We start from the raw sequence: 144,179 nt of genomic DNA on the forward strand, positions 1-144,179 counted from the left end.
GCGGCCCTAGCACAGAAGACCACTGTTTAAACAGCGGTCTCTTGCTTCTGTACGTACATTATGCAATTTCCATATGTAATGTACGTACAGAATACAGCAATCTCCTGTATGTACATTAGGCAAATAGCATACGCAATGTACGTACAGGCTGTGTAGACTACGCTGTAGGCCGCGTGATGACATAATTTCATCACACGGCCTGCCAGTGCGTCCTGCTCCGCTGATCGGTGGTGGGATTTCTTATTTTATTTTTAAGAGGACCTATCTGGGAACATTTTGTAGTGGGTGCCCTATCTACATGGAGGCACAACCTTCTGGGGACATCTCCTACCTGGGGGGCACTTACTGGAGGTAACACCACCCTGGGGGCACAATTACTGCAGTCACGACATACTTGGGGAGCACTTGTTGCTGGGGGCATCTCCTACCTGGCTGGGGAGCACTACCTGTTGTGGGCATCTCCTACCTGGGGGCACTACCTACTGGGAAAATTACCTACCTGGCGGCACTGTTATTGGAGGCACTATCTACTGAGGGCACTACCTGCTGGGGGCATCTTCTACCTAGGGGCACTATCTACTGGGGCATGATCTGTTGGGGCACTACTTTCTGGGGCTATGTCCTACCTGAGGGTATTATTACTGGGGGCACTACCTGCTGGGGGAATCTCCTACCTGTGAGCACTATTACTGGATGCACTATCTATTAGGGGCACTATTTACCTACAACCTACCTGGGGGCATTATTACTAGCAGCACTATCTATTAGGTACACTATCTAGTAGTGGCACAACCTACCCAGGGGTATGACCTTCCTGAGGACAATATCTGCTGCAGGCATGAGCTACCTGGTGGCACTATCTTCTTGGGTCATTATCTACCTGGGGGGAACTACTTACTAAGGGAACTACCTACTGGGATCATTAATTACCTGGGATGCACTATCTAATGGGGGCATTACCTACCTGGGGGCACTACCTACTGGGGGCATTACTTACTACCTACCTATTGGGGGTATTACCTATGACTTACCTGGGGGCATTGCCTACTACCTACTGGGGGCATCACCTATTTCCTACCTACTGGGGAAATTACCTACTACCTACCTCCTAGGGCATTACCTACCTGGGACATTACTGGAGGCATTACCTACCTACCACTTGGGGCATTACTGAACTACTGGGGGCTTTTACCATATAGAGGGCGTACCCTACGTACCTACCTGGGGCATTACCTAATAGGGGAGGGGAAATTACCCACACCACCACCATCCAATCCCCCTTTCCCCCCAACACACCCCAAGAGAGGCATTATTTAGGACACTGAGAGTGGGGAACAGGCGGGGAGGCTAATATGTTTGTTGTCTGTCAGATTCTGTGAAGACAAATCATGGTTGAAAAAAGACTTCATGATGGTCTGAGCAAGACAGAGAAGAAAAGGAAAGAGACTCAAAGAAGACGTCTCCTGTGAGTCAGTAACTGCACTAAAATCACTAATATGGTCTACAGTGCCTCTGCATAGCTCTGCTTTATGGGCTTTGTATGGGGGAATATTGGTCTATGTTCTGTGATTTTAATACAATCACTAAGTTATGGCAGTGGTCATAGTGTGGTATTATGGTGTGGTATGATTGGTAATATTGGTTTTAGTATACAGGATTTGGTCAGTAACAATATCATAGTAAAATGTACGGTGATAATATTTTCTAATTTCCTCCTTCCTCATTCAACTAAAAGGCTCTTGTTTTTCTTGTCCTGTCCCCCCCCCTGGGGACCGCCTTGGGATGCGTCACAGGGTTTTTTTTTGGGGGGGGGGCAGGCAGTAAGCAGTGTAAGGGGACCCAAAATTTCTGATGGCAGAATGCTCGGCAGCATTAACTGCATAGATGCCGTGATCAGTCTTGATCATGGCATCTATGGGGTTGACAGGGGAAGGGGGCTCACGTTGGTTGCCATGGCAGCAGAAGGCCAGCTAATGGCCTCCTGTCTGCCTAGTACGCCAGCCTGTGATGTCCAGCCATAGGCTGGATCACACGGGCTGTTAGTCGGTGTAGTACTGATTTATACTGTGCTGTAGTAAAAGTGAAAAGTAAAGAAATATAAGGTTAAATAAATTAATAAAGGGTAAAAAAAAAATAGAAAACACCCAAACCTATACATAATAGGTATTGCCACCTCCGTAATGACTTGTACAATTAACTGATAATGTTATTTATCCCGCACGGTAAACAGCTTAAAAAAAACACGCACATTTTGGTCCAAAACGTGGAATAAAAAAGCTCAGATCAAAAGGTAGCATGAATCAGTGGCGTTGCTAGGGTTGGTGTCACCCGGTGCGGTAGAAAATGGTGTCACCCCCATACCTCCCCCCTCCCCCCAGTAAGTTTTTAGCCTGTTGTGACAGACACCACTGTTGTAGCGCACTGTGAGAAATTCCAGTATAATAATCAGATATACCAGTTGCCACAGAATAGGAAAGTGTTAAAGAAGTTTTCACCATTTAAATATACAGCTCCCAGAATTACTTAAAGGGGTAATCCACTAGAAAACATTTACTTTTATATCAACTGGTGCCAGAAAGTTAAACAGATTTTTAAATTACTTCTATTTAAAATCTTAATCCTTACAGTACTTATCAGCTGCTGTATGCTCCACAGGAAGTTGTGTAGTTCTTTCCAGTCTGACCACAGTGCTATTTGCTGACACCTCTGTCCATGTCAGGAACTGTCCAGAGCAGGACAGGTTTGCTATGGGGATTTGCTCCTACTATGGACAGTTCTTGACATGGACAGAGGTGTCAGCACAGAGCACTGTGGTCAGACAGAAAATAAATTAAAAAAGAAAAGAACTTCCTGTGAATCACTTATACAGCAGCTAATAAGTACTGGAAGGATTAAGATTTTAAAATAGAAGTAATTTACAAATCTGTTTAACTTTGTAGCACCAATTGATAAAAAACATTTTTTTCCAGTAGAGTACCCCTTTATGCAGTGGTAAGATTATGTCGGGAGTTGTAGTTTCACTCACCATAACTGTAGAACTTACAAGTGACTACAGCTCTGATAGGACACAGAGAGGAGAATACACAATGATATCAGTGACTACAGGTGACGTGTTCTCTATAGTGAGAAGAATACACAATGATATCAGTGACTACAGGTGACGTCTTCTCTATAGTCTTTCCTTATCTAATTCAGATGGTACATACCGCTTGGTCCAGCTAAAACTTCTGTCTGTAGAATGTGACGCCCAGACGTCTCCTCACTATGTCAGCGCATTCTTATCCTCTATATCAAAACAAGTATTATTATAAACCTGCCAGACACTGTATCCTCTAAATATAATACTACTATACACTATACTCTTTGATTATAAACCTTCCATACACCATACCCACTGAATATAATACTACCACACACTGTACATTCTGAATATACCAACACATACTGTACACTCTGAATATAAATCTGCCACATACTGTACCCCTGAATATAATACCGCCACACACTGTACCCTCTGAATATAATACTACCACACACTGTACATTCTGAATATAATACCATCACATACTGTACCCTCTGAATATAAATCTACCACATACTGTACCCCTGAATATAATACCGCCACACACTGTACCCTCTGAATATAATACTACCACACACTGTACATTCTGAATATAATACCATCACATACTGTACCCTCTGAATATAAATCTACCACATACTGTACCCCTGAATATAATACCGCCACACACTGTATCCCTGAATATAATACTACCACCCACTGTACCCTCTGAATATAATACTACCACAAACTGCGCCCTCTGAATTTAACGTTGCCATACAGTGCACCCTCTGAATATAATACCACAACCGCAGTAACACCCCTCAACATCCGTTAGCTGATGCTATTACCACGGGAGGGGGGTTTTGGTGGTGTTGCTAGTGGATGATGGGGGTGCTACTGGCCATCCCCCCTGGCAGTATCACCCCCATCATCCATCCGCAGGATCATCCTCCTGGCAGGAGCACCGCCATCATCCACCATCAGGATCTGCTGATGGAGGTGCTACTGCTGGGGGGGGGGGGGGTGTTGCTGGTGGATGATGAGGGTGCTACTGCCAGGGGGGGAGGATTAGGTAGGCAGCAGTTCCCCCACTTTAGGTAGGCAGCAGTTCCCCCACATTAGGTAGCATATTTTCCCCACATTAGGCAGCATAGATTCCCCACATTTGGTACGTGTTCCCCCACATTAGGTAGCAATTTCCCCACATTAGGTAGCACAGATTCCCCACATTAGGTAGCAGTTTCCCCACATTAGGTAGCATAGATTCCTCACATTCGGTAGCAGATTCCCCACATTAGGTAGCATAGACTCCCCACATTTGGTAGCACAGATTCCCCACATTAGGTAGCAGTTTCCCCACATTAGGTAGCATAGACTCCCCACATTAGGTAGCATAGACTCCGCACATTTGGTAATAGTTACCCCACATTAGGCCCCAGGTTCCCTTGCAGGTTCCCCACAATGGGTCAAAGTCTCCCCACATTAGATCGCTGTTTAAACCCCCCCCCCCCCCACAAAAAAAAACACATACAACACAGAGAGACACACACACAAACACACACACAGTCAGAGAGACACACACTCATAGACAGACACACACACAGAGTCACAGTCACACACACAGAGTCACACAGTCACACACACACACAGAGACACACACACACACAGAGTCACACACATACAGAAAATAAGGCATACTTGGCACACCAGAAGGCCTCCTACATAATTCCAATACAAGAAATGATTGTGGGCAGGGGTGTAGCGCTCCTGGGTTCCCCTGCAACACACACACACAGTCACATACACACACACACAGAGTCACACACAGTCACATACATACACACACACACAGAGTTACACACAGACAGTCACACACAGACAGAGATAGCGACAGACAGAGAGACAGACACACACACTCACCCATCCAGCGCAGCGCTCCTTCTCTCCTGGCGCCCTGCGAGTGACGTCACTGACGTCCCATGCGGTGGTGCTGACGGACGGGCGCACAGCGGCGATGAAGGCCGGGGGGGCAGCTGACGTACGGGCGCACAGCGGCGATGATGGGCGGGGGAGGGGGTGCTGACGGTCGGGTACAGACAGGGGGGGGGTCGGTGTAGCTGGGGGGGGGTGCTGGGGGGGTCGGTGTCACCCCATTAGGTTGGTGTCACCCGGTGCGGGCCGCACCCCCTGCACCCGGGTCGCAACGCCACTGGCATGAATCATGAAACAATAAAAAGTACAGCTTGTCCTGCAAGTTATGGCTGTCAGAACATGATAACACATAAAAGGGGAAAAAAGGATTTTTTTGAGAAAAGGAAAAGAGAACATAAAAAAATCTATATAAATTGGGTATCTCCATAATCGTACCGACCCACAGAATAAAAATAACATAATTTTTACCATACAGTGAATGCTATAAAAAAATATTTTAAAAAACGCCAGAAATTTTCCAGTTTTCACAATATTTTGGAGTTTTTCCCCAAAAATGCTGCATGAATCAAAGATTTACCATTAATGTAAAGTACAATATGTCACGAAAATACAGTCTCAGAATCTCATCGCTAGGTAAAAGCAAGTCATAGGTATTACCACTTAAAGACACACACATACCAGATAAAAAAAAAAACTTGGTCATTAATGTAAAAACAGGCGGCATCCTTAACCTGTTGAAGACGAAGGGCATATGCATACGCCCTTGCGTCCTGGTACTTAAGGACGAAGGGCATATGCATACGCCCGTGGGAATTTCGGTCCCCGCCGCGTGCCGGGCGGGGACCGCACCAGGGTGATATTGATCAGCAGGCACCCCGCGAAAATGCTCAGGGGGTTCATCAGACCCCTCCATGTCGGCAATCGTCGCAAATCGCAAGTGAATTCACATCCCGTAGTGCCAGAACAATGGACCCCCACATGTGACCCCATTTTGGAAACTACACCCCTCATGTAATGTATTAATGGGTGCAGTGAGCATTTACGCCCCACAGGTGATTTTTGGAACAGTGGTCCGTGAAAATGAAAAATTAAATTTTTCATTTGCACAGCTCACTGTTCCAAAGATCTGTCAAATGCCAGTGAGGTGTAAATGCTCACTGCACCCCTTATTAAATTCTGTGAGGGGTGTAGTTTCCAAAATGGGGTCCCATGTGGAGGGGTCCACTGTTCTGGCACCACGGGGGGCTTTGTAAACGCACATGGTCCCTCAATGGCACTCCTTCTCTTCTGAGCATTGTAGTTCCCCCGCAGAGCATTTTACGTCCTAGCATGGGGTATTTCCATAATCAGAAGAGATGGGGTTACAAATTTTGGGGGCATTTTCTCCCATTATCCTTTGTAAAAATTGTAAATTTGGGGAAAAAAATGCACTTTAGTGAATTTTTCTTTTTTTCATTTACACATCAGATTTTAACGAAAAGTCTTCAAACACCTGTGGGGTGTTAAGGCTAACTGGACTCCTTGTTACGTGCCTTGAGGGGTGTAGTTTCCAAAATGGTATGCCATGTGGGGTTTTCTGATATTCTGGCACCATAGGGGCTTTCTAAATGTGACATGCCCCACAAAAACCATTTCAGCTAAATTCGCTCTCCAAAATCCCATTGTTACTCCTTCCCTTCTGAGCCCTCTACTGCACCCGCCGAACACTTGACATACACATATGATGTATTTATTTACTCGAGAGAAATTGGGTTACAAATTTTGTGGGCTTTTTCTCCTATTACCACTTGTAAAAATTCAAAAACTGGGTCTACAAGAACATGCGGGGGTAAAAAATGCAGATTTAGAATTTTCTCCTTCACTTTGCTGCTATTCCTGTGAAATACCTAAAGGGTTAACACATTTACTGAATGTCATTTTGGATACTTTGAGGGGTGCAGTTTTTATAATGGGGTCATTTGTGGGGTATTTCTAATAAGAAGGCCCTTCAAATCCACTTCAAAACTGAACTGGTCCCTGAAAAATTCCGATTTTGAAAAATTTGTGAAAAATTGGAAAATTGCTGCTGAACTTTGAAGACCTCTGATGTCTTCCAAAAGTAAAAACATGTCAATTTTATGATGCAAACATAAAGTAGACATATTGTATATGTGAATCAATATATAATTTATTTGGAATGTCTATTTTCCTTACAAGCAGAGAGCTTCAAGGTTAGAAAAATGCCAAATTTTCTAATTTTTCATCAAATTTTTGAATTTTTCACTAAGAATTGATGCAATATAGACGAAAATTTAAAGTAGAATATGTCACAAAAAAACAGTCTCAGAATCAAATTTATAAGTAAAAGCATCCCAGAGTTATTAATGCTTAAAGTGACAGTGGTCAGATTTGCAAAAAATGCTCCCGTCCTTAGTGTCATAATGGGCTCTGTCCCCAATGGGTTAAAGGGGTACTCCGGTGGGAAAAAAAAATTTCTATGAACTGGTGCCAGAAAGTCAAACAGATGTGTAAATTACTTCTATAAAAAAATATTTACCCTTCCTGTACTTTTTAGCAGCTGTTTGTTACAGAGGAAATTCTGCTCTTTTTTTTTTATTTTTTTGTCTTGTCCACACTGCTCTCTGCTGACATCTGATGCCTGTATCAGGAACTGTCCAGAGGAGGAGAAAATCCCCATTGCAAACCGATGATGCTCTGGACAGTTCCTGCCACAGACAGAGGTGTCAAGACAAAAAAAGAAATTCAAAAAGAACAGAATTTTCACTGTAGCATACAGCTGCTAAAAAGTACTGGAAGGGTAAAGATATTTTAATAGAAGTAATTTACAAATTTCTGGCACCAGTTAAAAAAAATTTTTTTCCACCGGAGTACCCCTTTAACCCCTTATAAACGTTCAAATGCGGCTCCCGATGTATGACGCGGGCTCAGCAGGTGAGCGCGCATCATACCCGGTGGGTCCCAGTTGCTATAAGCAATCAGGACCCTTGGCTAATGCCGGACATCGCCGATCGGGCTGATGTCCGGCATTAACACTTTAGACGCGGTGATCAAAGTTGATCGCTACGTCTAAAGTGAAAGTAAAAGCTTCCCGGCAGCTCAGTCGGGCTGATCGGGACCATCACGGTAAAATTGCGATGTCCCGATCAGCTAGAACGCAACAGGAGGGTGCCTTACCTGCCTCCTGAGCATCTGGTCGTTGATTGATTGCTCCCAGCCTGAAATACAGGCTTGAGCAATCAACTGCCGATAACACTGATCCCTGCCATTGCAATGCAATGGCAGTGATCAGTGTAATGAATCAATGTACTGCACGTTATAGGTCCCTATGGGGGCTATAACATTGAAAAAAAAAAAAAGTAAAAAAAAAAAAAAGTTGATAAAGATCATTTAACCCCTTCCCATATAAAAGTTTGAACTGAAAAAAAAACAGTGTAAATAAACATATGTGGTATTGCTGCGTGCATACATGTCCAAACTATAAAAATATATTGTTAAATAAACCACACGGTCAATGGCGTATGCGCAAAAAAATTCAAAAGTCCAAAATTGCGTATTTTTGGTCACTTTTTATACCATAAAAAAAAAAAAGAATAAAAAGCGATCAAAAAGGTCCGAGCATTCCTAAATGAACAGTTTCCTGGAAAGTTGATTGGTCATCGTGGGCCAGTTGAATGGCCCCCAATGTCTCCCGATCTGACCCCCTTAGACTTTTATCTTTGGGGTCATCTGAAGGCAATTGTCTATGCTGTGAGGATACGAGATGTGCAGCACCTGAAACTACGGATACTGGAAGCCTGTGCTAGCATTTCTCCTGCGGTGTTGCTATCAGTGTGTGAAGAGTGGGAGAAGAGGGTTGCATTGACAATCCAACACAATGGGCAGCACATTGAACACATTATATAAGTGGTCAGAAACTTGTAAATAACTCATGAAAGAATAAAGTTATGTTAAAAGCAAGCACATCATTGTTTTTCTTGTGGAATTCCCATTAGGTTTGATGTGTCACATGACCCTCTTCCTATTGAAAAAACAAAAGTTGGATTCAAAATGGCCGACTTCAAAATGGCCGCCATGGTCACCACCCATCTTGAAAAGTTTCCCCCCCCTCACATATACTAATGTGCCACAAACAGGAAGTTAATATCACCAACCATTCCCATTTTATTAAGGTGTATCCATATAAATGGCCCACCCTGTATATACCTGCACCTATAGTGGTGAGCGGCATGTTACCAGCAGGCAGCCGCGCTATACCAAGGACTCCAGTCCTGCCCATGCTCCTTCTTCCCTGAGTGCGCAGTTAGCTCTCTCCAGGGACGGCAACTCTTACTCAAAAACTTGCACTGGATGCCGCCATTTTTACTCCCCTCCCTGGTGCCTCAGTCCACAGCCCAGTGGCAGATGCGCGCATGCATACTCGTACTCCCCGCTCCGCACTAGTAACTGTCAGGTGACTGTTAGCTGACTGCTTGATCGTGACTAAGCCACGGCCACCAAAATTATCGGCGGTAAATTCCCTTGGCCAAAAAGGAAATTTTCGGTGGCCGAAGTCTCGGTGCATTCCTAATAAAAATATTATAAAAGACAATGGCAGAATTGCTTTTATTTATGCATTCACAAATATAAAAAATAAACATACAATAACCTGAAAAGAATTCCAGTAAATAAAAGGCAACCTTGTCCTACAAAGAAATACAATGCCTCATATTACTTTCACATGTACGTAATTCGCTGCTTGCGGAATTATTCAAACGTATAAAATGTAAAATATTATAAAAATGTTTAAGATCCAGCTATGGTTGCCACCTTACTTGCAAAAAACATACCGGCCATGCTAATTTGCATAATTGATTATATATGCGTGACATCACAGGACACACACATGCGGGGGAAATTTTGTCCTATTCTGATCCCTATAACTTTTTTATTTCATCTTCTACGTGCCTGTATAAGGGCTCATTTTTTTGTGTTCCGATCTGTAGTTTTTAACAGTACCATTTTTGTTTTGATGTGACTTTTTTTGATCACTTTTTTTTTTTTCAATATGGGAGTTGCAGTTAGTTACTAACTACAACTCCCAGCATACCCTGATACAGCCTGTGGCTCAGCAGCTGCCCCAAATGAAAACTACAACTCCCAGCACATTTCATTATATAGTAGTTTATACACTGCTCCAAAAATAAAGGGAACACTTAAACAACACAATGTAACGCCAAGTCAATCACACTTCTGTGAAATCACACTGTCCACTCAGGAAGCAACACTGATTGACAATCAATTTCACATGCTGTTGTGCAAATGGAACAGACAACAGGTGGAAATTATAGGCAATTAGCAAGACACCCACAATAAAGGAGTGATTCTGCAGGCGGTGACCACAGACCACTTCTCACTTCCTATGCTTCCTGGCTGATGTTTTGGTCACTTTTGAATGCTGGTGGTGCTTTCACTCTAGTGGTAGCATGAGATGGAGTCTACAACCCACACAAGTGGCTTAGGTAGTGCAGCTCATCCAGGATGGCACATCAATGCGAGCTGTGGCAAGAAGGTTTGCTGTGTCTGTCAGCGTAGTGTCCAGAGCATGGAGGCGCTACCAGGAGACGCAGAGGAAGCCGTAGGAGGGCAACAACCAAGCAGCAGGACTGCTACCTCCGCCTTTGTGCAAGAAGGAGCACTGCCAGAGCCCTGCAAAATGACCTCCAGCAGACCACAAATGTGCATGTGTCCACTGAAATGGTCAGAAACAGACTCCATGAGGGTGGTATGGGGGCCCGACGTCCACAGGTGGGGGTTGTGCTTACAGCTCTACACCGTGCAGGACGTTTGGCATTTTCCAGAGAACAACAAGATTGGCAAATTCTCAACTAGCGCCCTGTGTCCTTCACAGATGAAAGCAGGTTCACACTGAGCACATGTAACAGATGTGAAAGAGTCTTAAGACGCTGTGGAGAACGTTCTGCTGCCTGCAACATCCTCCAGCATGACCGGCTTGGCAGTGGGTCGGTAATGGTGTGGGGTAGCATTTTTTTGGGGGCCGCACAGCCCTCCATGTGCTTGCCAGAGGTAGCCTGACTGCCATTAGGTACCGAGATGAGATCCTCAGACCCTTTGTGAGACCATATGCTGGTGCGGTTGGCCCTGGGTTCCTCCTAATGGAAGAGAATGCTAGACCTCATGTGGCTGGAGTGTGTCAGCAGTTCCTGCAAGAGGAAGGCATTGATACTATGGACTGGCCCGCCTGTTCCCCAGACCTGAATCCGATTGAGCACATCTGGGACATCATGTCTCGCTCCATCCACCAACGCCACGTTGCAGCACAGACTGTCCAGGAGTTGGCGGATGCTTTAGTCCAGGTCTGGGAGGACATCCCTCAGGAGACCATCCGCCACCTCATCAGGAGCATGCCCAGGAGTTGTAGGGAGGTCATATGGGCACGTGGAGGCCACACACACTACTGAGCCTCATTTTGACTTCTTTAAGGACATTACATCAAAGTTGGATCAGCCTGTAGTGTGGTTTCCACTTTGATTTTGAGTGTGACTCCATATCCAGACCTTAAAACTTTGTAAAGAGGAAAGTATTTCATACGATTAGTTCATTCGTTCACATCTAGAATGTGTTATCTTAGTATTTATTTTTTTGAGCAGTGCAGCATAGGTCAGTTTTGGCTGTTGGCTGTCCGGGCATCTGCAACTAGGAAAGCGCTCCATAGTGTGATACCGCATATATATATAAAAATAAGGTGGACAATAGTCAACTTGCTCACCAACGGTGGTTGTACTCAGCCAAGCACAACAATGGTAAAGACATATGGAGAGGGAAACTCTCTGATCCAGCAGCCACTCCTGGGATATATAAAGCAACCACAAGATTCCTCCGAAAGATCCACATGATCAGGCAGGCGCTTGGATCTTGTTTGAGGCAAAACGTTTTATTACCCACAATGCATAATACAGGATTGTCGAGAAAAATCATCAAAAGAGGTACAATTTTTCTGAATACGGAGATATTGTCCATAAGGGACATTTCTCAAACATTTAGGATCTTATTATCCTGGATGGATTAGAAATGTCCCTTATGGACAATATCTCCGTATTCGGAAAAATTGTACCTCTTTTGATTATTTTTCTCGACAATCCTGTATTATGCATTGTGGGTAATAAAACTTTTAGCCTCAAACAAGATCCAAGCGCCTGCCTGATCATGTGGATCTTTCTGAGGAATCTTGTGGTTGCTATGACTATCTGGACATGCTGGGAGTTGTAGTTTTGCAGCAGCTGAAGAAACACTGATAATAATGCTGATGAATCTCCATAGGTCTGCAGTATATAACTGTAGGTAATTCAGCAGTCGCATTCTTTTAGATTGCGCAAGTGAGCTGTCGCTGTCTCACTGGCCATGACGTCGCTAGGTCTCCTTGACGTACGATGACGTCAAGAGCTTAGGACCTTCTGGTTGCCATGGTGATGTGCGTCACGCCCAATGACGTCAAAAGCCGGAAGTTCGTGTGAAACCAAAGATGGCTGCAGGAAGCAGGAAGTGACAGCAAAGAGCAGAAGCTATTGCTCTACGGGCTCGTGTAACCGGAAACGTTAACGCTAAGGAAACAAAAAGTTGTAAACAAGCCCTTCGGAGAGACTGTGCCGGTACCGGACTCGTCTGTCAGACAGCAGCCGCGGCGGAGGCTCCTGTGCGGAGGGAAGACCCCGGGGAGACGTCCCGGAAGTAGAGGAGCTTCTGTGGTGAGAGCTGGGGTTAGGGGCGTCGTGTACACCTACAGCGCCTGCTTGTTGGATTAGCTGCTGACGTACTAGAAGTCCCAGGAAGTTCAGTACAGGCTGAGGAGTGTCAGCTAAGGATGATGGACTGGGTAGTAGTGGGGATTTGGAGGGGCTCTATAGGTGACAGGGCACTGGGAGGCAGCTGGTACTTCCCTACTTGACTACTGATGTGTGCGCCATGTTCCGCTTTATGACAACAGTACTGATGCTGATGGTCGGATGGCTGTCAGTTACTTTAGGTTCTAGCTGTATGAAGAAACCCTATGTGGCTTAACACCCAAAAACTGCGACAATTACATAAGAAAATAAGGCATCTCCCATTGACTTCAGCAGGAGACGGTGAACTATGCAAGAGAATAAAAATCCAGTGCTGCACATGTACAAGGTTTTTACCCGTAATGTTAAAATACTTAAAGGGGTACTCGGCAAAAACCTCTTTTGAAAACCTTTACTTCAGTGCTCTGGAAATCCTTGGCACCAGGTTGCCATAGCAACTTAGAATTTTGTTTTAGCATCTAGGCTTTTGTCAGCCCTGGCATGAAAGCCTCAGATTGTGCCAGACACTACCTGCTTCATTGCAGCAGTCTTTGGGGGAGATTTATTAAAACCTGTGCAAAGGAAAAGTTGCCCATAGCAACCAATCAGATTGCTTCTTTCATTTTTAACAAGGCCTCTGAAAAATGAAAGAAGCGATCTGAATGGTTGCTAGGGGCAACTGGGCAACTATTTTTTGCACAGGTTTTGATAAATCTCCCCCTTTGTGTCCAGCTAGGTAGGTGACTAGCACGCCATGGCCACACCACTCCTTGGCTACAGGAGGGAGGGTCCAGGCAAGTTGGAAGCTGTGTCCCTGCACTGTGTTGCTGGGGGAGCAGAGGAGAATGTCCCGGTCAGGCAGTCATCTTCCTGGACCCTCTCGACATGTACAGCGTTTCTCAATGTTGGCGAAATAGTGGGCACCCCTTTGTTACTTTTGTAGATCTTCCCGCTTCCAAACTCATACTTTCATTTACTTCATGGAACGGGTGTAGGGGTATGACTACATGCACCTAGGAGTCGGGGCCCACGTCATACGCGGCTGGTATTGGCTGCTATCTGCAGATGATGCTCACTTGTAATGATGGACATCAGGGGTCAGTCCAATGTTCATCGTTTTAGCTGTTTGCAGCATTTAAGCAGTAGCTGGTGGTCCAGTGGTCTGATCGGGCATGCTGGAAGTTGTAGTTTTGTAACAACCGCCGGCACACTGGTTGGGAAACATTGATACAAGTAAAGTATTTAAAAAAAAAAAAAAAAAAAAAAAAAGGTGAAAAAGGATAGAAAACATAAAGTATTGCTGCGTGCAGAACTATCCAAACAAACTATCACACTCTCAATCATAAACGGTCAATGGTATAAACGCAAGTCAAAATTGCTGATTTCTGGTCACCAAAAAAAAGTTGGTCCTAACTTTTTTTTGCTGGCTCCTAGATTCAAAACAAACTTGTCTAGCCCTGCTTTTCCTCTGGGGCATCTGATACTGCTGCTCAGACTCCGCTGTGATCCTCTTCCTGGTTCCAAGCATCAATGCGCCACAGCGCAGCTTAGCCAATCACTGGATGCTGTGAGGTTCCACTTTTGCCAGTAAGGAAGAAGGCTAGAGTACCTTTCTGTTCTAAGGAAAATTAAATGTATTATTATAATTTTTTTTTATTTTTTTTACCCACAGTTTGACGTGGTTGTTTTAAGCATCTTTTTTTCACCATTTTGTCCGCTATATTTTGCACAGCTAGTACAACACTAACACTAATCCATTTATTACAAATAATAAAAATAAACCTCATACCTAATGTATTTAGATTCCTTTATTAGGTTGTTGTGCTATGTATATGGGTCCCCTGTTGATAGCTGCCCCCTATAGGTAGTTTCCCCTCGCCATGATTTGGAACAAAAAACACACCTACTCTCCTTACCCTGCCAGATCCTGCACAGTCCACAGCATGGACTCTCCTCTTCCTGTCTACCGATTCATACTGAATACTGAAATTTTTGTCCTGCATGATATGAAATTTTCCCCATTTTGGCCCCTCCCCCTTGGGAATGAATTATCAGCCCAGCGCTGCGCTGTCCCCACATTGGGGAACTAATCATATGTGACCCACGAGCGCTGTTCTGACCCCCAATTAATTATTAGCCCAGTGCTGCGCTGTCCCCATCGGGGTAAATACTCACACATCACCCGCAAGCGCTGCCCTCTTTGTCCTCCTGTTTGTTTTGGCCGCCGGCACTGACACTGTAGCTGTATCCCTATGCCCGGGCTGCAAAAGGTAAACAAAATAACCTTTAACTCATGTTCCTACGTCGGCCTTGCGCTCTTCCTCGTGACGGGAACATTGGAGAGCCGTCAGCCTATCACCGGCCGCAGTGATGTTCCGCCTCGGCCGGTGATAGGTTGAGCGCACTGTCATGTAAGAAGCCGGCTTCTTACATGACAGTGGGCTCAGCCTATCACCGGCAGAGGCGGAACAGGGCTGCGGCTGGTGATAGGCTGACGGTTGTCCGACGTTCCCGTCCCCAGCGTAAGGCCGACGTAGGAACATGCGTTAAAGTTTATTTTGTTTATCTTTTGCAGCCCGGGCATAGGGATACAGGTATAGAGTGTCAGCACCGGCGGCCGCAACAAACAGGAGGATGAGGAGGGCAGCGCTTGTGGGTGATATGTGAGTATTTACCCCGATGGGGACAGCGCAGTGCTGGGCTAATAATGAATTTATTGGTGGTGGGGGAATACCGTTATATACCGTGGAAACGCCACAAGTTACAAAATACCGTGATACACATATTTGGTCATACTGCCCAGCCCTAAGTGACAGTGGCGGAGGGAACATCACAATACAGTTTTTGTACAGCCTTGGGGAGGGGCAATGGCCTGGTAAGTACTGGGGGAGCGTGGCAGCAAATTGTGATGTTTCAATGAATTGGAGGAGCAGTTTTCCATAGCTTTCTGGCACTGATTACCTGATTTATTGCAGACAGTCAGCAGACCCAGACAGTCCTGCAGGACTCCAGCCCTGCTGTTGTGGCAGTATTTTAATGAAAAGAGCTGGCAAAAAACCAAGGTACCAGGATGGCGACCTGGGAGATTAGTCACACCCTGTATCAGAAAATATGATGGCATCCTTTAGTTTTACAGGCAAACAAGTTTTACTTTCATTTTAGCAGGAGAAGATCAAAATCTTCTGTGGAAGGTACCAACTTTGAGGGGGGAGCTAATTCTAAACTGCACTGCAAGGCAGAATGCAGACTCGTGCTCAAATGTGACCAAGATTAAGGGGGTAGATAGAATACAGTGGGAGAATCAATTTCTCCCCCGCCCCAATGTGATGTAATCCGCGGGCGCTGTTCTGCTTCTCTAAACCCCCCCCCCCCCCCCGGTTTATCAGGCCAGCGCTGCGGGGAACTAATTATGTCACCTCATCCTCCTGTGAGTTGCGGGCTGCTGGCGCTAGAAATCTTGTGCCCAGGCTGCAAAAATAAACTTAAACTCAGGTTCCCCCGTTGCTTCGGCAACAGCCTCACGCTGGGGATGGGAACATCTCAGAGCAGTCAGCCTATCACCGGCCGCAGCAATGTCCCGCCTCGGCCAGTGATAGACTTCTTACATGACAGTGCGCTCAGCCTATCACTGGCCGCAGCGATGTCCCACCTCCTTCGGTTGGGGGGCGGGGGGGGGGGGGTGGAGAAGCAGAACTGCGGCTGATAATTTATGCATTCGAGGGGGGGGGGGGGGAGGGGCCCAACCGGTAATGCGGTATGGGAGAAATTCATATCGTGAGCAGGAAAAAAAAAAATCTGTATTCGGCCCAGCACTACTTCACACTACGGAATATTCACTCTGACGTATTCTCTGCCGTTGAAATTCAGCAATGTGCACGCTGCACCAGAATTTTAAAGCAGAATTCTGCTTGTAAATTCCATAGTGTCAGTGGTGGACATGTATCATTTTTTGTGAAAAAGTATGGTAGAAGCAGTTTACCCTTTTGCCGAATTCTAAATTATGCACAGAAGCGCTAAATTTATCAATCAAGCGCAATGATTTTCATAAATTGCGAGCAAATACAGTAATCTCCTCATACCTACACATCTGGAGGAAATGTACGCAAAAAAGACTAAAAAAACATCTTGCACAAAAATGTAAACACTATGGGGGAGATTTATCAAAACCTGTGCAGAGGAAAACGTGCCCAGTTGCCCATAGCAACCAATCAGATTGCTTCTTTCATTTTTCACAGGCCTTCATAAAAATGAAAGAAGCGAGCTGATTGGTTGCTATGGGCAACTGGGCAAGTTTTCCTCTGCACAGGTTTTGATAAATCTCCCCCTATGAGGGACATTTATCAATGTTTGCTTATGTATTCTTTTTTTTTAGTAATTTTTTCCTTAGTTTTTTTTTTTTGCTTATTTGTGACTTATTTATCAACTGGTTTCAGCCTGTTGATAATTTTCTTTCACGTAAGCACTTTTTCCTTTTTTACTTTGGTAGTAGCTTTTTCTGCTCCATGTTTGAGCTGGAGTAAATTTAGTCAATTTTTTACCTTGTTGCGACTTTTTTTTGCGCAGTTGCGACTGTCGCAGTTAATAAATTCCTGACTACCCGTAGTCCATTTTAAAATTATTACTACGTAGTTACGTTTTCAAAAACTTGCTTTTCTCGCTTTCCAGTCAAAATGTCGCACAAAAAATCACGTAGTCGCAGGTGTGACATTTTTGCGACATTTTTAGTAAAAACAAATTAACTAAATCGCTTGATAAATGCCTGTCATTGTCCCCCAACGTGCCCTAACTGTGTAGAAGCAGGAAATCTCTCGGCTGTGAAGATGGTGACAATGCTGACAATTCCAGACAGACTCCAGGCTCCCTTTTTACAGGGCCAGAGCTTTTTTTTTTTTTTTACTAAATAAGAGGAAATCCCTAACTTTTTCTTATTAAAGCGTACCCGTCAGATCCAACAAAATCATTTAAAAAAAATATATATATCACTACCTAATCCTGACCATGTACATCTAATTTTTGTGTCTAGCACCTTTATTTATTTTTTTATTATACTTTTAATTTAGCTCACGTCTGAATTCCTCTCAAAGGGAGGAGGCGTGGCCTCACTGTGCAGGTCTCCGCCCCCTCCCTCAGTATGTTGTCTGCTCACATCTCCCCAAGTATTAGCAAAACTACAACTCCCAGCATGTCCTCACTGACAGTAGCGGGGCACAAGCTGACAGTGGGAGGATTTTTCCTCCAGCAGTGAGCCCTGTACTCACAGCTGTCAATCAAGGAAGTGTGTCCATGACATAGATGATGACGCATGGACACAGCAGGACTAGTATGTGTCCAAGCAGGCAGGGGGGGCAGTTGTTTGACTGGCTTTTTCAGTATGAAATACTGAAAAAAATTCTAATGAGAACAATTGCAAAACCTAGTGGTTATACATGCTTTACAACATATCAAAAGTTTTTGTATCTGACAGTGACCATTTAAATATATTTAAGTGAGTTTTTGTATTCTAGTTGTCCATAAATCCATGAGGTTTATGAAGAGGTCATAAATAATCTAAAAGAAATGATTATTTGGTGAATAATGGCTTGATCATCAAGGTTCCTGCAGTAGGTTCTGCAGCCATTATCATTTTTCTGCTCACTGATTTCAAGGTTTATGTTTTTTTTTTTTTTTGTTTTTTTTGGTTTTTTTTATCTCTTATTTTTTTTATGTCTCTGATGTCTTCCTTTTGTCTATGTTTTTCTTTTATAACATTCCCATTATGGTTATTCTAGCCCCAAATTTCACGCTCAGCTGCCTGGAAACAGCCATCCTCTTTTGCCACTCTCCATTATTATAATCATTGTCATTGATACAAATAACTCCCCTCTTGTTGGGACTGTGGTTTCTTTCAATCATGTATCCAGAATGCAGACTTTGTCATATGTAGGAGATTTGTATTTGTTAAAACAGAAAACAAGATATGTGAACATATGTATTTCATTTTCATTTTTGCTTTTTCTTTCTATAACCTTCAATTTTTTTTAAACATTTTTAGTTATACTATGATTTAACATGGCACTGCGTCACTAGAGTGATGCTTTGAGGTTGTACAAGGCCAGTTATGTAAAGTTGTAATATAGTAACTGCCTCACCTGGAGGCTAAAAACAACTTCATAAAGAGAGCGGTTGCAGTCAGACATAAGATGGTACATATTAGAAGCTTTTAGTTAAAGGAGATATCCAGTGCTGAAAAACTTATCCCCTATCCTAAGGATAGGGGATATGTTTCAGGTCGCGGGGGGTCCGACTGCTGGGGCCCCACGCGATCTCCTGTAGGGGGCCCCGGCTCGCTGGCCAGATAGCAGGTGTCGACCACCGCACAAAGCTGTGGCCCCCCCAATACATTGTGATGGCAGAGACGGATATTGCCAACGGCAGCGCTCCAGCTCTGCCATAGTTGTATTGAGTGGGGTGTCAGCCATCGCTTTGTGCCATGGTAAACATGCGTAAACATGCCCCCTTCCTGCGTGCTGCCAGTGCCCCGTACAGGAGATCGCAGGGGGCCCCAGCGGTCGGACCCCCTGCCATCTGAAACTTATCACCTATCCTTAGGATAGGGGCTACGTTTTTCAGCACTGGATATCTCCTTTAAATTTTAATGAAAATCCAGTATTCGTGTTCATGTCACTGTGTTGGAGCCAGTGATTTTTGCATGAGGTCTTTAGAAGATTGTCCACAACCCCCACCCAATGAGTCTTAGTGGATAGGCTCTGAGGAGGAGTCATCGGGACTGAAGAACAGGGGAAAGGCATAGCCTGCTGAATCTTTCATGGCAAAATCAGCCAGGGGTCTCAGGAGCATAACATGGTGGCTCATAGATTTAACCCCTTAAGGACTTAGGACGAACCAGTACGTCCTGAGCCCGCTCCCGGTGTTAAAAACGGGGTCACGCCGTGGCCCCACATAACACCGGGTCGGTCCCGGCTGCTAATCAAAGCCGGGACCCTGGGCTAACAGCGTGCGGCACCGATCGTTGTGCCACGCGCTGTTAACCCTTCAGACGCAGCGATCAAAGTTGACCGCCGCGTCTGAAAACGAAATTAAACGCTTCCCGGCAGTTCAGTCGGGCTGATCGGGACATCGCGATAAAATCGTGATGTTCCGATCAGCTGGGACGCAGGCGGAGGTCTCCTTACCTGTGTCCGCGGCGTCCGATCGGGGTTTCATTGCTCCAAGCCTGAACTACAGGCTTGAGCAATCGAGCCCCTATCTCGCTGATCCGTGCAGAGCTATGGCTCTGCAGGGATCAGCATAAGAGATCAGTGTGTGCAGTGCTATAGGTCCCTATGGGAGCTATAACACTGCAAAAAAAAAAAAAAGTTTTAAAAAAAAGTTAAAGGGCAACTGCAGCGGCATTACACTTAACCCCTATCCACAGGATAGGGGATAAGTGTTTGATCACGGGGGTCCTACCGCTGGGACCCCCCCTGATCTCCCTAACGGGGCGCCGCCATAAGCGCTCATGGTGAGTGCTAAGGTGCGTAGCGTCGACCTAGAGGTCGACGGTGATGCCCCGTCTCCTCCCCGTCCCCATACATTTCTATGGGGGGATGCGGGGAGGCACGAATGCTGCCTCCACGCCTCTCCCATAGAGATGTATGGAGGAGGCGTGCCGGCCGCAACGTCATACTGTGGCTGGCACGCCCCCTGCACGGGAGATCACCAGGGGCCCAAGCGTTCGGACCCCCCCGCGATCAAACACTTATCCCCTATCTTGAGCATAGGGGATAAGGGTTTGTAACGCTGCAGATGTCCTTTAACAAAGGTCATTTAATCCCTTCCCTAATAAAAGTTCAAATCACCCCCCTTTTCCCATAAAAAAAAACCCTGTGAAAATTAAAAGAAACGTGGTATCGCCGAGTGCGTAAATGTCTGAGCTATAAAAATATACGCGTACGCGCAAAAGAATTCCAAAGTCCAAAAATAACATATTTTTGGTCACTTTTTATATCATGAAAAAATGAATAAAAAGCGATCAAAAAGTCCGATCAATATAAAAATGGTACCGCTAAAAACGTCAGATCACGGCGCAAATAATGAGCCCTCATACCGCCCCATACGCAGAAAAATAGTTATATGGGTCAGAAGATGACAATTTTAAATGTATTAATTTTCCTGCATGTAGTTATGATTTTTTCCAGAAGTCCGACAAAATCAAACCTATATAAGTAGGGTATCACTTTACCCGTATGGACCTACAGAACTATGATCAGGTGTCATTTTTACTGAAAAATGTACTGCGTAGAAACGGAAGCCCCCAAAAGTTACAAAATGGCGTTTTTTCTTCGATTTCGTGTCACAATGATTTTATTTTTTTCCGTTTCACTGTAGATTTTTGGGTAAAATGACTGTCACTGCAAAGTAGAATTGGTGGCGCAAAAAATAAGCCATCATATGGATTTTTAGGTGAAAACCCCTCAGTCCTTAAGGGGTTAAAGACTGTAACTTGGATGGGTGAATAAACCACGCTATTTTCATGTTACTTCTTTATCCAGTGGGTTAGATTTAAAGAGGTTTGTGTGATAAGATCCCATTGTAATGATTTTTATGGCTGAGTCTGAAATAAGTGTTATGTCTATTGCTAATTTAGAATGAGGACTGTGGAATACTGAAAGTAAACTTGCACATTTAGGCTGATACAAGGCATCTCACACATAGGGACGGGAGGATGCTGTGAGATCTGATCTGAAGATCAGCAGCCATGAAATCGCCATTATGAGTAATATGCATACAAAGGATCAATAAGAGGACTTGATCATGTTCAATGGCCAGGTACACTGCAAAACTACTAGTAGAAAGACACTCTCCATCATATTGAAGTACTCTAAATGTTTGTTACACCAAAACTACTAGTAGAAAGACACTCTCCATCATATTGAAGTACTGTAAATGTTTGTTACACCAAAACTACTAGTAGAAAGACACTCTCCATCATATTGAAGTACTGTAAATGTTTGTTACACCAAAACTACTAGTAGAAAGACACTCTCCATCATATTGAAGTACTGTAAATGTTTGTTACACCAAAACTACTAGTAGAAAGACACTCTCCATCATATTGAAGTACTCTAAATGTTTGTTACACCAAAACTACTAGTAGAAAGACACTCTCCATCATATTGAAGTACTGTAAATGTTTGTTACACCAAAACTACTAGTAGAAAGACACTCTCCATCATATTGAAGTACTGTAAATGTTTGTTACACCAAAACTACTAGTAGAAAGACACTCTCCATCATATTGAAGTACTGTAAATGTTTGTTACACCAAAACTACTAGTAGAAAGACACTCTCCATCATATTGAAGTACTCTAAATGTTTGTTACACCAAAACTACTAGTAGAAAGACACTCTCCATCATATTGAAGTACTCTAAATGTTTGTTACACCAAAACTACTAGTAGAAAGACACTCTCCATCATATTGAAGTACTCTAAATGTTTGTTACACCAAAACTACTATTAGAAAGACACTCTCCATCATATTGAAGTACTCTAAATGTTTGTTACACCAAAACTACTAGTAGAAAGACACTCTCCATCATATTGAAGTACTGTAAATGTTTGTTACACCAAAACTACTAGTAGAAAGACACTCTCCATCATATTGAAGTACTCTAAATGTTTGTTACACCAAAACTACTAGTAGAAAGACACTCTCCATCATATTGAAGTACTCTAAATGTTTGTTACACCAAAACTACTAGTAGAAAGACACTCTCCATCATATTGAAGTACTGTAAATGTTTGTTACACCAAAACTACTAGTAGAAAGACACTCTCCATCATATTGAAGTACTCTAAATGTTTGTTACACCAAAACTACTAGTAGAAAGACACTCTCCATCATATTGAAGTACTCTAAATGTTTGTTACACCAAAACTACTAGTAGAAAGACACTCTCCATCATATTGAAGTACTGTAAATGTTTGTTACACCAAAACTACTATTAGAAAGACACTCTCCATCATATTGAAGTACTCTAAATGTTTGTTACACCAAAACTACTAGTAGAAAGACACTCTCCATCATATTGAAGTACTGTAAATGTTTGTTACACCAAAACTACTAGTAGAAAGACACTCTCCATCATATTGAAGTACTCTAAATGTTTGTTACACCAAAACTACTAGTAGAAAGACACTCTCCATCATATTGAAGTACTCTAAATGTTTGTTACACCAAAACTACTAGTAGAAAGACACTCTCCATCATATTGAAGTACTGTAAATGTTTGTTACACCAAAACTACTAGTAGAAAGACACTCTCCATCATATTGAAGTACTCTAAATGTTTGTTACACCAAAACTACTAGTAGAAAGACACTCTCCATCATATTGAAGTACTCTAAATGTTTGTTACACCAAAACTACTAGTAGAAAGACACTCTCCATCATATTGAAGTACTGTAAATGTTTGTTACACCAAAACTACTAGTAGAAAGACACTCTCCATCATATTGAAGTACTGTAAATGTTTGTTACACCAAAACTACTAGTAGAAAGACACTCTCCATCATATTGAAGTACTCTAAATGTTTGTTACACCAAAACTACTAGTAGAAAGACACTCTCCATCATATTGAAGTACTCTAAATGTTTGTTACACCAAAACTACTAGTAGAAAGACACTCTCCATCATATTGAAGTACTGTAAATGTTTGTTACACCAAAACTACTAGTAGAAAGACACTCTCCATCATATTGAAGTACTGTAAATGTTTGTTACACCAAAACTACTAGTAGAAAGACACTCTCCATCATATTGAAGTACTGTAAATGTTTGTTACACCAAAACTACTAGTAGAAAGACACTCTCCATCATATTGAAGTACTCTAAATGTTTGTTACACCAAAACTACTAGTAGAAAGACACTCTCCATCATATTGAAGTACTCTAAATGTTTGTTACACCAAAACTACTAGTAGAAAGACACTCTCCATCATATTGAAGTACTGTAAATGTTTGTTACACCAAAACTCCACAAATGATTATTTCCACAGCATCTTCCCCCATGACGGCACCATATGATGGAGGACGCTCCTTCATTGCTGTAGGGACTGCAAACAGGTTTAAAAGGTTAAGAGGTTTAAAAGAATACTCTCCAGACACCCCCCACTGTTTTCTTTGCCTACAGGGATGGGTCAGGAAGGGTGAGTAGGAGACCGGAGTGAAGATACCTGCAGAGGTGCTCTCCTTCTTACTAGATCCTAGATCTCAATGATGCTTTCAAGGGAGGAGTTGCTAGGGAAAATGTTTAGTATTTCTTACCTAATGAAGACTGGTCATATTTTAATATGTAGCTCAGGAGGATGATTGGTCTTTACAGGTATGCCTTTTCATTCCGCAGGAAGACCAGATAAAAGTGGGGCAAAAGTAATTCTACTAGATATGGGTCAGAGGAATTGGGTATCTTCCACCAGAAGAACCAGACTACTTCATCTAGGTCCTCTTCCATTTCCTAAGGAATAAGGACTTTTCTCCTCTATTGAGATCCTGAAGATCACTCCTAAGCAGAAAGGGTTTTTTGGACTATGTTATGCCTACAGTACAGTGTGGTAGAAGTTTCTGTTTATCATAGGACATGGTAGAATTTCGGTTTAGGTGTGGGGTCTAGATCTCAAGGACGTGTTAGTAATTCCAGCTTTCTTCTGAAAAAAGTAGAGCTGAATAGAGATGAATGAAGTTACAGAAATTCGATTCTGCACAAACCTTGCGGCTCGGCGGTTGCTGACTTTAACCTGCATAAATTCTGCTTTCAGGTGCTCCAGTGGGCTGGAAACGGTGGATAAAGGATATAGGACTGTATCCACCTTTTCCAGCCCACCGGAGCACCTGAAAGCTGAACTCATTTATGCAGGATAAAGTCAGCAACTGCTGAGCCGAGAAGTTCATGACGAATCGAATTTCTGTAACTTCGCTCATCTCTAGAGATGAATCTTACACGAAGCTCCATTAGGTTCACATAGGGGCCCCTCTAGTTTTTGTATCTTTAACAAAAGTTGGATAAGGACATTTGTCAAAGGAATTGGAAACCTTTGATCCTGAATTACACATGATGATGTCCCCAAGTGGAATCTTAATTTCATTTCCTAGAGATATTTAGTTATTCTCTCTTTAGATCTTGTCTAAAGAGGTAAATAAAATTTCTATCTATGAAGGGTGAGTCCCTTATGGCAAACACCCTGGCCACAAAATATTGCAATTCAGACCTTCTCCATAAGAGAATTATTCTTTAGAATCACTAATGAAAGGATATTTCTGTTTTGTCCCTAAAGTCTCTTCTAACTTTCATAACTAATCTATCTTCCTGGGCAAAAGAGGTACAGGCCTCCCTTGAACAAATCTGTAGAGCCACACCCCCTCCCAAAGACTTGCATTGAGGGGGCGGACTGTGACGTCATGATGGGGCGGGACCGTGACGTTACGATATCTCCGGCCCCTGTATCGCCCTTCATCGCTTCGTGCAACAGATGATGGGGGGGTGCTGCAGGAGAGATCGCAGGGGTTCCCAATGGCGGAACATCTTATCACCTATTCTTTGGATAGGGGATAAGATGTCTAGGGGTGGAGTACCCCCTTTTTTTTTTTTAATGCTTTATTAATCCATTAACAACCAACATTTTCTTTGCATATTATTACAAAATCTACATCTATATAACCTTGTTACCAATTGCATAATAATACATAAATATATAATTTATCCCTACCCCTTACCCCACCCCTCTTAATCATTTAAAAAAAAAAAAACTTACTTATAACACTCATTATTTTATACAACCTTCTTTACCTTGGACTTCAATACCCTTCCTTATTTACCATTAATTCCTTTTAACACCTTAAGGACCCAGCCATTTTACACCTTAGGACCCGGCCATTTTACACCTTAGGACCCGGCCATTTTTTTACACATCTGACCACTGTCACTTTAATAACTCTGGAATGCTTTTAGTTATCAGATTCCGAGATTGTTTTTTCGTGACATATTCTACTTTAACATAGTGGTAAAATTTTGTGGTAACTTGCATCCTTTCTTGGTGAAAAATCCCAAAATTTGATGAAAAATTTGAAAATGTTGCATTTTTCTAACTTTGAAGCTTTCTGCTTGTAAGGAAATGGATATTCCAAATATTTATTTTATTCACATATACAATATGTCTACTTTATGTTTGCATCATAAAATTGACGTGTTTTTACTTTTGGAAGACACCAGAGGGCTTCAAAGTTCAGCAGCAATTTTCCAATTTTTCACAAAATTTTCAAACTCACTATTTTTCAGGGACCAGTTCAGGTTTGAAGTGGATTTGAAGGGTCTTCATCTTAGAAATACCCCACAAATGACCCCATTAGAAAAACTGCACCCCTAAAGTATTCAAAATGACATTCAGTCAGTGTTTTAACCCTTTAGGTGTTTCACAGGAATAGCAGCAAAGTGAAGGAGAAAATTCACAATCTTAATTTTTTACACTCGTATTTTCTTGTAGACCCAATTTTTTTATTTTTACAAGGGGTAAAAGGAGAAAATTTATACTTGTATTTGTAGCCCAATTTCTCTCGAGTAAGCACATACCTCATATGTCTATGTAAAGTGTTCGGCGGGCGCAGTAGAGGGCTCAGAAGCGAAGGAGCGACAAGGGGATTTTGGAGAGTACGTTTTTCAGAAATGGTTTTTGGGGGGCATGTTGCATTTAGGAAGCCCCTATGGTGCCAGAACAGCAAAAAAAAAAAAAAAAAAAAAAAAGGCATACCATTTTGAAAACTAGACCCCTTGAGGAACGTAACAAGGAATTAAGTGAGCCTTAATACCCCACAGGTGTTTCACGACTTTTGCATATGTAAAAAAAAATTTCACTAAAATGTGTGTTTCCCCCCCAAATTTCACATTTTTGCAAGGGTTAATAGCAGAAAATACCCCCAAAATTTGTAACCCCATCTCTTCTGAGTATGAAGGTACCCCATAAGTTGACCTGAAGTGCACTACGGGCGAACTACAATGCTCAGAAGAGAAGGAGTCATATTTGGCTTTTTGAGAGCAAATTTTGCTCGGGGGCATGTCGCATTTAGGAAGCCCCTATGGTGCCAGGACAGAAAAATAACCCCCACATGGCATACCATTTTGAAACTAGACCCCTTGAGGAACGTAACAAGGGGTACAGTGAGCATTTACCCCCCCCCCCCCCACTGGTGTCTGTCAGATCTTTGGAACAGTGGGCTGTACAAAAATTTTTATTTGCACAGCCCATTGTTCCAAAGATTTGTCAGACACCAGTGGGGTGTAAATTCTCACTGCACCCCTCATTACATTCCGTGAGGGGTGTAGTTTCCGATATGGGGTCACATGTGGGGTTTTGTTTTTTTTGCGTTTGTCAAAACCGCTGTAACAATCAGCCACCCCTGTGCAAATCACTTCAAATGTGCATGGTGCACTCTCCCTTCTGGGCCTTGTTGTGCGCCCCCAGAGCACTTTGCGCCCACATATGGGGTATCTCCGTAGTCAGGAGAAACTGCATTACAAATTTTGGGGGGCTTTTTTCCCCTTTTACCTCTTGTCAATATGAAAAATATAGGGCAACACCAGCATGTTAGTGTAAAAAAAATTTTTTTTTTACACCAACATGCTGGTGTAGACCCCAACTTCCCCTTTTCATAAGGGGTGAAAGGAGAAAATACCCCCCAAAATTTGTTAGGCAATTTCTCCCGAGTACGGCGATACCCCATATGTGACCCTAAACTGTTGCCTTGAAATACGACAGGGCTCCAAAGTAAGAGCGCCATGCACATTTGAGGCCTGAATTAGGGATTTGCATAGGGGTGGACATAGGGGTATTCTACGCCAGCGATTCCCAAACAGGGTGCCTCCAGCTGTTGCAAAACTCCCAGCATGCTTGGACAGTCAACGGCTATCCGGCAATACTGGGAGTTGTTGTTTTGCAACAGCTGGAGGCTCCATTTTGGAAACAGTGGCGTACCAGACGTTTTTCATTTTTATTGGGGAGGGGGGCTGTGTAGGGGTATGTGTATATGTCGTGTTTTTTACTTTTTATTTTATTTTGTGTTAGTGTAGTGTTTTTAGGGTACAGTCACACGGGCAGGGGATTACAGCGAGTTTCCCACTGCGAGTTTGAGCTGCCGCGCAAAATTTGCTGCATCGCAAACTTGCAGCCTGATACTCATTGTAAGCCCCCTGCCCATGTGAATGTACCCTGTACATTCACAGGGGGGGGGGGGACCTCCAGCTGTTGCAAAACTACAACTCCCAGCATGCACAGTCTATCAGTGCATGCTGGCAGTTATAGTTTTGCAACAGCTGGAGGCACACGGGTTGGGAAACACTGAGTTAGGAAACAGACAATGTTTCCCAACCAGTGTGCCTCCAGTTGTTGCAAAACCACAACTCCCAGCATGCCCAGGCAGCCGAAGGGCATATTGGGAGTAGTGGTTACGCAACAGCTGGAGGAGAACAGTTTGGGGACCACTGTGTAGTGGTGTCCCAGCCGCAGCCCTCCAGATGTTGCAAAACTACAACTACCAGTATGCCAAAACTGTCCAGGCATGCTGGGAGTTGTAGTTCTGCAACATCTGAAGGGCCAGATGTTACAGAACTACAACTCCCAGCATGCCTGGACAGTAACGACATGCTGAGGATGTGTAGTTTTGCAACATCTGGAAGGGCACAGTGGTTCCCAAACTGTGGACCTCCAGATGTTGCAAAACTGCAACTTCCAGCATGCCCAGATGCCAATGGCTGTCTGGGCATGCTGGGAGTTGTAGTTTACAGGGTCCCATTACAGCAATGCATGTCGCTTTACGGCGACGTGCATTGCTGTAAAGGGCCCGACTGCGGCTGAAGATCTACTCACCCCCCCCCCCTGCGATTGGTCGGTTAACTAACCAACGGATCGCAGGGGATAGGAGGAGGTGGCAGGCTTGCCACCTCGCTCCTATACATTAGCATGGTCCTGGCTGTCTGTGACAGCCGGGATCATGCGAAATTACCGGGCGGTCGGGTCCCAGAGACCCGATCAGCCCGGTATCGCCGCAGATCGCAAGGGCGATTTCCCTTGCGATTTGCGGCGATCGCCGACATGGGGGGGCCTACATGGCCCCCCTCGGCGTTTGCCCTGGATGCCTGCTGAAGCATTTCAGCAGGCATCCGCTTCCGATCTCTGCCCGGGGCGCGGCAGAGACCGGAGAAACACCAGGACGTACTAGTACGTCCTGGGTCCTTAAAGCCCAGGGTGCCAGGACGTTCTAGTACGTCCTGGGTCCTTAAGGGGTTAAGGGGTGAAGTACCCCTTTCCTGCAGATTGCCCATGAAGATGGAATAGTTATGAAAGTCAGAAGAGATTTTTGAGTCCCTCCCTGTCCGTTCTATTGCTGCCCATATACACTGAATGTCAAAAGTTCCTGACTTGTGGGATTGGCTGACTATCTAATGTGTAGAATGGGGGTAACAAGACTCTACCGAAGTCTGGGGCAATGAAGGATTAGGCATTGTGGATTTACCCCCAGTAGTGACATACACCTCTAGATGGGCATCTCTGTCATCCTGTCCCACCCTGTGACAGTTACAATGTGCTGTTGGGTTGCCATGGCAGCTGAGGACCTAGTGAAGGCTTCCAGGCCTGCCATGGCAGCGTGTATTAGGAGATTGGTTTAAATAACAATGTACTACAATGCAAGCACTGTTGAATCACCTAGGTGGACTAAAATTATAAGACACAAAAATGCATAATCCCTGTAAAGGGATCCTACAGAGGTGAATTAGCGGCTCCGCTCCTAACAGTTTTGGTTGGTGCCCAGCTTTATGCTGCAGCCGATCACAGCTGCGGTGCCGCGGTCACGAGTGAATGTATACATGTCTATTTGCGGCAATATATGTCCATCTGAGGAAAGGGGTTAAATGTAAACTCAAAACAATTTGTGAACCCACCCTAAGCAAAATTGACAATTTTATATTCTTACATGGTCTACGTATCTATTGCCATGTTTACCTGATTTCTACAGAGTCATTGGGGCGTTACACAGGCACCCCTGAGTCATGAAGTCATCTGTGTAATTCCTGCATGCACGCCTCTTGCATGATGAATGCTCGTGCTGCTTGTGACCTCAGTATAAGTTTGTCTGAAATCCCTCACACCCAGATGACTTCAGGAACCGTATTTACATACAGCTTGTGTTGCAAATAAAATGGAATGTTTGAGAAGCTTTAATCCGGTGGACATAGCCAAGGCATGTGTAGAAGAAGTATTAAACTACCTACATCATGCTGCCAGCAGTTTCACTTTGAAAAAGCTGCTGACCGATTCCCTTTCAGTTTCCCTGATGAAGTGAAAACTGAGCTGAGTTTTGATAATTCTTTAAACATTCTTTATATACCATGGCCCACATTTATTTAGTTGACATCTGAGTTTGGTGAAAGTTGCACATGTGAAAGTCCTATCTAAAAATGCACTGAAGAGAACAGGCAAGATTTGTGCGTTCAGTAACCCCCTCCTCCTTGTTTTCAGACAAGAGTCTGATAGGACAGGAATGAGCACAGAGGAGTGCAAGCTCCGCCCTCATTTCCTGGACTTTTCCCTGCCACTGCTTCAGCTGGGAAAAAGATTATGTTGCAGCCGGACTGGATTATGTTCTGGGGGTTGTTTCTCCCCTTTTTATATTTTTTATTTATTTTTTTAATTTTTTGTTAAACAAGCCATGATTTCTATATGAAGAGATACAATTTTTTTATTATTTTTTTTTAGAAAGTATATTAGAAAGGTTAATGTTTTACCAAGATTTAAAACATATAAAAAGTTTTTGAATCTGACAGTGGTTTTAATGCAATATTCCTTCTTCAGTGTAGGCCTAGGTGCCTGCTGTGACTCCTCTACTTATACAGCCGATCCCATACAACAACTTTTGTAAGCAGTCTGATTGCTCCACTAAATTGGCAATTGCCTTTTTTTCTCTTCCAGTTTTGCTCTACAAACAATTTTATCAGGCTTCATTATACATTTTATGCTAAAAAAAAAAAAAGCGCAACTTGCGCCACATAGCATAAGCCCTTATGCAATTTCTCAGTGGAAAAAAAAAATGGTTCTTAGAGGGTGAGAAGGAAAGAAACCTAAATCAAAAATAAAAATTCTGGTGTTTGTGAAATCCTTGAATCGCTAGCAATGAATCTCATGATCTGTTATAGGGATAATGGCACAAAAAGGACACATACAGAATCACAATATTTTAGAAAATGCCACAAAAACTGCATTAAAAAACATAGGAAGCTAAATATAATCCAGTGTTTTTTGGAGGTATGTATTTTTAGGCACAGAAAAGGTGTGTGATGTAGGCCCTGGGCTTGTTTGAGTGGGAAACAAATCTTTCTACATTCTTCACTCCACAAAGTAATTCAGGGCTCAGGTATTTATCTGCTTCAGGTCAGTTTTAGCAGAGGCATCTTCAGCAGGAATTACAGCCTGAAAGTCTGTGTATATTTCTTAGTTGACAACTTAACTTTATTTTATTTTTTTTGCAGAACTCTAATGTATTCAAGTTGGAAAACGACTGTGAGTGAATAGGGATTTTTACTTTGGGCTACAAATTTTCAATATTGATAAAAGTTTTTAAGGGAAACTAACAAGCTGTTCACATGCCCTAAACCCAATATACAGGGTTATAATCCAGGAGAACAGCACTATAACTAGGGGTCTCTTACTAGAATTGGTCCTGTAGTGGCAAATGTTTGCCCCTGTAATCTCCTATTGCTATAGCAATTCTGTGTGCAATGGAGGCAGAAAGTGGGCCCCCTGTGCTCCCCTGCCTCCTCAATATGCCATCATTTGGCGCCCCTGTAATCAATATGCTACCTTCACTAAGATGTGAGAGCCTGCTGACAGATGAGAGGTGAGAATACAGGAGTCTCTGCCTTGCTGCACAAGTCAAGTGTTAAGAGGCAGTGTTGCCTGGATCTGCTATGGGGACTTAACCCCTTAAGGACCAGAGCTTTTTTTTTTTTTTGCAAATCGGACCACTGTCACTTTAAGCATTAATAACTCTGGGATGCTTTTATAAATTTGATTCCAAGATAGTTTTTTCGTGACATTCTACTTTTATGTTAGTGGTAAATTTTTGGCCATACTTGAATCCTTTCTTGGTGAAAAATTTCTGCTTGTAAGGAAAATTGACTTTCCAAATAAATTATATTGATTCACATATACAATATGTCTACTTTATGTTTGCATCATAAAGTTGACATGTTTTTTCTTTTTGAAGACATTAAGGACTTCAAAGTTTAGCAGCAATTTTACAATATTACACGAAAATGTCAAAATCTGAATTTTTTAGGGACCAGTTCAGTTTTGAAGTAAATTAGAATCTTTATGTTCTAAATACCCCATTAACAAAACTGCCCCCCTTTAACGTATTCAAAATTACATTCAGAAAGTTTAACCCTTGAGGTGTTTCACAGGAATAGCAGCAAGTGGAAGATCTTAATTTTTTTTGACACTAACATGTTCTTGTAGACCCATTTTTTTAAATTATTTTTTTTTACAAGGGGTAAAAGTAGAAAAAGCCACCAAAATGTGTAACCTAATTTTTATTGAGTAAGGAAATACCTCATATGTGGATTTAAAGTGCTCTGTGGGTGCACTAGAGGGCTCATAAAAGGAGCGACAATTGGATTTTGGAGAGCGAATATTGCAGAAATGTAGCAAAAAAAAAACATGGCACATGATTTGGGAAACTACACCCCTCAAGGAATGTAACAAGGGGTACAGTGAGCCTTAACACCCCACAGGTGATAGACAAACTTTTTTTAAAGTGGGACTTAAAAATGAATTTTTTTCATTTTCACAAGGGGTAATAGGAGAAAAAGCCCCCCAGAATTTTTAACCCCATTTCTTAATATGGATATACCCCATATGTAGATGTTAAGTGCTCTGCAGGTACACTACAGGGCTAAGAAGAGAAGGAGCACCATTCGGCTTTTGGAGAGAGAATTTGGTTAGAATAGAAGTCGGGGGCTGTGTGCGTTTACAAAGCCCCTGTGACGGGGGCGAAGTCCTGATGTCACAGACTTCCGTTCCCGTAGTCACTACTCAGACCCTCCAGCGGTACCGGTGAAAAAACAGGTGGGTGCCGCATGCAATAATGCGGGGGTCCCCAGCGGTTGGACCCCCGCAATCAAACATCTTATCCCCTATCCTTTGGATAGGTAATAAGATGTCTAGGGTGGGAGTACTCCTTTAAGGCTCACTATACCCCTTGTTATGTTCCGTGAGGGGTGTAGTCTCTAAAATGGGGTCACATGCAGAGTTTTTATTATTTTTTTTATTTATTTATTATTTGGCATTTTGTCAGAACTGCTGTAACCAGCAGCCACCCCTGTGCAAATCACCAGTTTAGGCCTCAAATGTACATGGTGCACTCTCTCCTGAGCCCTGTTGGGCACCCGCAGAGCACTTTACCTCCACATATGGGGTATTTCTGTACTCAGGAGAAATTGTTACAAATTTTGGGGTCTTTTTTTTTTTTCCCCTTTTACCTCTTGTGAAAATTAAACGTATGGGGCAACACCAGCATGTTAGTGTAAATCATTAAAAAAAAATGTACACTTACATGCTGGTGTAGTCCCCAGCTTTACCTTTTCATAAGGTAAAAGGAGAAAAAGACCACAAAATTTGTAGAGCAATTTCTCCTGGGTACGGAAATACCCCATATGTGGCCCTAAACTGTTGCCTTGAAATACGACAGGGAGAGAGAGAGCCATGCGCATTTGAGGCCTAAATTAGGGATTTTTTTTTTTAGGGACGGACCCAGATGCAAGCAATACACTTACCTCCTCCACCAAAATGCCTTACAGCAGTGTTCCCCAAAACAGGGCGCCTCCAGCTGGAGGCTCTTTTTTAAAACCGTGCTGTACAAGACGTCTTAAATTTTTATTTGGGGTGTGTGTAACTCTGTAAGGGTATGTGTATGTGGTGTTCTACCCTTTTATTTTGTGTAGTGTAGTGTCTTTAGGATACATTCACACAGCAGGGGTGTACAGCGAGTTTCCTAAATACAGTTTGATTTGCTCCCACTTTTCTCTTTTTTTCTCTTTTTTTTATTTATTTATTATTTTGTTTTGTTACTCCTTTAGGGCGCAGGGTTTTATTCATTTTTGCCCTTTTTGTTTTTTTCCTCCTCACTTTCTAATAGCTATAACGTTATCAGTTTTCCACTTAGAGCACTGCGGAGCTTGTTTTTTGTACCACCAATTGTACTTTTCTAAATATACTCCATTTTCAAAATTTTGGGGGCTTCTGTTTCTATGTCGTGCAATTTTTGGTAAAAATTATCTTTATTCTGTACATACAATTATGATACCCAACTTAATATAGGTTTTATTTTACTTCACTAAAAAATAACTTTTTCTACAAAAATTTGTATTTTTGACAATCTGACCCCTTTAACACTTTATTTTTTTATTTTTCCGTATTTAGGGATGTATGAGGGCTCATTTTTCACACTGTGGTCTGTAGTTTTTGATTAACTATATTTATTTTGATGGGACTTTTTGATCACCTTTTTTTATTCTGGTACAGAGTGACCAAAAATATGCAATTCCGGACTTTAGAATTGTTTTACACCAGTGACCGTACAGGTTAATTCCTTAACGGAGTACTCTGGGATAGAAAAACGTATCCCCTATGTATCCTAAGGATAGGGGAATAGTGTCAGATCATTGTGGGGGGTCCAACTGCTTGAACCCCGCGATCTCCCGTCCGGCGCCCTGGCTCTCTTCCTGAATGGGGCATGTCAACCACCGCCACACACCCCCTTCATGTATCTCTATGGGAAAGCTGGCGCACTGCACTCTGGAATCTCTGACTCTCCCATAGAGCTGCATGGAGCCGCTTTGTGCGCTTGTTGCACGCTCCATTTAGGAGATGAAAGGCACCCTTCAGGAGATCATGGGGATCCCAGCGGTCACACCCCTCAAGATTTGACACTTAGCCACTATCCTTAGAATAGGGGATACGTTTTTCTATCCCAGAGTAGTCCTTCAAGGACACGGCCTGTTTTGACCTTTTACTTATATCTTTAAGTGGTGGTAATATCTTTACATAACTTGCTTTGACCCTAACTTATGTGGGTTTGGAGGTGACTGATTCTCCTCCCCTTTTGTATTTATCTATAAACCGATGTAGATTTTCTACCATTGGAATGTTTACCAGTCCTATTGACCTAAAGCACAGAGGCTAGCTAGGGCTGGTTACCTAATACTGCATGGGATTGATGCATTCCATCATGTCTCATAGGTAAAGGTATAAGTTAATCTGTGACCTTATATTTATATTGAATGCATCAAGCTATGTGTACATATGCCTTCAATAACCCTACAATGTATACAAATGCAAGCAAGAGCTTTAGGCGACATAACAGGAAGCTTTTCTAATAAATGGATAGTTGAGTGCACTTGTATTTTATAGTAAGGTTCTTAGTTACTCCAACTTAGGCCAGCCCTAAATACCAGCTACATCCCTGTGGGCTTCTGTGTTTGATTCCTACATCCATTAAGTGTGCAGTTGTAATGACTTATCTGGCACGTTTTAGCGTTAGCCCATTCTTGGGTCTAAACACTATGTAGTTAGTGGCTTATTGTTCGCATGTATTTTTCTTTTGAGTGAAGATAGTTAAAGGGGTTTTCCCTTTTTTTTTTTTTTAATGCTTTATACATGTTGAGAAAGGGGTAAAAAGTGCATGTGACGAAGTTATGTCAGCTCTTCATAGAGATCAGTGTGCATCATGTATAATATAATGTTTTAATGCTAGTGTGCCGTTTTGGGGAAATTTATTCAAACCTGTGCAGAGGAAAGTTGACCAGTTGCCCATAGCAACCAATCAGATTGCTTCCCTATTTTATTTTATTTTTCAAAAGAACATAGGTTGCTATAGGAAACTGTTAAGCTCTTCCTCTGCACAGGTTTTAATCTCCCCATTTTTTTATTTATGTATTTGAAGTGACAACTTTGCCTGCCTTCACTCCTTCCATCTTTCCTTTCTCAAAGGTACATATTCATCCAGACCCACTGACGCCATGCTACCTCAAGGATCCTAATGCCCTGCACGGTGTCTGTGATGGACGGGGGGGGGAGATACCCACAACCTGAGTCACAACACGGAGCCAACGGAATGTGCTCCACTGCTACGATGCAATACCAGCCCACCTTGTCTGATGTTGAGGTGAGGTTTACTACTGTGTGTTTCACTTACAGTAGATTATACACATTTAGGGTTAGCACGTGTCCAAAGTTGCGAGTCAAAGCAATATTCAGCTCTTTCGTGGGAAGATGCAGGCAATGCTTGGCAGCAAGGTGGCGAGGCAACTGTACCATGCTTGAACCCTTTTCTGATGAACGGCACTAGCACATAGCTTCACTGTGTGTGGTACAGTTGCCTCGGCAACTGTGCCGCACACTGTTACCTGCATCTCCCAGCACTGAAGCTGAAGATTGCAACTGAAGAGGCTCACAAGTTTGGACTTGCACTTTAAGGGGAAGGTCACCCACAGTGTATACACAGCTTATTCGACACTGTGCAAAATCCACAGCACAGTGGGAAATGCGCTGCCTATTCTTCTATGAGCAGACACATTGGGCTACTCACTGCAGCTGTGTGTGTGGAGTAAGCTTTGGAGGTGAGCCCAGGGTGCCAACGTGACTGATGTGCAGGCCCGCATCCGAACCTTACTGCGCATACATGGCTGCATCCATGTAGCCCTGTGTGTCTGCTCATAGGAGAATACGTAACGTAGTTTCTGCTGCACAGCGTGAAATACCCTGCTTATACGCTGTATATGACTCTACCCTAAAGGGAAACGGACTACCTGTTTACCAACACTAAAGCCACTATACTGGGTTATAGTGCAGGCGAACCTGAGTAAAAAGATTTTTTAGCAACAATAATTGGTCAAGCTCTGAGATATAGCCCATATTGCTATTATTAAAATGATGTCCTCTGCACAATGGAAGCGGGAGCCAGCTTGCCGAGCTTCTGTCTTCGTCCTCTTTGCTCAGCCATGCCCGCCCATCTTGTGTATATTCATAATTATAACATGTTTGAAGATAAGGGATTGACGCATGCGCTCTGCCAGAAGAGCAGAGTGCTCACATGGGTTCAGCTGCCTCCTCACTAGGCTGTGAGAATGAAGAATTATAATAAATCACAAGATGGGCAGGTATAGCCGAGCAAAGAGGACAAAGGCAGGGAATTGGGAGCTATGTCTCAGAGATGGCTGAACCAATTTTAGTTTGTAGAACCTCTTTGCTTAGGTTTATCTGCACTATAATCCAGTGTATTGGGTTTAGTGCAGGTAAAAACACACTGTCATTTTCCCTCGAATACCACACGCAGGGATATATTTCCACTGCAAATTGTTAGCAAAATCTGTGAATGTAGATTTACCATACATTTCATCCCTACACCATTAAACAAAATAAAAATCTGCACTAATTATTGGCATAGGCTTGGATTGCAGGTGACACTGATGAGAACTGTACTTACTATTCCCAGGTCCGTGCCCCTGTTCTGGTGATATTGCTGGTTTTCAGTATGTGTTAATAAGGTATCTTGATGCACCTCGGGTGTTCTCAGGCCCCAAGTCCATGATGACGTCCTGGTTGAATGTTTATAGGAAATGCTTCCTTCCCTGTGCTATGCCTCCACTCTGCATCTAGGCCCCGTCCTCTGCATGCACAGGAGACAGAGATTTCACAGCGGAGAAATGGTGTGGAGCTCCATTCTGCAGCATAGAAGGCTCAGCACATGGGAGTAAGAGCTTCCTATGAAGATTCAAGCTGGATGTCACTGTGCACCCAAGGTTTGGAACCCCCCCCCCCCCTTCCTGTACACCAAGATATCTCATTAACATGAGAAAACCTGGAGTATCGCCAGGCCATAAACAGACAAAAAAAAACTATTTTTGAAACCTAAAAGGCATAAAACAAGCCTAGGTCTTAATTTTATGGCAGTTATTATTATGGCTGTAAAATTAGATTACAGAACAACACAGGGGGAAAAACTGCTGTTTGTTTTAGGTGTAAATCCCACAGGTCTACAAGACTACATAGCCTAAATTCCTGTAATTTTCTCCGACGTATGTTGATAATTGTATGTACAAGTTTGCACTGCCATTAGGAAGGAATCCAATCCCCTCTCCAGTAGCAAGACTGTCCCTCTGGTACTTGCACTATGTGATACCTATACATGCACTGGTTAGATTCTGCTGAATTGTTCCTGGTGACGACTTGAGCCAAGATCATAAAAGGGACTTCCTTTTTTGTGTTGGTGATTTTTTTATTTATTTAATGATGTATACTTTTATAAACACTTTGCTGGAAACTACAAAGGAAAGGAAATAGGTTATTTTCCATAAATAGAAATTGAGATGATGGGGTAATCCAGCTAAAGAAATGTGTGGCATATTTGTTGCTAATAATAGGTTTATGTATCTGCACATCCGATAACAGTAGCAGTCATGAAACAAGGGGAACAAATCATTCCTTTACTTATTAGCTCAGGGGTAGGATTAATTCAAGTTATTGCACACGTAGCACATTTGTTGCAGAAGGTTCTTTGACTAAAAATAGAAGAAATATAAGAACTTTCTGCAGCAAATATACTACATGAAAGCATGTCTGCACCCCAGCCCATATCTGATGCTATTGCACTGCATGTACTGAGCTGTATAATGTAATAGCAGCAAAGGGGCAACTGATTTTGGACCAATGCATGTTACGTGACATATTCTTTCCTGGTTTTACATAACATATTATGTCAAGTTTATTAGTAAGTATGAATGATTTCTGATGCACCTTTGCTGTGATTTCAGACCCCGGTGTTGGCTGGTAACCAGTGGACACATTACTCATATTCACCTGCTCATTGCTTGCCCCATGCTCCTATCACCAGCTCAGATCCGTAAGTTCCACCTATCCCTCTTCACCTTTTTGCTTTCCAAAATTTGTTGCTAATGTTGCAGATGACTTGATTAATAATTTTAAGTAAACTTTAAACTTTTTTTTTTTTTTAACATTGAAAGAAAAAGAGCTCTTTGATTTGACCATTTTATTTCATCAGACTTGCCAAACCATGTCCTATTATGTGGCTTTCCTTTTTACATTTTTCTTTTATTTCCATGTCTTTGTTGATGTTTTTTTACTTTAAAATTTTTATTTATCTGTTTGCTGTTTTTTTATTTTTATTTAGTCACAGCTTGTACTGACTGAAAAATGTCCTTTACTCCCCAATTTGTATTAAGTTATACTGCTCAAAAATATGGAATGGAGTGTAGTTATATAATACGTCCCCAGGAAACTGAGTTACCCTTCCGTTAGATCCTCACACTGAAGAGATGAGTGGCCATTATGGATGTGTTCCTTCTAGGTCAGTTGTGCAGATATGCGGATAAGTAGAACAGCTCTTGATTGTGAGAACCCTAAAGAAGCACCCTAAACTACTGGAAGACAAGTTAAATCCCCATGGGTATTTTTACACATAGAAAGCCACAGTGTGTAGTAAGAGAGTTTCAATATTCACTTTATTCTTTTAATCATTGAACACAACATAAAATCTACAGCATTGGTTGGAGATCTGTGACAACTGCAGTGTGTCCGCTATATGTAAATATATCTTAACTCATACCTCTGCAAAAAGCTGATCATTAAATAATAAAAAAAGCATATACAGTAACCCCCTGACCTGCGATGGCCCCGACAAATGATAAAATCGACATACGATGGCCTCTCAGAGGCCATCGCATGTCGATGTCAGCATCGACATACGATGCTTTTATATGTCGGGGCCATCGCATTAACTGCTATCCGACAGCGCAAAATGCTTAAGCTGCTGTCTGATAGCAGTTTAAGCATCCCGGACAGGTTCGCTTACCTATTCCCGCTGCTCTGGGTCCACTTCGCGATCCTCCGGCGTCTTCTGCATCTTCTCCATGGTCCGGGCCTAGCTTTCTGGCGTCATTATTAAGTCACTACGCACGCCGCGCCGGCGCAGCAGCGTAATAACGTCACCAGAAACCGAGGCCCGGACCCTGCAGAAGATGCGGAAGAAGCCGGAGGATCGCAAAGAAGACACCGGAGCAGCGGGACAGCATCGGGAGCCCCTTGGACAGCATCGGGAGCGGTGAGGACCTGGTCCGGAGTGGCGGGGACAGGTGAGAACAGCTTCCTATACTTTACATTGCACGGATCCCTCAACATACGATGGATTCAACAAACGATGGGTCCTTTGGAACGAATTACCATCATATGTTGAGGGACCACTGTATTGATACTGTTCTTCTCCTCCACCTCTGCTGACTGTTTTCTGGTTCCCCTGGCAGACTTTATTTAATGAACACCGGCAAGGATATGTCGACACATGACTGGCTACAGAAGGCACGTGTTAACATACCGAGGGAAATTGATCAAAACCTGTGCAGAGGAAAAGTTGACCAGTTGCCCATAGCAGCCAATCAGATCACTTCTTTCATTTTTCATTCTGGTTTCTATTGGCAACTGATCAGGTTTTCCTTTGCACAGATTTTGATAAATCTCCCCCACCATGGGGAACATTTATCAAAACCTGTCCAGAGGAAAGGTTTCTGAGTTGCCCATAGGAACCAATCAGATCGCTTCTTTCATTTTTCAGAGGCCTTTTAAAAAAAATGAAAGAAGCAATCTAGTTGCTATGGGCAACTCAGCAACTTTTGGGCAGGTTTGAATTAATCTTTCCCCCCCCTCCCCCCCCCCCCCCATGTCTTCACTGGTGACCAGTAAACCTAGACAGGTGGAGGATCAGGACCACGTGTCGACACAGGAGCAGCAGGGGTTTGTTACTGTATTAGGAGTATACACATAGCAGATTTGTTGCTGAAACTTCTGCCACTAAAATCTGTCCCATTCATCTGATATCGGTGATATTTCAGAAAAAGTTATATATTCTATATTCAGTTCTACATATAATTTGTATTAAAAAAAAAAGTTATGTGAGACTAGATCCACACCTATGTTTTAGAATAGCTGTAGTTAATCCACATGCCAAACCCACAACATTAAATGTCATGCATATTTGTTTGTGAATTTTTACTTTCCCGTTGAAGTTAAAGGGGTATTCCGACCCTAGACATTTTATCCCCTATCCAAATGATAGGGAATGAGATGTCAGATCGCCGCTGCTGGGGACCCCTGGGATCCCTGCTGCGGCACCGCGCTATCATTACAGCACAGAGCGAGTTCGCTCTGCACGTAATGATGGGCGTTACAGGGGCCGGTGCATTGTTACGTCACAGCTCCGCCCCTCGTGATGTCACGGCACGCCCCTTGCAATACAAGTCTATGGGAGGGGGCGTGGCGGTCGTCACGCCCCCTCCCATAGACTTGCATTAAGGGGACGAGCCGTGATGTCACGAGGGGCGGCGCCATGACGTCACGCGGCTCCGTCCCCTGTATCGCCCGTCATTACGCACAGAGCGAACTCGCTCTGTGCTGTAATGATAGCGCGGTGCCGCAGCGGGGATCCCGGGGATCCCCAGCAGCGGGACCGTGGCGATCTGACATCTTATCCCCTATCCTTTGGATAGGGGATAAAATGTCTAGGGGCAGAATACCCCTTTAATGGTGGAAATCTAAGCACAGAGAGCAACAGAATTGAAATGCTGCAGATTCTAAAATCTGCACTGCTGGTCAGTTTTTGTGTGAAAAAGTTCTGCAGCTTACCTTATTCTGTATATAACAAAAGCCATAGCATTTCTGTTCTACAATACAGGAATTTAGGTGCACTTCTGTGGTAGATGTGTACTGTAACATTGGCTATCCCTCAACACTGATGTTAAAATTGAGACATTCGCCAGTATATCCTTATATGAAGGACACACCAGACCCCGCACACCAACGCCAAAGTTTCTCAAATGGCGCGGGACCTAACACTAAACCTACCTGTGCGTGATAAGCAAAACAGGGGCCAGTGGGCAATTACGGCAGCATTAGGCTGACCCACAGCATCCTTCCTGGTACCCTCCAGCGTGACTAAGCACACATACAATGGGAGGAGGGAGGCGGACTACAAGCCCCACCTAAGTTGGCTAATATAGGTGCATGGCCTCACAGGTGCAGGATCTACTCCCCCAGTATAAATGCACAACCGCATTTGGGGTTGAGCACCTCCAGCCATTTGAGACCACGTTTTTTGTTGTTGTTAAAGCATTTCTGTCCTGTGTGAATTTTCCATTGTAGTAAAACATTTCTGTAGCCATTAAGTTAGTATATTAAAAAAGAAACACAGATGATAGCCTATGTAACATGTTTTAGTGAATATGTAACAAGCTAGGAGTGAGAATAGAATTCTGGTAGGGTAGAATCTATCAGCTTCTATTGTATAACTTAGTATTGTAATAGTCCTCTGTGTACTTGCAGGGATTACTTAGGCATATGTTTTTCTTTAGCACCTTACACCTGCTCTATTCATGCTTCTGTTTAACAACACTTTATTTTCACCTTCCCAGTTTGAGACTGACACAAATATTGGTTTTCATAAACTTTTTTTATTGGAAATAACGTTTATGCAAAGACTCAATACTGTATTTACATTATTGACCCTTTATGTTTCAAGACTTCTGCAATTCCCTCTGGAAAGCGGGATATCGGCTTCTGGACTGGCTGATGGCGGCCCATTCTTATGAGTGCTTGGGGAAAAACCAGAAGCAACCACAACATATTTTTTTTGCATGCTTTAGAACATATCAAAAGTTATTATATCTGACAGTACCCATTTAAGAATGTTAGTCTTTCTTAAAAAACAAAACAAAAAAAAAACAACCTTTCTGATATGAGAAAAGTGCCTTCTTTTGCTGCTCTTCTTGACACCAGGTCAACCTCCAAAAGCTCTGCACTGGTGTTGCACTGATCTCACAGCTGAATCCTCCTTAGGAGACAGTCTTGTTATTTGCTGGACTTTCTTGGGCACACTAAAGCCTTTTTTGCAAGAATTGAATTTCTCTTCATGATTTTTGGTTATCCCGTAAATGGTTGATTTTTACAAGCAGCAATTTCTTTGCCTGTAAACCACTTTTGATGCTAAAAGATGGCTGCACGTGTTTTCTTTTGGCGGTAACTATGCTTAATAAAAGAAGATGAGGCAGATGAGGTTCAACACTGATAAATGTAAGGTAATGCACATGGGGAGGAAAAATCCGGGCTGGGATTATGTATTAAATGGGAGAACACTTGGGACAACTGACGTAGAAAAGGACTTGGGAGTCTTAGATAACAGTAAATTTAGCTGTAGTGACCAGTGTCGGGCAGCTGCTGCCAAGGCAAATAAAATCATGGGGTGCATCATTAGGGGCATAAATGCCCACGACAAGGAAATTATTCTACCGCTTTACAAATCACTAGTCAGCACTGTTCTGCTCCCCCCAATTAATGATCAGCCCAGCGGGGTACTACTCACACATGCCACCTTCAAGCACTGCCCTCCTCCTCTTTGTTGGGGGCTGCCGGCGATGGAACTCACCAGTGCTCTCCAACCTGCGGACCTCCAGTTGTTGCAAAACTACATTTCCCAGCATGCCCGGACAGCCAATGGAGTTACATAGTTACATAGTTAGTACGGTCGAAAAAAGACATATGTCCATCAAGTTCAACCAGGGAATTAAGGGGTAGGGGTGTGGCGCGATATTGGGGAAGGGATGAGATTTTATATTTCTTCATAAGCATTAATCTTATTTTGTTCCAGGAATGTATCTAATCCTGTTTTAAAGCTGTTAATTGTTCCTGCTGTGACCAGTTCCTGAGGTAAACCGTTCCATAAATTCACAGTCCTCACGGTAAAGAGTTGTAGTTTTGCAACAGCTGGAGGTCCGCTGGTTGGAGACCACTGCTGTACGCTGTATCCCTATGCCCGGGCTGCAAAAGATAGAGAAAATAAACTTTAACTTACCTACGTCAGCCTTACGCTGGGGACTGGAACGTCGGACATCAGTCCCGCCCCGGCGATGTCCCGCCCCGGCCAGTGATGGGCTGAGCGCACTGTCATGTAAGAAGCCGGCCAGAGCTCCTTACATGACAGTGGGCTCAGCCTATCACTGGCCGGGGCGGGACATCGCTCCGACCAGTGATAGGCTGACGGCTGTCCGGCGTTCCAGTCCCCAGCGTAAGGCCGACGTAGGTGAGTTAGTTTATTTTCTCTATCTTTTGCAGCCCGGGCATAGGGATACAGCGTACAGCAGTGGTCTCCAACCTGTGGACCTCCAGCTGTTGCAAAACTGCAACTCCCAGCATGCCCGGACAGCCGTTGGCTGTCCGGGCATGCTGGAAGTTGTAGTTTTGCAACATATGGAGGTCTGCAGGTTGGAGACCACTGGCGTACATTATAGAGTTCCGGCAGCCCCCAACAAAGAGGAGGAGAGCAGTGCTTGACATGTGAGTAGTACCCCGCTGGGCTGATCATTAATAGGGGGGGGGGGGGGGCAGAACAGTGCTGGCGGGTCACATAGGACAGCGCTGCGCTGGGCTGAGAATACATTCCCGAGGGGGAGGGGCAGCCCAAAAAATTTGGTATGAACCATTATACCGCCCAGCCCTAACCACACATGGAATACTGTGTACAGTACTGGGCACCAGTGTACAAGAAAGATATAGTGGAGCTGGAGAGGGTTCAAAGACGGGCAACCAGAGTAATACGGGGAATGGGAGGACTACAGTACCCAGAAAGATTATCAGACTTAGGGTTATTTAGTTTAGAAAAAAGAAGGCTTAGGGGAGATCTAATAACTATGTATAAATATATCAAGGGGCAGTACAGAGATCTCTCCCATGATCTATTTATACCCAGGACTGTATCTATAACAAGGGGGCACCCTCTACGTTTAGAGGAAAGAAGGTTTCTACACCAGCACATATGGGGTCCTTTACTGTAAGAGCAGTGAGACTATGGAACTCTCTTCCAGACTATGGGGGGACAAAAGGGGTCTGGATGCATTTTTGGAGAATTTATTCTGATGCCATATTTGGAGTCAGGAAGGAATTTTTACCTCTAGTATGAGGGTTCGAGATGAGCGAACTTACAGTAAATTCTATTCATCACAAACTTCTCGGCTCGGCAGTTGATAACGTACCCTGCATAAATTAGTTCAGCTTTCCGGTGGGCTGGAAAAGGTGGATACAGTCCTAGGAGACTCTTTCCTAGGAATGTATCTACCTTTTCCAGCCCACTGGAGCACCTGAAGGCTGAACTAATTTACGCAGGATAAGTCATCAACTGCCGAGCCGCGAAGTTCGTGACGAATCGAATTTACTGTAAGTTCACTCATCTCTAATGAGGGTTTTTTGCCTTTCTCTGGATCAACTCAGTAGGGACTCATTAGGGTTATAGGTTGAACTTGGATTCTGGTCTTATTTCAACCTTATGAACTATGTTACTATAAGATGACAATGATTTGAAGGGCTATCCCCCTTTATAGCAACCAGCCTGCTTTTACAATTCGATCAGCATGGTTGTTTGATATCTGCCACCTCGTCCACAAAAACTCTTTCTCCTGCGCTAGTGAGAAAATGTTAGCAGGTCGTTATGTGGCAGGGCTGTCATTCACTGGAAATAGTTTTTTGTGATTCATTTTCATTGCAAGTAATGACTTTGTCTGATCACTGTTAGTAGCGATTCACATTAAGGGTATGGTCACAATAACTGATCCGCAGCGTATTTCACAGTGACCGACCATAGAGTGAGCCCCCCTGCCTGTGCCAGTGTTTCCTCTCTTAGCAGTAAGAGCACTCACCCAGGGATCTGCGCAAATGTAGTAAACTGCATGTGCAGTTTACTCAGACATTGCAGCTGCACTCCTCTGCTCCCTGTGCTAGGCAGAGAACGGCCGCAATGTCTGAGGGTAAACTGAGCATGCGTCTGCACTACAGTTGCACAGATCCCTGTGTGTGCTCATAGCAGCGGATTGCTGCTACGAGCAGATGCACAGGCAGGGGGCTCGCTTTAGGGTCGGTCATTGGCAGATCCGCAGCGTCAAATATGCTGTGGATGTGCTACGTTTGACTCTACCCTTGGGCTGTATTGTCACAATGAAAACGGAAGTAGCAGATTTTCTGAAAACCAAAAGTTGGATCAGTCTCAAAACTTTGGCCACAAGAGCGCACCTTCACAAGACCTCTTTCTTCTTACATTTGAAGATTAATATCTAACTATACTGGGCCACTTAGATCTCCTACTGAGAAAGCAACAGATTTTGGAGTCTGCTATAGATCTAGATCTGATCACTTTGCATCTCTTACGCCTTTGTCTTTTCTCTTCATGGTTCTTTTAGTGCTGTTTTTTAGTTTTTAGAACTTTTTTTTTTCACTGATGTAAAAGAAACGTTAAAAACAACTGTGTGTTATGGTAGATAAGGCTGGGTTCACACCACATTTTTGCAATACAGTTCCCGTATCAGGTTTTTAGATGAAAAACTGATTCCTCAAAACCGGACTAAACTGTATCAAAACGTGTGTACACATTTTAACCCCTGTACGGTTTGAAAAATGTCTGGTTGCATCTGTTTTTTTTTTTTGTTTTTTTTTAAGAAAAAAAAAAAACGTATATGTATTTAACTTTCACTCCATTATGAATAAAGTTTCACTTGTTTGATTGAAATTCCAAGAAACAAAACTTTTGGTGTGCACTGCGCATGTGCAAAGTAAAAAACCGTATGGTGCAAACCGGATGGAGCCGTACGCACATATGGTTCTGTATGGTACCCATGGACTCCCATGTTAAAAAAAAATTGTATACGGTTTCCATAAGGTTTTTCACCCGGACCAAAAACCGTGGCAGGCTACGGTTTTGGGTACGGGAAAAGAAATGGACAAAACCATACAAGCTGCAAAACGGACACAACCAAATGCATATTTTGGCATACGGTTTTCAATGGAGAGTCCATGCATACGGTTTTCAATACAGTTCAATATGGTTTTCTAATTAAAAATGTATACGGAAACTGTATTGCAAGAACATGGTGTGAACCCAGCCTTATGCTGCTAGTGGTCTTCATTCTCTGAGATTGTGCATACAACCTAGAAGACTGCGGTCTTCCTTACTCATTACCCGCCATAAATACAAGTTACATCACAGCAATTTATGTCCCTCAGCAAACACTATTTCTTTAAGCTGTGTCTTCAGGTTTTCTTTAAGTATCTCTGTCCTTTCCTTGTTCCATTTTCTTTGCGTTTTCTTGCCAGATTTCATTACAACGGTCAACCAGAATATTACAGTAGGAACTATTCAACCCAATTCTCTAGTTACTTTCCTGGGAGCCAGACTTACATTCAGGTAAGGCATGTGTCTTTAAACTATTTGCATGACTGTTGCTTCCTTCCCACCAGCAGCACCTTCTTCCTTTATTACTCATGCAGCATGATACCGTATCTTTTCTTTGGTCCGGTCCTGTTCTGTCACCTCTTGTTCGTTTTTTTTTTTTTTCCTGCTTTCCTAAACTTCTCATTATCACTACTGTGTTTTCTGTCTTCTGAGCCGGTCTTGCATTGTGTCCCGAGTGTCTCTGCGCCCCCTCCCCTCTCCTGACCCTCCCCTCTGTCTGGCTGCAGTTTTGTGGTGACCTGTGCTGAATGTTGCGCAATGTTGTGCAGTGATATTTCCAGTAATGTATATGTGATCAGACTGAGCAGTAAGATGGGAGAGGCATTCTCTTCTGTAACCTGTAAATAAGCTCTTATTATTCTTGTTCATTTTGTACAATGAATAAAGGCAAAATCTTCCTGAATTTCCAGATTTCTTTCTCTGTATAATTCCAGGAAAAAGTGAGATATGCTCACATACAAAGGAGGTGCACTGAGTTAATAACCAGTTCTTAACCATTGCTTTGCCAAGACAGCTTTGTCCTTTTAGGTGTTTTATGTGCTGAAGGTGTACTTTTGTATCTGGCTGTTATAGCTTATTTATGTGCTTCTATAGATTTTCGTGACTGTTCAGACCAATAATTTACACTGACTTTTTTAAAAAAAAAATTTTATTTTTTATAAAAGGTCCGTAATATATTTTTTCTTGTGTATTTACTGTGACTGTCCTGTTACTACTTGTGTGAGGTAATGTAGCAGGCAGGGTTGCAGAGTCTAATAAGTGAGTGAATTTCCCAAAATTCAGTTCAGGGCAGACTGATTTGATTCAGTCTATATAAATATGCCTTGAAAAGTCATGTACAACACTCGGTGATCTCCTAGGTGTCAGGATTTTATATATATATATATATATATATATATTATTTTTCCTGTTAATGGTAGGGTTTCCAGCAGCACAGCATGGAACATCATGGACAAAGCAGCGGGTGTTTTAGATTCAGTTCAGGTGGAATAGATTTGCTCATCTCAGATTCGGACGTGATCGTTTGTAAACGTTACACTAGCTCGGACATCTTACCGAAATGCGTGTTGTAGATGCACTCGTGTTAAAATTCAGTCTTAGGACCCCGATCTCACTAGGAGATCAAACACCACAGATAAACTGGGCATTTAAACAGGGCAGTCTTATTGCAGAAATTTCTGCCACTTTTTCCCCATACAGCTCAATGGGGTTTGTAGAAATATGTGCATTCATGCTGCAGAAACAACCCTGTTCACGTGAAAGGATCTGATTATCAGTAGTAAATGTCAGCAGCAAATTTGCACGTTAACCCTCTTAAACTGATGTTAATCTTGGAAACAAAATGCTGCCCATATGGTTTACGAGCCCTCTGATGTATCCTTTTTATAATACGAGCTATTCCTCATTCCCCCCCCCAAAGAAACACACACTGTGGTCTCAGATAAGAACAAAATAATCTTCCTGGGGCTTGTTTGCCGACCGAAATGCAGAGTCAAGCATGGTGAAATCCAAGAGGCTCGATTCCTTCTTCCCTCAACACCTGCCTTCAGGGAACAGTCAAAAGGCCCACAAATAAAAAAAAGCTGGTCATCCAAAATTCAGGGGTTTTGACCACCTTACATCTAATATGTTTGAGCAGCTTAAAACTTTCTTATTTCCCAGATTGTCATTTAGATATTTCCAGGATGCTGGTTAGATGCTACAGTTATTGTAATAATGTTAATAGGTAGACGTAGGGGTTTTTAGGTAAACTTTATTTTTTATTTATTTATTTTCAAATTTCAGACAGCACAATTGTCATTTTACGCACATCATCTGATTCAATAGAAATTGGACAGAAACCTGTATGTGTAACATGTTCACACCAGCCAGTTTTCCTACAACAGAAATTGTCAGTAAATTACAGAATCCTTTTTTAGAATCTCACTTCGAATATCTGTAGTTTTTTTTCCCTCTCATTTATTTTTAATGCAGCTTGCTGCAAATTATGAAATCTGTCACATGCTTTATTCTTCTACATAATTGTGTAAAGTAAGGGTTAAACCTTTGGTAATACGCTCAAGGATAAAATCCACAGTCGGTTTTGCATTGAAATTGGTCCAAGTATGGTACTGCAGCAAGTCGACCCATGTAAACATAGGCACATTGTTTGCCTGATGCGTCTGCAGATTTGTTACAAAGGAATACATAGCGGGTTTTTGAAGGGGACATTTTATGAGCAGGGTGGGTCATTTGGCGGTGGGGGCATCTGAACCATGTTTAGGAGAGGGTTTTATTCTTAGTTCCTGTAGCTGGTGCTAAAGTTAATGCACTCTCCTGGTCTGCTGTAAATATTAAAGTTCCTGGAATCCTCTGCATTCCCCTCAATTCAATTGCTCTCTGGGGGAGGGAGGAATCAATGTCTAAGCATAAGTAGTCACTTGGGTGTTGAACATCAGTGAAGGGGTTAATGTAATGGCGTGTGAGCAGAGAAGGGGTTAAGGAGCCTACTCTTCTCGCTCCCTTGCAGTCGTTTCAGAGTTACAGTAGGTGAGGAGTTAAGTTGGCCGCAGTTCCCATGCTGTGATTGGCTCACTTGGCAGGTACAGGTACCTAAAGAGGTGGAGCTAGCTGCCAGGCACAGTAAGTGTTGTGACTGCCAGGAATCCTCGCATAGAATCATTTCCTGAAAGTCAGAAGAGCACTGAGAGGAAGTGGGATCAGGGCTGGCCGTGCATACCCTGGGGGGAGGGAGGTAGGATAGTATGGGGAGGAGAGAGAGCAGCAGAACTGAAGCATCAGGGGGCAGCTTCTAGAGAAGGAGGAGAGGAGGAGGGGGTGCCAGCTGTTGTCATATTGGGCTGTCATGTGTAAAGCTGCGTCTCTCCAGCCATCACCCGCTTCCCATCTCCTCTGTTCTGTTGGTATGTCACATCTGCACTTCTGGCTGAAGCTTGCCTCTGTGAACAAGGTACTGACACTTCTTCTGACGTCTCCTAATATGTGGCAAGGTCTGTGTGTACGCGAGCTGTGAAGCCCTGAAGTTGTAGCTTCGCTCTCTTTCTCTCAGCCGGAGCAGTAACGTGACACACAAACATTTAGTTTCATTCGAAGTCATTATCAGTATTGTGCAAGGCTATAGAGTTGGGGCTGAGCAAGGTTTTCTGCTGGCTTCTTCCTCCTTCATGTAACACTTGGGAAGGTCCCTAACTTTCAAGGATATGAGCGCAGCTACTTTTCCTGGGGAACAAGTGCGTATTTTCTGAGAAGTCATAAGGAAGGCAGTAAAAAATCCTTACTATCTCATGCAAATCTATCACCATGCCCCCATAGGCAGGCATTGGTTTCTGGGTGTGTGTTTTATTGTCCTCTGCATGTAGGTTTTGTCCAGTATTGGGCTAAATCTTTGATATCTTGTGTACACCAACATGACTGGGTTATTGTTTTATGTTTTGTATAGTATGATCTTTCCTACTTTTATATTTCTGTTTGTGGATACATAGTATGTATAAGTGGTATCGACTATGCATGTTAAATACAGGAAAGGATTTTAACTATTTAATTTCTTGAAAAGAATCTCTTTGTGTGCTCATGTATTGGTGGTGTTACCGGTATTTCTTTGGGTCCCATTTCTCATCCAAATCTTTGTGTATGACTTCAGAAGTTTCCCCAATTATCCTTTTATTAGTGGAAATTGGTCAGCATCCTCTGTCCATTGTAAGTATGATATATAGGTTCATGTTATTGTGTCTTGTTTTGCTGATGAAAAAGCCTTAGCAATGTGGAGTCAAGGCTTGGTAGAGGAACCTCATTGGGTTATGATGGCAATGTTCGGTAATAAGGATTATTGACATCTGAAAATTTTGAATGAAATTTGGAAAAGCACCTTTCTCTAAAGAAACTCTGTTGTGTTACATTTTGGAGAAGTCTAAAATATTGTTGGGCTAAGCCATATCATGCATGTCATTTTGGGTCAATCAAAAAGTTGTCTATTTAGCATGTTAATGGCTGATAATATGGTCATGGCGCCCAGGAGCGTTTTTTGTCACTCTGAGGCCATTTCTCGGCATTATTAGGGAGAGGGGGGAATTCTCATTTTTCCAGTAATATGAGGATCATGGGAGCCATCTTCCAATACAATATGGGAGGGCTCTTAAAACCATAATGGTTGGGGTGGGGGTGGGGGGGGGTCCTTACTCTTACTGTAATATCTAGACTGGGGAGGTGTTTCCTAGTACAACTGGAACCCTCCTAAGAATATGAGTATTTGCTGTAAGTCTTGTGTATGTAAATAAGCATATTTCTGCAGTGTGGCTTGTTCATGGATATTAGCTGGTCAGTCAGGTGGATAGATAGTTGGTCCTGGTATTACTTTTGAACTTTAGCATATAGTATTAGGTTACACGTGTTTACTTGTACATTTTTGTCATGGCTATTTGATTAGATGGATAACCTTTACTTTTTGCCAAGCCATTGGACTACTGGTAGGATCAGCCTTTTTACATTGGTGTCAATAGTGAAAGCAGATAATGCACCTAACATGCACCTCAGGTTATGACCCATCTGTCCAGGTAATAGCAAGAATTTGGTCTGTAGTGTATATCCTTGTAGATAGTAGTTCTTATATGAAGCAGCTAAATGTGGTGGTTTGTACTATGTACATTTTCAACCATTTTTCCTCTGAAGTGCCATATAGAATAGTCACATTTAAAACATTCATGCTTCAAAGTTTTTGACTGGCTTTCTTAACAGAATGTTTACAGAAAAAGTAACACGAGTAAACAAAGAAGATATCATAGGAGACTTATAGGAAATATTTGCCCTGTTTATCTGTCAATGACTGACTCTACAAGATAAGTGCATTTACTTTTACTCTTTAGGTAGATTATTGGTTTTCTGATCATTCTTTTCTTTGTCAACCTATTTAAGGGTTTTAGTGGTTGCATTGTGTGTATAAAAATATCCATGTTAGCGTAATTTTCTTATTTTCTATAGAATCTGCCTACTTCACAACCCCTTTTGGACTCCTGAGTCTTTAATACACTATACCTGTTTTCATAGGAACCTGATGGTTTTTTTTAAGTGTGGGTGAGACTGAGTTCTCAAAGACAATAGAATCCTTGTTTATAGGATCAACATTATTTTACGCACACTAGAAGTTGCAACAGATCGGAAGATGCACACTAGTTTACAGGGAAGAAGAGATCGGACAGAAATGTTTTAACATATTAGAAGGCTCTGGTAACATCGTGGCTTCTGTTTGTAGCCAAGTACCAGTTGTGCCAGTATCGTTGTCAACAGATGCTCACAGGCCCTATTGAATCATTATGGGCTCTGACAAACACAAGGATTATTTGCTGTAGACTGGGCTTTCATTCAGTCAGGGGTTCCAGCATTAGGAAAAATACTTCTAGTCAGGGAACACTACACCACATGTACAACACTGTATATGCTTGATTGTTATGGTTCTTGTAAAAGAATGGGGACAATATTTGAGTACGGTAGTAAACCCTAGGCAGCGCTGCATTTTTGGCGAATGTCTTCTTTACCTTAATGGGAAATCTATGTATAGATTTTTTTTTTTTTTTCAGGAAATACTGTTGAGAATAGAACAGAAGGACGTAAGAGTTACATTTTAACCCCTACCCAATGGTGTCTGACATTATAGGGTGGTTAAAGGGAGTTTCCAGCTTCTGATGTTGTTTGTCACCACAGTGTTTATTGAATACCTTTCCAGCTTCCTGCTTTTCCTTAGAGAAAAATAAAAGCAGAGTTGTATGCTCACCTATGACTCCTTTTTTATATGCTGTAGTCCAATGGCCATATGATGATTTGGTTCAACACATTGGTCCGTGAAATTCACACATTTTTAGGCTTCTGCTGCACCTAACAAGACTTAGTTTGCTATTATATTGTTACCAGGAACAGACAGTCGCTTGCATGTATTAAGTAGGTTATTCTCCTATTGTTTAATCACACTGTCTAGCGTAATACTGTGTGTGTAGGCAACCTAAACTGTATAAGAGGCAAGCATTTAGAGTCACTGCTTACTTCCCATGCTGTCTAATGTGTAGCTTTCCTCAGGCGGACTGTGCATATCCTATTTTCCTGTAACTGTTGACTGGTGTGTGTGTGTATTTGTAGATTTTATATGTATTTATATAGACATTCATTTTTTTTTAAATTGATTTATGAGGTAGTCATTTTTTTTATAGAATTATTTATTGCATCATATATATTTTTTCCCCCATATATCCCTCTCTAGTCATTATAATGACTTTTTAACACACATTTTTTCCCATTTTCCAATTGTGGTACTTTAAATCTGGCCATGGAAACCTTTTTATCTTGAAATAAAAAACCACCTACATTCCTTTGTCAGGGAATGGATGTTGTCACTGTAAGCGATCTCATTGGTGTGGGTTTCTATTTGTTTTGAGAACTTCCACAATTTTTCATCATGTCAGTGGGAGATTTCTGTCGGTAGAAGAATTGAGAACTGTTGAATACCAATGGTAACGGCTATTGTTGTTGATAGATATAAGCCTCTTACAGGGATTGGTAAAGGGTGGTTACTGAAATATCATAAACAAAAACATTTCTCTATGGCACCCAGTCAGATTGAGGTTATGTTTAGGCAGTATATTTTGAGGCACAATTATATTCTAGTCTCTTCAATCATAACGGAGTGTCAAATTTTTAATTTTTGTGGCAGCTGTAAAAATATATGAATTGTGCAGCATTTTTCACACTAAATATAAATCAATAGACTTAAAATACCGTAGATGCTTTTTGAAGCCTCATACATCCGTTTTACAGCTTAGAATACACCTCAAAAAAACCATATGTGAACATAGCCTTACTGTCAAGGACCCCTAGAATGTGGCTTAGTATAGACTTTCCTTCACAATACCAGAGAAAGGCATGAGTAGAATATAGTAATATGTTGAACTGACATGATCTCATTTAATGTATCATCTGAGAACATGTACCACAAGTGTTCCCTCCTTCCGGTAATCATATTTAAAGCCCATTTATTCCAGTTAATGATGAACCAATGATTTAATGTTGTATTGACTGGAAACGATGATGGACAATGGAAACTGATGATAATTCTTTTGACTGGTTCTCAAGGTGACAAACATTGAGGTTGCAGGAGACTATGTGGATGAGTACTAGGTAGTGCTGATCAGGTCCTGGGAGTTGTATGGGGAATGCTCCAGATTACCACGGATAACTGGAAGTGTTTGGTTTTGCCTATTCCTTGCCAGCTCAGGACAGTCTGTAAACCTGGCATGGTTTGTACAAGGACAATAATATTTCTGGAATGTAATGGAATTATTATTTTTTTATCTAGTTATCTTATTGCACTCAAGTCCTAGATAAATGCATGTAGGTAGTGTAGAAATTTTATTCAGAGAAATATCGAATTACACAACATCTGCCGCAAATGCAGGTCTGCAGTGAAAATATTAATCGTTTGAGGTGTTGCCGTCCTGTTATTTTGTAGCTTTTAAGAGTCTTATTTTTCTCTTGTGAAGGACCCCCCACCATATTTTAATGACTTATCCAACCACTCCATCCTTTCTTCCCCGGATTCCTTATCTGACATCAAGGACACACAGGATTTTCTGCCTATTGACAGCCTTAACAATGTACCGACAATATGGGATATCGCGCCACAAGACACCAGCACTGCATCGGTAAGTGGTGGGTGGGTGTTTTTTTTTTTTTTTTTTTTTTTTTTTATATAAACTGCATAAGTTCTATGTTAGATTCTTTTCTTTATCTCTATCAAATCATAAAACACAATTCTTTGGATACAAGTACTATTCTTAACTGTTTGCCTTAAAATGTACTACGGTGCTTGTGTTGTCGTCTGCCCATGACATTTGAACAGCATTGGGGCTATTGGCTTATCTGTAACCTAACAAAAACTACAGGCCTTATGTTTGAAGTAGTTAATATAACTCTTCAACAGCATGACATCCCACATTGTGGTTTTAATACATCCTGGGTCAGCACATGTGTACACGATCGGTGATGCATATACTGTGTGCATGGCTGCTCGCTTTACATTCTCTGGTCCAGGTGCTCTCCCACACGACCTGGTGAATGTACTGTGCTATACAGGTCATAGTCTATGCATGGTGTGTGTTTGTAACACAGTACTGTACAGAAGTGTGGCGACAGAAGTCCCTGCTCCGTACACACATTCTGTGGCATGCTACATCAAGACAATGGAAACAGAGTAGTGTCGCCAATCAAGTTCACGGCTGCAACATAAGTATATATTATATATATATATTTAATTATTTTATTTACATGTAAGGCATGTATGTACTGTATATGCAAAATGTATTTTGCACATACTCACTTTTTTTGTATTTTCCAGGTTGCAGGTTTGCAATGCTGCTAACTACTGCAATTTAGAAGGGATAAATTGTGTTAAATGTAGCCTTGTCATATTGTAGATGTTGTGTACGATTTTATTTTATTTTTATTTATTTATTTTTTTTTTTTTAGAATAAGCAAATATTTTGCAGAATTGTGCTGAGAGATTGTGGGATGTGTGATATCACTATAGCACTTTGCCTTGCATATATTATCTCAAATTTTCATCCTGCTATTAAGACTGTCAAAATCTTCCCTATCGTCTTATTGTGTGTGTTCTTGTGGTCAGCTTCTTTCCTCCAGTCGCCCTTTTCTAAACCTGGACAGATTTGAGGACTTGCAAGCAATAATTAATACGCCATCGGTGCAGCAACGGGTAAGATGGATAACTGCTAGCGCTATACCCATGAGTGCACCACTACAGATGGTATACTGAAAATGCATTGTCACATTTGCTCTTTATCTAAAACAGCCATCAAATCCTATAGTAGAAGAAGAAGAGGAGTATGATGAAGATGCTGAGGAGCTGGGGCACACTGAGACCTATGCCGATTACATGCCTTCTAAATGTGAGTTCATATAAAAAAACCAAATTTTATGTATGTGTTAATTTCGACTACTAAGTAAGTATTTATTGTGATGGCATCTTCTTCTCTATTAGCCAAACTAGGTATCCAGCACCCTGACCGAGTAGTGGAGACCAGCACCCTTTCCAGCGTTCCACCTCCAGACGTCACCTATATGCTTTCCCTTCCTAGCTCTATTGTCGAAAAAGGGCTTTTATCCGCTTTACAGCTTGAAGCCATAGTGTACGCTTGTCAGGTTTGTGTCATAAGAATATTGCTGCTGCTTAAGACTTGCTTGTGAAGACCTTTATTATACATTGTATCTTCTGCTATTTTATAGCAACATGAAGTGGTCCTTCCCTGTGGTCAAAGAGCCGGATTTCTGATTGGAGATGGAGCTGGTGTGGGAAAGGGACGAACTGTTTCCGGCATCATATTACAAAACTTTTTAATGGGCAGGAAAAAAGCACTTTGGTAAATTTGTCTTTAAAACTATAACTAGTAGCCTCTGACTTTTTGTATTGTAACCCCTATAACCATAGTAACATTTCTGATGCCATGTTTCTTCTTTTTCCTAAACCTGAAAATTCTGAATCCTATTTTTGCTTCTTTTAATTCTTCGGAAAATTCCAAAAAAGTATGGGGAATAAAAGTATCGAAATACTTTTTGAATTTCAAGTAGTTGCTATATGAAACTGATCTATATTAATCGCCTACTGTTAAGGGCATTATACTCAACTTTTCATGCAACTATTAAAATGTAGGCATAGATTGGTGTACACTACGTTGTTGAGCTAGTGAACACCCGTCACCATAAATACAGTAGTCTACTCATGAAGACAGTAATATGCTCTCTTGATCTTCAGTCTGATATGCTCAAATGATCTTCTAATATATGATTGGTACATTGATAAGCACACAGTTACATATACAACAATATACATATAGATATGTCTGTATTTATAACATTTAACCATAGTCACATGTCTTTGTTTCTGAAAACTGTACGCTGGAGAAAGCTTTACTGCAGAGGTACTCAACTCGAGGACTTTAGCCGCCATTTGTCCAGACTCCTGCTGATTCAACCTGGAGGGAGGGCAGTGTAGTTTTAGACCCACACAGAGTTTTAGATTCTGATTGCACAGTTTTTCAACTCATCCCAGTTACATGATGATATGCGTAGTCCAGTGGCCAATTGGCCAGAGAAAATTGACAAAGGGTGACTTCAACTCAAGTGGGTTTGGTTCAGTCATTCAGAGGTATTTTCAGAAGAAGCTGTGTGTTGTCTTTCTGTTAAGAAGAGGTTAACTTGTAAAACTTAATAAAAATAATTTACATTAAAAAAAAAAGGAAAAAAAAAAAGGTTAACAAGCATGAGAATCGAATACTTTTCTCAACTGGACATCTAGTGATGTTTTCTTGGAGCAGATTTACTAATGGTGTGTATTATTTTGTGTAAACTAAGATCAGGCAGTCTAAAAATTTAAACCACATTGATCTGAGTGGTTTATGTGGTTTTGATAAATTTGGCACATTTTAAAGGAGTATTCCAGGATTTGTTTTTATTTGACTATGCTACATGGGCTGTAAAGTTAGTGTAGTTCATAACATAGTGTCTGTACCTGTGTGACAGTGGTCTCGCAATTCTTCTGTGATTTCCGCCTCATTATTTATTTTTAACAGCATACAAAATTACTCTGGTCTCAGGTTTGCCCAGGTTGCAGTGTGACCAAGACATGGCGGAGGGAACCTGTCATGCTTCAATGGGTGGAGCGACCACTGGGTGGGAGAGAGATCATTCTGCAGCTAATTGTATCATTGCTACAGCTGGAGGCACCCTGGTTAGAAAACACTGGTCTTTTAAATGGAATGTGGCTCCTTTGTGTTTCAGTGGATAGGGTGGCTAATGTGTGGGGAGGGAGGAAAGTGACCTCACACTTACAAACAGGGAACTATGGGACCTGTAGTTTAAGAGAATAAACTCAAACAGGAAATACCCAGTTCACAACAAGCTAGCCACAGTGTTATGGTTATCTCCCAACATAGCCATTTAGCCCCAAGACAAGCACAGATCCTTCCTAAGCATGTCCATTACTGTCTGGCAGGTACATACCAAAATCACCTTATGGAGGATAACCCCTTTAAGAATGTCCAGTTTAAGCCACCTATCAGTTGGATTACATTATGCCGAAGTTATTGGCTGAGCAATCACTTTCTTGTGTTGATATAGAGACCAGGAAAGGGAGAGCAGTGGTAATGAGAATTGAGGGTAAGGGATTGTGGCAAGAGAGAACACACTTTTTTTTTTTTTTCTGGCCCAGCCAAAAAGAAATGGCCTGGCAGCCTCTTCTCCATTAACATAGTTGGTCAATGCATCTGTCAGTGTATTAAAATAATTTATTTCAGATTGTTCACTCTTTAAATAAAATCCCGCTTTATTTTTTTTCCACAGGTTTAGTGTATCCAATGACCTTCGCTGTGATGCAGAGCGAGACTTGAGAGATATTGAGGCCAGCGGTATTCCAGTGCATGCTCTTAGTAAGGTAAGTCATAGTTTTTCCCTACTCTTTACTCTTACTTTCTTTTATGTATGTTTAGGATGTACTATACGTAAATAGCACAGCTTCTGCACAGTCTGCTGTATGGACATAAGAAGAAACAAATGCTGTTCAAACAGAGATCTTGTCAAGCAAACAAATACCTGTTAAATCAATGAAATCACACAAACAGAAATCATATTAAAAAATTAAAGTATTCACTTTATTACAAATAGAGATTAAAAAAAACTTTAAAAAAAGATGTACTCACACAAAGACACACCCCACAGATCCTAACATACAAGTCACCACTGGCACGTGTGTTATCATCTGATATGATACTGATACTGGGTCACTCTTTACAACCCAGTTATATTCATTCGCACCACAATTCTTCAATACGGGGACCGGATCCGGCTGGGAGATGTGAAAACTTGGCACTCCCGTATCCCAGCCGGACCCGGCCCGCAGATAGTGACCCCGGTCGGCTTATTTTTGCCCCTTATACGGTTTTGTGACTGGACAGAAAACCTTAATTTATCACTGTTTTCAGTCCAGTCACAAAACCGGATACGGGGAAAAAATGAGCCAACTGGAGTCACTATCACTCTGGTTGGCTCATTCAAATGAATGTGATGCGGGGCGGGTCCGGCTGGGATACGGGAGTGCCTGGTTTTCACATCTCCCAGCCGGATCCGGTCCCGGTATTGAAGAATCGTGGTGTGAATGCCCCCTTAGACAGGTGCAGAGTATTACAGTTGCAAAGTAATACATAAAGTGTAACAATTTGATAAAAGAGCATAATACAAGACCCATTTGAATACAGACCAGACACTTGGAGATCCCCAATCTACGGTGTCCATTTTAGGACATAGTCAGTCATCAGACGTAACTCTGTTCTCCGTCAGGTAAAAATAGTGTCCCGCCTCCTCCCTCGGGCCAATCTCCGTTTGGCGTTAGCTGCAACTCCCTCCCTCCTCCTTTTGTCATCCTAAAGTCTCTCATCCGAAACGCCGTCATCCCTCAGACGAAAAACTTTCCTGTAGTGGAGCCGAGTAAGTGTCGGCTCTCTGCTATACGGGTTCTGCTCTACACGCTATTCAATGTTGGCTCTGTTATACGGACTCTGTAGCACATGTAGTCTCTGTAGTACACGTGCAAGTTTCACAGTTTTGACGCTTCTGTGCAATGCTGTGCAGCTGCTCTGCTATGCGGCAAGAAGTTGCGGGAGAATCGTCTGAGGCATGACTGCGTTTTGGACAACAGAGTTTTGGATGAGGGAGGATTGAGTTGTGGCTGAAGGAGGACGGCGATTGGCGAGGCAGGAGGTGGGACACAGTTTCACATGACGGAGTTGCAGCTGACGACTGACGCGATTGGTCCGAGGGAGGAAGCGGGACACCGTTTCACCTGACGGAGGACGGAGTTATGTCTGACGACTGACTATGTCCTACAATGGGCACTGTACCAATGTATATTTCACCCACTTGGCTTCTTCATGAAGAAAAGTATTTCCAAAAGTGCATATGAGACACTATGGGACACAAGTCAGCGATATGGAAACAGACAAGCGCTTTCAGATTACCATCTTCTGGTCAATCATTCTCACTTTTTTTTTTTTTTTAGGACCCTTTTTACAACCTGTTATTTTTAGCATAGCTTTTCAGCACACACGTTGGGTACCTAATTCTCTATTAGGCATTACACTGCTATGTTTTCTGTTTTTTATTTTTACAGATAAAATATGGAGACACTTCTGCAACTGAAGGTGTACTGTTTGCAACTTATTCAGCACTTATTGGAGAGAGTCAAGCTGGAGGTCAACATCGGACTCGTATTAAACAGATTATAGAATGGTGTGGGGAGAACTTTGAGGGAGTTGTATCCTTATTTCAAAATTTAATTGTATATAATTACACACAGACTGGCATTTCACACACTACCCTGGTCTTAAGTTAAACTGTCAAATCAGACTGCAAGGGGACCTTGCTAAAGGTGCGTTCACCTAATTGAATATGCAGCTGCTGTGCATGCGCTGCTAGCGCTGAGCTGTTGTAGATTTCGGCAAAATTTCATGCCAATTACAGGCAGATCTGTGACTTTTTTTATTTTTATTTTGCTGTGGATATGCCATACATCGGCCAACATAGGCACTTTGATCATAGACATCGCATCTAATGATGTCAATATGGTTGTGTTGCAACATAACTTGACCACAACACAGCAGTCTCCCCAAAATCCGAATTTGATAGATTTTTGATGCTGCTCGTGAGCTGTCTGCAGTTTGTTTTTATTTTGTTTTTTTTTCAGGCAAGGAACAATTGTAACAAATTGAGTCACATTACAACAGCAAGTTGCATACAAATATTTTGATTGTTTCTTATGCTTTTTGCGCCATAATGCTTTTTGCTCTGGAATCTATTTTGCTTTCTAGCACTAGCGTTAGATAGGAATAACCCTTAAAGCAACACGAAGAGTAATAGGCAATGTTAAATAATTGTAATTGTGAATTGTTTTCCTGGTTATGTCCTTGACCCTTCTGCTTCACAGATTGTGTTTGATGAATGTCACAAAGCCAAGAATGCCTCGTGTACTAAAATGGGCCGTGCAGTCTTAGATCTGCAGAACAATTTGCCGTTGGCACGTGTTGTGTATGCCAGTGCCACTGGTGAGTTTAAATCCCCCAGTGCCTTTTCCAGACTTTCTCCTCACTCTTTGTGGTGCAGATTTTCATGGTTTAGTAGTTAACATTTTTCACCATCTAGCTTAAGTTTTCTTATCACTCTATCACAGGTGCCTCCGAGCCCAAGAACATGATTTATATGAGTCGACTGGGTATCTGGGGAGAGGGCACATCTTTCAGCACTTTTGATGAGTTCTTGCACGCAATTGAAAAGAGGTACTCTATCCAGAGTGCAATACATGGTGATAATGGGATGGCATTAAAAAAGTGTTTGTCTCACAATACTTGGCTGTTGAACATTAGTAAATGCATGATCATAAATATTTAGAGTACTGTAAAAATCTTGTTGTTTACACTGGCCACAATAGACTGATGTTTTCTGCATCCTACTGGGCAGGAAAGTTAAAGGGGTACTCCAGTAGAATTTTTTTTTATTTTATTTATTTATTTTTTTAAATAAACTGGTGCCAGAAAGTTAAACAGACTTCTTGTAAATTACTTCTATTAATCCTTCCATCTTAATCCTTCCAGTACTTATTAGCTGCTGAATACTACAGAGGAAATTTTCTTTTTGGAACACAGGGCTCTCTGCTGACACCACGAGCACAGTGCTCTCTGCTAACATCTCTGTACATTTTAAGAAAGTTTTTTCACCGGAGTACCCCTTTAAAGGAGATGTCCGGGCTGCAAAAAAGAGAAAACAAGCTTTCACTTACCTTCCTACATTCCCCGGGAGGCTGGCCTGCCTGCTTCCTACTTCCTTTAGCTCATAATGTCACACGGCGCTTCAGCCTATCACTGGCCAAGTAGGAAGCAGGCAACCCGGCCGACCAATCAGCTGTAGCTGAGCTACGGGGGAACGTAGGAAGGTAAGTGAAAGTTTTTCTTTTTTTGCAGCCCGGGCAGGATGGAATAGGAATAGTCCGTACCTGACATCTCCTTTTTAATGACTGTTTTGTTTGAAGACCTAGATAAGGCAGAATTACAACGTAGTAAATACAGATAAAGCTGTATGGCTCTGCTCTGGTGGCTGTACTTCACCACTTCCTGGAGACTGTACTAGCCTATTGACATTTTTTGTGGCCACTCACTTCCATGTAGTGTAGCTGCCATAAAGCACACCCTCCTGCTGTGTCAATACAGATCATACAGGAAGTGTTTTTCCCCAGAATGACTGCCCCCAGTTAAATAAACATTTAAAATAGAAAAGCAACAAAGACACATTTCTCTTCAGCTTACTTGCATCTTCTTAACAAAAGGTAAATTAAATCCAGGAGACATTCCCTATTAATGTCATCTCAAGTTCTTTTCTCTGGCCATGTTAACCCTTAAAGTACCTTCTTTTTCTCTTGCTCAGGGGTGTTGGGGCCATGGAGATTGTTGCCATGGATATGAAGTTGAGTGGTATGTACATCGCACGGCAGCTCAGCTTCACTGGTGTCAATTTCCGAATTGAGGAAATTCCCCTGGATGAGTCTTTCAAGCAGATATACAACAGAGCAGCACTGCTGGTAAGACACAGGAAACTGTCATTTATTAGGAAAGGGTTTTTCACATAGAATTTGTTTAAATGCTATTCCAGCTAAATGCATTTATCATAAAGAAACTGGATAAGTGATAAACGCCAGACTGGTTGGACTTCCCTGATTGCTAGTGGCACTCCATATCCTCTAGGTGCAAGACTAGGTGATAGAAAGGAGTGTCAGTCAAGTAGGGCCCTGTCACTCCGTTTAAAGTATAACAAGCACAGCTTTCCATTCAGACCCTTCCTAGTCTTCCAGTTGGGTGAACTAGGGATCCTCATTCCAGTGACTTGTTGGCATCCAAGAAGTCCTACTAGTATGAAATTTACCACATATCTTAGGTTATAAATGATTCTGGTTTCATTACCCTTTTAAAAGGAGTTAAAAGATATTGATGGCTTAGTTATGGATCAGCCTAGTTAAATGTTATCAGTGTTGTAGTAATATGTCATCAATGTCCTAGCCTGTGAAGCTAGAAATTTAAAATGACAGTTTTTAGCCCCGTTGCTTTAACTTTCATTCTGAAAATGGACTATATTAGGTCGACCATGTGACCTCAGAAAAGCAAAGGGGCCATTTACAACAGCTCACTTTTTTTTCCCCTCTTGCTGTTCTGTCTATACAGTGGGCTGAAGCACTGACAGTGTTCCAGACAGCAGCCGATTGGATTGGGTTGGACTCTCGAAAATCTCTGTGGGGCCAATTCTGGTCAGCACATCAACGATTCTTCAAGTACTTATGTATTGCTGCCAAAGTCCAGCGTCTGGTAGCCTTAGCAAAACAAGAATTGAACAAGGGCAAGGTGAGTACAAGTGTGCACTGTACTAATGGGCATGACTTAAATGGACGTAACTATGCTTTACTGAGATGCATATTACTCATGTTATAGACCTACTATTTTTTTTTTCTTTTAGTTTACCATAAAGTAAAAGCTAAATAAGTTTTCCCTACATGCACCTCTTCTCTACTGTAAAAGTGACTGTCATTGCTGTTGCTATCTTCTGGGGTCCCCTACCCTGGTTTTTGAGAAAAACAGAAATGGATTATGTAGGCTGTAAATTGTTGACTGCATAAGAATATATACTTGTTTGTAGGGATCGACCGATATCGGTTTTTTAGGGCCGATACCGATAATCGGTGGAGGTTAGGGCCGATAGCCGATAACTTATACCGATATTCCGGTATAAGTTATTGTCTATTTATCCCCCCTCGACACCGCTGCAGAGCATTGATTTAAAGCGGGCGCTTTAAATCAATGCACTGCAGTGGCTTTTGCGGTGCCATAGGCCGCCGCCACCACCACCACCCGCTTCTCTCCCCCTACCTGTCAGGGTGGTCCGGGCCATCCATACTTCCTGTAGTATCCGGCGGCATTCCGGGTGGAGGGTGAACCGGTCCGGGCTGTCCTCCTTCTCCGGGGGTCATCTTCTCCACTCCGGGTAGGCTCCGGCCTAGTACTCTGCATAGACGCCGCTGCGCAGTGACACCAGTGTGCAGCGACGCACCTGACGTCACGGCGTAGCGGCGTCTACGCAGCGTGCTAGGCCGGAGCCTGCCCGGAGTGGAGAAGATGACCCCCAGAGAAGCACAGCCGGGACCGGTTCATCCTCCCTTCCTGTAGTGTCCGGCGGCATTCCGGGTGAAGGAAGGATGGCCCGGACCACCCCCATTACGGGTAAGTTTAAATTTTTTTTTTATTGACTCGGAGGGTGGGGGAGGGGCCCGACCGGTATAGCGGTATGGGCAAAAATCCATACCGGTATACCGCCCAGCACTACGGGGGGGGGGGGGGGGGGGCGGTCGCGGTGCGGCGGGCCGTCACGGTGCGGGGGGCGGGGCACTATCGGCTTATCGGCAAGGTAATTGCCGATACCGATAATGCCCAAAATCGTGATTATCGGCCAATAATATCGGCCATACCGATAATCGGTCGATCCCTACATGTTTGATACATTTTCTGTTCATTCTATACATTCTTTCATATGTAACATATTTTTTCAGCCTCCTACAGATCAATGTGGTAGCACATACATTGCTGTAACAAATCTGCCAGTTTTGAACAGGCCCCAGATCCAACAAACAACAATTTATTTTTATTGTATCACTCCATAACTAATCCTGACCATGTACATCTAATTTTTGTGTCTAGCACCTTTATTATTTTTTTTATTACACTTTTAATTTAGCTCACTAGTCTGAATTCCTCTCAAAGGGAGGGGGTGGGGCCTCACTGTGCAGGTCTCCACCCCCTCCCTCAGTATACTGTCTGCTCACATCTCCCCTAGCATTAGCAAAACTACAACTCCCAGCTTGACCTCACCGACAGTAGCGGGACACAAGCTGACAGTGGGAGGATTTTTCCTCCAGCAGTGAGCCCTGTACTCACAGCTGTCAATCAAGGAAATGTGTCCATGACATAGGTGATGATGTATGGACACAGCAGGACTAGTATGTGTCTAAGCAGGCAGGGGGGGCAGTTGTTTGACTGGCTTTTTCAGTATGAAATCAAAAGTTTTGTATGAGACAGTATCCATTTAAAGGTTTTCATATTTTCTACTCTTTGGCTCAACCAGTCAAACACATGTGTTGCTCCTAAGAAATCTGTGTGAGTGAAGTGTAGTCAGTGTCACCTGAGCCTCAGAGCTCTATTACATAGCCCAGCTAAGTTATAAACAAGCACCAATCCCTGTTATGAGCCCTAGTTTACAGAGCCTTCACGCTTGCTTGATGTGGAGCTATTTCCTGCAAAAAGGGTCTGACTGCAAAAAACTGACCGCCAAAGTCAAGAGACCGCCATATACCTTAGTCAGCTGAACCTGCTGACTTAAGTATAAGGTGTATAGGTACATTATTCAGAGGAGGTGATGATGTTGGCAATGGACTACAAACACAAAGCTCAAAGCCGTCAAGTTGGTAGGTCTAAAATAGCAAAAACATTCCCCGAAAGGACCGAGCTGCATTATTTTTGCTTTATCTATCTAACCGCTGGACTGATCAGTATTTTGCTTGTGGTGGACCTGTATGATCACCTATACAAAATTAGACTCTGTCTGTAATACATATTGTTCTTTCGTGATATTTAATGGTAATGATCTTGTAAATAAGATTGTGATGTGATGCACATTGGCTCCCCCTGCAGGTGTATGATGATAATGCAGTCACTTGAAGTGCTGAATAGTGTGAATTATTCAAAGTTTTAAATTGACTTTATTTGCCAGAAATGTTGCAATATTTTAATAAGGTTTTTTTCCTTCCCCCCATAGTGTATTGTTATTGGTTTGCAGTCTACTGGAGAAGCCCGGACACGAGAAGTGATGGATGAAAATGATGGACATCTTGACCGCTTTGTGTCAGCTGCTGAGTAAGTATGAAAACACACCTTTACGTTTCATGTATAAGAAGACACTAATGTATATTGCACATTTTGGTTGCAAGTGTAGTAATGTGCACTGCTTTTAACTCTTCAGAGGAGTCTTTAAGTCCCTGATCCTGAAACATTTCCCTTCAAGCAAAAGGAAGCGTGAGAAAACAAAAAGGAAAAGTAAGTAATAAATAGCGACTCTCCCCTTAGGTTATCCAGCCTTACAAAACTGATGATCTATTTTCAGGATAGGTAATCATTATCAGATTGCTGGGGGTCTGACTTCTGGCATCCATGCAAGTCAGCTGTTTGAAGGGGCCTTGACGCTCCTGTGAGCAGTCTTTTTGATGTTTACCTCCGCTTGTTCTTACACTCAATGTACTATTGGTAAACAAAACTGCAGTATGGTTACAAAGATGAGCTTTTGTAAATATTGAAGAATTCACACAAACGTCAAACAGTTGATTGACAGTGGTACGACTCCCAACATTTATACCAATCTCATTCTGATTGAGCCATATCTTGAGTATAGGTGATGAATCTTGTAAGGCTAGCAAACCCCTCTATTGGTTCAGTAGAGTAGTCTTTTGTGCCACCTCCGCGTTTCCTAACAATGGCTTAATGTAGATGTCCGAATCTTTGTTTGAAATCTTTGTACTAAAATACACTTTATTTTTTATTTTATTTTTTTTTTTAAATGACTCTCAGAACGTGCAAAGCCACGGAATGGAAAGATAACACGTGGAGATATTATTGGACTAATCCGAAACAGTGAGGAGAGCAGTTCAGATTCTGATGGTGTAATAGACAGTGATTTCAACTCCTCTCCTGAGTCCTTACAGGACAACGATGATGTCATATTTGTGGAACACACATTTAATGGACACATAGTGCCCGATCGTGGTAAGCAGTAGATAAAGGGTAGAGAATGTTAAAAATCAACTTTGACTGTAGAGGCTGTGTCAATCATCCAAATTTTTTTTTTCTTCTCCCCATCACCATCCTAGGTCCAGAACAAGTGGAACAAATGAAGATGGATTTGTTGGCTAAAGTTGAAGAATTAGGAAAAGTGTTACCTCTAAATACATTGGATGTACTTATAGACCAGCTTGGGGGTCCAGACAGCGTAGCAGAAGTATGTGACCAACATTTTGCCATCTTGATAGATTTTATTGCTTACAGTTGTTATAACAGGTTCTCTTCCTCAGATGACTGGTAGGAAAGGACGAGTAGTTCGCCGGCATGATAGTGTGGCATTTGAATCTCGAGCGGAGCAGAACCTTTCAATAGATAATGTAAACTTGCGGGAAAAGGAACGTTTTATGAATGGCACAAAGGTGAGTCTGTGACTGTTTATTGTTTCTCCCCCCCCCAGCACACCATCATAGCTGTAGAACATACTGAATTAGTGCAGCCTACTTTGTAACCAGGATATTATTCTAATAATCTTATGAAGGTGAGCGTTTGTTTTTGTTTTTTTCTCCGATCAACATTTTATGTGCTGTTAAAATTGTAGTTCCTATTGTTTTTAATACATGTGAAAATTCTCATAATTGTTTTCCAGAGAATCTTAAATGGTTTATTTGGTAGATAACCTAGAATTAGTAGGCAGATGTACAGCAGTATTAATGCAAGACTGTTTGTAGTCTGTTGTCTTGGAAACAGATATTTAAATATGCATCAACTGGAGCTGTAAGCACAGAGCAATAGGAAATATTTGCAAAGAGCAGCATAATATAGTGACAGATATGGTGTTTTCAGCTGTTTGTCACTTGTGCAGATATGGTCAGTAGTTTTGGAGAACTTAAATATTAGAGGGGTACTCCGCCCCTAGACAACTTATATATATCTTTGGATAGGGGATAATATGTCTGATCGCGAGGGTCCCACCGTTAGGAACCCCCGGGATCTCAGCTGCAGCACCCCTCTGTCATTACTGTACAGAGCAAACTCGCTCTGTGCGTAATGACTGGCGATACAGGGGCTGGAGCATCGTGATGTCATGATGCTCCGACCCCTGTATCACCCGTCATTACGAACAGAGCGAGTTTGCTCTGTGCAGTAATGACAGGTGAGTGCTGCAGCCGAGAACCTGGGGGTCCCCAGCTGCAGGACGCCCGCGATAAGGGATAAGATGTCTAGGGGCGGAGTACCCCTTTAACACTGAGAGATGAGTCCAGTGTATACATTAGTCCCCAGTACCCAGTGTTCTCTGCAAGCTTCAATATGTAAGTTCTCCAGATCTACTGACAATATAATATAAATTTGTTTTCTTATTTTTACTTTTTCTCCTTCTATATTTGGCCGCTACTTGCCACTATCCAATACACATTTAACATCCAGCTTGTGGCAATTATATCGGAGGCATCAAGTTCAGGGATTTCCCTACAAGCTGACCGACGGGTGAAAAACCAACGTCGACGAGTACATATGACACTGGAACTACCGTGGAGTGCTGACAGAGCCATCCAACAGTTTGGTGAGTATATTTGCATTCTCCTTCACAATGATTTTAACGTGTGTCCAACTAGTTTCCTGTATTGGGTTTTTCTGCTTCTGAAATGTTAAATGGCTTCCAATTACAATACTTCAGGTCGCACACACAGGTCTAACCAAGTCTCTGCCCCGGAGTATGTTTTCCTCATATCAGAGCTTGCAGGAGAGAGGAGATTTGCTTCTATTGTGGCTAAAAGACTGGAAAGCCTGGTGAGTTTGTTTTGCCTAATCCAGTATTACATGGTCTAGTCTTTTATTCCACTCAGTGAAATCACCAAGCTGTGTTGTATACTTGTATAGGGTGCACTTACTCATGGGGACAGAAGAGCTACAGAATCAAGAGATCTCAGCAAGTACAATTTTGAAAACAAGGTTAGATTGATATTCTCTATTATGTACTTTTAGTACGCAGTGATAGTTGCATGAATAGTGCATGGCTATGAATTTGTGGCTCCCAAAACTTGACTTTTCTGTCTGTCTAGTATGGGTCAAGAGCACTGGAACAGATCTTATCTGCTATTCTGAACCAAACGCAAAGGGATGTGCCTCCCCCACAAGGGTACCCTGGAGGTCCTGCTGCTTTCTTTCAAGGTGAGTTGGCATGTGAGAGTTTCACTTTCACTTCTTCTCCAGGAAATCAAAAGCTGGCAAATGTACTGTGTTATTGCTTGGAGCCGAGAATCCTGGTACATTGTACTAATATGTACAATTATTTTATGTGTAGTTTTTTTATTAAGGTGAGATCATCTTAGCTTCCGTTTTTCTTTCTGATGTGTCTGATTTGATTTTCTGTTTCTACAGATATGAAGCAAGGCTTGCTGTCAGTGGGAATTTGCTGCAGAGAAACAAAGTACAATGTTGTTGTTGATAAAGGTATGGCTTTTCTAATATCATATGATTCTTTTAGTGTTGATAACTCTTGAATATAACAATCCCATCACTTTCTTGGACCAATGTTTGATTTCTTTATTTTCCTTTCTGCCAGAGTGCTCTGTGACAAAATTTTTGAATCGGATGCTGGGCCTGGAAGTACACAAGCAAAACAGTCTGTTTCAATTTTTCTCTGACACATTTGACTTTCTTATTGAGAGAGATAAGAAGGATGGGAAATATGACATGGGCATTCTAGGTGAGATGAATGACTTGATATTTAAGCATAATATTTGTCAATATTGTAAGATAACCATTGGTTAGTATTGTGTGGTCTGACTGCTTTTAGAGTTATACAAAACAATATACAGATTGTTTTTTTTTACTATATTGTTTGTTTCTTCACATGGAAATGTCCTAGATCTAGCTCCGGGAGTGGATGAGATATATCAGGAAAGTAAAGAAACATATCTGACGCCAGGACATCCTCAGGATGGACAAGTGGTATTTTATAAGGTACAGAACCTGGCACTGTAAAGTTTTGATGTGCATGATAGCTGCCTTAAGGCTTTTCATCATTCATCTATTACCTTGAATGCATCAAGAGATCACGGAATACCAAACTGATCCAGAGACTTCAACTTTTTCCTTCAACAGATCAGTGTGGACCGTGGTATGAGTTGGGACATGGCTCTGGAAAAATCGGAGAGTCTTCAAGGTCCAAATGAAGGCTTCTACCGGTCATATAAGGTGTGTAGATATGCGTATATTTTTTAGACTGTCATTGCAAGAATATAAGCAAGGATTGAGATATACTTGAGAGATTAAGAGATACTAGCTGAGTACCCGTCGTTGCCCGGTTCTTCCTTCCTAATCCTTGTTGGGGAGGAAAATAAACAAAGGAGGAAGCTTTTGACTTCATATCCTGTCCTCATATATTGTCATACCCCAACCCCATATCTGGCCCTCCTGTCCCGGCCCATAATATGTGTACCAGGTATTGAAATATCTCCAGCCGTACGGAAGTTATGTGGGAACATACATTTCACATTGACTTAGGAAGCTTTTGACTTCATATCCCGTCCTCATATATTGTTGTCATATCCCAACCCCATTCCCCGCCCTCCTGTCCCGCCCTCCTGTCCCGCCCTGTAATATGTGTACCAGTTATTGAAATATCTCCAGCCGTAGAGAAGTTATGTGGGAACATACATTTCCCATTGATTTGCATGGGACTTTAAACAAAAACCCCAACCTTCACAAATGGGGGTAGTTAAGGGTTAAATTAACTTTTCTATATTTTAAGTGGACATGTAAGTTACATGTGACCAAGTATTATGCAAATATCTCCAGCCGTTTGGAAGTTATGCAGTAACATATATTTCCCATAGACTTGTATGGGACTTTAAACATAAACCCCGCCCCTGGCAAATGGGGGTGAGTAAGGGTTAAATCACCTATCCTGTGTTAGTTGCTGACATATAAGTAACATGTGTGCCAAGTTTCATGTTAATATCTTTAGCCGTTTGGACGTAATGCTGGAACACACACACACACACACACACACACACACACAGAGTTTTATATAGCTAGATATAATTTTATTTATTTTTTTCTTCTCTTCAGGTACGAGGCGATATGTACTCCGCAATCTTGGCTGAGCATAAACAAGGAAAGTATTATAACCTGTACAAACCTAACATTGGAAAACAGAGCCAATCAGAAACGCTGGATAGCTTGCTGAGCAAGTATTATAAGGTGTGTTTATTACTCATCAATGTAATATGTCAAATTATTGTGCTTTTGCCAACACAATCTTAGGCATTTCAGGAAAACTTCGGTCGTCTCACAATGTAGATATAACCTGGTAAAATTGTGGGAACTCTGCAAACTTTCTCATTTTACACCTTTGTGTCTTCTAATAATGATGATGTATAAAGAAACAGTAGGAACTGTGTCTGTCTGGCCATTTGTTTTGTTAAACCTTTTACCTGTATTATTGTTTCTGAAAGCTTTTCCTGTCCACTTTCCAGTCGTCTGTATTGCTGTTCTTCTTTTTCTACAAACTCTTCTGTTGTGTATTTTCTTGTTTCTCCTAAAAATATATGAATAAATTAATAATTAACTCTTTACATTCTCCTTGTCAAAGAGCATTTCCCATTGACAAATTGAAAGCTAACAATCAGCTAACAATCAGATGTGCTTATACAGTTCAAGTAGAAATAACACACATTATACAATGGCAAGTTCTAAGCATAGCGAAGACAGAAATATTTAATGCAAAGAAGTTACTAAAATTGGGCTGGACAGCAATCTTAGCATGTCTATCTAAAAGGAACAAAACCTGTTTGTTCCTTATTGAGATCCGCAGTTTACCTTCCTTAACTGTGTTTTACATGACATTGTGCTGCCAACAGTCTTTATTAGTAACATTTTTAGGTGTAACTAGGGAATGTAGATTGTCGATTTTCAAATTTCATGAATGATGTGTCTCTCTAGCCTACTTTGCCTGTCAATCCCTTCTCAGTGGTCTTCAACCTGCGGACCTCCGGATGTTGCAAAACTACAACTCTCAGCATGCCCGGACAGCCATCGGCTGTCCGGGAATGCTGGGAGTTGTAGTTTTGAAACCTCTGGAGGTCCACAGGTTGAAGACCACTGCGGTATTCGTCATCATCCAGCCCCCCCCCCCCCTTTAGTTTTCTACTCACCTCCCCTCGGTGGGAAGGAAGGGCGAGCTGGTCTGGGCCATCTATGCTGCATGGACCGTCCGGTGGGGAGGGTTAGTCGTTCCGGCCTGTCCATTTTCACAGGGGGGCCCCTCTTCTCCACGCTCCGGGCCTGCCCCAGACTAGTGACGTTGCCTTGACGACGACGCACAGGGACGTTCATTCGCAGCCTGTGCATGAACGTCCCTGTGTCGTCGTTATCAAGGCAACGTCACTAGTCCAGGGCAGGCGCGGAGAAGAGGCCCCCCTGGTGAAAATGGACAGCCCGGAACGACTAACCCTACCCACCGGACGGTCCCTGCAGCATAGATGGCCCGGACCAGCTCACCCTTGCTTTCCCACAGAGGGGAGTTGAGTAGAAAACTAAAGGGGGGGGGGCTGGATGATGACGAAGGCCGCAGTGGTCTTCAACCTGCGGACCTCCAGAGGTTTCAAAACTACAACTACATGCTGGGAGTTGTAGTTTTTCAACATCTGGAGGTCCACAGGTTGAAGACCACTGAGAAGGGATTGACAGGCGGTGATGATGAAGGGGGGGGGGATGATGTATTTCCCACCCTAGGCGGCTTATAGTCGAGTCAATAACTTTTCCTGGGTTTTTGGGGTGAAATTAGGGGCCTCTGCCTATATTCGGGTCGGCTTATACTCTAGTATATATGGTATGTTTCTGTAAAGTACAAGACCAGCTTCAACAATGCTCACTTCAGTTTGAGAACTGGAGCTCCCCGGTCATGGTATTATGAGAAAGCAAAGCTATTCTACTCACCACCAACATGATTAAAGGGGTTTTTGGTGTTATATAATTAATGGGCTATCCACAGGACAGACTATCAATCGCTAAATGGCAGGGTGCTGATAAGCTGTAGAGCCCTGCACTACATAGTGAACAGGGCTAAAAGCACCATTGCTTGTATAGTGACGGTACTTGGTAACTGCAGCTCAGCCCCTATTTACTTTAGTTGGATTAATGACCTATTCTGTGGCTAGACACCAATCATATAGTCCCAGAAAACCCCTTTAAATGGGAGGTACTTAGATTTTTTTGCAGTTCGACAAACTAAAACAAAAATCAGAATCTGGATTTCGATAGAAAAAAATATATATAAATCGTCACTGCTGTATAAATGTATGGAAGAGGACTTTATGCCAGTGTGGTTCTGTTGTCTTCTGTTAATGTGCATAGATTGTTTGTTTGTTTCTCTTTAGTAATGCTTCAACTGAATGAATGCATATTATTATTTTTTTTTATTTTAACTTCCAGGTATCTGCAGAAGAGGCACAGCAGCACTGGGACCGTCAATATGAATTCTCTTTAAGCAACTGCTCCCATACCATGTGGTAAGACCATTTCAGAATGTAATAAATCTAGTCCCCTAAAGCTGGTTTTACAGGGCTGTATTTTGCACTAGTATTTGTAAGCCAAAATCAGAAGTGGAACTTGGAGAGGGACAAAGGTAATGGAAAGGTTTGTACATTTTCTGTTTTGGACCCACTCCTGCTTTTGTCTTGCAAATACTGATACAAAATACTGAGCCAAATAATACTGCCATCTGCAGTCAGCCTTAATGTCGATTTAAGGGCATGTTTGTGTATACATTTTTTTCCTTTATTTTTCTGCTATACAAGTATGTACTCCAAAAATTCACTTCTATCATAGTGACTTTTTTATCACTTTTTATTTTTTTTTATTTTTTATTTGATAAAAATCAGACAACGAGGAGGCAGGGTAGGGACCCTCCTCGTGTCCTCACAGCTGATCGGGAATCCTTTTAACTTTAGACGCTGCGATCAACCCACTATGATGCAGGGTCACCTAGTGACCATGTGTTATAGCACGGGAGCATACACAGGGTTGTATTTTACATTACATATGATTGTGAAGCATAGCCTGTCATGAAAAATTTTCCCATATATAAAATTCCACCCATTGAAAGTGTGAAAGTATTCTCCAATGGTATTGACTTTCTTTCTTTCTAGGAATGGGAATTGTAAAACTGTACAGCAAGGAAAGGACTGTGTACAAGGCCTACGTCTTCGACATTACTACATGTTGTGTGGATCTCTGCTCCGTGTCTGGAGTCGGATGGCGTCTGTGATTTCTGACATTACAAGCAGTAGCTACCTACAGATTGTGCGTTTAAAAACCAAGGATAAACACAAGCAAGTGGGTAAGTAGCTGACACTTAATACTTGCATACATCAGTTTATAATGCCTAGGATGTAACTTTACAATTGTATGAATGTTAACAGCAGTGTTTCCTCCCCCAACTTTTCTTTCCAGGCATAAAAATCCCAGAGGTGTGTGTGTATAAAGTACAAGAGGAACTCAAGCAAATGGATCTAAGTGTGAAGCGGAAACATGAGGAATCTCGTCAGAATGCCCAACGTCGGTCTTTGCCCCCTTTACCCTCTGCATCCCTTCCTTTGGACTTTTCTTTACCTTTATTTCAGTCAGCCTCCTTTTTAGAACCGGACATATTGGATTTGACCTACAGTCCTCCACCATCAACCACACAGGAACAGCATGGGTATCCTTTCTCAGAAACTCTAGGAAACATTCTTTCAAATGACATTCTCCTGGGTGAGTCTGTTAATGTCAAAGAGATCATAGAGGAGATGCTTCAAAAAGCAAAAGAGCCATCGGCTTCAGATCGCCAGAGTGTCATCCAGTATGGAGGGGAACAAGCCAACTTCTGGGGCACAGGCTGACAACTAAAGCTTGCCCAGTGATCTCAGACCCGCAGCTCTGCTCCCCGGCACGGTTTGTTGGAGAAGCCATGATAGCAGAGTTTGGATTTTACCATTAGGAACCATTACAAAACTGAGTACTTCACAGAAATATAACAACCAATTGGAAGTCTTGTAGGCCAAAGCAAATAGTACACAATTCTTCATTTTTCAGAGGACCAAGTGTCATGCAGATGCTTATTTTGACATCTCAATTTAGTAACTAACATGTCTACATTCTTACTAACTGGCTGACACATCAGGTGCTGTAAAACTGCAGTCTGTCCCTATTTTGTGGGACTAAAAATGTGCAGAATTCACACCGGGAGCACAACACTGTTTCTGTGCTGACTTGTTTCACCGGCTTAGGGTAGGCTTGGGATTCAGGTTCCCAGTGTGCATAGGTTCTTCTGTGTTCATGAGCTGTCTTCTCACAGCGCACAGCACTTTATTGTCTCCTCTGCCGAGCTTCATACACTGCTGGCTAAACAAGCCTTTTGCAGAGCAATAGCATGTGTGATCAGTATACTGCATATGTGGAGAAGGGGTGGGAAAAGACTGATCTTTTAATTGTTATTTTAACCCTTGCTAATCTTTGCACTATTTGCTGCCCCATGACCACCTCCCTGTGGACAGATGGGGCCTGGGTGTCTGCTCAGGGTATGTTTGTATATAAATATTTATATCCATATATGTATGTCTCAGGCTGGGTACTGTTTGCCTGACAGAGGCAGACACTGTTTTAAGTTTTATGCCAAAGACATTTATTATATCTTCTTTTTTTAATCACATATTTAATTTTTTCACCTTTTGGAATGCTAGTGTTTTTCTCCTTTCCCTTTTATTAGTTTGTGAACTTCTGCTTTTGGCTAGGCTATTCCATCTGAAATGTTAAAAGGGACAGCTGCAGCACTTCAAGTCAATAGCAGTACAATACGCAATATCGACAATGCAAACAATGACACCTAATAATGGTCGGATGCATAGAATACACACACTTTACCTCTATTGCTTACTAGAAATACTTATCCATGTCACCCTTTGGTTTTTTGTCCTGTTTACTGGGGAATCCTGCTAGGAATAGATTAACCCAACTTGTATTGATGAAATGGGAAAATTGTCAACTATTCTTGTAGTTCTGCAAGTCATGGCTTTAGTTTTCTTTTCTTTTGGGTTGTGACTGGACAGTAAGTTATTAAATGTATTGGTAAACCTATTGAACAACTGAGGTTGGGGACAAATGTCTTGTCCTAATGGCCTACACTATACTAAAAATCTTCACATTTCTTTCATATAGGGATGAACAAAGTTATTGCTATAACCAAATGAAAAAGTTGAACGCTTATGCTTTCCCTGCCTTTTTTTTGCACTTGCTTGCATTTCACTACACAAATGGTGATGCATCAGCAGGTGCTGTGTGTGCTGACATTTTTGGCACACTGCCTTTTCCCTGGATTTTGCAGTGATTTTCCTTTTTGTATCCAACTTTATATGTCCTGCCCTTTTTGAATTGGTGACCCACTATCCTCCTGACATGCATTGTGCAACCCTTTCATCTGGCAGTGGGCTACTTATTAACCTGTTCCAAGACACCCACTTGTCAGCCAAAAATGATAGCATGACTTAAAGGGGTACTCCAGTGAAAACCTTTTTTCTTTTAAATCAACTGGTGGCAGAAAGTTAAACATATTTGTAAATTACTTCTATTAAAAAATCTTAATCCTTCCTGTACTTATTAGCTGCTGAATACTACAGAGGAAATTCTTTTCTTTTTGGAATGCTCTCTGATGACATCACGAGCACAGTTCTCTCTGCTGACGTTATTATAATAACACTTTATTTATTGTTGTCCTTAGTGGGATTTGAACCCAAGTCCCCAGCACTGCAAGGCAGCAGTGCTAACCACTGAGCCACCATGCTGCCCTTAGCATACATCTGCTATGCATGGTTGCTAAAATGGACAGATGTCAGCATAGAGCACTGTGCTCATGATGTCATCAGTGTTCCAAAAAGAAAGGAATTTCCTCTGTAGCATTCAGCAGCTAATAAGTACTGGAAGGATTAAGATTTTTTTAATAGAAGTAAATTACAAATATGTTTAACTTTCTGCCACCAGTTGATTTAAAAGAAAAAAGGTTTTAACCGGAGTACCCCTTTAAGGTAATCCTAGCACTCGGAACTGTGCAAGAAAGCATTAACATATTGTGCTGTGTTTCCACTTGAAAGGTTTCTTTGGAACACTGCTACTGCAGTTTTGAGCCAAAGTGGGACATATATCCAAAAGGAATGGGAAATATAAAGGAAGGACATCTTTCTTTATACTTCTCCTTCCTCATGGATCCACTTCTGGCTTTGACTCAAAAATTGCAGTAGTGGTATTCCAGAAACCTGCCAAAGAAATGCAGCCTTCCTATATCCAGTAATTACACTAATCAGCCATAACATTACATCAACTGCCTAATATTGCCTCCAGAAGTGGGCTGACCCCTTGGGGTATGGATTCCATAAGACTTGAAAGGCTATGTTCCCACTTTTTTGGTCTATTTATGATATGTAAAATGTCAGATTTTGGGCAATTTTACATCTTTAAAAATGTTTTCTCCCTCTGAACTCCGTAGTAAAATATCTCTTCTTTCCCATTCATTAAAACTTTGTCCTTTAATTTTACATCCATAGCATTAAAGGCGCACTCTGCCCCTAGACATCTTATCCCCTCTCCAAAGGAGAGGGGATAAGATGTCTAGGGGCGGAGTACCCCTTTAAGGGGACTCTTTGACTTTATGTATATATGTATTTATGGATGTTTAAAAAGGTCTCCTGTTCAAAAAGTCAATTTTTTTTTTTTTTGGTAGCTCAAATGTCTAAATGCTACAAAAGGCATAAAAAAACAGTTTCAATTTTCAGCCTTGAATTATGGTTAAAAAACAAAACTGGCCAAGAAACTGATACATGCCCAGCGGTGTGTGCTACCGAAGCTCTTCTAGGACCAACTAGCCGAAAATTGACACTTCATTTGACCCGCCATCTCCACAGACTTCCCCTGTAATGGCGCTGTTATGAGCAAGCAATGTTATTCATCTGATTTTAATGTTATGGCTGATGTAAAATGTAATGTGTCTCAACCAGTGCCTTGCTATGTACACCAGATAGTGTGCACTACTGCTTCACCTCTTGTTTTAAGTGTCTTTATGTTCATTAAATGCCGAATTTTATCTCAGGTATTTAACCCCCTTTTACCTATCATAGGGAGGGGTTCTGCAAAACATTTCTCTGGAATTTTAAATGCATGCCTCTGTGGCAGAAATAGGGGCCAGGAGAAGCTGCTGCCCCTTCCATTCTGTCACATTATCTTTGTGTACCCAGTGAGATCACTTCAGTGCCTGTGATCTGTTGCGTTTTACAATTAAGTTATTATGACCCGTGTGTGCTACTGATTCTGTGCCCTGACACACACAGGTCTCCTACGCATATTTATAAGTCTGTAATATATGTATACAGTTTTATTTAGAATATGTGCCTTCAACTAATTCCTACATTTTCTATTTGTAACTGAAGGCTGGAAACAGCAACTCAGTAAAAGTTTAATGTCAATGCATATCTTTGAGTTTCTTTCATCTAAAGTGTTTTTGTGTATAAAAAAAGTTAACTTCCTACAATAATGGGCCTAGGCAAAGTAAATAATATATTACAGTGCAATATAAATATGAAAGTCCAATGAAGCACACTACAAAAGTATTTGTCCAAAATACATGTAAATCTTTATTTCAAAATCAATATATAAAGTCATACTGAACAGGACGGACTGTAAAAAAGGACAAGAAATACATCACAGATGCAGGCATTGCTGTTAGGAAGTATTCATGATGCCAATAATAAAGATGGCAGAACAAATACAAGTGTTATATTAGTGTTTAATAAATATCAGGGGAGTCGATATACATGGGACTGGTGCATGATGTGTCAAAGCAAACTACCCGTGAAAGAATGGATGGAACAAACAAACATCTAACACTAGACTTGTAGGAAACACACACTGAAGAAGCCTGCGTGGCAAGACTGCTTTGGGGTCAGACACTACTAAGTTGTATGTATACGAATGTAGTGTTAGATGTCTGTTCCATCCATGCCCACTGTTTTGGCACATGATGCACTAGTACCATGTATATTGTCTCCCCTGATATTTATTATACACTGTAGCATACAATTTGTTTTTGTACTGCTATCATTATATATTATTGACATCAGGTCAATAGTAGTTCCAACCATTTTTTACTCTGTCCTGTATTTTTAAGATTTTTTATGTATTGATTTTGCACTAAAGACTTGCATGTATTTTGGATACTTTTTTCGTAATGTTCCTGTTTTGGAGTTTCATCTTTAAAAAAATGTTGTGTTCTACAGATACTGTGTATGTTTAACCCCTTGGGGACCAAGCCCATTTTCACCTTAAGGACCAGAGCATTTTTTTGCACTTCTGACCACTGTCACTTTAAGCATTAATAACTCTGGGATGCTTTTACTTATGAATTTTGATTCAGGGAGTTTTTTTTTGTGTGACATATTCTACTTTAACTGTAAATTTCGTCGATACTTGCATCATTTCTTGGTGAAAAATTCAAAAATGTCATGCAAAATTTTTAAATTTAGCATTTTTCTAACTTTGAAGCTCTCTGCTTGTAAGGAAAATAGACATTCCAAATAAATCCTATATTGATTCACATATCAACTTTATAACAAAAACAAAGTAAACATTTTATATGTTTTTTACTTCTGGAAGACGACAGAGGGCTTCAAAGTTCAGCAGCAATTTCCAAATTTTGCACAAAATTTTCAAAATCTTAATTTTTCAGGGACCAGTTCAATTTTGAAGTGGATTTGAGGGTCCTTCATATTATAAATGCCCCATAAATGAAACCATTATAAAAACTGCACCCCTCAAAGTATTCAAAATGATATTCAGAAGGTTTAACCCTTTAGGTGTTTCACAGGAATAGCGGCAAACTGAAGGAGAAAAATCGAAAAATGTTTTTGTTGACCCAGTTTTTGAATATTTACAAGGGGTAAAAGGAGAAAAAGCCCCCAAAATGTGTAACCCCCATTTCTCTCGAGTAAGGAAATACCCCATATGTGTATGTGAAGTGTTCGGCGGGCACAGTAGAGGGCTCAGAAGGGAAGGAGCGACAATGGGATTTTGGAAAGTGCATTTTGCTGAAATGGTTTTTGGGTGGCATGTCGCATTTAGGAAGACCCTATGGTGCCAGAACAGCAAATAAAAATCCACATGGCATACTATTTTGGAAACTACACCCCTCATGGCACGTAACATGGTGTACAGTGAGCCTTAACACCTCACAGGTGTTTGACTTTTCGGTAAAGTCGGATGTGTAAATGAGAAAAAAAAATTTCCACTAAAATGCTGGGTTCCCCGGCCCCCCGCCCCGCCCCCCCAAAATTTTTTTTTTACAAGAGGTAATAGGAAAAAATGCCCCCCCACCCCCAAATTTGTAACCCCATCTCTTTTGAGTATGGAAATACCCCATGTGTGGTTGTCAAGTGCTCTGCGGGCGAACTACAATGCTCAGAAGAGGAGTCACATTTGACTTTTTGGAAAGCAAATTTTGCTGAAATGGTTTTTGGGGGGCATGTCGCATTTAGGAGGCCCCTATGGTGCTAGAACAGCAAAAAAAGCCCCACATGGCACACTATTTGGGAAACACCCCTCAAGGCACGTAACAAGGGGTACAGTGAGCCTTTACACCCCACAGGTGTTTGACATATTTCTGCTAAAGTTGGACGTGAAATTGAAAAATTAGATTTTTTTTTTTCCCACTAAAATGCTGGTGTTACCCCAAATGTTTCATTTTCACAAGGGGTAATATGGGTTAAAATTTTGGGAGGCTTTTTCTCCTGAGTATGGAAATACCCCATATGTGGATGTAAAGTGCTCTGTGGGCGAACTACAATGCTCAGAGAAGGAGCGCCATTGGGCTTTTGGAGAGAGAATTTGGTTGGAATAGAAGTCGGGGGCCATGTGCGTTTTACAAAGCCCACCTGTTGTGCCAGAACAGTGGACCCCCCCCCCACATGTGACCCCATTTTGGAAACTACACCCCTCATGAAATGTAATAAGGGGTGCAGTGAGCATTTACACCCCACCGCCTTTTTCACAGATCTTTTGCACAGCCCACTGTTCCAATGAAAAATAAAATTTACTGCTCAAAAAAATCTGTCAGACACCTGTGGGGTGTAAATGGTCACTGTATCCCTTATTACATTCCGTGAGGGGTGTAGTTTCCAAAATGGGGTCACATGGGGTCCACTGTAATGTCACCATGGGGGCTTTGTAAACGCACATGGCCTTCAATTACAGACACATTCTCTCTCCAAAAGCCCAATGGCGCTCCTTCTCTTCTGAGCATTGTAGTTCGTCCGCAGAGCACGTTACATCCACATATGGGGTATTTCCATACTCAGAAGAAACTAGGTTTAAAATTTTGGGAGGCTTTTTCTCCTCTTACCCCATGGGCATGCTGGGAGGTCAATGGCTGTCCAGCAATTCTGGGAGTTGTTTTGCAATAGCTGGAGGCTCTGTTTTGGAAACAGTGTCGTAAATAACTTTTTTTTTTGGGGGGTGGGGGTTAACTGTGTAGGGGTATGTGTATATGTAGTGTTTTACTTTTTTATTTTGTGGTAGTGTAGTGTAGTGTTTTTAGAGTACATTCAAATGGACGGGGGTTTACAGAGTTTCCCGCTGGGAGTTTGAGCTGCACTGTAAACCCCCGCCGGTGTAAATATACCCTGTACATTCACATTGGGGTGGGGGGGGAGGCAAACCTCCAGCTGTTGCAAAACTACAACTACCAGCATGCCCTTTGGCTGTGTGTGCATGCTGGCGGTTGTAGTTGTGCAACAGCTGGAAGAACACTGGTTGCAACACACTGAGTATGTTACTTAACTCAGTGTTTTGCAACCAGTGTGCCTCCAGCTGTTGCAAAACTACAACTCCCAGCATGTATGGTCTATCAGTACATGCTGGGAGTTGTAGTTTGCAACAGCTGGAGGCACACTGGTTGCGAAACACTGAGTTAGGTGACAAATTCTGTTTTGCAACCAGTGTGCTAGACCACTGATAGACCATACATGCTGGGAGTTGTAGTTATGCAACAGCTGAAGGCATACTACTAACATTTCCAGCATGCCCTTTGGCTGTCCGTGCATGCTGGGGGTTGTAGTTATGCAACAGCTGGAGGCACACTGAGTTAAGTAACAAACTCGGTGTTTTGCAACCAGTGTGCCTCCAGCTGTTGCAAAACTACAACTCCCCGCATGCCCAGACAGCTGAAGGACATGTTGGGAGTTGTAGTTATGCAACATCTGGAGGACACCACAGTTTGGAGACCACTGTGTAGTAGTGTCCAAACTATAGCCCTCCAGATGTTGCAAAACTTCAACTCCAAGCATGCCCAGACTTTCCAGGCATGCTGGGAGATGTAGTTATGCAACATCTGGAATGGCTACAGTTTGGACACCACTGCACAGTGGTCTCCAAACTGTGGTGTCCTCCAGATGTTGCAAAACTACAACTACATGTCTGGGCATGCTGTGAGTTGTAGTTTGGCAACTCCTAGAAGGCAGCAGTGAAGATCACTTACCACTGATTTTCACTGCTGCCTCCTTACTGCCTGCTGCCGGTCCCGCCACAATCGCCGCTCTGGCACCTGCCGCAATCTTCCCCCCCCTGTACGCCCTTGCTCCCCAACAGGTTAAATGGCTACTGTCTTTAAAAAAAAAAAAAAACAATTGACATGTTGCCTAGACATGTCAAAAATTGTAATCACTCCTTGTGATCACTAGTTAAGATCTGGGGAAGTGTGAGGCATCATGCTCCATTCCCTGGCTACCAGGCAGATCTGACCTTTTTGCTTCATAGACTTATATAGCGAAAAGGTCTGATTTGATAAACAGCCGTGGAGTGAGCATTACGCTGTTGTGAACTTCCCAGGCTTGTAACTAGTGATTGCAGTGGGTGAAACAGTGTGATCAAAACTTTCGACATGTCTGGGCAACATGTCATTATTCTTTAAAGGGGTACTCCGGTGGAAAACTTTTTGATACCAGAAATCAATTAAACAATTGATACCAGAAAGTTTAAATAGATTTGTAAATTACTTCTATTAAAAAATTCTTAATCCTTCCAGTACTTATTAGCTGCTGAACACTACAGAGGAAATTCTTTTCTTTTTGGAACACAGTGCTCTCTGCTGACATGACCATAGTGCTCTCTGCTGACATCTCTGTCCATTTTAGGAACTGTCCAGAGCAGCATGTTTTCTATGGGGCTTTTATCCTACTCTGGACAATTCTTAAAATGGACAGAGGTGTCGGCAAAGAGCACTATGGGCATGATGTCAGCAGAGAGCTCTGTTCCAAAAAGAAAATTATTTCCTCTGTAGTATTCAGCAACTAAGTACTGGAAGGATTAAGATTTTTTTAAAGTGATTTACAAATCTGTTTAACCTTCTGGCACCAGTTGATTAAAAAAAATTTCCACCGTAGTACCCCTTCAAGATTTTAACCCCTTAACGACGCAGGACGTATATTTATGCGTAGCTCCCGCGATATGAAGCATCACATCTCGTCGGTCCCGGCGCTCATCAACGGCCGGGACCCGCGGCTAATACCACACATCGCCGATCGCGGCAATGTGCGGTATTAACCCTTTAGAAGCGGCGGTCAAAGCTGACCGCCGCTTCTAAAGCGAAAGTGAAAGTATCCCGGCTAGTCAGTCAGGCTGTTCGGGACCGCCACTGTGAAATCGCGGCGTCATGAACAGCTTGCAGGACACCGGGAGGGCCCTTACCTGCCTCCTCGGTGTCCGATCGATGAATGACTGCTCCGTGCCTGAGATCCAGGCAGGAGTAGTCAAGCGCCAATAACGCTGATCACAGTTGATACACGCCTGTGATCTGTGTAGAAGATCAGTGTGTGCAGTGTTATAGGTCCCTATGGGACCTATAATACTGCAAAAAAAAAGTGTTAATAAAGGTCATTTAACCCCTTCCCTAATTTGAATCACCCCCCTTTTCCCATAAAAAAAAAATAAAACAGTGTAAATAAAAAAACATGTGGTATCGCCGCGTGCATAAATGTCCAAACTATAAAATATATTAATCAAACCGCACAGTCAATGGCGTATGCGCAAAAAAATTCCAAAGTCCAAAAAAGCGTATTTTGGTCACTTTTTATACCATTAAAAAAATGAATAAAAAGTGATCAAAAACAAAAATCGTACTGATAAAAACTTCAGATCACAGCGCAAAAAATGAGCCCTCATACCGCCCTGTACGTGGAAAAATTAAAAAAGTTATAGGGGTCAGCAGAGGACATTTTTAAACGTATAAATTTTCTTGCATGTAGTTATGATTTTTTTCCAGAAGTACGACAAAATCAAACCTATATAAGTAGGGTATCATTTTAATCGCATGGACCTACAGAATAATGTTATTTTTACTGAAAAATGTACTACGTAGAAACGGAAGCCCCCAAAAGTTACAAAATGGCGTTTTTTTTCTTCGCACAATGATTTTTTTTTTTCGTTTCGTCGTGAATTTTTGGGTAAAATGACTGTCACTGCAAAGTAGAATTGGTGATGCAAAAAATAAGCCATTATATGGATTTTTAGGTGGAAAATTGAAAGGGTCATGATTTTTAAAAGGTAAGGAGGAAAAAAACGAAAGTGGAAAAACCCTGAGTCCTTAAGGGGTTAAAGTGTTCCTGTCGCTTTAAGAAACTTTAGATATGACAGACATATGTCAAAAGTTTTAAAGGGGTACTTTTAAATCAACTGGTGCCAGAAAGTTAAACAGATTTGTAAATTACTTATATTACAAAAAATCTTAATCCTTCCTGTACTTATTAGCTGCTGAATACTACAGCAGAAATTATTTTCTTTTTGAAACGCAGAGCTGTCTGCTGACATCACGAGCACAGTGCTCTCTGCTGACATCTCTGTCCATTTTAGGAAGTGTCCAGAACAGCATATGTTTTCTATGGGGATTTCCTTTTACCCTGGACAGTTCCTAAAATGGACAGAGATGTCAGCAGAGAGCACTGTGCTCATGATGTCAGCAGACAGCTCTGTCTTTCAAACAGAATAGAATTTCCACTGTACTGTTCAGCAGCTAATAAGTACAGGAAGGATTAAGATTTTTTAATAGAAGTAATTTACAAATCTGTTTAACTTTCTGGCACCAGTTGATTTAAAAAAAAAAAAGTTTTTCACCGGAGTACCCCTTTAATTGGTTGGGTCTGTATGTTCAAGCATTGATAAATTCCCCCATGTTTAAGAGAATCTGACAACAGATAAATTGCAACCTTGAACACATTTAGTGCAGAATGCAGTAAAAACTGCTATTGTATTTTCTGTAGAGCAGATAAAGAGATTTTCAGTTATTTTAGAAAGTACTCACCGACATTTAATTAATTTGGTGATATACAGTGACCCCCCGACTTATGATGGTCCCGACATATGATCATTTCAACATATGATGGCCTCTCAGAGCCCATCGTATGTTGAAGGCAGCCTCGACATATGATGCTGCTGTGTGTCAGGTCCATGGTACAAACAGCTATCTGACAGCGCTGACTTCAGCAACTGATGTTTAATGTGCCCCGTGTGTCCCGTTCTGCCTCCTGTTACTCACATACTGTCCTGCTAACTCACGCAGGCTTCCACTGTGAGCTCCGTGTAGGACCCGCCCCCCCAGTGCAGCCATAGCCAATAGCCTGCAGCATCTTGCTGCAGGCATCCAATGAGCTGCTGGCTGCCCTCCCCTTCCTTTATTAAGGAGCTGTAGTCGGCAGGATCGTAATGGAGGACATTCTGTCCCCCCTGAAGGTATTTAAAGAACTGTACAGTACTGTATGTGATGTCACACATCACATACAATACATATACACACTATACACCCCATACATCAATGTTTCCCTATCAGTGTGCCTCTAGCTGTTGCAAAACTATAACTCCCACCATGCCCAGACAGTCAATGGCTGTACATGCATGCTGGGAGTTGTAGTTGTGCAACAGCTGGAGGCACCCTGGTTTGTTAAACACTCCCCATACACTCCACATGCAATGGTCATCCCAGAACCAATTAGCAGTTTCCCATAGAGATATGTATTCAACATACAATGGTTCCGAGGCCCCAGAACCAATTATCATGTTTTACATAGACATATGTACTCGACATATGATGGTTTCAACATATGATGGTTCTCCTGGAACCAATTAATATCATATGTTGAGGGACCACTGTATTTGCTTCCAGAGTGCAGCATAAGCCATTAGAATCATTTGGAGGCTTTTGTTGGCACTTGCTGTAAATTCCATTTGAGTTCACATGCTATCTCCCACAGATGTGGCTTACCTAACAAAGCCTAAATTCCCATGATGCTTATGACTTTGCAGAAACGGGATTGAGTCTTATTACATTTCAGTAGCCATTAGCCTGTGTCCTAGCTAAGCGCAGCCATTGATAGTTTAGGCTGCTTTCACACTATAACATTCATCCGTTTTAAAGATCCGTTTGATGTTCTGTTATGAAAACTCTGAAAATCTGCCATTAAACGTCCGTTAGAAAATCCTATTATAGTCTATTGAAATAAAAAGGATGGAAAAGCTCTCCACTGTGAAGGACAATATATGAAGGAGGTGAGCCCCTAACAATAGAGTAACTCACCAGATAGTGTTGTGCTATGAAAGAGGCATGTAATCCTTTCGGAGGGTTGTAATGGAGATCCCGCCTGGACATCCACCTAGGACTGCAGCTTTTCCCGCCCTCGGCAAGGCATAGGGAACGTAAAATGAAGATTGTTAACTTTTCCGGTGCACAGGTAATAGGGATATTACAGCGCTGTCCACAACCAAGGTGCGTAGTTTAGAAGTTTTTTTTTTATTTTACATGTTGTTACATGTAAAATAAAAAAACGTCTAAACTACTCACCTTGGTTGTGGACAGCGCTGTAATATCCCTATTACCTGTGCACCGGAAAAGTGCACAATCTTCATTATAGTCTATGGGATGTTTACATTATCCGTTTTAATCCGTTATAGTCCGTTATTAATAACGGATGTTATTTTGTGACGGAAGATAGTAACGGGATAATACTGCATGCACTATTTCTTCCATTCATTTTCCCGTCACAAAATAACGTCCGTTATTAATAATGGACTATAACGGATTAAAACAGATAATGTAAAAACACCATAGACTATAATGGGATTTCCTAACGGACAATGGGGAAAATGGGTCTGGGGGAGTTCAGGGGTGAGATTCTGACAGAGGAAAATGCATCTGGCAGTATAAATTTTAGGGGTCATGATGTCTGGCAAGGTTATAATGATTATTGTTGTCATACAGAGGATGAGGATCTACTAACAAAGCAACCACTGATGTCCTTGCATCAGACTCTGCAGAGAAGATGGAGCTGAAAGAAGACAAAGACCAGATAAAGAAAAAAAGTAAAGTCAACAGAGAAGAAGTCTCCTGTGAGTCATTATACAATTGTGTATTCTCCTGACGGTGCCATAAGAGCTGGAGTCACTTGTAATTTCTGCAGGGATGATGGGTGACACTGTACCCCAATCTGTGGTTGTCCAACTGTTACAGAACTACAACTCCCATAATGCCTGAGGCTTTGCAACAGCTGGAGCCACTTAAACCGAGATATTAGAGTATACAGCCCATTTTATTTTAATGGGTATGTGACTGCTAAGACCCCCACCATAAAAAAAAAAAAAGGGCTGCATAGTCTAATATGCCCGGTACTATTTTTGCTCCCAGTCTGGAAGTAAGTGTATTACAGGTATTTCCCAACCTTTAACTCTACAGTTGTTTCACAACTACAGCTCCCATCATACTCTGTCTGATGGGAGTTGTAGTTTTGCAACAGCTGGAGCATTCACATGGGGGCAGGCATAGTGGCAGAGTTTATATGGGGGTGAAGCATCATGGCACAGTTCATATGGCAGAGGATGGCATTGTAGCACAGTTCATATAGGGGCAGGCTTAAATGGCAGTATTATACTCAGAAACAGGGTCTATGGTGTTTGGCAGCATTATTACACAGCATGTGGTAGTATTATATTCAGGGGCACAGTTTGACAGTATTATACCAGGAGCACAGTGTGTAGTAGTTGTAAAGCATTAAGTCATCGTTCTCCAACAGGCAGCCCCTATTTCTGGCATGGCCGCTAAGTGTGAACCAGGTCTTAGCATTTAGCTCGGATCTTCACCGAATGGCAGACCTGGATAAGTGGACCCCTACTAAAAGTAGTTGAGTACCCCTGCACTAGGTGATCTGCACACAGAACAGACTGCAGTGTGAATTCAGGGAATTGTATAACATTGCAACTAATAATCATTTAGACTTGTCTACTGTATCACTTAAAGGGGTACTCGCGTGGAAAACTTTTTTCTTAAATCAACTGGTGCCAGAAAGTTAAACAGATTTGTAAATTACTTCTATAAAAAAAAAATCTTAGTCCTTCCAGTACTTATTGGCTGCTGAATACTACAGAGGAAATGGTTGTCTTTTTGGAACACAGAGCTCTCTGCTGACATCTCTGTCCATTTTAGGAACTGTCCAGTGTAGGAGAAAATCCCCATAGCAAACATATGCTGCTCTGGACAGTTCCTAAAATGGACAGAGATGTCAGCAGAGAGCTCTGTGTTCCAAAAAGAAAACCATTTCCTCTGTAGTATACAGACCCTAAAAAGTACTGAAAAGATTAAGATTTTTTAATAAAAGTAATTTATCAGATCAGAAATTTAGTTTAAAAGCTGCCTACACCTCAAGGACAGTATTCACATTTAAAGAAAAAATATATAGTAGCTGAGACCGTGTTTCAATTAATTGAATTGAAGCACTGTCTCAGCCACTATATTTTTCTTTAAATGTGAATACTGTCCTTGAGGTGTAGGCAGCTTGTAAACAAAATTTCTGATATTTTTCCCGCCAAGAGAAGGGGGGCATGAATGAAATAGAGAGCCCGCCGGCACAGGAAGATCAGAGATCAAATGCTGCAAGGCAAGAGCAGGCGCTGTACAAGGGCCATACGACCATCCAGAAGGAGGGGGAGCAGGAAGGCTGAATCTCGATTAAAGACACCCAGTAAGCTACACCCAAGTCAGTAGCGGAAGGGTTAAACGAGATGGCTGAGGCAGTCACAGGAGGAAGTACAGAAGACAGTCAGCTCTCCAACTAGAAAAGGAGGAAAAATGCAAGGACTGCCCATGAAATAGCGGAAACCTAAGAAACTCCACTCCAACACCAAGACGGTCTGAGCAACGTTAGGCATCCCATAGGAGGTAACAGCAGTGCGTAGCTGGATCACTCATACTACCTGTCCATAGAAGGAAAAATGAAACTAAAGAGTAGTTGAGCGGAAGTCTTACGGCGCCCACTAAAGTACCGGAATAGCAGCTGCGGCATACGACCCAACCTCCATGGATGGTGGAGAGGGTCCATTGTACAGCGGTCAACTCTCACTCATAGTGGAGTACCGAAATAGTAGCTGCAGCAGAAGATCCGAGCTCTATGGATGGAGTAGGGTCCATGGTACATCGGTCAACTCCCACACACAGTGGGAGTACCGGAACAGCAGCTGCAGCAGATGACTCCAACATGTATGAATGGTGTAGAGGGTCCATGGTATCGCACTCACAGTTGGAGTACCAGGACAGCAGCTGCGGCAGACGACCCAACCGCCATGGATGGTGTAGAGGGTTCATTGTACAACGGTGAACTCTCACACACAGTGGAGTACAGAAATAGCAGCTGTGGCAGATGGCACATCCTTCATGAGCAGTGGAAGGGGTAAGTGAGGCTGGTGGAGAAGGGAACAGGCTTAATGTCACTCCCTGTGCAAACCTGCAGAGAACATCTATGCAGAAGCTGTCCTTGGTGGATTAAAAACCCCATCCTAGCGATGCAAGGCAACAGCGCACAGAGCCACTATGCAGCCCCTTGGGAGCAACGCAGGTTACTATGTCAAAGACTGAACCTTCGGCAACTGCATACCCCAGCGAAGGCAACCATAAGGTGCAAGGGAAACCCCCTCCCCCCAAAAAAAATTTAACAAAAAAAAAGGTCACTCTGGAACAGGGGCTAAACAACCATTGCGGACTCGGCATATGTGAGCCTGATGGAACCATGCACATGGCTGGTGCTGCAATACACGGAACAAACAGTCTAATACAGGGGGAGCACTGAACCCACAGAAACAGGTCTATCCGTCACATGCCAAGAGCAACAGAAGCAAAAAGACAAAAAAAATTATAAATCCATTCAATATATAGTTCCCGAATAGGGGACATATCAGATATTAAACTGATAAGACGGATACCACACTTTATCTCATCCATAATCATTAAAAATGCCCTAAAGGAATACTAGAAAGGCAGGGGACCTGAGAAAGAAAAATCCGAACTGATTAACAGACAGGAGTAAAATGAAGGGCTATAGAAAAAAATATGTAGCTGTAATAACTACTATTGAACACTAGAGGGAAGCCTAATACTCTCCGAGAGAGAGAGAAATAGTGCTGCAGCAATGTAGCTATTCTGCCACTGGAGGGCACAGAGTGCTCGTGAGAGTTTTTTGTTTAATACAAAGCTGGGAGGGAGGGGCCAACAGACCCCTGCAGCGCATGAAGCACCAGGATACTGACCATCAGAGCGCATTCTAAGGCCTCATCGGTGGGGTAGGGAGGGAGAAGAGAAGCCGTCCCCTTCAGCGCGTGCTCCCATATGACGGGCTGCAGCCTTCCCCTGGAGCACGCGCTGAGAGAAGAGAGGCCGGGGGCAGAATGGGAGGAGGGTTTCATGTGATCCCAGGCACGCCATACGGCGCCAAAGAAAAGGGCCACCCCCATGGCTAGGCCCAAGCCGCGGGCTCAATTAGAGAGCTGAACCGCAGCACGGGCCGTGGAAAACAGCCCCCATATGCACAGGCTGCGCAAAGAAGCCATGAACGGAAGCGCCGCCGGAGAAGCCACGGTGGCCGGAGCCTCCTTATGCCCAGCTGCTACTCACCGCCTCCAGCTTGGAAATGAGGAATATCACCCACAGGGAGCATACTTACCCACAGGGAGCATACTCACTAAGGAAGTCTTCGACCAGCCAGGGCCACCTGCCTTAGGCCAGCCGGGCAAACGGGCAAATGGGGTACCCGGACCCAGAGTACACCTCCAGGCGCTGGTTGTTTGGCAAGGAGGGGTTAACGGCTCATCCAGCAATGCACCGTGCCCTTAGCTCGCAGGTGGGGGATCAGGCAGCGCCATGCTCCTGTTGCCCCACGCTAAAACTGATTAGCTCAGTGCCTGTGGGCGGGTATATCCTGCTGGGAGGAGCCAATTTCTTTTTTTTGCCTAGTGTCAGCCTCCTAGTGGCAGCAGCATAATACCCATGGTCTCTGTTTCCCCCAATGAGGCAACCAAGAAATCCATATTATGGCTTATTTTTTGCGCCACCAATTCTACTTTGCAGTGACTAATTATTTTACCCAAAAATCGACAGCGAAACGGAAAAAAAAATCATTGTGCGACAAAATTGAAGAAAAAACTAAATTTTGTAACTTATGGGGGCTTCCGTTTCTACGCAGTGCATTTTTCGGTAAAAATGGTCATCATCATTCTGTAGGTCGATATGGTTAAAATTTTGTCATACTGGAAAAATGTCCTACACTGACCCCTATAACTTTTTTTTTTTTTTCCCGCATATGGGGATGTATGAGGGCTAATTTTTTGCGCCATGAGCTGAAGTTTTTATCGGACTTTATGATCACTTTTTATAAATTTTTTTTAATGATATAAAAAGTGACCAAAAATACGCTATTTTGAACTTTGGAATTTTTTTTTTTTACGTGTACGCGTGCAGTTTAATTAACAACATATTTTTATAGTTTGGACATTTACGCATGCGGCTATACCACGCGTTTATATTTTTTTATTTTACATAGTTTTTGTTTTTTTTATGGGAAAAGGGGGGTGATTCTGACTTTTATTAGGGAAGGGGTTAAATCACATTTATTAACACTTTTTTTGCAAAGTTATAGTCCCCATAGGGGACTATAACATTGCACACACTGATCTCTTACACTGTTCACTGCCATGCATTAACATGGCATCGATCAGTGTTATCGATGTATCTCAGGCACAGAGCAGTCATTCGCCGATCGGACACATAGGAGGCAGGTAGGGATCCTCCTGGTGTCCTGCAAGCTGTTCGGGATGCCGCGATTTCACGGTGGTGGTCCCGAACACCCGACTGAGTTGCCGGGATGCTTTCGGTTTCAACTTTGATCACCGCGTCTGAAGGGTTAATACCGGGCATCACCGCGATCAGTGATGTTCGGTATTAGCTGCGGGTCCAAGCCATTGATGGTTGCCGGGACATACCCAATATGACGCGGGGTCACCGCGAGCCAGCGCAGGACGTAAATATACGTCCTGCGTTAAGGAGTTAATGATTCAAAAGCATCTGCCAGCAACATATACCAATTTTTTTGTAAATCAGGTGAATAGCAAAGCAACAATGTTTATTTATATCCTGATGTAACTTATCTTATAGGTGGTGGGTCACAGTGGTACTGTCTTACTTTCCAAGAAGCCCCACCCATTTTTCATTCTTTGCAACTTTTTTAGACTGAAAATAAAATCTGGCACAAGAATAAGTTTTTTTCTCATAAGTTTTTATTTGAAAGTTAACCCAGTCTAACTACCATTTGGCATTGTGTAGAGGCGGTGCCAGGCTACTGCAGCGCAGCATTTTTTTACACAATTTAAAGGAGATGTCCGGTGCTCACTTTTCTTATTTTATCCGTTCCGGGCTGAAAAATAAAAGAAAACAAATTTTCTCTTACCTGCCTAGGCACCCCCGGTGCTCCGGTACAGGTGTTCGGTCCCCGGTCTGTATTCTTCTTACTGCCTGTTAGCCCGGCACGTCACACGGAGCTTCAACCTATCACCGGCCGCAGTGATGTACCGCCTCGGCCAGTGATAGGCTGAAGCTCCGTGTGACGTGCCGGGCTAACAGGAAGTAAGAAGAATACAGCTCGGGGACCGAACGCCTGTACCGGAGCACCGGGGGAGTGTATGCAGGTAAGAGAAAGCTTTTTTTTTTTTTTTGCAGCCCAGAGCGGATACAATATGAAAAGTGTGCACCGGACATGTCCTTTAAGGTGTCAACATAGTTTGACAGGTCTATTGATTGCCTAACCTGAGGCTACACCATCAATGGATTTTCCCTACAAGAACCCCAATGAAGGGCCTTTTAGGCTCAGAATTTCCGTGCCAAATTCCACATGGAGTTCTGCACAGAAATTCCGGAGCAGCCAAGTTGCATTGAATTCAATGGGATTCTGCTGTGCACACAGTGGAATTTTCATGCCAGATGTTTCTGGTGCAGAAATTCCGATTCTACTATCCGCAGAAAGAATGAACATGCATTCTCTTTCTGTGGACTCCGCAAGGAATGCATAGCAGTCTATGAAACGCGCATTCCCATGCCAGTGCCTGCAGTCTGTGGAGTGTCTACTCAGATTTTCTGTGCGGACATTCTAACATGTAAACATAGCCTTACTCAAGTAAATTATTCAGAGTAGTTGATGACCGAGTAAGAATTTATTCAATAGGGATGCATAATCCCAGCGATTAGCTAACAAAAATATATATAAATTCATTGTTAGTGTGCTTCCTGTTTTAAACAGGGGGATGCAGTTCTGACAAAGCCGTAAAGGCAGTAGTCTCCAAGCTGTGGAGCTCCAGATGTTGCAAAACTACAACTCCCAGCAGGTGTGAAAATGACCAATACCCCTCCATTCATTTTCCCCCTTCCTAACTGAACTTTGTCATGTGTGTGTGTCTTTTTTCAACCAAACAATCATTTATATGTACAGGTTAGAATTTTTCCAACAAATGACTACAGGACAGGGCAATGACTTCTAAATTGCTAGTACTATATATATTTTTTAAACCAAAGCTCAGATGCAAATTGTATGATCCTCTCTGTGTATGCCCAACACAAACACCCACACATCCAACAAACAGTATACTGCATCAGTATGTGTTAAGAATACACAATCAAAGTATACTAAAATTTCCAAGACTAGAGATCAATAATACGTAATGTAAAAAGTATTATGAAACCTCTGTAGGAGCAGGGAGGAGATAAGAGTTTACGCAATACATATATCACCAGTTAGACTCTTGAACACTTTTACGCTCTTGAGTCATGTTGCTTACACTGACTTTTCACCCAGTTACAGATGAAATAACTGTACAAGTTGTGTAATATAACTATAGCTATCTATATCTAAGGAAAAAAAACACACAACTTGCACTACTACAGATTTAAACTGAAGAGGAGCGCTGACCAATGCGGAGCTAAATACAATAGATTAATGACCACTGCAGGGGGCAGCGGTCAAATTGATATTATGTACAGTCCTCTCAGAACTGCTTTGTGGGCTATTTCGGAAACTACATGAAGGTGCTTTCTCTGGAGCATTCCATAAACATTTATTCTTACTGTGATAGCCTGGGGGAGTAGGGTATATGGGGTGTAGCTGTGCGGTAATTAAAAGGTGTCCGATTAACCCTTGCTATTCGTGATGCCAGGGTGGGGGCTCCACTGTAATGCTTGTCCTACTGCTACCCTTCCCAAGAGCGATAGGGAGGTATAGAATAATTGAATGTCCACAACCGGAGAGTTTGCTGAAAACAGTTGGAACTTTTACTGAAGATTTTATGCAAGCTTCATAAACGGAACAGTCTCTATACATGCAAAGTCTCTTGGAGATTGACAGTGGTTGGGACCTTAAAGCGTACCTATCATAGTGCAAAAAAATTTAAAAAAGTGATATGTTACTCAGTACCCAATCCTAATCATGAGCATATCATTTTTATGTGTCTTAGACCTATATATCCAGAGATATACGCATTTATATGCTGGTGGGTAACTTTTTCATTGTGCAGGCTGGAGGGGGCGTGTCTGTCTGTCTCCCTCACTGTGATGACTCATCTGCTCTGATTCTAGGGAGGAGCCTGGGTAGTCAGCCAATCACTGCACTCTACTCTGTAACCCTTTCCTCTCTGGTTTCATGCTGTACATGTTACACAAATGAAGATGCTTGGAGCTTGCATGCAGTATTCCTAAAACTTTATGGCGAGTTCATATCAGGATAAAATGTATAAATATAAGAATAGATCTTTATAAAATTAGTGCAAGAATTTTTTAGATAAAAGTACAGCATTTTTATGAAGACATTTTCTATCTTTTTTTTTTCTTTTCCTAGTAAAGCTGGATGCTAATCAGCATAGCTTTCACTATGTGTGCCATTCATCTTTCACAGACTCCTGAATGTCTGATCAACTTCTTTGTCATTCAGGAGTCTGAGAAAGCTTTGAGTATTTCAGCATGCTGGGAGTTGTAGTTTAGTAACAACTGAAGCTGCAGTGTATGTAAATAACTGTGTTAGAGCAGTGTTGCCTCCGGCTGTTGTAAAACTACAGCTCCCAGCATGTCCACACATCCTTTATCTGTAGTTTTGCATGCACTCAATAGAAATCTCCTATACTAGATACCGATATGCTTTACGGCCAGTATCCAGTATGCTGTAAAATCTAGACTAGTCTGTCTGGCTAAAAGACAGGCGACCCCTAGTGGCGGCTATTTTGAGCTTGAATTTCAGGTGAAAATGTAATTTTTTTTAACAGGTGTATATTGTGAAATGTCATATTATAATGAGTCCTGCAATTTATGAAAAGTTTTTAACAATGACAGTGCCTCTAAGCGTTTTAGATTCCTTAGACTGATATGCGCTGTTCCACTGGATTTAGGTGATTAAGTTGTGGTCCAGTAGTCACGCTAGCTTTAGTGGGGATTAGTTTAGAACTCACGGTTTAGTTTAGGCTGAGGCCGGTAGGTTTTCTGGCCTAGTGTGTCTTTGAAAGTTGCGCAGATTCGTCCTGCTAGTCCGGCATCCATGAGAGCAGCAACCCAAGAGAGCGATCATTGACTACAGCTCCCTTATATGGACATTACAAAAGAGGCGACTAGGGGCTGTCTGGGGGACCCTACCTGAACGTAGGAACTGACTTTGGGGACCACCATACAAGGTACGGTATGCAATACGGTACCGGGACACCACAAACCCCCCTTACTTAAAATAAGTCGGCCTCAACATCTGTCATCTAAGACAGAGGGATGAAGTGAATGTTGCTTTATAAACAGTCCTGGGCATAATTTTTCAAATGTCCAGTAGTCAGGCTGTATAACACTATACGGTTATTTAACTTTTTGAGGTACATACATATGCATGGGTAAACTCATGAACAGGATTACTTGGTTCATGAATTTAGTAACAGGATGATATTATTATACAAGAGTTACATCTTACTAGACATTTTTGTTACTTGTTACCTGTTTAGTACATTGAGGGTTTTACTGGCTTGCCTGAGGCTTTCTACCAATAAACTGGCTACTAGGGTCCATTGGCTACACGCTCTTATCCCTAGAACACAACAGATGAACCTTAGCTAGGTTACCTTTTTGATTACGTGCATTATCTTTAGCTCGCAAGAGCACCTACTGGCCGGGCAGGGCATTTCGCACATGTAAGAGAAAGAAGAGAACAGTTGGTGTACATAACAGTGGCAGGAATTGGAAAATGACATAGGCTACAATTCCTAAAGCGTTTACTTGAGTGTGAGATATTTTTGTTGTTTGGTGTACTAAGTTTAAGTGAGGTTAGTACACTTGAGTGATTAGTTTGAGGTACTATGCGTACAGTAATACGTGAAAGGTCAGTCTTGGTACCTTAAGGGTAGTTTCCCTTGTGTAGACCTTTGAGACTGACGCAACACCACTTCTTGACTCTCAGGAACCTCATTAAAAGACAATTCTCTAGAAACTTCAGTCCCTGAGGGACCAACCTGAGGTTGGAAACAGGAGTGATATCTTCTGCAGGACTGGTGTGACCCATGGGGCTTGGTGAGGAGAGTCCTGGAGTACTTGGAGCTGTCACTGGAGTACTCGGAGCTGTCACTGATGCTGGGCGAGGAGATCAAGGACGGTTGGGCTAAAGCTGGACACGGTGCGCCATAGAACATTGCAGGCTGATGAGGGGAGAACAGTGGAACGTCCATTGTAGGATGGATTCCCTCTCCTGGAACATACTCTCTCATTGGCCTTACTTCTGGGGAAGCAGGAGGAGGCAGCTCTGGCAAGTCGTCCTTCACACACAGTTTTATCCTATTTCGGTGGACCACTTGTGGTTGAAACCCCTCCTTCTGTACTTCGTAAACATCCGTGTCGGGATATGGCATTGCCGTAACAGTGTAAGGCTCCGTCTCCCACAGAAAATCCAGCTTATGTGACCGAGAAAATTTTCTGAGCCACACTCTGTCTCCAAGTTGCAGTGGCTGAGCGGAAGCATGCCTATTATAATCCTTTTGCTGCCTGTACTGAGCCCCGCCCATTTTCTTTTCTACAATATCCTTAACTTCTTCAATCCTCCTTCGATGTTCAGAAACCCAATCTTGAGAGGTTTGAGGCGAATTGTTGAAAGATGCTTGTAACCCGAAGGCTCTATCCTGGGCAGTTGGCCATGTCGGCCCATCATAAGGAAGAAAGGAGTGTATCCTGTGGAGCAGTGGATAGTATTGTTGTAAATCTCCAACAGTTCAGGTAGAAGTTTGGGCCACTCTGTGTTTTGACACAGATGCTGCCCTTAGCATGTGGATGAATACCTGATTAATCCTTTCGCACAACCCATTCCCCTGAGGGTGATAGGCGGTGGTCCGAAGCTTCTTGCAATCATGGAACTGGCAGAGTTCTTGAAATAACAGCCTCGAACGCAGTCTAGGGTGACCACATTTCCTAACTGCCATTCAGGGACACTTACTTTCACAAGTGCATTTCGTCAAACTTATACGTGAGACTGGCAAAAACATATCTGCCTGTGCATTTTTCAGTATTTCTGCACACTTTAACTGGCTACTTAGATATCTCTGAAGAAATAGAAAACAAAACAAGTTGCATTAACCCCTTAAGGACCCAGGACGTACTAGTACGTCCTGGTGTTTCTCCGGTCTCTGCCGCGCCCAGGGCAGAGATCGGAAGCGGATGCCTGCTGAAATGCTTCAGCAGGCATCCAGGGTAAACGTGCCATGTAGGCCCCCCATGTCGGCGATCGCCACAAATCGCTAGGGAAATCGCCCCTGCGATCTGCGGCGATACCGGGCTGATCGGGTCTCTGGGACCCGACCGCCCGGTAATTTTGCATGATCCCGGCTGTCACAGACAGCCAGGACCATGCTGAAGCATAGAGCGAGGTGGCAAGCCGGCCACCTCCTCCTATTCCCTGCGATCCGTCGGTTAATTAACCGACCAATCGCAGTGGGGGGGGCGGTTACTTCCTCCCGCCCTGCCCGGCCCCTGGATGTCCGGAGAGGACGGGAGGAAGACCGGAGGACACGGCGGGGGACGGGGGAGTGCTGGGGACAGGCCCCGGTACTTACCTTGTCCCTGAAGATCCGGATCCTGGCGATGAAGACGGCGGCGACAGGTGAGTTCCTCTTCAGCCGCGGTCGGGCCCTTTACAGCAATGCACGTCGCCGTAAAGCGACATGCATTGCTGTAATAGGACCCTGTAAACTACAACTCCCAGCATGCCCAGACAGCCCTTGGCGTCTGGGCATGCTGGGAGTTGCAGTTTTGCAACATCTGGATGTCCACAGTTTGGAGACCACTGTGCCCTTCCAGATGTTGCAAAACTACACATCCTCAGCATGCCCTTACTGTCCAGGCATGCTGGGAGTTGTAGTTCTGTAACATCTGGCCCTTCAGATGTTGCAGAACTACAACTCCCAGCATGCCTGGACAGTTTTGGCATACTGGGAGTTGTAGTTTTGCAACATCTGGAGGGCTACAGCTTGGACACCACTACACAGTGGTCCCCAAACTGTTCTCCTCCAGCTGTTGCGTAACCACTACTCCCAATATGCCCTTCGGCTGCCTGGGCATGCTGGGAGTTGCAAAACTATAACTACCAGCATGCACTGATAGACCGTGCATGCTGGGAGTTGTAGTTTTGCAACAGCTGGAGGTCCCCCCCCCCCTGTGAATGTACAGGGTACAATCACATGGGCAGGGGGCTTACAGTGAGTATCAGGCTGCAAGTTTGCGATGCAGCAAATTTTGCGCGGCAGCTCAAACTCGCAGCGGGAAACTCGCTGTAATCCCCCGCCCGTGTGACTGTACCCTAAAAACACTACACTACACTACACTAACACAAAATAAAATAAGTAAAAAACACTACATATACACATACCCCTACACAGCCCCCCTCCCCAATAAAAATGAAAAACGTCTGGTACGCCACTGTTTCCAAAATGGAGCCTCCAGCTGTTGCAAAACAACAACTCCCAGTATTGCCGGACAGCCGTTGACTGTCCAAGCATGCAGGGAGTTTTGCAACAGCTGGAGGCACCCTGTTTGGGAATCGCTGGCGTAGAATACCCCTATGTCCACCCCTATGCAAATCCCTAATTCAGGCCTCAAATGCGCATGGCACTCTCACTTCGGAGCCCTGTCGTATTTCAAGGCAACAGTTTAGGGCCACATATGGGGTATCGCCGTACTCGGGAGAAATTGCCTAACAAATTTTGGGGGGCTTTTTCTCCTTTCACCCCTTATGAAAAGGGGAAGTTGGGGTCTACACCAGCATGTTAGTGTAAAAAAAAAAAAAAAAACATTTTTACACTAACATGCTGGTGTTGCCCTATACTTTTCATTTTGACAAGAGGTAAAAGGGAAAAAAGCCCCCCAAAATTTGTAATGCAGTTTCTCCTGACTACGGAGATACCCCATATGTGGGCGCAAAGTGCTCTGGGGGCGCACAACAAGGCCAGGAAGGGAGAGTGCACCATGTACATTTGAGGTGATTTGCATAGGGGTGGCTGATTGTTACAGCGGTTTTGACAAACGCAAAAAAAAAACAAAAAAACACATGTGACCCCAATTTGGAAACTACATCCCTCAGGGAATGTAATGAGGGGTGCAGTGATAATTTACACCCCACTGGTGTCTGACAGATCTTTGGAACAATGGGCTGTGCAAATAAAAAATTTTGTACAGCCCACTGTTCCAAAGATCTGACAGACACCAGTGGGGGGTAAATGCTCACTGTACCCCTTGTTACATTCCTCAAGGGGTCTAGTTTCCAAAATGGTATGCCATGTGGAGGTTATTTTGCTGTCCTGGCACCATAGTGGCTTCCTAAATGCGACATGCCCCCCCCCCCCCTCGAGCAAAATTTGCTCTCAAAAAGCCAAATATGACTCCTTCTCTTCTGAGCATTGTAGTTTGCCCGTAGTGCACTTCAGGTCAACTTATGGGATACCTCCATACTCAGAAGAGATGGGGTTACAAATTTTGAGGGGTATTTTCTGCTATTAACCCGTGAAATGTTTTTTTTTTTTTTTACATATGCAAAAGTCGTTAAACACCTGTGAAGTATTAAGGCTCACTTAATTCCTTGTTACGTTCCTCAAGGGGTCTAGTTTTCAAAATGGTATGGCATGTGTTTTTTTTTGCTGTTCTGGCACCATAGGGGCTTCCTAAATGCAACATGACCCCCAAAAACCATTTCTGAAAAACGTACTCTCCAAAATCCCCTTGTCGCTTCTGAGCCCTCTACTGCGCCCGCCGAACACTTTACATAGACATATGAGGTATGTGCTTACTCAGAAATTGGGCTACAAATACAAGTATAAATTTTCTCCTTTTACCCCTTGTAAAAATAAAAAAATTGGGTCTACAAGAAAATGCGAGTGTAAAAAATGAAGATTGTGAATTTTCTCCTTCACTTTGCTGCTATTCCTGTGAAACACCTAAAGGGTTAAAACGCTGACTGAATGTCATTTTGAATACTTTGGGGGGGGTGCAGTTTTTATAATGGGGTCTTTTGTGGGGTATTTCTAATATGAAGACCCTTCAAATCCACTTCAAACCTGAACTGGTCCCTGAAAAATTGTGAGTTTGAAAATTTTGTCAAAAATTGGAAAATTGCTGCTGAACTTTGAAGCCCTCTGATGTCTTCCAAAAGTAAAAACACGTCAATTTTATGATGCAAACATAAAGTAGACATATTGTATATGTGAATAAAATAAATATTTGGAATATCCATTTTCCTTTCAAGCAGAGAGCTTCAAAGTTAGAAAAATGCTAAATTTTCAAATTTTTCATCAAATTTGGGGATTTTTCACCAAGAAAGGATGCAAGTTACCATAAAATTTTACCACTATGTTAAAGTAGAATATGTCACGAAATCTCAGAATCAGAATGATAACTAAAAGCATTCCAGAGTTATTAATGTTTAAAGTGACAGTGGTCAGATGTTCAAAAAATGGCCGGGTCCTAAGGTGTAAAATGGCTGGGTCCTTAAGGGGTTAAAGAACAGTTTCTTAATTTTTTTTTTCTTTTCTTAATGAGCAGGAACTTTTACAAAATATGAATACTTTACCAACCATAAATAACAGACTGCAAAACACATTACACATATTTCTTAATGTGTAAATAACCAATATATTACTCTACAATATATTGAAAATAAACATAATACTAACAATACAGTAAATTATCTGAAAATATTAATGCTGATTCTAGTTGAGCTTATCAAACTTTTCCATATTAGACTATATGGCACAAGCTCAGTATCTTTTGTTTTAACACTAATGCCTAAATGTGTATTTCTTGTCACTTCTTGCACATTGCTAGTTTTTTATTTTGTTTTACAAAGCTGTAAAAAGAGTGACAGTCCATGTCAAAATAGATTTTCACCTGGAGTTCAGATTTGATTAGCTTTATGCTATATCTGTTCCTTATATCAGACCAGCATGATCCCATAATGCTGAAGACTCTTTCAACTGCTGCATTTGAGCATGGAATGCGGATGACAAAAGCAACCACTTTCAAGAGGTTTGGCAGTTTTTAAGGTCCAGCTTTCATGAATATTGTTGACCATATAACATCGGTATTGAGGTCATCATCTGCTTCAGAACCGGTGGAATTTGTTAGGTGTGGACAAACACAAGAATATTCTTCATAAAGGTCATCCATTGAAAAAAAGTCTTCTAAATTCAGACTTAACTGCTGCCACCAGGTTATCAAACGTAAGGTTCTCCTTTAAATTTAAACACTGAATTTTCAACAAATAGTTTTTGTCTGAAAAATCAAACCACTGTTCTAAATAATGAACAGCTTTTTCATAAAATTCTAGGAATTCGGATTCAATTTGCATTGCTTGCATACGAGGTAGTTTCTTCAAAGCTTTCCCAACAAGGTATCCAAAAAAATGGTCTGTCTGTCTTTGGATTACTTTGCATCTCACTGACGTCATGATCTCATAGACATCAACTGCATTCAGATTATTTTTCTCCAGTTTTAATTTAGTATGGCTGTCTGAAAAATAGGCAAGCAGTTGTGTAAAAACTGAAGATATACCTCAAGTACTGATGGCGGGTCCAGTTCTGTGGTCTCGCCGTCTTCGTCCACAATAAATTGCCATATCACCTTCGGTGTTTCGTCCTTACCAATGCTTTGAAAGTAAGCTTTTACAGCTGGCCAATTTTTTAAAACTCTCTTGAATGCTGGATAAAGAGACAACCATCTTGTTGGTACATGTCGAAGAAGTTCTGATCATTCGAGGTCAACAAAGTCAAACATTTCTTTAAGTGTGGCAACTCTCTTGGATGATATTGAGAAGTAATTATAGAACTTCAAAATTAGACTTTCCACGTCACAGTTTAAGACATCTTATGTTATGAAGTACAGTGGTCCCTCAACATACGATGGTAATTCGTTCCAAACGACCCATCGTTTGTCGAATCCATCGTATGTTGAGGGATCCGTGCAATGTAAAGTATAGGAAGCTGTACTCACCTGTCCCCGCCACTCCGGACCCGGTCCTCACTGCTCCCGATGCTGTCCCGCTGCTCCGATGTCTTCTTCGCGATCCTCCGGCTTCTTCTGCATTTTCTGCAGGGTCCGGGCCTCGCTTTCTGGTGACGTTATTACGCTGCTGCGCCGGAGCGGCGTGCGTAGTGACGTAATAACGACGCCGGAAAGGCATTTCCTGCAGCATTTTCTTCACCGTCTGGTACATCCCAGGCGCGACTGGCCGGTGCCTCTCCGGTTAGGATCCGATGCTGGATCTTCGTGGTCCGGCCAAAGTTGGTGGGGTGCTTACTGAAAGCTTCCTGGAATTGTCTAGCCACTTGAATGACTCCTCCCACCTGGTCCTGGGGAGTATCTTCATCCCTTATCTGCAACTGGGTCCACCATGGTTCCACTGGACCCTTGTCAGCCCCTTGGGCTGCCTGAGCAGTCCACTGTCTAGCAGCTTGTGGCTTTGACATCACGTCTCGGGAATCTAGGTGATGCAGCTGAGCTATGGGAGTATACTTGGTTAATCTGGTAGCGGCTTTGGAGAGGTTAACCACTCGAACCGGGACTCTTCCATTTTTCACAGTCACAAGGCTCCTAGCTTCGTGTACCAAAGGGTAGTCCTTTAGTTGTATGGGTTCCAAGAGTGCCTGGTAATCTTGGTTCTTCACCCCTGGTCGGGCATGGCACCAAATAATAGTCTCCGTCTGCAGGGCAAAAGCCTGTATGTCTTGGATTCTCACCCGGCAGATCTCCCCTCGAGGGTTGACGAACTTTTGTTCAGCCTGGAGTGTCCTGAGGTGGTGTTGCGCGGCTCGCCGGCCAGAGGGCGACATGTAGGGAAGAGAGGCATGCAATGAGTTAACTATATCATCAAAACAGTGTCTCATGATGTTCATTCCTAAAATAAACTCAGCTGCATGTTCATCACCAACACTAGTAACAATAACACCTTGTCCTCTAAGGACATGATTCCCTACTTGCACTGTGGGCTCCCAGTAACCATGCCTGGGTACTGGTTTCCCATTTCCCGCAATCACCCGAAAGTCTACATCATTAGGTTCACATAACATTTCAGGACCCCAATATTTGTAAAACACCCCTTGAGGAATAGTGAACACTTGGGACCCAGTGTCGATCAGAGCCTCCAATTTAATCCCTTCTACTACAATTTGCACATAGGGGCAGGGGGCAACACACATCGATAGTCCTATTTTAGCGCTGGTTGATCCTGGACCTTCACTGGTTACTCCTGGGGTGCGGACCTCGACCCCAGGGGATGCCCGTTTAAAGCCCAACAGTGGCTCTTCCAGTGTCCAGTCTAATTGCAATGACTACAGACAGGTCTTTGAGTCCCAGGTGGCCTCACAGGAGGAGTACTAGGTGGTCTGGCAGGGCGTGGGGCAGGCTCTTTAAGTGAAGGCGAGTTAGTCCTGCCTACCATCTCTTTAAAAGCTTTGGTCAACTGATCAATGTCCTGCCATACATGTTGTAAGTCATTAGCCCAGGGACTAGAGGGAGTCGAGACAGCTGCAGGCGGAGGCATGGTTACGGTGGGGGCCGGGGCTCCCAATGAGTTTGCAGAGGGGGGCCTAACTTCTTCCGCCTCAGGCCCTGACTCAATGGCTTTGATGGCTAACCTCTTGAAGGCAGGGAAAGCCATGTCGGGGTTCTGTGCTGCCAACATCCTAAGTTGGGCCTTATCCCACTTATTCTGTGCCCTATCTATGAAACGGTCTATCAACACTCTGTTACCCTGATTGGGTGTAATACCATCTAGCTTTTGTACTGCTTCTAAAGCATTCTGTAGGGCTACTGCATAAGCCTGAAGAGTCTCACCTGGCTTCTGACGTCGCTCATACAGTCTTAGACATACCTCAGAGGGGGAGTGAGACTCGAACACCTGAAAGAGCCCCTTGAAGATTTTCTCTACTGTAGCCTTGTCGGCCGGTGGCCAGGTGTGTACCTCCTCTAATGCAGGCCCTTGCAACTGCCCTGTAAGTAACTGCATCTGTTGATGAGGGGGGAAAGCATAAAAACCAAAGAGGCTGTATACCTTCTCGAAGTCCCTCAATGTAAAAGGGTCACCGTTGTAGTTTGGAAGGACTCGATTTCCCAGGAAGACAAGTGTGGCGGCATATGTTCTTGAGATGAGTGCAGCAGCTGGAGAAGAATCAGGTTGAACTCGTCCTGCTGGCTGTGTTGGTTCTGCGTAGGAAACCACTGGAGCACCACCATCTTGCGGAATAGGGGGTTGCAGGTGCTGGTACAGGCATTACAGCAGGTTCTGGAGGTGGAGCAGGTCCTGGAAGCGGTATTGGTGCTGCCGGATCCGACATTTTGGTAAACGGAGCTGGCCCTTTAAATGAAGCTCGGGAACGTCGGTCCCTTTAAGAGATGCAGCTGTTCTTTAATCTGGAACTTGAGTGTGTAGATCTCGAACTTGAGAGCGCTGATCTGGAAATTGAGTGCGTTGAGCTGGAACTTGAGTGCGACGATCGGGAGTTGGAGTGAGTCCAGACAAGATCTTAACTTAGCGATCTGGTACTTTAGGGTTTTATACTGCGCTGGCTCTGTAAAGCTTTCAGTCCTCTGCAACACTCTGCGTTTCTTTACTGTTCTGGCTGTGCTTTTCTGTAGGTCTTCTGTTTGAGGCTTCGCCAAGATGGCCGCTGCGGCTACGGAGACCTCGGTGGGCGGAGTTTCAGGATTGCGCGCGGGAAGGACCAGCGCTGCCTTTAACCCCTTGTGCTGCGAATTGTGGCTCCGCTGTACTTTTCGCCTCCCCTCTTACTTTTCGTGCGCACTTTTTGCACACAGCGCCGGAAACACAGTCCTGTAGCCTTGAATGAGATTTACAATACATAAATAAAGTCCTTTACATAGGGGAAGTATACTTTGATTGGTGGCAACAGCTGTAGGCACACACCCGTATCCTGTTCGTGATGCCAAAAAGCTATGCGATAGCCTGGGGGAGTAGGGTATATGGGGTGTAACTGTGCAGTAATTAAAGGGTGTCTGATTAACCCTTGCTATTCGTGACGCCAGGGTGAGGGCTCCTCTGTAATGCTTGTCCTACCGCCACCCTTCCCAAGAGCGATAGAGAGGTATAGAATAATTGAATGTCCACAACCGGAGAGTTTGCTGAAAACAGTTGGAACTTTTACTGAAGATTTTATGCAAGCTTCATAAACGGAACAGTCTCTATACATGTAAAGTCTCTTGGAGATTGACAGTGGTTGGGACCTTAAGCGTTTTAGACTCCATAGATAATAAAGCGACTCGCAGGACGCGTTTCGGCCAGGTGGCCTTTGTCAACTGATCGACAAAGGCCACCTGGCCGAAACGTGTCCTGCGAGTCGCTTTATTATCTTGCATATGGATTAATAAAACCATGATGATTCAGCATACAAAGTGAGTGCCGGGATTTCTTCCATCTACCATTTGTACCCTTGGTCCACGTGCACCACCACCTAGACGAGTGCCGACTCTCTACTACTTTTGTTTTAGACTCCATAGACTGATATGCACTGTTCCACTGGATTTAGGGGATTTAGTTGCGGTCCAGTAGTCACGCTAGCTTTAGCGGGGATTAGTTTAGAACTCACAGTTTAGGTTAGGCTGAGGCCGGTAGGTTTTCTGGCATAGTGTGTCTTTGAAAGTTGCGCAGATCCGTCCTGCTAGTCCGGCATCCATGAGGGCAGCAACCCAAGAGAGCGATCATTGGCTACAGCTCCCTTATATGGGCAGGGGCTGGACTAAAGCTCACTGGTCCATAACAAATGTCAATCTTCCGCACATAGGTAATCATGTGACCCAAGGGCCTCCAATGGTCCTCCAACATACCATAGAGGAATTAACATAGTCACGTGACCGAAGGTCCTGCGACGCTACCAAGGTAATATACATTGTTAAATATACAGTGACCCCTCGACCTACGATAGTCCCGACATACGATAATTTCAACATGCGATGGCCTCTCAGAGGCCATCGCATGTTGAAGGCAGCATCAACATACAATGCTTTTGTATGTCGGGGCCATCACATAAACGGCTATCCGGCAGCGCAGACTGCTTCAGCTGCCGCCGGATAGCCGTTTACGGTGCCCTGTGTGGTCGGCTGACGATCACTTACCTGTCCTCAGGGCTCCGGCGCGTCCTCTTCAGGATCCTCTGCATCGTTGGCGCTCTCCATCGACGTCATCACGTCGCTGCGCAGGCCGTCCTGTCATCCAATAGGAGCGGCGTGCGTAGCGACGTGATGGCGGCGACGGAGAGCGCGGATGCGGGGGAAGCAGAGGCCTTGCCGGAGCATCGGGGGACACCTCGGGGAGGCGGTGACAGCGATGGACTGCGACATCCCGGGCAGCGGTGACGGTCCGGAGCGGCGGGGACAGGTGAGTACAACTTCCTCTAACAGTGGTCTACAACCTGCGGACCTCCAGATGTTGCAAAACTACAACACCCAGCATGCCTGGACAGCCGACGGCTGTCCGGGCATGCTGGGTGTTGTAGTTTTGCAACGTCTGGAGGTCCGCAGGTTGTAGACCACTGTCCTATACTTTACATTGCACGGATCCCTCAACATGCGATGGTTTCAACAAACGATGGTCCGTTTGGAACGGATTACCATTGTATGTTGAGGGACCACTGTATACATTTAGACATTACAAAAGAGGCAATTAAGGGCTGTCCCACCTGGGGGACCCTACCTGAACATAGTAACTCTGACTTTGGGGACCACCATACAAGGTACGGTATGCAATACGGTACCGGGACACCACATTACCTTGGTATGAAATCCAAATACACCACCACCAGTCTAAAGATATACGAGTATTCCAGGTTCTTTTTTTTTTCTTCTTCAGCCTTTAACCCCTTAAGGACGCAGGACGTAAATGTACGTCCTGGTGCGGTGGTACTTAACGCACCAGGACGTACATTTACGTCCTAAGCATAACCGCGGGCGATGCCCGTATCATGCGCGGCTGATCCCAGCTGCTGATCGCAGCCAGGGACCCGCCGGCAATGGCCGACGCCCGCGATCTCGCGGGCGTCCGCCATTAACCCCTCAGGTGCCGGGATCAATACAGATCCCGGCATCTGCGGCAGTGCGCGATTTGAATGAATGATCGGATCGCCCGCAGCGCTGCTGCGGGGATCCGATCATTCAGAACGCCGCACGGAGGTCCCCTCTCCTTCCGGCTCCCGGCGTCTCCTGCTCTGGTCTGTGATCGAGCAGACCAGAGCAGAAGATGACCGATAGAACAGATCAGTATTAGCAATCATGGTATTGCTATGAATAGTCCCCTATGGGGACTATTCAAGTGTAAAAAAAATTTTTAAAAAATTTAAAAGTAAAAGTAAAAAAAAAGTGAAAAATCCCCTCCCCCAATAAAAAAGTAAAACGTCCGTTTTTATAGACATATTTGGTATCGCCGCGTGCGTAAATGTCCGAACTATTAAAATAAAATGTTAATGATCCCGTACGGTTAACGGGGTGAACGAAAAAAAAATAAAAAGTCCAAAATTCCTACTTTTTTAATACATTTTATTAAAAAAAAAATTATAAAAAATGTATTAAAAGTTTTTTATATGCAAATGTGGTATCAAAAAAAAGTACAGATCATGGCGCAAAAAATGAGCCCCCATACCGCCGCTTATATGGAAAAATAAAAAAGTTAGGGGTCATCAAAATAAAGGGATTATAAACGTACTAATTTGGTTAAAAAGTTTGTGATTTTTTTTAAGCGCAACAATAATATAAAAGTATGTAATAATGGGTATCATTTTAATCGTATTGACCCTCAGAATAAAGAACACATGTCATTTTTACCATAAATTGTACGGCGTGAAAACGAAACCTTCCAAAATTAGCAAAGTTGCGTTTTTCGTTTTAATTTCCCCACAAAAAGTGTTTTTTGGTTGCGCCATACATTTTATGATATAATGAGTTATGTCATTACAAAGGACAACTGGTCGCGCAAAAAACAAGCCCTCATACTAGTCTGTGGATGAAAATATAAAAGAGTTATGATTTTTAGAAGGCGAGGAGGAAAAAATTAAAACGTAAAAATTAAAATTGTCTGAGTCCTTAAGGCCAAAATGGGCTGAGTCCTTAAGGGGTTAAACTTATAAACCCAAGTTATATTGTGTAATATGCTTCCATTCCCTCTGTACCACTTTGTTCCATTTTCATGTACGTACTGGAAGTACTTTACTATTGTCTCTGATCTTTCCCAGCATTCCATGCAGTCAAAGACAATATGTCATAAGTCACATTGGGGGAGATTTATCAAAAACTGTCCAGAGGAAAAGTTGCTGAGTTGCCCATAGCAACCAATCACATTGCTTCTTTCATTTTGCAGAGGCCTTTTTAAAAAAAATGAAAGAAGCGATCTGATTGGTTGCTATGGGCAACTCAGCAACATTTCCTCTGGACAAGATTTGATGAATCTCCCCCATTGTCTCCAGGGGAGCATGGCTATACTGCAGTGGATGGGGAAGGGATTTACTGAAGTAATGCTCACCATCCACCAATGCAGCATAGCCACACTGCCCTTGAGACCATGTGACTAATGTCATATTGTCTCTGGTCATATGGAATGCTGGGAAGGGCAGAGACAACAGTAAAATAAAAAGACTTGCGCTACAGCACTTCTGGGTGAGGGTCAGGAGCATGAAAGCAGGACAAAACGGTGCAATAGTACACTATTTTAAGTTTGCATCATAGGCTCAAAGGCTGAAGAAGAAAGCTGCTTGGGTCCCCTTCTAAGTAAAAAAAAAAAAAAGGTGCGTAAAAGGGAATCTGTCAGCAGCACCATCTACACTAACCTACTAGTACAGGTGATGCAGACCAAAAGTGTGTGTACCCTCTGTTTCTAGCTGCCCCCATTACTCATATAGCATTGAATTGGCACTGCCACTTCAAAACTTTGACTTGTCTTTACAAAAGATTTAAATCAATCGGGGTCTGAGTGTACAGACCATGGCCAACAGCTGGGAGAAGATTGTGCTAAGTGTGCCAACCTGACAAAGTCCGTATAAGGCAGTGATTCCCAACCGGTGTGCCGTTCGGCACTGCCCAGGGTACCACGGGATTTTGCAGTGAATTAAAAAAAAAAAAAAATTTCCCGCCCCAGCCTGCGCACCTGTGACTCATGGCGCCGCAGGGGGGAAGGTAAGCCTGCGTATGTACTGCGCACACAAAAAGTGTAAAGGAGAGATAGCACCAATCCTCTCAGCGTGTGCAACTAATCATCCGAGAATGCCAACCCGGAAAAGCATACAGAATCCAAAGTAGATACAGCACCAAACAGCTGGAGACAAGCTTTTAGATGGAGTGTGACTTTATTCGCACATTGGAAAGCGGATAAAGTCACACTCCATCGAAAAGCTTGAGTCTCCAGCTGTTTGTGTGTGCAGTACAGAATCCAAAGTAGATACAGCACCAGAGTCTGTCACCCATGTACACCCCTCTGTCACCCATGTAAACTCTTCTACACCCGTCTACCACCCATGTACACTCCTCGACATGCCTCTGCCACCTATGTACACTACTATACACCCCTCTGCCACCCATGTACACTCTTCTACACCCATTTGTCACCCTTGTACACCCCTTTGTCACCCCCTACGCCCCTGTACACTCCTTTACACCCCTCTGTCACCCATGTACACTCCTCTACACTCCTGTCTCCCACGTTCACTCCTCTTCACCTCTCTGCCACCCATGTACACTCCTCTACACCCCTCTGTCACCTATGTACACTCCTCTGTCACCCATGTACACTCCTCTACACCCGTCACCCATGTACACTCTTCTACACCCCTGTCACCCATGTACACTCCTCTACACCCCTCTGTCACCCATGTACACTCCTCTACACCCATCACCTATGTACACTCTTCTACACCCCTGTCACCCATGTACACTCCTCTACACCCCTCTGTCACCCATGTACACTCCTCTACACCCCTCTGTCACCCATGTACACTCCTCTACACCCCTCTGTCACCCATGTACACTCCTCTGTCACCCATGTACACTCCTCTACACCCATCACCTATGTACACTCTTCTACACCCCTGTCACCCATGTACACTCTTCTACTGCCCTCTGTCACCCATGAAAAAAGTGCAGCACCTAATAGGTTTGCTTTGCAGCTTTAATGGTGAAAAATTGTGGCTGGAAGAAATCGTCATGATGGCCCAGACCAGATGGAGAAGAAAGGGGAATGACGCTGATTAGAGAAGACGTCATTTGTGAGTTGCTGTATAAAGCAGCACTTAAATCTACATACCCACTGATAAATAGATATTGTGCATTTTGTATATTTCGGCGCTTTTCCGTTTTTTTTCTTTTTTTTTGCTCGTCAACCTTTGTAGGGGTGCCCCGCAAAAATTCTTTTTTCGGAGGGGTGCCCCGAGCAGAAAAAGGTTGGGAAACACTGGTCTAAGGGATTGTCTCAGCCACACACTCAGACTCTGACAGATCAAAACTTTTGACAAGTCTCTAGGACATTCATGCCCACTAAAAAATAGTCATACTTTACCTCTATTGAACATTTCTGCTAAGTGCTAAGATCCCACACATGCATGCTCAGATCTGCAACACAGCCTATCACTGTGCAAGCACGAGATATCAGCACACAGCTATATGCAGAAAATGGAGTGCATGAATATTCATAGGTGACACAAATCAGGGACCAGCCAAGAAGAACCAGTGCACCTAGGGAATGCTTAGTGCGCCAAAACACAGTTTACGATCAGGATTTGTAAAGGATATATTTTGGGAACGGCAGCACCTAGGAATATTAGGTAAATACTATTTTGATCGAAATCACCCTCACTAACAAGCAGTACAAGCAGGTAAATGCTGCTGACAAATTCCCTTTAAACCTGTTTAGTGGCTTTAGTCCCCTGGGTGAAAAGTTTACCTAAAGTATATTACCAAATTCACTAATAAATGAATGTATTTACTATCATATTTATATAAATAAATATATATATATATATATATATATGTGTATATATATGTTTTGGGAAAATAGAAGTGTACCTGCTTTTACTATATACACTGCTCAAAAAAATTAAGGGAACACTTAAACAACACAATGTAACTCCAAGTCAATCACATTTCTGTGAAATCACACTGTCAATCAGTGCACAATAAATTTCACATGCTGTTATGCAAATGGAACAGACAACAGGTGGAAATTATAGGCAATTAGCAAGACACCCCCAATAAAGGAGTGGTTCTGCAGGTTGTGACCACAGACCACTTCTCAGTTCCTATGCTTCCTGTCTGATGTTTTGGTCACTTTTGAATGCTGGAGGTGCTTTCAATCTAGTGGTAGCATGAGACAGAGTCTACAACCCACACAAGTGGCTCAGGAAGAGCAGCTCATCCAGGATGGCACATCAATGCGAGCTATGGCAAGAAGGTTTGCTGTGTCTGTCAGCGTAGTGTCCAGAGCATGAAGGCGCTACCAGGAGACAGGCCAGTACATCAGGAGGTGTGGAGGAGACCGTAGGAGGGCAACTACCTCCACGTTTGTGCAAGGAGAAGCACTGCCAGAGCCCTGCAAAATGACCTATAGCAGGCCACAAATGTGCATGTGTCCACTCAAACGGTCAGAAACAGACTCCATGAGGGCCCGACGTCCACAGGTGGGGGTTGTGCTTACAGCCCAACACTGTGCAGGACATTTGGCATTTGCCAGAGAACACCAAGATTGACATATTCGCCACCGGCGCCCTGTGCTCTTCACAGATGAAAGCAGGTTCACACTGAGCACATGTGACAGACGTGACAGAGTCTGGAGATGCTGCACAGAACGTTCTGCTGCCTGCAACATCCTCCAGCATGAACGGTTTGGCGGTGGGTTGGTAATGGTGTGGGGTGGCATTTCTTTGGGGGGCCGCACAGCCCTCAATGTGCTTGCCAGAGGTAGCCTGACTGCCATTAGGTTCCGAGATGAGATCCTCAGACCCCTTGTGAGACCATATGCTGGTGCGGTTGGCCCTGGGTTCCTCCTAATGCAAGACAATGCTAGACCTCATGTGGCTGGAGTGTGTCAGCAGTTCCTGCAAGAGGAAGGCATTGATGCTAATGACTGGCCCGCTCGTTCCCCAGACCTGAATCAAATTGAGCACATCTGGGACATCATGTCTCTCTCCATCCACCAACAGACACGTTGCACCACAGACTGTCCAGGAGTATGTCCAGGCATTGTAGGGAGGTCATACGGGCACGTGGAGGCCACACACACTACTGAGCCTCATTGTGACTTTTTTTTAAGGAGATTACATCAAAGTTGGATCAGCCTGTAGTGTGGTTTTCCATTATGATTTTCAGTGTGACTCCATATCCAGACAAATTTTATTTCCATTGATAATTTTTGTGCGATTTTTTTTGTCAGCACATTCAACTATGTAAAGATGAAAGTATTTCATACGATTGGTTCATTCATTCAGATCTAGGATGTGTTATCTTAGTGTTCCCTTTATTTTTTGAGCAGTGTATTACAAAAAAGTATGGTAACATACAGAACAGCAGAAGTGTTAGATTCTTTACAATGGGCAAAACACTCAGAAAGGTGATTAAAACAGAAAGCAAAGAAGAATGTGTAAGTGAAGGTTTTTATGCAAGATGATGAGGAAGATTTCGAGGTAGAGGGAGGAGAAGGAAAAGAAGAATGGAAAGACAGAGGCTGGGTAGAGAAGAAGGAATGCTGGACATGCCAGCAGCAAGGACACTTAGCTACGGACTGCCCCAAAGGGATGGTATGTGTAAGTCACCTGAGCAAGGTAGGATATGTTGAAAGTCTACCCCAGGTGAATTTAATGGTGGAGGGAAAGAGTTTTCAGATTCTAGTGGATTCGGAAGCTTCAAGAACCCTAATCCCCCTGGGAGATATACCACATCCATTTTAGTCCAAGGAGTGAGTGGGAGACCGGCAAGGGAGTAATTATCTGAATATGTCACAGTAGAGGATCCTAAGACAGGAATAAGTGATTTTGTTTACTGCGTGCCCAGTGAACCTGTTAGGGAGAGACCTAATGTCAGCAATGTATATGTCTGTACATGCACAGGACAGAGTGTTTGCTGTTAAGATAGGAAGGGAACTGGCCCCTTCACCGAAGGACGAAGCATACTACTATTACTCTTTTGATACATACTTGAATGATAAGGAGACAATCAATGTTGTTGACTGATTAACTGACTATGCTAAAGCCCCAATTAACCACTTACGGACCGAGCGTTTTTCCACTTTTGTTTTTTTCCTCCCTACCTTTTAAAAATCATAACCCTTTCAATTTCGCACCTAAAAATCCATATGATGGCTTATGTTTTGCGCCACCAATTCTACTTTGTAATGACATCAGTAATTTTACCCCAAAATCTACTGCGAAATGGGGAGAAAAAAAATCACTGTGACAAAATTGAAGAAAAAACGCCATTTTGTAAATTTTGTGAGGTTCCATTTCTACACAGTACATTTTTTGGTAAAAATTACATCTTATATTGATTCTGTAGGTCCATACGGTTAAATTGATACCCTACTTATATCGGTTTGATTTTGTCGTACTTCTGGAAAAAATCATAACTACATGCAGGAAAATGAATACGTTTAAAATTGTCATCTTCTGACCCCTATAACTTTTTTATTTTTCCGCATATGGGGCAGTATGAGGGCTAATTTTTTGCGCCGTAATCTGAAGTTTTTAGCGGTACCATATTTGTATTTATCAGACTTTTTGATCGGATTTTATTCATTTTTTCATGATATATAAAGTGACCAAAAATGCGCTATTTCGGACTTTGGATTTTTTTTGCGTGTACGCCATTGACCGTGCGGTTTAATTAACTATATATTTTTATAATTCGGACATTTCCACACGTGGCGATACCACATATGTTTATTTTTATTTACAGTTTTTTTTTCAATGGGAAAAGGGGGTGAATCAAACTTTTATTAGGGAAGGGGTTAAATGAACTTTATTAACTTTAGTTTTTTGCTGTGTTATAGCTCCCATAGGGGGCTATAACACTGCACACACTGATCTTTTACATTGATCTTTATTATCCCATAGGGTAACATAGATCAATGATTCTGCCGCTTGACTGCTCATGCCTGGATCTCAGGCACTGAGAAGTCATTTGACGATCGGACACCAGGAGGCAGGTAAGTAAGGGGACCCTCCTCGTGTCCTACAGCTGTTTGGGATGCCGCGATTTCGCCGCAGCAATCCCGAACAGCCCCCTGTGCTAACCGGCAGCAGTTTAGCTTCACTTTAAACGCTGCGATCAACTTTGAACGCCGCATCTAAAGGGTAAATAGCGCGCGGGTCCCGGCAGTTGCTAGGTGTCGGGCACAACCCGCTATGACGTGGGGCCACGCCGTGGCCCCTGCGTTATAGTAAGGGAGAGGACTCTGGAAATACCACTACGTCCTTGGTCCTTAATGGGTTAAAAGGGAAGACCGATAGATTTGCAGACAGGAAACAAAGTTCACTGTACTATGTGGTTCAAAGAAACACCAGTGCCAGATAGATTTTATGCTACAAGTTTCTTTGCGAGAAAAGAGGTTATTTTACAATTGACTAATATTTACTGGAGTGGGGAAGGATTTTGCACTTCTGCATGCTGTATGCCCCAGGAGAAAAACACCTATTTAAAAGGGATAACCCTGCATTTGTCTCGGGCTAAACCTAAAGACAGGTCCTGGGAGGACATGGGAAAATTTGTAAGGGATTGTAAAAAGTTGCATGATTGGGTTCCTGCAGGTCCCCCAGACTTGTGGGAAAGCCAGTCCAAGGGCTTCTTTTGCCATAAGCCATTGAAATCATAACAACTCCTTCGGCCCATGTGTGGAAAGCACATGCTCAATGATATCTAAATCTGCAAGATGATCCACTCTATCAACTCCCTGAAACCTTGTGGAATAGAGGGCCGGCAGCTGTGGGTCTCAAAAGGAGTTCAACCTGTAACTATTACACCAAAGTCAAACCATAGGCCACATCAGAGACAATACCCCCTTAAAAGAGAAGCAGAGGAGGGTATAGTTCCTGTACTACAAGACCTCCTACATGCCAGAGTAATAATTCCCTGTCCCGACAGCCCCTGCAATACCCCTCTCTTTCCTGTAAAACGGCTCTGCCTTCTGTGGGATGGAGTATGGTCCAAGACTTGCAAGTGGTAAACCAAGCGCACTTTTAGTACCAGACCCATATACACTCTTGAATGATATCAAATACAGAGAAGTTTTTCTCTATATTTGATATCAGCAACGCCTTCTTTAGTATTCCAATTCACCCGGATCATCAGTTTTGGTTTACCGTTACTTACAGAGAGAAAATGTATACCTTTACAAGATTGCCTCAAGGGTATTGTGAATCACCCACAATACTCTCTCAGGCAATGTCAGTGAATCTTGCCCAATTCCAGCCCCCAGGAGGTAGCCAACTTCTCCTTTATGTGCATGACATCTTGCTAGGGTCCCCAAGTAAAGAGGTCTGTACAAGTGATACCTTGGCGCTACTAAAATTTCTTTATGAGCAGGGCCATAAAGTGAACAGGGCAAAATTGCAACTTTGGATGAGACAGAAAAATATTTGGGATATAAACTTTCTCAAGCAGGCAAACATCTTGATGAGGTTAGAATAAAAGCAATCCTCCAGTTTCCAAAACCAGAGACAAAGAAACAAATGAGGTCATTTTTGGGTATGGCAAATTTTTTGCAGAATTTGGATCCCGATTTACTCACTCGTCACAGGGCCGAGCTATTCGTGGTAGTCCCATGGCTCCACAAGACAGAATTCAATGGAATAATGAAAACAGTGAAGAATTTGACAAGTTAAAGAGAATTTTAGCTAGCTCTTCTGTCCTGGCACTACCTAACTATGACAAACCCTTTGAACAGTAGACTCTAGGGAAGGTCACATGACCTCAGTCCTAACACAAGAGCATGGCGGACACCAACCACCAATAGCCTATTATTCTACAAAAGTGGATAGTGTAGCTAGGGCATTACCCTTCAAGCTGTTGTTGCAGCAGCTGAAGCTGTAAAGGCTTCCGCCTCAATAGTGTTGTATCATCCATTAAAAGGGTATTCCAGGAAAAAACTTTATATATATCAACTGGCTCCAGAAAGTTAAACAGATTTGTAAATTACTTCTATTAGAAAATCTTAATCCTTTCAGTACTTATGAGCTTCTGAAGTTAAGGTTGTTCTTTTCTGTCTAAGTTTTCTCTGATGAAACCTGTCTCAGGAAACGCCCAGTTTAGAAGAGGTTTGCTATGGGGATTTGCTTCTAAACTGGGCGTTTCCCGAGACAGGTGTCATCAGAGAGGACTTAGACAGAAAAGAACAACCTTAACTTCATAAGCTCATAAGTACTGAGCCAGTTAATATATATAAAGTTTTTTCCTGGATAACCCCTTTAACACTTAAAAAGGTACCACATGCAGTGTCAATCATTCTTCTTCAACAGAAAATAGCACAGAAAATAGGGATGACCGGAGCTGTCATAGACAGCTCCGACCATTTTGAAGGATAGGAGCGAGGTGGCAGGGGTGCCACCTCCTTCTATCCCCTGCGGTTGGCCGGTCAGGATTGACCGACGAATCGCAGGGCAGGGGCATGGATGAAAGTTCAGATCCCACGCTCTGCCCACCCCTAGAAGTCCAGGCAGAGCGGGGGAAGATGGCGGCAGGGGCCGTTGATGCATTGGGACCGCCGGCAGGTATCTCAGGAGCACGTGGGGACCGGCGAGTGGAGCAGGCAGTGGGGAGGCAGTGTCGGCATCCGAGGCAGCAGTGAAGATCACTGTGATCTTCACTGCTGCTTCTAGGACTTTCAAAACTACAACTCCCAGCATGCCCAGACAGCCTTTGGCTGTCTGGGCATGCTGGGAGTTGTAGTTTTGCAACATCTGGAGGGGAACAGTTTGGAGACCACTGTGCAGTGGTCTCCAAACTGTAGCCCTTCCTGATGTTGCAAAACTACAACTCTCAGCATGCTCAGACAGTTCAGGCATGCTAGCAGTTGTAGTTCTGTAACATCTGGCCCTTCAGATGTTGCAGAATTACAACTCCCGGCATGCCTGGACAGTCTCGTTGTAGTTTTGCAACATCTGGAAGGGCACAGATTGGAGACCACTTTACAGTGGTGTCCAAACTGTAGCCCTCTAGATGTTGCAAAACCAACTCCAAGCATGCCGAAACTGTCCAGGCATGCTTGGAGTTGAAGTTTTGCAACATCTGGAGGGCTACAGTTTGGAGACCACTGCATTGTGGTCTCCAAACTGTTCTCCAATTGTTGCATAACTACAACTCTGAACATGCCCTTCGGCTGTATGGGCATGCTGGGAGTTGTAGTTTTGCAACAACTGGAGGCATACTGGTTAGGAAAGTCTGTTTTCTAACTCAGTGTTTCCCAACCCATGTGCCTCCAGCTTTTGCAAAACTATAACTCCCAGCATGCACTGATAGACCATGCATGCTGGGAGTTGTTTTGCAACAGTCGGAGGCACACCAGTTGGGAAACACTGAATTAAGTAACAAACTCTGTGTTTTGCAACCATTGTACCTCCAGCTGTTGCATAACTACAACCCCCAGCATGCACGGACTGCCAAAGGGCATGCTGGGAGTGGTAGTTTTGCAACAGCTGGAGGTTTGCCCCCCCCCCCCCCCCATGTGAATGTACAGGGGACATTCACAGGTGGGGGTTTATAGTGGGTTTCTCGCTGCAAGTTTGAGATGCAAATTTTCTGCTGCAGCTCAAACTGCCAGCGGGAAACTCGATGTGAAGCCCCGCCTGTGTGAATGTACCCTAAAAACACTACACCTACACAAAATAAAAAGTAAAAAAATACTACATATACCCATACACAGCCCCCCCCCTCCCCCCAATAAAAATGAAAAACGTCGGGTACGGCAGAGTTTCTAAAACGGAGCCTCCAACTGTTGCAAAACAACAACTCCCAGTATTGCCGGACAGACATTGACTGTCCAGGCATGCTGGGAGTTTAGCAACAGCTGGAGGCACCCTGTTTGGGAATCACTGGCGTAGAATACCCCTATGTCCACCCCTATGCAAATGTCTAATTTAGGCCTCAAATGCACATGGCGCTCTTTCCTTGAAATACGACAGGGCTCCGAAGTGAAACAGTTTAGGGCCACATATGGGGTATTTCTGTACTCGGGAGAAATTGCCTAACAAATTTTGGGGGGCTTTTTCTCCTTTTACCCCTTATGAAAATGTAAAGTTGGGGGTCTACTCCAGCATGTTATTGTAAAGATTTTTATTTTTTTTATTATTTATTTATTTATTTTTGTACACATTAACATGCTGGTGTTGCCCCATACTTGTCATTTTCACAAGAGGTAAAAAGGGGGGGGGGGGAAAAAGACCTCCAAAATTTGTAACTCAATTTCTCCTGAGTATGGAAATACCACGTATGTGGACATAAAATGCTCTGTGGGCGCACAGCAGGGCTCAGGAGTGAGAGCGCACAATGTACATTTGAGGTGATTTGCACAGGGGTGGCTAATCGTTACAGCAGTTCTGACGAAAAAAAGAAAACAACCCACATGTGAATATTTTTCTTCAAATTTACACATCTGACTTTAACAAAAAATCGTCAAACACCTGTGGGGTGTTAAGGCTCACTGTCCCCCTTGCTACATGCCTTGAGGGGTGTTTCCCCAAATAGTGTGCCATGTGGGGCTTCCTAAATGCGACATGCCCCCCAAAAACCATTTCAGCAAAATTTGCTTTCAAAAAGCCAAATGTAACTCACTGTACCTCTTGTTAAGTTCCTTGAGGGGTGTTATTTCTTTTGCTGTTCTGGCACCATAGGGGCTTCCTAAATGTGACATGCCCCCCCAAAAACCATCAGGAACACTCCAAAATCCCTTTGTCGCTCCTTCCCTTCTGATCCCTCTAGTGAAAAACAAAGAACACTTCACGTTCACATATGAGGTATATCCTTACTCAAGAGAAATTGGGTTACAAATTTTAGGGGGATTTCTCTCCTTTTACCCCTTGTAAAAATTAAAAAACTGGGTCTACAAGAACATGTTAGTGTAAAAAATGGAAGATTTTGAATTTTCTCCTTCACTTTGCTGCTATTCCTGTGAAACACCTAAAGGGTTAACACACTTACTGAATGTCATTTTGAATACTTTGAGGGGTTGTAGTTTTTATAATGGGGTATTCCTAATATGAAGGCCATTTCAATTTTGTGAAAGATTGGAAAATTGCTGCTGAACTTTGAAGCCCTCTGATGTCTTCCAAAAGTAAAAACTTGTCAACTTTATGATGGAAACATAAAGTAGACATATTGTATTTGTGAATCAATATTTATTTGGTATGTCTAGTTTCCTTATAAGCAGAGAGTTTCAAAAGTAAGAGTTATTAATGTTTAACGTGACAGTGGTCAGATGTGCAAAAAATGCTCGGGTCCTTAAGGTGAAAATGGGCTGGGTCCTTAAGGGGGTTAAAATATATAATCCCAAGGTTTGGGATACGAGAGAGAATATACAGTGATCATGGACCACATTTTGTTAACAAGATAATAGAGAAATTACCTTAAACTGTGGGTATACAGGTTAAAAATCATTGTCAATATCACCCTCAATCAGCAGGACTAGTAGAAAGACATAAAGGCATCCTAAAAAGTTAATTAAGAAAAGCAATGGAGGAAACCGGTCAGAATTGGATATATTGCTTACCTTTGGCAGTACTAAGTATGCATGTATCTCCCACCAAGGAAGGTTTAAGCCCATTTGAAATGATGCATGGTAGGCCATACAAAATACCATTATTACCAAATGAAACACACACTGAAGGATCTCAACGTACCTTAGCTGAATACATGTGAAAATTGTTTAAAAAATATATATAATTTATGACATTTGCTCTGTTCCAGAAGGTCCAAAGAAGAAAATGTGCAAAGTAGGAGATTGGGTGCTAATAAAGATCAAAGAAAAAAAGTACTGGCATTCACCAAGGTGGGAAGGCCTTTCCCAGGTTCTGCTCACCACTCCTACAGCTGTGAAGATCGCTGAAATAACCGGATACACCAATATCCCTGTATAAAGGTTCTGCAGACAGAGAAACAGTTGTCAGAGTCCCAATAAGTCCGGCTACAAAGGGAAATCCCATACAAGGTGGCGTTTATTTCAAACCGGTGAAGAATCCCAAAACTCCAACCTCTCCAACTCCTCTTGGGAGTATTGGTGAGTCCGGATGGTATTCATGGCTGCTGGGCCTGGTTGACCCAGTGGATAGAGGCTATAAAACCTTTCAATCTGACTTTTGAAGAAGGAGTCACTTGCACAGTATTGGTGGATTTTTGTCAACTGACAGTATGTACAGATAAGAACAGAGCTAAAGAGCTCAGACAGTATAAAATATATCTGCTGAGTTACACTAGAGACAGATTGTGAGAGTTGGGACAACGTGTTAGTAAATACAGGAAGTGAAGATTGGGGTACAAATATAGTTGAGACGAGGAAGGAAGTTCATGGGAACACTATAAATTGTCAAGGCAGGATCCTCCCCATGTACTAATAAAATAAATTGTAATAAAAAAGGAAAGGTAATCGAAAAGGAAGAGCAAGAGACTATTATAGAACATCAAGGTCCAATAGTGAGATTTACTAACTTGACTGTGGAGGAATTGCCTTAGAGACAGGGTATAATGACAAGAATGAGTGGCTAGAATGGTTGGTGTCCACTGCCAAGACATTAACCCCTTAAGGACGCATGGTTTTTCCGTTTTTTGCATTTTCATTTTTTCCTCATCACCTTCTAAAATCATAACGGTTTAAATTTTGCACCTAAAATGCGGCAAAATTGAAAAAAAAAAAAAGCCATTTTGTCAATTTTGGGGGCTTCTGTTTCTACACAGTCCATTTTTCTGTAAAAATGACACCTTATCTTTATTCTGTAGGTCCATACGGTTAAAATGATACCCTTCTTATACAAGTTTGATTTTGTCGTACTTCTGAAAAAAAAAAAATCATGAGTACATGCAGGAAAATTTATACAATAAAATTGTCATCTCCTGACCCCTATAAAACTAAATTTTTCATTTTTTGCCCCCGTGATCTGAAGTTTTTAGCGGTAACATTTTTGTATTGGACTTTTTGATCACTTTTTATAAATTTTTCCATGATCTAAAAAGTGAACAAAAATACGCTGTTTTGGACTTGAGTTTTTTTTGCGCGTACGCCATTAACCGTGTGGTCAAATTAACAATATATTTTTATAATTCGGAAATTTCCGCACGCGGCGATACCACATATGTTTATTTTTATTTACACTGTTTTAAATGGGAAAAGGAGGGGGGGTGGCGATTCAAACTTATTAGGGAAGGGGTTAAATGACCTTTAACTTTTTATTTTTTTGCAGTGTTATAGCTCCCATAGGGGGCTATAACACTGCACACACTGATCTCTTACACTGATCAATGCAAAGCTATGGCTTTGCAGGGATCAGTGTTATAGGCGGTTGATTGCTCAAGCCTGGATCTCAGGCTTGGAGCAATCGCCGATCGGACGCGACGGAGCAAGGTAAGGGGACCTCCGCTCGTGTCTTAGCTGATCAGGACATCACGATTTTATCACGATGATCCCGATCAGCCCAATTGAGCTGCCAGGAAGCTTTCACTTTCATTTTAAACACGACGATCAACTTTGATTGCTGCGTCTAAAGGGTTAATAGCGCGCAGCACAACGATCGGTGCCACAGGCTACCCAGTATGACATATACCGGGACCAGGCAGGGTGTACAGGTTAAAAGAGAAAATTGTATGGTAAGTGCAGGAGCTAGACCCCAGTTGGCCACAATACCCTTTCCTCTGAACTATGAGACTGATCCAGAAGGCCTGAATTGTATGCTGAAACTATATGACGAAACATACAAACATAATAAATCTACCAGTCAGGTTTTGAGTTTGTTGTTTACCAAAGTACAGAGACCTCAGATACCTCCAGCGGTCATGATGTATACTGGTAACTTTTCTTGTTTTAGGCTCCCAGTAAATAAGAGTGGGGTGGACTTGGGAGTATTACCGGACGATTACTGCCTGGAAAGGATGACTGGGTTGAGCATGATACCCAGAGGGCAGATGTCTGGTGGACGTGTGGAGACAAAAATAAGAGCAAGGATCCCAGCCAATGCTTGAGGGGATTGTGCTTTGGTCCCGCTTGCAATGCCTTTACATATCTTATCAGAGTCCCCTTGGAAAAGAAAGTCGTTCAACTCTCGAGTTTACATAGATCAGACTGGAGTCCCGAGGGGGGTGCCTAATGAGTTAAAGGCCAGGAACCAAGTGGCAGCAGTGTTCGAGTCTGTTCGTTTGGTGGAGTACGATAAACAAAAATGTTGACTGGATAAATGACATCTATTATAACCAACAAAAGGTTTGTAAAATTATACTAAGGATGCAGTAAAGGAGTTAGCCAAACAAGTCGCCCTACCTCACTAATGGCATGGCAAAACCAAATGGCTTTAGATATGGTATTAGCAGAGAGAGGAGGAGTTTGCAAGATGTTTAGAAGCCTATGTTTCACTTTTATTCCCAATAATACAGCTCCTGGAGGAACCGTAACAAGAGCAATCGCAGAAATGCCAGCATCAAGTGAACTAGCAGACAATTCTGGAATTAATGATCCATTTACTGATTGGCTGGTTTGGAAGATGGACCATTGTGATTTCATTATTGATCACCATATCTGTGGTTTTGGCTATTCTGGTAACCTGTGGATGTTGTTGCATCCCTTGTATGTGACGACTTTCACAAAAACTGATTGAGGCAGCTATGACACAAACCACGTATCAGACTATTCCCTCTGGAAGAAACATATGACAATGTAACCACTGGAACACCATTGGATGATGTACAGTCTGAAAGTGTGCCAAACATGGGACTGTAACCCATAGAATGTTGTATTGAGTAGGAATACTGTTATAGAAATGGACCTGCTTTTTGTATCTATGTCTCTATGTATGTAATGTCTATGTATTATGTTTTTTTGTTAAATTCAATAGAGCACTATAAAAATATGAATTTGTAAATACATTCATTTTTTTCATTGATTTAAAGGACAAGTCTCACAGTAAAAAATTGTTCAGCTTTTAGTGCAGAAGGTAAAGTTATACAGGTTTGTAAATCACTTCCATTACCAATGCTGCTTAGAAACAAGCTTTATCTGCATTCTTCTGTCTGACAGGAAGTTCAGCTGTTCCAGGTTTTCATGACTTTCGACCCCCTATTCAGGCTGTTATCAGCAGCATCCCGGGGCCGTGACGTGACAATTACCCAGAAAACCCCTGTGCTGCAGTGAGCTCCCTGTGCTCAGCCTTAGCCCCTCCCATCTGATGAATTTTCACACTGTCCTCCCTCTGTTCTGCAGTGATTGGCTGATTCAGATCATAGCAGCCCCAGCAAACAGGCTGATTCTCTCCCCTCTCCTTGCTAATGTTTTTACACTGAGAACTGAGGAGAGGAGGAGGGGAGGGAGCTGCCAGTGTAGAGCTGTCACACTGAGGAGAGAGGAGTGCAGGGCAGAGAAGGGGGGGAGGTGATTGTGCCAGTGTAAAGCTGTTTCACTGAGAGGAGGAGGGGGAGGGAGTGATTTTTAGTGTAAAACTGCAGCTTCAACTCCAAGGTCCCTCTCTGAGCACTGAGATTACATTTTGTTTCCTCGTGGCCACCCTGCTGTATAGGGCTATGATTGGAGCTCAGTGTTATGTGGGAGTGAGCTAGCAGAGCTGTGGGAGTGGCTAACATAAGTTAGGGGTGGTAACAAGCTCTCTGCTCAGGCAGCTGAGAGCAGGAAATGTGAGCACTGCATGCAGGGAAATGTAGTCTGAGATCACAGGCAGAGCCACCATAACCAGGAAGTAACTGGAATTTATGAGCTGAATAGCCGGTGAATGGGGGCCGGAAAAAAAAAATAAAAAAATCACAAACATGTCAGAGAGGTGGTAGGTGAATATACTATGGAATGGCTAGTATTTTTTTTCCCTTTGCTGCATGGGATATCTTTAACTTAATCTCCTGTATAAAACTGGCTACTAGGGGTCCTCACAAAAGAGTCCCATGGTGATCTCTGCCTGTCGGTATGTAAAAACCAACAGTGGCAACACTCTGGCCTGTCGCAATACAGGAAATGAGGGCAGGCTTTAGAAGGCTGTGCACACTCCAGGCCTGTCACTCAGCACAAGAAGAAACAGAGGGAGGCATTTATTTGCACGCAGCTCGGCAGCTGCTCATCCATCACAGGTACTGCCTTGGACTATAGTTCTATCCCAGTCCGTACACAACAGGCTGGGATTTATAGTCTCATTATGCAATATGAAAGAGGATAAAAGAACAAAAAGGGCATTTTAGCAAACCAGTATATTAAAAAGTATAAGGTTTATTGATATACATTAAAAACCACATGTAAAGAGGAAACAAACATTAAAAAAAAGCGGCATCACCGGATATGATAAAGATCTTAGTATAGCAAATTGAGAGGTAGGTATATGTATAAGATAGAGAAATTGACACTTTTATAGCTAAAAGCACTTGTAAACAGTAAATGCTGTGCAAAATTGCATACAATATAAAGTGCTATTTGCTGTATGTCATAAGGGTACAAAAGACAGTGCAAATACAAGATAGTTATTTTGCAACCCCTATCTTGTATTTGCACTGTCTTTTTTACCCTTATGACATACAGTATATAGCACTTTATATTGTATGCAATTTTGCACAGCATTTACTGTTTACAAGTGCTTTTAGCTATAAAAGTGTCAATTTCTCTATCTTATACATATACCTACCTCTCCATTTGCTATACTAAGATCTTTTTTATCATATCCGGTGATGCCGCTTTTTTGATGTTTGTTTTACAATCAATAAATCTTATACTTTTTAATATCCTGGTTTGCTAAAACTCCCTTTTGTTTTTTTACAGTGTTGTTGGGAGTTGCAATATATATTGGGGGTATATTATATCAGTTATTAGACTGTGTACCTATAATCCCTATATATTCTTAGTCTGTTTTTTGTTTAATATGAAAGGAGCAGAGAAATATATATATTTTATATATATTTTTGTTTCCCTCTGCTCCTCTTTCATATTGCATAATGAGACTACAAATCCCAGCCAGTCATGCATTGCAGACTATAACTATATCTATATATGTGTCATGCATTATGTAAGAGGAGCAGAGGATGAGGATATCCAGAGAGGAAAGGGTTACAGAACAGCCTGCAGGGATTGGCTGACTGCCAGGCTCCCAGACTCCGTGACACACAGTGAGGGAGGAAGTCTAGTCATGGACACACCCCCTGCCTGAGAGAGAATATGAGAATCCAGACAGCAACTGATGTAAGCTGTTTGTATTAGAAATATGGGGGCTAAACAAAACTTAGATGTACATGATCAGGGTGAGGTACTGAGTAACATCAGTTGTTTGGTATTTGGGGGAGAGGATAGGTATGCTTTAAGGGTACGGTCACATGGGCGGATCCACAGCGTATTTTACGCTGCGGATCTGCTGCTGAAGGACCACTACATGGTGCCTTTAGATGTGCCTACTCTGGGGCAACAATACGCCGCCACAAGTAGACACTGATGTGCTAGTCACAGCATGCATGCTTAGCGTACTTTCACATCGTGGCCGCTCTCGGCCTAGCTCATGGAGCAGCCACGATGTTTGCGAGTACACCACGCATGCGAGATGAGCAAATTTACAATTAATTTGATTTGTCACGAACTTCTCAGCTCGGCAGTTGATGACTTATCCTGCATAAGTTAGTTCAGCTTTCAGGTGCTCCGGTGGGCTGGAAAAGGTGGATACTGTCCTAGGAAAGAGTCTCCAGCCCACCGGAGCACCTGAAAGCTGAACTAACTTATGCAGGATAAGCCATCAACTGCCGAGCCTAGAAATTCGTGACAAATTGAATTTACTGTAAGTTCGCTCATCTCTAACTGCCATTGCTGGCAGCAGTAAAGGAGGAACAATCGGATACGGAGCAGGGTAAGGGACCTCCGGCCGTCCTCACAGCTGATCAGTATCCCTGAGCTAACCGGAAGTACATATCAGAACTTTTAGATGCCACGCTCAACATTGATCGCAGCGTCTAAAGGGTTAATGCAGGTCCCAGCTATGATGTGCTGAGTGCACTGCATAGCTTGGGAGCTGAGTGCGCAGGCGGCTTACTGCACCTCAGTAATACCTGACGGCAGGACTCCCGCCAGCTGGTATCGGGGACATTTGCACGAGTGCAAGTACTCGTGCAAATATCCAGTATTGGTCCTGATACCAGTATCTGTACATTCCTAGATATATCTGTTACATCTTAAATAGAAGTCTCTCTGGGATTTTTCTTATAAAACTTTGGACTTTGCAGAGCTGAGTGAGCACCACTGTAGATATTCACAGTCAGCAGATTACTGGTTTAACTACCTCACTGCTGTTTTGATATTCTTCCACTTCCTCGGACATTACTTTATATAATTAAACTAATTTCAAACATACATAGTTAACACTTACATATTTCTATTACCTCAATATAACAATCCAACAACTGAAAGTTTAAGTGCTTTTATTTAAATAGTATTTCTTGATCCATGCTTCAAGTCCTGAAAGCAAAGTACAGTCTCCCTCCACAGGTGCACGCCAAAACACCTTCCGGTTCGCCTCCCCATTAAAGGTTTTGAAGCATACCATCATTATTGGGACTGAAGACTGCCGTCAACTGTCAGAAACTGGGAGTATGGAACATCTTACAGATAGCGCGGAAGATCTTTTTCTATGACCTAGAGGAGAAAAAAAAAACAGCAATAAATATTTTAAAAGGGGGGGGGGGGGGGAAGTATACTAAATCCGTCTAATTATAAGGCAGTGAAAATTAGAAAAGACTACAGACACACCTGATTTAGGTGTATCAGGCTGAGTGTGAAGGCTGATAAATTTGGCCACAAAACCCGGCATGACTGCAGATCTGAGGACTTAAAATTCCACCTGGCAGTTTCAGTCAGAGCTATGCTAGTCCATAGTAGGACTTACACCTGTCATACATTGTGTCCAAATCGCCTAAATCTGGTGCATTTGAAGACTGTCTAATTTAATGTCTGAACAAACTATCAGTTTAAATTCCCATCCTACCCATGCCACATTCCTTTCCCAATAGGCCTTGCCCCCGTGTCTGGCTAGGTGGTGTCTTAAATTGCTATGTGCCACAGTTTTGGCCCATTAAAAGCTACTGTGGCTAAACAGCCACAGTAAATCTGGGCCATCCAGACAACTGCTATGCCTCTATAATAAAAATGAGTATTACTTACAACTGGATCCTCCATAGGACTGTATCTCTTCACCACAAAACCCTCTCTGTCGATCAGGAACTGCAACAAGAAATTATTGACAAATGGAAAGGAGCTAAAAATGTCCCTATATCCTAATAAGATTTTTGACCAGGGACTTACCTTGGTAAAATTCCACTTGATAGCACTAAAAATAAAGTAAAGTAGTTAATGAAACGTTATGACAATAGGTATGGACTAAGTTAAATACAACACTTTATTCAAGAACATTCATTCCCAAGCAATCGTGAATAAATAAAAGCAAAAGTTCAGATGTAAACTTTATGTAGATGTGACTTTCTTGATTTAGTTAACCAGAAGAGCATAGTGTTGACTGCAGGAAAGCTGCTGAGTCAGAACCCACAGGCAATATCAGACCAGCATTAAAATAAACAGTCTTGGCCCTAAGCAAATCTTTGTCTGAACAATTGTGTTCCCTTAAACATAGTGACAAATCCAGGAGCAGAATCTTATAGGCTTTAAACTTATTAGGTTTCATGGGAACATGTCAAGATTGCATAGCATTTGGCTCCATGCTCAAATTCTCTGCGGCGTTGAAGGGCGTCGATTCTCCATCCACGGCCATATCCCATTCTTTGAGTACCTGTCAAACTTAACATATTGTGCCTCATGTTATTATAAGACACTTTGCTATATACCTGCTGCTAAAATTGCACGGTTTGAGGTCCGGTCGTAAAAGCGCATATGGCGCAAAAATGAGCCGACCGGACCGAACGTTTCACTCCGGCCGGCTCATTGAAATGAATCACATACGGGAGCGCATACGAAGGCATACGGGAGCGCGAGGTTTTAGCTCCCCCCTGCCGTATGCGCTCCCGTATGGGAGAAAACGTAGTGTGAACCCAGCCTAACAGAGGGAAGTAAATATGGGCTTGTGTCTGATAGGGTTTGTTTTCCTTCTTAGGACAGCCTTGTAGCCAAGGTGATGCTAGTCTATAAATTTACAGGACATCTTGGAGTATTTGAAACAAGGGTGACACTTACTCCCCAAGGGTACCCCTCCCCTTGGATTGAGTCTTCATCCATTTCCACAGAGGGTGGGCGCCATCGCCGTTGACATCAATCTTACTAAACATGTCAAACTCCACCTTGTATGAGGCAGCAAAGTCCTTTATTTGAGATTCATCCCCAGGTTCCTTAAAAGAGGGAAGGGAAAAAATATTAAAAATAAATAAAAAAAAGTAAATATTCGGCATCTACATATAAAAACCCATTTCCAAGAGCCCGATATTAGCCTCTGTATAAAGGGTGTCGTATATGAACCACTAACTAGTATACTGACATTGCCTTTCTCTCTTCTACCATTAGCACAGGCCGATCATATAGTAGAACAGGGTATAATGTGCCCTGTCCATCAGAAGACCCAACCAGTATAGCATTCTCAGACTGTAGAGTGCATTAAAGGGGTACTCCACTGGCCAGCATTTGGAACATTTAGTACCAAACACTTTGCGTGCGCTTCAGGGGTCGACCCCCGCCCCTTCATAGCATCACGCCCCACCCCCTCAACGCAAATCTATGTAAAGGGCGTGGAGGCTGCCATGCCCCTTCCATAGACTTGCATTGAGGGGGTGGGCGTGTGACATGAAGGGGAGCGGCCGACCCCCGCAGTGTGCGTGCGCAGCATTCGGAACTAAATGTTCCGAACGCTGGGCAGTGGAGTACCCCTTTAACAGTGTTACATAGTATGAAAGTGCTGCTCCCCAATAGATTACTATTACCACTAGAGGTTTTCTATAAGACTACCGCAGTGCACTCATTCGCCTTGGACAGTAACTACTACACTTGTTCCCATACACCCATACAGTGCTGCAACAAGAATAAAATGCCTGCATACAGCTCAGCTACATTGCACAAGGCATCAGTGGGTAAGATTACAAGAATGGTGTAGTAATGGCATCTAGGAGCAGAAAGCAAGCCAAGCTAGCATACTCATCCGGTACCTGTTTTCCAAACTGGTTGCAGGGAAACCCAAGGATGCGTAAACCTTTCTCAGCATAGTTGGCGTGAAGGTTGACAAGCTGAGTGTAGTTTACAGGAGTTTTTCCTCACTTTGATGCTACATTCACAATGATGCAGACAAAGCCCCTGTGTAAAAACGTTACATAATGAACTTTATGATACAAGGGCACAATTGTTCCTAGATCTGAAAAGAACATCATGGTAACAAGCGCCTACTGAACATAAGGTCAAGCGACACCAATGCCCAGCCACCAGAGAACACCAGCAACACACAAGGGATTAGAGAAAAACGTACCTGTATTTCTCAAGGGAGACTAGATTGCCATCGATGTCTGTAGCGGAGAATTCATATATATTCTTGGCGTTCTTCCAGTTATCCACCTGAGCACACTACACAACAAACATCACCACGTTAGCACATTACGAGATCCACAAGAGATCGCACCGGTTACGATTAAATATGGAATATTATATTACATGAACCCTGCTCAAGATTCCCAGCAATACAGAGATGACCAAGAATGAAGACTGCCGGCCCATACTGTGCGGATCAAGGGAGGCTGAGACAGCAGATTTCCTCTGGCTTCGCTATGGACTGCAGGGTCTCTAAATGTCTCCTGACTGGGGGAGGTGCTGGCTAAGCAGATTAGAGAGGACTTTGACAGCCCGCATTACAAGGGAGTGCACATCGTGACAGACATACAAGGGAGTGCACATCGTGACAGACATACAAGAGAGTGCACATCGTGACAGACATACAAGAGAGTGCACATCGTGACAGACATACAAGAGAGTGCACATCGTGACAGACATACAAGAGAGTGCACATCGTGACAGACATACAAGAGAGTGCACATCGTGACAGACATACAAGAGAGTGCACATCGTGACAGACATACAAGAGAGTGCACATCGTGACAGACATACAAGAGAGTGCACATCGTGACAGACATACAAGAGAGTGCACATCATGACAGACCACAGGGCTGCTATGGGGCCCCTGTCTTGGATTCTCTCATTCCTTTTGCTATAGATAAAGAAGCTCTCCAGAGAACAGATTAATAGACGGGGAACTGACCAAGTGATCAAAGAAAGCAGGGGGAAATAAACAGCAGACCTTTCCATCCTGTGGCAACACTGTCCACCATAACAGGAGGCCCAATTCCATAGCTGCTGTGGGCCCCCCTCTTCTATACATGCCAATGACACAGCATATGAAGTTCATAAAGCCAGAAGTTCATAAAGCCCCACCCGTGGGCACATACACTACAGGACAGGGCCCAGAGTACACCCCCACCCGTGGGCACATACACTACAGGACAGGGCCCAGAGTACACTCCCACCCGTGGGCACATACACTACAGGACGGGGTGAGATGCATAGACTGGAAGCGTTACGTCAATTATCCAATCACAGCTCCGGCCGTCCTGACCTCTATACACAGTGCAGCTCGTGCCCACCGGATGCCTGCAGGTGAGGCGCTCACGGCCCACACTGGAAGGTACAGGGGGGGTTGACACGGAACTCCTCACCATTACTCTCCTGCAGAACACTCCGCTCACCACGCCGAGCAGCACTGACCGACCAACGTCTCCACACAGCGTCTTCAACATGGCACCCCCAAGCCCCGCCCTCCCAAACTGCCTAACGACCTATCGCTGTGAGGAGGCGAGGTCAATATTGACAGTGCGGGAGAGACGACCAATCATTGTACGAATGTGTGCGGCGGCATGGACGCTCTGGTGTCACGTGAGCCTGCCGTTACCTGAGACACGATGTTAAGGCGCCTTCTTCTAGTGTTGTTCATTTCCCCCTAGTGGTTTTTGACACGTGATAAGTAGCGACTATCCTGCTAGTTGTGTGAGGTGCCATGTACAGTACTTGTGAGGTGACGATTTCACAAGCTTCCCATAAGCTTACATGTACGGTACATGTTCACACTGATGGATGGCTAATGCGGTACCTTAATGGCCTCTGTAAAACCTAACGATGACTTCATGGAGTCTGCAGACATGACCGTTAACAGCTAAATCACACCCCTTGGGTAAACGCTGTTGCACAGCCCCGCTCCCCAGTGAGGGGAACACAGCCTTCTGTAGGAGAATGAATGATGACCAGCTAGTTTAACCCCTTAATGACGCAGGGTATTTTCCATTTAAATTTTTTCCTCATCACCTTCTAAAAATCATAACGCTTTCAATTTTGCACCTAAAAATCCATATTATGGCTTATTTTTTGCGTCACCAATTCTACTTTGCTGTGACATTAGTCATTTTACCCAAAAATCTACGGTGAAACGGAAAAAAATCATTTTGCGACAAAATTGAAGAAAAAATGCAATTTTTTAACTTTTGGGGGCTTCCGTTCCTACGCAGTACATTTTTTGGTAAAAATGACACGTTATCATTATTCTGTAGGTCCATACGATTAAAATGATACCCTACTTATATAGGTTTGATTTTGTCGTACTTCTGGAAAAAATCATAACTACATGCAGGAAAATTTATACGTTTAAAATTGTCATCTTCTGACCCCTATAACTTTTTTATTTTTCCATATATGGGGATGTATGAGGGATAATTTTTTGCGCCGTGATCTGACGTTTTTATTGGTATCATTTTTGTTTTGATTGGACTTTTTGATCGCTTTTTATTCACTTTTTATTGTATAAAAAGTGATCAAAAAGATGCTATTTTGGACAGTGGAATTTTTTTACGTGTACGCCATAGACCGTGTGGTTTAATTAACGATATATTTTTATAGTTCGGACATTTACGCACGCGGTGATACCACATATGTTTATTTTTATTTACACAGTTTTTTTTATTGGGAAAAGGGGGTGATTCAAACTTTTATATGGAAGGGGTTAAATGATCTTTATTAACACTTTATTTTAACTTTTTTTTTGCAGTGTTATAGCCCCCATAGGGACCTATAACACTGCACACACTGATCTTCTACACTGATCACTGCCTGGCAATAGCCGGGCATTGATCAGTGTTATCGCCGCTCGACTGCTCCTGCCTGGATTTTAGACACGGAGCAGTGATTCGGCGATCGGACAGCGAGGAGGCAGGTAAGGGCCCTCCAGCTGTCCTGCAAGCTGTCCGGGACACTGCGATTTTATTGGCAAAGTTTACTTCCACTTTAGACGCGGCGATCAACTTTGGCCCCGGCCGTTGACGGATGCTGGAAACGACGCGATATGACGCGGGGTCAGCGCGTGACCCCGGGTTCTATCGCGGGAGCCCGCTCATGACGTATGCATATGTCATGTAGCGGGAAGGGGTTAAAGAGGTTCTCTGGAGGAAGAATAAAGTTATACAGATCTGAAAATTACTTAAATAAAAAAATAAATAAATCCCAAGCTTTCCAGTGCTTATTATTCATTTCTAACAATAGTTAGTTGTTCCTTATTCCTAACAGTGACACAAGTGGGGTATTCCACCCCCCTGCGAACTGGTAGGACCAATGGAATCTTTACTGAATAAATAAATTAACCCCTTAAGGACACAGCCCATTTTGGCCTTAAAGCGCAACTGTCATGAAACGTGGGCGCAATAACCAGCACACAGCCTATGTACTGTGTGCAGGTGGTGTGTATAGCAATGTTTTTATCTAATATTTGCAGACTTTCATGACCCCAAAAAATGCTTTTGATCAAAGCCACTAGGCTAGGTGTAGTGCGAGATAGGCGATGCCCCGCCGCCACCACGCCCACCCCCTGTATGTCTGCGCTGGGATGGCTGTGCGACTGACACACAGGTCCCAGTGCATGCGCCCTTCAGCTCATCTAACGTGCACGCCGCTGCGTGTCATCCAGGCAAGCGCTCGCTCCCACTGTCTTCCTCCTTAGTGCGCCTGCGCAGTGCTAGGTGCAGAGAGCGCGCTTCCTCTCTGCCCCTAGTATCGGGAACTGTCCTGCTTGTTCACGCGTCTCCACCAGAAAGAAGATAACGGGCATGAGTATAATAACCAGCCAAAAAAGGTGAGCTTAAGGTGCATGAGCTGGGACCTGTGTGTCCATCACACAGCGGTCCCAGCACTGACATACAGGGGGTGGGCGTGACAGCGGGGCATTGCTTACCTCGCGCCACGCCTATCCGACTGTCGGTGGCTTTGATCAAAAGCATTTTTTGGGGTCATAAAAGCCTGCAAATATTAGGTAAAAACATTGCTATACACACCACCTGCACACAGTACAAAGGCTGTGTGCAGGTTATTGCACCCAGATTTCATGACAGCTGCGCTTTAAGGACCAGGCCAATTTTATTTTTGCGTTTTAGTTTTTTCCTCTTCGCCTTCTAAAAATCATAACTTTTATATTTTCATCCACAGACTAGTATGAGGGCTTATTTTTTGTGTGACCAGTTGTCCTTTGTAATGACATCACTCATTTTACCATAAAATGTATGGCGAAATTTAAAAAATATTATTTGTGTGGGTAAATTAAAAAGAAAACAGCAATTTTGCTAATTTTGGAAGGTTTCATTTTCACGTTGTACAATTTATAGTAAAAATGCTGTGGGTTAGTATGAAAAAAATGATACCCATGATTACATACCTTTCTATTATTGTCCCGCTTAAAAAAAATCTCAAACTTTTTAACAAATTTAGTGCATTTAAAATCGTTAGACATCATGTGAGCATTTCCTTTTTTTTTTTTTTCAACATGGGAAGAAGGGGGGGGGGGGCGACGACTCTGCTACATACACCTACTGTGGGGGAACGCTGCTACATACACCTACTGTGGGAGAACTCTGCTACATACACCTACTGTGGGGGAACTCTGCTGCCTGTACCTAATGTGAGCAGGGATGTGGAAATTTTATAAAAAACTACTTGTCCACGGGACTAAAATGGAGCAAAACCTACTTGTCCCTCATGACGATCCACTTGTCCCGGGCAATTTTCGCTTTTACGCTCTCATTTTTTCCTCCTCGCCCTATAATAGCCATAACTACCTACTATAATGACACCTTTTAATTTTTCAATAACATATTCTCTGAACCAAAATATATATATATATTTGGGGAAGTGAAATTGAAATAGTAAAAGATAATTTTGCAGATGTGGTGGTTTTCTTTTCTACGCCATTTACCTTGTGGTCAGATAACATGTTAGTTTTATAGTTTAGGCGCCTGGTTACAGCGATACCAGATTTGTATCGTTTACGTCATGTTTTACTAATTCTGAAAGTTTTCAAATTTTTTTAATTGCCATTTTTTAACCCCTGTAGCTTTATTTTTTTTCCGCATACCAGGCTGTATGAGGGCTCATGTTTTGCGCCATAATCAGTTTTTTGTATCGGTACCATTTTGGCATTGATCTGACTTTTTAATCGCTTTTTTACTTTTTTTTTATGGGATATTATAAAAATTGCAAATCTGTGGTTTGGTATTTTTTTACCGTACGGGATACATAATGTTATATTTTAATAGGTTGTACAATTACGCACGAAGCGATACCAAATATGTTTATTTTTATTATGTTTGCATGTTTTTATATAGGAAAAGGGGGTGATTTGAACTTTTAACATGGAAGGGGTTAATGCAGCGGTCTTCAAACTGTGGCCCTCCAGATGTTGCAAAACTACAACTGCCAGCATGCCCGGACAGCCAACGGCTGTCCTGGCATGCTGGGAATTGTAGTTTTGTAACATCTGGAGGGGCACAGTTTGAAGACCACTAGGTTAATGTGTCTTTCAAACTTTTATTAAAACTTTTTTTTTTTTTTTTACACTTTATTAGACTTATGAGGAATCATTAGATTCCTCAGACAGATGAATAGAGTTCTATTGAACTCTATTAATCTGTGTGCTCTGTGATCCATTGATAGAGCCTGGTCCAGCCAGGATCTATCAATGACAGAGCCGGGACAGGAGGAAGCAGAGGTAAGTCCTCCGGCTACCTCTATAGTGGATCGCCCCCCTGCGATCGCGCTGCGGGGGGGGCGATCCACCCCACTAGCCCAACAGGGAGCATTCACATCTCCCTTTAGACGCCGCTGTCAGCTTTGACAGCGGCGATCTAAAGGGTTAATAGCCAGCCGCGGCGATCGCCGCATGCTGGCTAATAGCGGCGGCCCCCGGAGGCTGCAGAGTATGGAGCGGGCAGGAATCCCGAGCCCGCTCCATACATACTGCAGAGCGCCGCATGCATCTCCCCGTGCAGACGTGCCTCCTCCCCTCAGCTCTCTGAAGCTACAGCTGGGGGGAGTGAAGGCAGAGGACGCAGGTCTGCACGGGGAGAAAGAAGCCACGCCCCCTCATCTCCCCCCGCACGTCTGCAGAGCAGGGGAGAGAAGACAAATACACAGCTTCTCATCTCCCCTGCTCTGCTTCCGAGGATACAGTTTTTTTTTGTCGGAGGCGGCAGAGTATGGAGCGGGCAGGAGTCGGCAGCCCGCTCCATACAGACTGCAGATCGCCACCGCACTTGTCAGGTCCGGCCCTGCTTGCCCGAAGCCCGGCTAAGGGCCGGACAAATTCACCTGCCCGGCGCCCAAAACTGCTAGTCCCGGGCGTTGGGCGATAGGAATTCCACATCCCTGTGTGAGGGAACTCTGCTACATACCCCTACTGTGGGAGAACTCTGCTGCATACAACTACTGTGGGGGAACTCTGCTACATACACCTACTGTGGGGGAACTCTGCTACATGCACCTACTGTGGAGAACTCTGCTACATACACCTACTGTGGGGGAACTCTGCTGCCTGTACCTAATGTGAGGGAACTCTGCTGCCTACACCTAATATAACCAGAAGGGTTAGAAAAGCCCTCTATATAAACATGTGCTCTATTAAAATATGACTTTTAATGTAAACCATATAAAAGGTGAGAAAACACACAATTAAAAAACACTATCCCAATTGCATCCCTATAGTATCTGAATCTGGTTATCGCTCTACCATAACAACAGGTCTGTACACTAGTCAGGTGACTATGCACTGATCGGGTGGTATACCCAACCTTAGTGTATTTATATACACACACTACTAAATATAGGTGCAGATAACCACTCCTGTCACAGGATTCATGATAGAGCAAAATCGCCTAACAGTACTGGGTACTAAAGTAACCCTATATTATACTAGTGGCTCACTGCAGTATCTATTATTTATTTTATTATTTTCACCAGTGATCAGACAATAATGCTTGTATAGGAGAATAACAAACATCTGAAATCTGTTATTCTCCTTGATAAAGCCACACTGAGTGGCGTAACATGTCAGGTTGTGACAGTTTATCTTTAAAATAGCTTTCCCATCGCATCTAATTCTAGACAGTGTGTATAATATGCATCTCTGAAACGGATGGCTGTTTAGCCTAAGGCTGCATTCACATCTTGTTTTGTACATACGGGCGCCGGATCCGGCTGGGGGAGGGGCAAACCGGGCGTTCCCGTACCCCAGCCGGAGCAGTCCATGACTCCATTTACTTTCATGAGCCAACCAGAGTCAAGTGGTGACTCCAGTCAGCTCAGTTTTGACCCGTATATGGTTTCCTGACCGGACCTAAAACCGTAGTATACTACGGTTTTAGGTCTGGTCCAAAACCGCATACGGGTCAAAACTGAGCTGACCGGAGTCACCGTTTGACTCCGGTCGGCTCATTAAAGTAAATGCAGTCAAGGGCTGATCCGGCTGGGTACGGGAGCGCCCGGTTTGCCCCTCCCCCAGCTGGATCCGGCGCCCGTATATACAAAACGAGATGTGAATGCAGCCTAAGGCACAGGTCCGCACCTGCAGTGCACAGCAGGGTAGTGGCCAGAGATAAGAGACATATCTTGGTCAACTACTAAATCAACCACATTAATCACTGGTGTAAATTATAAAATAAATAATAGATACTGCAGTGAGCCACTAGTATTATATAGGGTTACTTTAGTACCCAGTACTGTTAGGCGAGCATAGACTCAGGCTAGTGTCTATGTTCCCCTAGATTTTGCTCTATCATCAATCCTGGGGCAGGAGTTGTTATCTGCACCTATATTTAGTAGTGTGTGTATATAAAGGTTGGGTATACCACCCGATCAGTGCAATAATCACCTGTGGTTATGTGAGAGCGATAACCGGATTCAGATACTATAGGGATGTGATTGGGATAGTGTTTTTTATTTTGTGTTTTCTCACCTTTTATATGATTTACATTAAAAGATATATTTTTATAGAGCACATGTTTATATAGAGGGTTTTTCTAACCCTTTGGGTTATATTGTTGATGAATTTGGATACCTCTGCATATGCTCATTGTCCGATCAGTAGTGGTGTTACAACTTAAATGAGGGACTATTTACTATGTTCCTGCCTAGCTATTATGGAGACAAACTACCAAATTAATAGGAGGGCTACCTACTACCTACATAGGGTTTTTTTTTATGCAGGGGGCAGCTATCTGGGGGATTTACCTACAGGGGGCATGACTACCTACCTAGGGGACATTAACCCCTTAAGGACACAGCCCATTTTGACCTTAAGGACACAGCCAATTTTATTTTAGCGTTTTCGTTTTTTCCTATTCTCCTTCTAAAATCCATAACTCTTTTATATTTCCATTCAAAGACCCATATGAGGGCTTGTTTTTTGCGTAACCAGTTGTACTTTGTAATGACATCACTCATTTTACCCTAAAATGTATGGTAAACACAAAAAAAAATATTTTTTGTGTAAGGAAGTTTAAACGGAAATCATAATTTTGCTAATTTGGGGGGGGGGGGGGTTCTTTTTCACAATGTAACCTTTACTAGAACAATTACATGTTTTCTTTCTTCTCTGGGTCAATACAATTGAAATGATACCCATGGTAACTTCCAGTTCCGGTGCCATGATGTACAGATGTGTGCCGGCTGAGCTCCCCATCTGTTCGCATTACCGGCTATATTCCCCCACACTAGCTGACCCACGACTCCCCCGAGACATCTGAGAAGAGGCGGAACACTGCATGGACCGCTACTTACTTTGCATGGGGTGAAAATCTAACGAGGAATGCGGGACGCACCTCGAGTCGCCGAGGCCAACATGGCGGAGTCCCCAACCGAGCCTCAACGCTGGACTTCTATTCTCCGGACCGGGCATCTATTGACTACGCTATGCTGGCGGTGGAGGTGGCGAGAATCATAGTCCCACGGGTACAGGATGCGGTGGTGACCGCGATGCAGGACACATTACAGCAACTCCAGCAAACTACAAGTCGCCTACGGCTCTCGGCTATCTGAAGTAGAAAACAGACTGAGCGGAGGGGTCTGACTCAAGAGTGACGTCCCTGGAATCGGAATGCAGCCGACTGTGGGACAAGAATGAGGACTTAGGGAATCAGTCCCGATGTAGCAACCTGAGAATTGTGGGCCTACCGGAGTCTGTCCCAGGTAAAGATCTCCCTCATATCTGTGAGGTCCTGCTCCCTAACGTACTGGGACTCCCCTGCCCCTGCAAAGAAGAGCGGGCGCACAGGCTTGGCCCTGACATGAGAGCGGCGGTGGATAAATCTATGCCCCCGGGTCCGGAACACCGGAACAGACCACGCCAAGTCATTGTTAAATACCTTGACTTTACTGATGGCCTTGCTCAGGGCCTTCAGACAATGATGCGAAGACCTACTCTTTAAGGGTCACAGGCTGTTGCTGTTTGGTGACTTCTATGCAGAAATCACCCGCAAAAGGAAACTTTTTTCTCCTCTCTGCACCATGCTCCACAGGAAAGGGATCAAGTTTGCGCTAATGTACACGGCTATCCTGTGCATCTTCTATCCGGATGGATCCATTGAAACTTAACAGTCCCTTGAAACAGTGTCTGAGGGATTCCGGTCCTTCCTGCTGCCGCCTCCGAGACCGCCGCCGAGGGAACTAAAGGGTGACCTTCCGCAGTCTTCCAACCCTTCTGGGGTTCAGCTTTCTCCAGTACATTCGCAACGACCCTCAACAGATGATCCATGGCACTCTCCTTCTAAGGAGAGGCGGCATTGATTTCATTCTAGGAGACTATGCTCTGTGCTCCTCTACAGAGTTCGCCTCTGATATTCTTGGCTTTTCAGCTATCAACACTTGGAAAACGGACCCCCACGGTGTCAATCCCCGCATCTGTTCCTGTACTCCTGAGGATTCTACATTCTGAGACTTCTACCTTTTGTCAGGGGATGTTGGGTAGCACTACGGGGATAGAGGGGGGAGAGGGGAGGAGGGGATCTAGGGTTGCACTACCAGGAAAGGGGGGGGGGGGAGTTTCTGTTATATATAACGTATAAGGGAAAAAAAAAATATATATATATATATATATATATATATATTATTGTTCCTTTTCTCTGATCTCTGTACTTCGTGATCCTTCATTTTGATACTTACCATAGCTTTATATGCTTGGGCTCAAGGGTATATTGTCCACTTCTACCGGGGGTCCTATGGCACCACGGGGGCATATTACCTAACGGGTCCTGTCTTCCTCAATTGGAGTCTATTCCTGAGTGGGTGGTGGAGCCCTCTCCTAGATGGTATACATCCTTAGCTTGGGAAGTCCTTAAATGGCGACTCTAATTAAAACTAATTTTTGCTATTGCACTCCTTATGGTAAATAAAAAAGATTTCTAATATACTTTGGTTAAAAAAAAATGTTTTCTATGTTTTATTTGTGCTTAAAAAAGCTCAAGAGCACATTTCCCCCCATCTTATACACAGACTTAGGACTGAAGCCCAAACACAGGAAGTGCAGCCTGGAGGGCTGAGGGGGGGGTGTCCAACCAACAGCATAAGGCAGTTAAGTGTGAGAGTAGCTATGATTGGATGAGGCTGGACCCCCCCCCCCCCCCCAGCACTCAAGGCTGCACTTATGCACAGACTCGGTCCTAAGTCTGTGTATAAGTTGGGGGGAAATGTGCTCTTGAGCTTTTTTAAGCACAAATAAAACATAGAAAACTTCATTTTTTTTAACCAAAGTATATTAGAATTCTTTTTTATTTACCATAAGGAGTGCAATAGCAAAAATTAATTTTAATGAGAGTTACCCTTTAAGGCTATTAGAACCCAGGAGAAGGTGGTGGTTTTACGTTTTCTGCCTGTCTTCCATATGTTTTGTTACGCACTGGTTTGGGAAGGGGGGTGGGAGGGAAGTTGTTGTTTTTCGGGGTGTCTGTTGTTTGATCCTTAAAGGGGTACTCCGGTGAAAACCTTTTTTCTTTTAAATCAACTGGTGGCAGAAAGTTAAACATATTTGTAAATTACTTCTATTAAAAAAGCTTAATCCTTCCTGTACTTATTAGCTGCTGAATGCTACAGAGGAAATTATTTTCTTTTTGGAATGCTCTCTGATGACATCAAGTGCACAGTTCTCTCTGCTGACGTTATTATAATAATGATAACACTTTATTTATTGTTGTCCTTAGTGGGATTTGAACCCAAGTCCCCTGCACTGCAAGGCAGCAGTACTAACCACTGAGCCACCATGCTGCCCTAAGCATACATCTGCTATGCATCTGCTATGCATGGTTGCTAAAATGGACAGAGATTTCAGCAGAGAGCACTGTGCTCGTGATGTCATCAGTATTCCAAAAAGAAAGGAATTTCCTCTGTAGCATTCAGCAGCTAATAAGTACTGGAAGGATTAAGATTTTTTAATAGAAGTAATTTACAAATATGTTTAACTTTCTGCCACCAGTTGATTTAAAAGAAAAAAGGTTTTCACCGGAGTACCCCTTTCATGCTGAGTACTTCTGCTGGTCCATTATATTCCACGTCTGGCTAAAGCTACTTTTCCTCTGGTTATATTATGAGGGTCATATCTTGGAATGTTAAGGGGTTGCGGTCCCCTAACAAACGTAGCTTGGTTTTGCGCCATCTCAGACGACTATCTCCAGATGTGGCTCTTCAGGAAACTCACCTGGAGGAGTCAGATTTATTTGTATGCAAAAGTGGTGGGTGGGGAGAGTTGAAGGCTCACCGGCAGTGAACTGCAAGGCGGGGGTGTTGATTGTATTCCACAAGGCTTTTACTTATGATTTGTTACATAGTCCATAAAGATTCAGAAGGGAGACTTTGTCAGGTACGCATTACTACTGCATCTGAGGATTTCATTATATTTAACACATATGGCCTAATAGTGATGATGGATCCTTTTTTGAGGGTTTAGCCCAACAGGTAATGGTGAGCCATGGTGGACATGTTCTAGTAGGTGGGCACTTTAACGCTGTAATGTGCTCGACTGAGGACAGGAGGAGCAATAGACCAAGACTCTTACCCTCTAGACCTTATGAACTCCTTTTACCACAATGGGCATCACAGACCAGACCGATTGATTTCTGGCACACGCTGCACCCTGAGGTGAGGAAATATAGCCATTACTCCCACGCACATGACTCGTAGTCAAGACTTGATTATTACTTCTCTTCTCCATCCCTGCTCCCTAGGGTGCAGTGTGTGAGTCTGGAGGACTTGCTCATCTCCGACCACTCTCCCATTTTTACTCCATGTTGCAGATATTGTGCTGTGGGGAACTGACTTCCTCTGGTGGTTCCCTGTCGGGTTGGGGCGAGATGAGCAGTTCCATACGCTACTAAAAGGATGGTGGCTGGAATATGCACGGACCAATGACACACATACTGCTACCCCTCAGTTGTATTGGGACACCGCTAAGGCTGTCCTAAGGGGACACATCTTAGGATATGCCTCAGCCCAAATAAAGAAACTGGCCACACAACTGACCTCTTTAAGCCAGACTTTAAGATAGGCATGTACCACTTTTTGCTAGGGGCTCTACTCCCCCTTCCCATATTCCTGTGCTTAAATATGGTTCTGGCATATCAGAGGGACCCCAAGAAGATCAATGATTTTCTCCAATCCTATTTTCAAAACCTTTATTCATATGGACCGTGTTGACTTCCTCTTCTAGAGATTGGCTGACATCAGCTAACCTTCCCTCCCTCACTGAGGATGAGAGGGCGATTCTAAATGGTGGGGACTTGTTACCTCTTGGGACACCAGATGAGGTACAGACAGGCATAGCTGAGAACCAGAAGACACTACAGGAACAAGACAGGTCAAATGGTCCACATCCAAGACCTCTTCGGCAGGAGGCAAAGTTAGTAGCAAGGAAGGATGTTGAGACTCCAGGACGTGACTGGCAAGGCAGAAGGACAAGGCAGGAACACAGGAACAGGACAGGCCGGAACTAGGGACAGGTACACAGACTCGGGAACAGGACTTGACTCGGGAACAGGACTTGACTCGGGAACAGGACTTGACTCGGGAACAGGACTTGACTCGGGAACAGGACTTGACTCGGGAACAGGACTTGACTCGGGAACAGGACTTGACTCGGGAACAGGACTTGACTCGGGAACAGGACTTGACTCGGGAACAGGACTTGACTCGGGAACAGGACTCACAGACAACCAAGATCCGGCCCAGGGAGCAGGGAGGAGCAGATACTTATGAAGCAGGGACAGCTGCAAGTACTTTAACTGATTGGGTACTGGCCCTTTAAGTAACAGAGCTCCGGCGCGGGCAAGCCCTAGGAGCTGCAGGGACACCAGGGAGCAGAGACACAAGGAGGTAAGTGATGGACTGAGATTCGCATGCGGGTGCGTCCCGCTATCCAAATCACAGCCCCGCTGGCAACAGGAACAGAGAGCGCCCACCGCTGGCGAATCCATCCGGAGCGCAACTGTAACAATTACTTTATACACTGGGAAAAATCTGAAACCATATAATAATCTGTGCAATGGCGG

At 43.1% G+C, this 144,179-nt stretch overlaps 2 protein-coding genes and 1 non-coding gene across 12 annotated transcripts; 1 reads left to right on the forward strand and 2 right to left on the reverse strand.

Annotated features, from left to right (window-relative positions):
• Positions 1 to 12,250: 12,250 nt before the first annotated feature.
• Positions 12,251 to 76,767, forward strand: SBNO2 (strawberry notch homolog 2). 7 transcript variants are annotated; one of them, XM_056517391.1, is made up of 32 exons: positions 12,251 to 12,738; positions 35,888 to 36,062; positions 38,710 to 38,798; positions 47,096 to 47,186; positions 54,830 to 54,916; positions 55,897 to 55,983; positions 56,077 to 56,176; positions 56,269 to 56,429; positions 56,514 to 56,647; positions 58,626 to 58,716; positions 60,448 to 60,591; positions 61,261 to 61,378; positions 61,504 to 61,609; positions 62,751 to 62,904; positions 63,542 to 63,718; positions 66,180 to 66,277; positions 66,384 to 66,457; positions 66,986 to 67,180; positions 67,285 to 67,412; positions 67,486 to 67,614; positions 68,621 to 68,756; positions 68,871 to 68,983; positions 69,074 to 69,145; positions 69,256 to 69,364; positions 69,575 to 69,646; positions 69,759 to 69,902; positions 70,065 to 70,159; positions 70,301 to 70,393; positions 71,270 to 71,401; positions 73,634 to 73,710; positions 74,350 to 74,540; positions 74,654 to 76,767. In XM_056517391.1, the coding sequence occupies exons 2-32, from the start codon at positions 35,937 to 35,939 to the stop codon at positions 75,079 to 75,081; spliced, it is 3,951 nt and encodes a 1,316-aa protein (XP_056373366.1). In that variant the 5' UTR covers positions 12,251 to 12,738; positions 35,888 to 35,936; the 3' UTR covers positions 75,082 to 76,767. The 7 variants fall into 7 exon arrangements, with proteins under 7 accessions (XP_056373366.1, XP_056373331.1, XP_056373357.1 ...); XM_056517356.1 differs by having other exon boundaries at positions 12,252 to 12,738; positions 54,755 to 54,916; XM_056517382.1 differs by having other exon boundaries at positions 12,252 to 12,738; positions 54,755 to 54,916; positions 56,080 to 56,176.
• A 13,577-nt stretch (positions 76,768 to 90,344) lies between these two features.
• Positions 90,345 to 90,537, reverse strand: LOC130345060 (U2 spliceosomal RNA). Its single transcript, XR_008883842.1, has one exon. It is a non-coding gene; the product is annotated as a U2 spliceosomal RNA (small nuclear RNA).
• A 37,173-nt stretch (positions 90,538 to 127,710) lies between these two features.
• GPX4 (glutathione peroxidase 4) lies at positions 127,711 to 132,289 on the reverse strand. Of its 4 annotated transcripts, none has more exons than XM_056517521.1 (7): positions 132,233 to 132,289; positions 130,763 to 130,857; positions 130,449 to 130,593; positions 129,490 to 129,641; positions 128,608 to 128,632; positions 128,467 to 128,526; positions 127,711 to 127,941 (listed from the first exon to the last, which is right to left on the reverse strand). In XM_056517521.1, the coding sequence occupies exons 1-7, from the start codon at positions 132,272 to 132,274 to the stop codon at positions 127,909 to 127,911; spliced, it is 552 nt and encodes a 183-aa protein (XP_056373496.1). In that variant the 5' UTR covers positions 132,275 to 132,289; the 3' UTR covers positions 127,711 to 127,908. The 4 variants fall into 4 exon arrangements, with proteins under 4 accessions (XP_056373496.1, XP_056373491.1, XP_056373488.1 ...); XM_056517516.1 differs by lacking the exon at positions 132,233 to 132,289 and adding an exon at positions 132,000 to 132,139; XM_056517513.1 differs by lacking the exon at positions 132,233 to 132,289 and adding an exon at positions 131,585 to 131,685.
• Between the last annotated feature and the right edge of the window lie 11,890 nt (positions 132,290 to 144,179).

Source organism: Hyla sarda, chromosome 1 (assembly GCF_029499605.1).
Source record: "Hyla sarda isolate aHylSar1 chromosome 1, aHylSar1.hap1, whole genome shotgun sequence".
In the NCBI taxonomy this organism is placed as follows: Eukaryota; Metazoa; Chordata; class Amphibia; order Anura; family Hylidae; genus Hyla; species Hyla sarda.

Bases quoted from the DNA above. Each gene is read 5' to 3' on its own strand.
- SBNO2 (XM_056517356.1), top strand. From the start codon at position 35,937: ATGCCCTGCACGGTGTCTGTGATGGACGGGGGGGGGAGATACCCACAA. The intron at 67,413-67,485 runs GTATGTGACCAA...TCTCTTCCTCAG, and splicing joins GTCCAGACAGCGTAGCAGAA to ATGACTGGTAGGAAAGGACG. The intron at 74,541-74,653 runs GTAAGTAGCTGA...TTTTCTTTCCAG, and splicing joins GGATAAACACAAGCAAGTGG to GCATAAAAATCCCAGAGGTG.